General features: G+C 32.0%; 4 protein-coding genes across 5 annotated transcripts in view; 2 read left to right on the top strand and 2 right to left on the bottom strand.

Annotated features, from left to right (window-relative positions):
• Window positions 1-6,517: 6,517 nt before the first annotated feature.
• On the top strand, window positions 6,518-114,333 carry LOC134688505 (serine/threonine-protein kinase MARK2-like). The gene is made up of 8 exons (XM_063549277.1): window positions 6,518-8,286; window positions 14,009-14,211; window positions 16,463-16,552; window positions 17,232-17,287; window positions 100,747-100,873; window positions 109,004-109,128; window positions 110,079-111,278; window positions 112,082-114,333. The coding sequence occupies exons 1-8, from the start codon at window positions 8,140-8,142 to the stop codon at window positions 112,375-112,377; spliced, it is 2,244 nt and encodes a 747-aa protein (XP_063405347.1). The 5' UTR covers window positions 6,518-8,139; the 3' UTR covers window positions 112,378-114,333.
• On the bottom strand, window positions 38,594-43,758 carry LOC134688504 (uncharacterized). The gene is made up of 2 exons (XM_063549276.1): window positions 41,904-43,758; window positions 38,594-40,656 (listed from the first exon to the last, which is right to left on the bottom strand). The coding sequence occupies exons 1-2, from the start codon at window positions 42,052-42,054 to the stop codon at window positions 39,656-39,658; spliced, it is 1,152 nt and encodes a 383-aa protein (XP_063405346.1). The 5' UTR covers window positions 42,055-43,758; the 3' UTR covers window positions 38,594-39,655.
• Window positions 47,279-52,683, bottom strand: LOC134688503 (uncharacterized). 2 transcript variants are annotated; one of them, XR_010101821.1, is made up of 3 exons: window positions 52,337-52,683; window positions 49,640-51,344; window positions 47,279-47,888 (listed from the first exon to the last, which is right to left on the bottom strand). XR_010101821.1 is itself a non-coding variant. In XM_063549275.1 (2 exons), exons 1-2 carry the CDS (start codon window positions 52,485-52,487, stop codon window positions 50,347-50,349), a joined length of 1,149 nt encoding a protein of 382 aa, XP_063405345.1. In that variant the 5' UTR covers window positions 52,488-52,683; the 3' UTR covers window positions 48,859-50,346. The 2 variants fall into 2 exon arrangements, 1 of the variants encoding a protein (XP_063405345.1); XM_063549275.1 differs by lacking the exon at window positions 47,279-47,888 and having other exon boundaries at window positions 48,859-51,344.
• A 7,095-nt stretch (window positions 114,334-121,428) lies between the features above and the next one.
• The window catches only part of LOC134688502 (splicing factor YJU2-like), a 13,515-nt gene continuing 9,004 nt past the window's right edge, over window positions 121,429-125,939 (top strand). The window contains exon 1 of the mRNA XM_063549273.1: window positions 121,429-121,541. Coding sequence (XP_063405343.1) covers window positions 121,518-121,541 — 24 coding nt within the window. The 5' untranslated portion in view covers window positions 121,429-121,517. The remainder of the gene's footprint in view (window positions 121,542-125,939) is intronic.

Raw genomic sequence — 125,939 nt, 5'->3', positions numbered from 1 at the left:
CCCTCCAATTTAGAACGTATATAAAAGTAGCCCTACTCTGACACAAAATAGTGCTTTTGATGTCCTTGTTTACTTAAACTAACTAACAAATTTGCAGAAATGAAACTTTTGGTGAAAGAGAAATATATCTAGATCATTTTGAGCCAAAATTTACTTGTCTATGAGTTTGCATTAAACATTGAGAATTAATGCGCTCCATAGTATACTTATTTGAGATTTCCAGAAAACCAGGTTTTTTTTTTGGAGTACCTCTGTTTGAAGGTCAGTTATTTTGTTAGAAGGCTTTAAAGGTATGGTGAAAATTGGTATGTAGAAAGCTGATACATGTACAATTAAGGATATACCTGGTTTCTATGAAGTTAAACGTACGGTAAAATATTTAGAAAGCTGTGAAAATTGCAAAATTTGGTTGAACAGATGGGGATTTTTAATTGGTGGTCTGACACCTCAAGATGATTACTGATATTTAGAGTGATTAGTGAACATAATATGTAATTTCAGCCATCACGTTGTATCACCTTCATAGCCGATCCAATGGAAGGATCGATCTGTTGTTGGGCTGTCACTTGTACCAGAAATGAATGATGCAATTCAAAATAATAATTCGTTTTTAATCTATTCAGATTATTACCAAAAATCTTGCCATATTTGTAACCTGTTTACGTCTCTTTAATTGTCCTGTATACATATCACTTAAGCATTATGTTCTTTATGGTCAGATCACAATTATTTAAATTAAGTATTTGATTAAGATATTTGCAATGTTCCGATTTTTATTAAGGATTCATGGGCTGTTATATACTTGAAGACTAAGTTGATTCATTATACCATTTAAGTTTAATTTACTTTTAAGTATAGGGCCTAAATCCACCTTTGCCTTTAAACACATTTTACTTCGAATTTCCACTTTCTGAAGTAATAAAAAGACATAGATATTGGTTGATGGACTAAGACTAGTATAATTTACTAATAGTCTATTACTCTGAACTTGATAAGGAAAAGGTGATAAACAAAGAGGGAGAGTAGTGTCATTGACACGTCATTTCGGGACGGACAGTGGTGTTTAATTGTACATGTAAAATATGCATAAAACATTTGCAACAAAGTTGTGAAAAGTTCTTCATTTGCAAAATATATAATTATATTCTTTGATTAAACATGAATAAGAAAGAAAAAAAATGTTGGACAGTATAAAGGACCACCATATCAACTAACATTGGTAGAAGCTCACACAGTGGTAGAGTTTTATCAGTTTAACATGCGTCCTAAATGTATAGGACAGACTGATTTTCTTCTGTTTAAACAGATGACTGACGATGACGAATGAAGAGATCGGTTGATGGAAGTTGATCAACGAAAACAAGAACTAAAATGACACATTGTGTAAGACGAGACATATAAGTTCTGCCACATCATGTCTTTGATAAACGTTTTATACTTGTGTTATACCCTTACTATCATTGTCTTGCTGAGTTTGTCCCAGGTTAGGGTGAGGGTATGCGCGCTCGCTAACATGTCTTACCTGACTTCTATCGTCTATTGTCTTTCATCTAAATCAGATTGTTAGTTTTCCCGTTTACAATTGTCGTTCTTGGTCTTTTATTTCTTGCTTTGTGTTATGGATGTTGCTCATTGTTGTATGGTGATGTATAGTTGCTACCATTGACATGTTTATGGCCGCAACGTCAACAGCTATTCAAGTCTTCGAATGCAATGTCAGACGGCATAAATGTTTCCGATGTACTGAAATTTCAATGAATCGACGACAGTACAACATGTAAAGCTTTAAAGTTTGAACTTATAATTTCCAAAAACACATACTGTAATGGGTTGGAAAGATCCAAAACTGGACAGTGAAAAACTGAACTCAAAACATGCCCAACAAAATTGGTTGTGTTTTTTGTCAATCGTTTAGACGTTGTTACAGGCAGTCGATGCCTTGGCGATACATCCATTGATAAGAAGGAAACTACTTCAGTGCTTACCGCATGATTTGAGCATTTACCATAACGTAATAAATTCAATTTTCGAACTGCAAACTTTTTAAGATAATAAAGCAATGAATGAAAGTAATTTTTATATAGTATTTTAGAAAAATTGCATATCTGAAAATACGAATTAAAAAAGAATTCACTTGTGTTACGTTTTTAAAATCCGTCAGTATATTTTCAAACATCCATTCATCCATCTTCCCAAAAGTAATATACCCAGTTTCAAAAGTCTTGTTAAACATGACATATGTTTTGATCTGACCTGGGCAAGACACAGATAATATGGTATTGTCAAATATAAAACCTATATTAATATTAAGATCTTACTGTAAACATAAACCATATCAATTGGCCGCACAAGATGCAATTTAGACTATAAATATGTCTTAAAGTAATGCATAAAGCCAAAATATTAAAAAAATAAATAAAAAATGCTAAAGCAACTGTTGACCTAAAGCAAAGCCAAATCATCTTCAGTACATGAAGTCAGAAATACAGAAATTATAACAAAACTTAAAATTACTGCCCACAATATAGGATAGGAATGGAAACGGGGCAAGTGCGAAAAAGACAATAATAAAATTACTAACCCAAACCAAATGTCCAAAACACCCAAAGAACACCAATACCTTGATATCAATACATAATTACCTAGTTCTTTTGTTTTTCAGTTCATATTATTTCTAAATTATCATCACTGTAAACGAACATAGTGATCTATTAATTCATGCACTGAAAAGTTAGTATAATACTGAAAACAGTAATGAAGAATTCCGTACAGATACACTAATGCCTTAACCAGTATTATAATTAAATAGTACTGAAGAAATCAGTAATGAAACATTACTGACGAAATCAGTACTGAAAAATTACTGACGAAATCAGTACTAAAACAATACTAAGGAAATTAGTACTGAAACAGTACTGACAAAAACAGTACTGAATTTTTAGAATTAGTTATAGTACAGTTATTGTATAGTAATGGACAGTACACAAATAAAAGAAAGTATAACATTGCAAGTTTTTAGTCTTACCGAACAGTACTGGTAGGTTACAGGGAAGAAATCAATGAACCAAAAAAAAAAACGTGGAAATTCTTTGTTGTGTACACAAGTAAAAAAAATATGCTTTAACTAAACAAGTCAAATTAAAAGTGTACCTGAAATTAGCAATGGGTACAAAAATTTCAGCAAAAAATTAAACCTTTATTTTTTTCATTTCAAATTTTATTTATTACACTATTAGTTATTACTTAATGATATGGTACAAAAATCAACCCAAAAAATCGATTCGGTTTGGCCCCAGATGACTTTTAAAATGTTTATATCATTGAAAAAGCTCCAAATTATCTCCCTTTGGTGCAAAAATGCCATTTCTTGGCATTAAATTTGAAATATCTTTTTTACCTCATCGGTGACCTATATTTTTTATTATTGTTTTCAAATAAGCTACATACATAAACTAAATAATTGATAAATTTAAGCGATTTCTGTAATTCGGTTATTTTTTTTATTTCGATATTACCTCTATTTCTATTATTAGTTCAACAGAAAAAAAGGACATTAACAAAAACGTATGCTTCTTTCGGAGGCAGATTGTGAGCTTAAATGAACGGTTACCCCATTTTTTATTTCATTTTTCTTTTGAGTATATGATAAAGTTCATTTATAAGAAAATATAGCAAAATCCTATGTTAGAAAAAAAGAAGAAGATTTATACCCAGGAGCCCCCTTAATTTGATTCTTTGAGATCGTTCGGTTTATTTCATCGTTCCGGTTTTTGTGTAAGATGTTCGGACTCTTTGGGTTTTTACCAAACGATACAATGAAAAATGTTTTGCCCCATCACACCCATTTATCTTTTCACATAAGACTGAATACATCTGTAGTTCATACAACGTCATTATCTTGACTTGAGACCCCAATAAAACTAATGCAAATATAAGGAAAAAATCCGAGATGGCATTTTCATGCTTATTTAAAAAATCGATTATCTCGAAAAGGAGCTTCATGACCCATCAATATTTTTAGCTTATTTTGTTCCTCAACAAAGGATCTTCCGACTAAAATTATCAATTTTAAATTCTTGATTCTTTGAATTTCACATAAGTACATCCTTGAATGACAAAATATTTATAAATGGTAACCTAGGGTACTGTGACGTTATTCGCAAACAGGACAAGGAAAGCCAGTGTTTGATGTTGATTTCCTCATAAGCGGTCAGGGAGGCGGAGCAAAATATAAGATTTCGAAATAATGCAAAGTTCTGTGATGTTAAGTACGTAAACAATTACAAAAGATAGATGCGGGTTATACATTTTGCGCATACATGTATATTTTTTATTGCGAAGGAAAATCCCAAAGTTGGTTAATATTTGTATGGACTGGTAATAATATTTCGGGTTAACCATCCCGTATTCAGACCGGTTCAGATTTCATAATGTACGCAAGGTATCTACATTGGAAAAAAGCAGCAAAATGACTACATTGTAACCACACTGCAACATGGCTTTTTATACATCTCATCATGGAAGTATTGTATTGACTTCCATGATCTCATCATGAGAGCAAATAAAAGAAAATATCCCAATTATTGTCGTTTATCTTTAAAGTGACATTCACACCTGCATGTTTAAGTTGCATGCATGAATTTAAGATTTTGGATGACTGGTCGTTGTCAAAGACATTGTCAATTGTTTCTTAAACGGACTCAACAAAAAACAGAAAAAAAACAAAACAATACAGGCTACAAGACAAAAACAGTGGCACCAAATTTTGACTTGTAAGAGCCTTTGTCAGTGGTTGTTGAAAATATCACACAAAGTCTGATCAACGATTTTTACGGCTACTATAGTATCTGTACAAAGAAATGGGCTGTAATGGAAAAAGTGAAGCTAATCAAAATGTCACGTGGTCTACAGTTAGCAAAAATAGTTCTCAAGTACTAGACCTCATTTGTTCTTTAATATGATTCAGAATCTACGAAGTTTTCATGGATTTGTGATTCATCAAGCATGAAGCGTACATAAAAAAAGTTCCCTTCAAAAAGACCTCCAATTGTCTTAGTGGAGACACTAATTGTAACAAAAGAATATAGTTATAAGTTAAAGAGATCATTGTATTTTGTTTTATTTAAAATTTGTAATAAGTAATTGACAAACAAAGATGTTTGAATGATAGATGAACAACCAGTCACAAATCAATAGGAAAGTTATTAGATCTTCAAAATATGCAACCTCTGAAGACATTGTGTTCTTTTTTTCAGGCTGACATTCTTACATAACAGAATACACCTTATCGATATTTGCCCGCCATTACTGGACATCACAAAATTTTCCGTAAATTTTTTACGTCATTATATAAATAGAAAATATCCGAGGCCACAATGGAAGAGTGATTGCCGTAAGACGTCAAAAGTTCAAGTGGGACAGATTCTTTGGTCAAGCCGGGCAGATTTCGAAATAGCGATAAGGTGAAATGAAACCTAGTGTCCAGTTTATAAATTATAATTTTACTTAAAACTAAGTTGCAAATATTATAACATATAGTTGACTTTGTATTATTTAAACAACACCTTGTATTCGAAGCTTTTTTGTGATGATTGTGTATAATATAGATTTTGTTTTATTGCCAATGAGAACACTACCAGTCAGGGACAACAAGGCGAGGTTGCAAACAACTATTATAGGTCACTGTAAGAACTTCAATAATGAGAAAAGAACATATTGCAGTATAAGCTATGAAGACTACGGAATATCAAAATTGAAACCATTGACATAATTTATGACAGGAAAACACAAAGTGAGTTTTCGCCAACAACCATTACCCGGGACAGTGTTTTAATACCTCAAAATAAGAAAAAAATGGTAAAATCAATCAGAATGATCGTCAGATCGATGCGAAGCACAATACAACTGATTGATTAAAATCTATCTTATCTTGAGAAAAAATCAACGTCAATGTTTAATATATGATGGTTTTGAACAAATTTTTATATAAATATCAAAAAGGTTAATGTTCTAGTTATATAGTCGCTCATTCTATATTGTTATAAATTTTAACTGACCTATAGTTGAGCTATCAACGAAATCCAGCAATTCCTCATGACATGAGAAAATCGAAATTTAAGTTCCTCATCAATTACCATTACAAAAAGGGATTACAAATAATAATTAGACCAAAATTTAATGCGGACCAGAACGTTCAAACCTGACGTATAGCATCTTTAAGCAATTTGTGTCAAAAAGATAAACAGCATGATAATTAAAAAAATTAAAAGCGAAAACCTCGAGACGTTGCAATAATACTTCATTTCACAAAGAGTAAAACATGCAGTTTGCGATATTGAAGTGGCTTAATTATTACTTAAAATTAAATACCAAATATTATATTCTTCTCCTTAGCTGGCCGATTGTAAACTTTGTGTAGTATCAATGAAAGTAGCATAAAACTTTACAATCAAATTATGAATAATTATTTTTGTAAAAGATTGTTTCCTCTATTACTACTTTAACAAGATAAAGACGAGATTTAACGAGATTTAAAGTTTTATCAGATATGCAAATATTAATAGAAAAATGTTAAACAGTATCATTGAACCTTACAAAGAAGGTCTATGGCAGTATTACAAAAGTTAAGATGTAGTGGTTATAACGATATAATTCACACTATGGTATCAGCCATTCTGCATCACTGGTTCCCTAAAAAACTGTATCAACTCTTGTATTAAATGTTGTGTGGGTATAAAACAAGGGATCATTTAAACTGAGACAGGGGGTATTAATTATATCGCAGTTTTAATTCTGATTGATCAAACATGGATTATAACTGTCTATAATCGTTCTGACTATGATAAAGAATACACACTGAAGCCAATAGCTGATTTTTTACGCGACGGAATACATTCCTACGAACACCAAGAGAACAGGGATTTGAAGTACAATGTTATGATGTACAAGGGACTTATGTATTATACTAAGACTAGATAAGTCAGATACTTTTTATTGTGTGATATGTTTATGTCAATAATATGTTAAACGCAAAAGATAATAAAGACAAAAGGCATTTCATATGAAAATATATGGAATATTGCGTTCAAAAGGTCAAATATCAGCAAGTATTTGATTAGTGCATTTACATGTATGCGGCATTTCATCCACGTTGTATGATTGAGTTTTAGTTTAAGGAAAAATTGACCGAGTTTAAGTTCATAAGAAACAAGGAAACCAAGCTCCTCATTTAGTGATAGGATTACTGTTTTACGTCTTTACAGTTGAACCTCAAAAGTTATACTTCAGCTAGCCTTACATGAACTTTCTTACATGCTCGGAAAGAATTTTCAAGGCTTAATTCGGAGATGTTTTTTTAGGAATACTGTATTCTTTATGTTATGAAGATTGACCCAGTAATGTTTGCTAACAATTAGTAATACTAATCTATTGAAAGTGTACGAATAAAAACGTTTGAACTTCCGACAATTAGGAACAAAAGGGGACACAAATAGTAAATATCGTATATATTACATTATATTGATATTTTTATATGGTAAAAGCATCTAAACAATTTAATTTCCTTTCATAATAAGTTGCCATTGATCTGTGTGAACTAATAAAGACTGCTACTATCTTAATTACAAGTTGCTGTTTTGATTCGGACCATTAAAATGAGTAACCCGTCAAAGAATATTTAATCTTGCTTTCATTTTCAACAACATAGACAGGATCATCGTTAGAATCAATGATTTACCGTCGAATTATTTGATTTTATTTTGACACAAATGCTGAACTGTTAAATAAGACGTCTCAATAAATGTCGACGTTTGTATTCTTTAGATGTGTCTTACTGTGCATTTAATAATTCTACTACCGGTACTTTGGACTTCTACGGATATAAAACATCACATTATATTGTCAAGCATAAAGCACACACTTATTCTGAAATAAAAGAAATTGTAATTTCTAAAGTTCGAATCAAGGTCATGGAATTTCTTATTCTAAAGGATGAATATCGTGAGTTAAAAAAGTCTGAAAGATTATGGCATAATATTTAATTATATATCTATGTATGATTGCATGTGATTTATTGGAAATATGTCGCGAAGTGATAGAATTACATAATTTGCCGTTAAAAGCCTTTTGAATTGTTGTACAATGGAGAGTTTAGAAAAGGTTACAGATGAAAACTTTGTCCCTACCGATAAGAAGAAAAAAGTGGGCAGTTACATATTAGGTCGGACAATTGGAGAAGGATCATTTGCTAAAGTTCGTCAAGGATTTCATATAATAGCCAAAGAAAAGGTAGGTTAGAATGACTAAAGTCAAGTTGTGATGAATATGTTTACATGCATTTTATATCATATTTGCTAAGTCAATCACGATTTCAAAGTTAAGATGAAAAGAATTGAAATTTAAATGTTTTAAACCAATATGTCAAGTAAAAATTAAACAGTTTTATGCAAAGATCAAGGTATTAAAATCAAATTTCAATTCAAGAAGTTATACTGTTATAAATTTCACAAGTTAACTAGGGTCTCAATTAGAATAAAGTAAGGGACTCTTGCAGAACTGAAATACGATAAGAAAGTGCTCTTAATTGTAGGTATACAGAGGTGAAACTGTTTGTCCTAACCTTTCAGACCATCCAAGGCAATGCATTTTATTGAACTAATGTACTAAATATTTAGTTTTCAGTGTCTTACTATAATGATTACGGTTTCTTTTTTTGACTCTGTGTTTTTTTTCCGTCAACTACAGAATGGACAGAAAAAGAACTTTCTGTAGACCCGCTCTATATCTGTAGATATTTGTTGAAGACCCTCTTTATATCTGTAGATTTCTGTTGAAGACCCTCTTTATATCTGTAGATTTCTGTTGAAGACCCTCTTTATATCTGTAGATTTCTGTTGAAGACCCTCTTTATATCTTTAGATTTCTGTTGAAGACCCTCTTTATATTTGTAGGTGTTTTATGTGGACCCCTCTAGCTATATCTGTAGATTTCTGTTGAAGACCCTCTTTATATCTGTAGATTTCTGTTGAAGACCCTCTTTATATCTGTAGATTTCTGTTGAAGACCCTCTTTATATCTTTAGATTTCTGTTGAAGACCCGGTTCTTTATATCTGTAGGTGTTTTATGTGGACCCCTCTAGCTATATCTGTAGATATTTGTTGAAGACCCTCTTTATATTTGTAGGTGTTTTATGTGGACCCCTCTAGCTATATCTGTAGATTTCTGTTGAAGACCCTCTTTATATCTGTAGATTTCTGTTGAAGACCCTCTTTATATCTGTAGATTTCTGTTGAAGACCCTCTTTATATCTGTGGATTTCTGTTGAAGACCCTCTTTATATTTGTAGATTTCTGTTGAAGACCCTCTTTATATCTGTAGGTGTTTTATGTGGACCCCTCTAGCTATATCTGTAGATATTTGTTGAAGACCCTCTTTATATCTATAGATTTCTGTTGAAGACCCTCTTTATATCTGTAGGTGTTTTATGTGGACCCCTCTAGCTATATCCGTAGATGTTTGTTGAAGACCCCCTTTATATCTGTAGATGTCTGTTGAAGACCATCTTTATATCTGTTGATGTCGGTTAAAGATCATCTTTATATCTGTTGATGTCGGTTAAAGATCATCTTTATATCTGTTGATGTCTGTTGTGGACCCTCATTTTAGTTGTAGATGTCTGTTGAGGACCCTATTTGTATTTGTAAATGTCTGTTGAAGACCCTCATTATATCAATGTTTTGGGGATCCAGTTGCAACTTGGAGAAAAATAGTTAAATTTAGTCACTGGTAAAAAGTGCTAAGCTCTCTTCACGTTTAAGAACCCTTCCTTGCAGAAAATCTTCGAGGGATCCGCTGGTGCCCTGTCAATAATACCTTTGGTCTCATTTGAATGTTATGGTACATTTTTTGTCTTCTAAAAAATGCTTAAAATTTTCCCCACTAGACGATGAGCAGACTATTGAATATCAGTTATGTGAGGCAAAAATGAAAACGTGTGTTAGGGCTTAAAATTTGACAATTTACTAGAATAAAGAATGCAAAAATAAAGTGTTCGACTTTGAAGTATACATAAAAATTAAAAAACCCAACGACCATTGAAGTTTGAAGATCACTAAAACAATGAGAGAAAACGTGTCACAATTCAAACACAGAACAGCCATATTTAGTACATCTGTTACATGAATAGCGTTTTACTGTGGTTGAATGATGAAAGAGCTTCGATTACGACTTTTAAAGGAACATCGGAGGTATCTATACAAGGAAGTTACATCTTATGAAACAAGAAAAACAATCTTTTAACGATGCATATTTAGGAATCTGAAAAGGGGGAGGGGCAAACTAGGCAACTTTAAAAGAAGAAAATTTATAAAATCTATGCATTTACCACATACATGTATGTTGCTCCTTAAAGGAGAACAACCACCTGTTCCTTCCTTAAGGCTGAGTACTATAGAAAAAAAGTTATCAACAAAATTATACAACTGGGAAACACACATAAACAATATTAACTGTAAGTCAAATAAAACCTTAGGTTTTCTTCGTAGAAACATAAAACAACCTAAAGTACACACCACTTGTCCGTTCAGTCGTCAAATACTCTTCGCCTGTCTGGGATCAATACTGACAAAAAGCAACACACCATTCAGGTTGAGCAGGTACAGCGTAAGACAGCCAGATTTGTCTTTAACAATTATAAAGACAGAACACCCTGAGTAGTTTCCAACTTGATAAATTCTTTGGAATGGGAATGTTTACAAATTAGAAGAAAAATGACTAGATTAAATATGCTATATATAACTAATTGAGGTTAGTTGAAGTTCCCAATAACAATTTACCTAATTTTGATAGATGTACTAGGGGGGAACATAAATTTAGGTAAATAGCTACCAATGAAGATTTTTACTTTTGATTCTATCATAAGGCTTACACTATTTCTGATTGGAACTCATTACCTGAAGCAATAGGTATGTCTGACACCCTGGAATCCTTCGAAAGTGGCAGATCCACTCTAACATATGAAGGACCCACAACAACTTATTAAATTACAAAGCCACTGCACATAATGTACAACATATGTTATTGTTAACTTCTTTTCCTCATTACTAGTATATTAATTTTATCATCACTGTATTGAATACCTAAACTACATAAGTGTCCTTACAAACAACGGTATATTGCTGGGTCTTCCAAGTGCTCCACGAAACCTCTTTCTAAATTATTAACATCTCTTTTATCAGCAATCAAAGACGGGCTTCAAAGTTATTATGAAACTGCCTATTCTAGAGGAGGCGTGAATCAGATGTGGATACTTAAAAATCCCAAAGATCTTTTAGAGTACATACAATCTAACTCTCTTTCATCTTGTAACAGTATTAAATCATTTGACTTTTCTACTCTTTACACAAGTATTCCACATTCAAAACTAAAAGACAAATTGAAAGAGTTGGTATTACTTTGCTTCATAAAAAAGAATAGTCAACATAGAAACAAGTATCTTGTCTTAGGGAAGGATAAATTCTACTTTGTAAAACTCTGATTCAAATTTTTTTTTCTCTGAAACCGATATTATCACGATGCTTGATTTCTTGATTGACAACATATTTGTTACGTTCGGTTGACGTGTTTTTCAACAGACTGTCGTCATCCAAATGGGAACAAACTGTGCCTCTCTACTTGCCGACTTGTTTCTTTATTATAATGAGGCTGACTTCATGCAGGAACTTCTTAGGAAGAAAGATAAGAAGTTTGCAATATCCTTTAATTCTACTTTCCGCTATATAGATGACGTTCTTTCACTAAACAATTCAAAATTTGGTGACTATGTGGAACGCATCTATCCCATCGAATTGGAGATAAAGGATACTTCAGATACAGTTAAGTCGGCTTCATATCTTGACTTACATCTAGAAATTGACAATGAGGGTCGGTTGAAAACAAAATGATTTCAGCTTTCCAATTGTGAACTTTCCATTTCTAAGTAGCAACATTCCAGCAGCACCTGCATACGGGGTATATATCTTCCAATTGATACGATATTCCCGTGCTTGCATTTCCTATCATGATTTTCTTGATAGAGGGTTACTGTTCACAAGGAAGCCATTAGACCAAGAGTTCCAAATGGTGAAGTTGAAATCATCCATTCGTAAATTTTACGGACGCCGTCACGAGTTGGTTGACCGTTATGGAATAACCGTTTCACAAATGATATCGGATATGTTCCTTACGTCGAAACTACAATCCCCTTCGCTTTCACGAATGTGACCTACCGAATTAGACTATTTACCGGATTTGTAATCACATAAGCAACACGACGGGTGCCACATGTGGAGCAGGATCTGCTTACCCTTCCGGAGCACCTGAGATCACTCCTAGTTTTTGGTGGGGTTCGTGTTGTTTATTCTTAAATTTATGTTGTGTCATGTGTGCTATTGTTTTTCTGTTTGTCTTTTTCATTTTTAGCCATGGCATTGTCAGTTTGTTTTAGATTTATGAGTTTGACTGTCCCATTGGTATCTTTCGTCCCTCTTTTAATTAAAAGTCCATATGTACATATCACACAAGTTTTGGGAAGATTTACACTCTTACTACTCTCGTATTCGGACGAAGAAGAAAAACCTTTATTAAAAATTTTAGATCTTGTTCTGATTGTTACTACAGAAAACTATTTGAAAGGATGAAATTACTTACAATGTTGGACATTTACAATGAAGTTATATGCACATCATGTATTATTTTTTTCATAACGTTTTAAATAAGCAGTATATCAATTACATGTTCTATGCTTTAATCTTAATGCTTTAAGCACAAAGGTCTAACAACATATGTAATTCGAAACAAAACATTAAATACATGAAGGCCACAAAGTTTCACAGGATATTAATATATCGCAATTACCAATTATCAGTTGTTCAAATCTAACAACTCTATATTGAGACAACATACATAATAAGTTGACTTATACGATAGACGTTAGATTATAGACATTGTTAAATGATTTTTAATTAAAAGGTCGAGTAAATTCATTTGTAGTCATATTAATTAAATTCGTATTAAATGTGTATCAATGCATCGAGAAAAAATATCTTTCTGATCAGACTGCGATAAAATAAGATTAATTTATTATAACTGACAACATAAATATGTGATGTTCTGTGCAGATTGTGTCTTACAAGAAAGATAAATATGTGATGTTCTGTGCAGATTGTGTCTTACAAGAAAGTGGACCGAACACAACATACCAATAAGTATTTCATGAAAGGCTTTTAAGGATGATTTGAATGAAAGGATTTGGAAATGAAATTAAAGTAAAGATGCGTATATATTTTACCACCGTGTCTTTCAAACACATCTTATAAATTTCATCCGCCAAGAATTAAGTTCTTTGGTAGAGCAACACATTTTTTTCTTCTTATTTCGTGCTATCGATTGCATAAAGATGTATAATTGTGATAATGTAAGTTTACTTATCTTGCAGGCAATGCAAACGCCCCTAAAAAGGGCTATTCCGATTAATGTGTTGTGTTCTCACACGTTTTATATCATTGACTTTCCAAACTTCAGATTGCAAAATCATTTCCCCGTTAGGTATCTGCCCGGGATTCATAGCTTATTTTTTTTTATAAAGCATCACTAGTCGTCATGGCTGTGTATTCAGTCTGTACACAAAGCTTTGAATGTGCCACTATTTTTAAAAAAGTTCCTGTATGTAATCTATCTTAATTCAGCAGTCGATAGGACATTGAAGACATGTTCGTTTTCTATAAATGCAGAAGCAAAGTAAGTAAGTCCTTTAACTGGACACTCAGGCACCTTGATTTTCTTTGAAAGGATGTTTTTTTTTGTATTATCTATTGTATTGACAATTGACATGTACATGTACACTATGGTATTAAATTCTAAAGTCTTCTGCTTTTTTCAACTGACCGTCATGAAGACATTACATTGTGAAAGTGGCCATGATTGTGTATAAATTACTGAAAAGTGACTCTATATGTTGTTCGTCGTATACAGGTTGCAGTAAAAGTAGTTCCAAAGAAGGCATTACTGGCGAAAGAATCCGTTCGTAGAAATGTGCGTAGAGAAGCAATCGTTTTACAAAAGATACAACATCCCAATATAGTACGGATGTATGAAGTCATGGAAACAGAAAACGGATATTACTTAGTGCTGGAATCTGTAGAGGGTGGTGAATTCATCAAGTATTTATGTATGAAGTAAGCAAAAAGTAGAATTACAAAAATACCGAACTCCGAGAAAATTCAAAACGAATGGCAAAATCAAAAATCCAACCCATCAAACGACCGGAAAACTGTCTTATTCCTGGCTCACTTGTATGACAGTCGCATGAAATTATATTATATTGACAATAATGTGTGAACAAAACAAACAGAACAAAATAGGTAAAAATGTCAAATATAGGGGTACAGCAGTCAACATTGTGTTATAATCTTAATCAATATAAAAACAAACAAATATTATCACAAATAAAAGCAAAAAGACATATAGACAAAGCATAATGAAATACAAGAATAAAAAAAACAACAACAGCACAACAACACTGTGATGGGAGTACAGAGCCACGTCATACGTAACAAAGAAACACATACGGGCGTATAGACAAAGCACATTAACAAAAACGAATGACAAGAATACAAAAAAATAACACAGCACAACACAATGATGGGATGTACAAGTACAGAACCACTTCATATGTAACAAAGAACCACCAAAAAAATCATATAGACACATTCCATTAGCAAAAATGAATGACATGAATACAATTTGTTCACCATGATAGTACAATAATACAATAACAGGATATATCAATACAGAGCCTCATCAAATGGATATCACCAAGAACAGACCAAATAGTAAAGTTATATCCATAAAGACAAATAAAAGAATACTATTATAAGTTACTAGTATATGTTTCGCTTCTTACCCGATATGGATCCATAGAGGGTAAGTCAAATCCATAAGGGCTGATGCCAAAGGCCGAATCTCCTAAGGATTTCATTCCTCCTCTATGGTCAGTAGTGAACCGTATAACGAATTTATCGCATGCGGGACCTTTCTGTTGCGTTTTGTAGAAAAAGAAACAATGAAACACAACATCATTAGTAGATAACGTCTTCATTAACAGTAGACGGGGCGTCATGACCTTCCTTTGAAATTTACTAGCCCCCTACGGATCCATAGAGCGTCACAACGTGACAGCGTTAAACCAATCACAACGTAATCATATATCCGCGGTGAAATAAAACACGTGATTAAGATGACAAACAACGTCTGTAGCTAGTATTTGTAATTTAAGACCATCGAGTATGATTTATAAAATTGATACGAAATATTCACCAACAAGGTCTTGGTACATTTCGATAAACTTTTTTAGAAAAAGGACAAGACGTTCTTTGACATACACCTGGTTCCTCTACTTTCTACTCAGACATAATGTCTGTTGAATAATTTCCTCGTTAATATTTTGTTTAACACAAATGATGTAAACAAATAATTCCGGATAGTATGATAGGTATATATGATACAATAATCCAACCCACCCCTAAAAAAAAGAACCCCAACGTTATGATGTATGTACTAAAAAATAAGATAAACAGCGACCAACTTAATTTAGGCTCTTGGCTAGGGACATGCACATTCAGAATGAGGCGCTATATAAATAGGGAAATGTGGTATGAGTGCCAATGATACAACTCTCTATTTTCATTAAGTCACAAGGTATAAAAAGTTATCAATTATAGGTCAACACGGAGTCCTGACTCTCAACGAGCAGCGAGCTAAGATGACAAGTGTTATTTGTACATTGACAAATATAGCAGTGCAACAACTCGCCTTTAACAAGATTATCTTATTTATTGAATAGTATCATTTTTATTTTGTTCATAACGCTACATATGCAAGTAAAAACAGATGTGTTATGATTTAACTTGAATTTAGTTTGAAGGCGCAAACCATCCACTCATCTAGGACAATTGTAGAACAGTATAAAATAAGAAAACACTATAAAAATCAGTTAAAAAAGGCTTTACTCATTAGATTGATACAATGCAGAATTACATCTAACAAAAACGCAGAGTGGACGTGGATGGGAATTTATACATTACTACTTCATTGCCTTTATTATATATACACCGTAAAGTGTTCTTGGATGGTATGTATGCAGTTGCAACATCATTGGTATAATAGCTGAATGGCGATGTTGTGGGATTAGTCCTAATTGTCTCAGCATATCAAAAGAAAAGAAAAAAGTTCAATTAATCTTTAAACGGTTTTTAAACCGTTTGGTGTCAAAAGTCTGAGGAAGGGTCGAAAACATATATAAAAAAATTATATTGCTCTCCTCACCTTCAAAAATGAAGCGAATAGTTTTTTGTTGCACCTTGATTTTTCCTTCATAAAAACACACATAACTGATCAGTGCTGATAGTATTGTAATCTTTTTTTCAGAAAGTTTTTGCCCGAGTTTGAGTGTAGAAAATTTGCTCGACAACTGGTGTCTGCCGTGGATCACTTACATCGGTCCAATATTGTTCACAGGTTAGTAACATGCATGTGTGCTTAATATTTAATCAAATATTGTCCTCGGTTTAGAAACACATACATACTAGTATCATAATATTAAATTAAAAGTATTCACTTTAATAAAATCAGGATGAAATTATTCCATAAAAAAATAATCCTTGAATACATTATTCAGGTTCAAATCAGTAACTCTACTGAACTCTATATCGTTCTTTTATATAGGGTCATGTATAATTATTCTTTATTAATAATGTTCAATAACAGAGTGGATTTATTTCTATGTTTAATTATAAATCATATCTATATTGTTTTGACCTAATGAATAGCATAAAGTGGTTATGGAATTGATTCACCAATGTTATATTGCATTCGAGAATTCACAATGTTGTGCGATACAATACTTTCTATGTTCACGAGTTCATATAAAACATTTAGTTTCCTTTTGGTTTCTGTGTCTTTTGGTTGCTGCTCATATGAGAAATTAGTATATATATTTATCCTTTTGTAATTAAGTGCAGGAATAAAAACAAAATTGTGAAGGGATTCGTCAAATGATGAGTAGAAAGTTTATCGTTTTGGGGAAAACATGTCTCTGTTTTACGAATTATACTCATAGTAACTTCTTGACGTCAAAAGCGGAACTCTCATGTCATTACTAGTATAATATGGCGGTTTACACTATTTTCTATTTCAGAGACTTGAAATTAGAAAATTTTCTACTCGACAAAGATCTCAATCTGAAGATAATTGGTATGTCGAATGTTTTTTTTGTGTGAACTTCTATTGCTTCACTTTCTTTTTGTAGTCTTTTTTTTAAGTGCGCGCGTAGTATTATGTGTTTTACTATTTTACCGACCCAGTCAATAGTTTTTTTGATAAATTACCATCACTAGCAGACAGATACTGTCCGATCAAAAACGAAAATATGGATTGGCCATTCCTGTTTTGATAAATAATTGTCATATATATCATCTCTATTCATGTTTTCTGTATGGATTTAGTAACATAAGCTACCTTGCAATGTTCTAATAATCCACATAATTACTGCTCTAGAGGAACAAGCAATTTTGTCTTTGACGCATTAATTCGTTATGCTCCTTATATTAAAAAACAACATATAGCAATTTTCAATTCTCACTTGATTCAATCATAATGGTTGCACACGACCAGCAATATGATTGAGTATGTTACATATATTTCAGTACTATGTATACGAAAATGATTGTGTACTTAAATATATATGCTCAATTACAGGTTAGTTTTTGTGTCAAATCATAATTGTGTATCATAGAAAAGTTTTGAGATAGTTTTTTGTTTCGATTTGAGTTATCTCTCCTTAAACAGGCGTTTAATGCTAATGGACAGGTAGCACATACTGATAAACAAAATCGGAACATTGGTATATGAATATAAATGTAGCCAGAATCTTGACAAGTACCTATAGTCAGATGACTAAAATGCTAGATAGAAAATACTCGTTTCTGTAATGTACTTTTCATAAACACAAACAAGTCTAACGATTTGCGCAATTGTATATTTTGAGCATGTAAAATAAATAATTGCGCGCAATTACAAACAACCCTGGTATTAAATTAAAATTTATTGTATATTGGTTAATAAAAAGCAAACACATAATCATAAATGTGTACATTTGATTCTAAAACCAAAAGTAAAGGGATTGTAATTGTTGACCCAGAAGTCAACATATTATTGAAAAGTATGTTTTCCACAATTGGCACAATATATATAGAACTTAGAATTTTTGAACTTGTCGTTTAGTCGTTTTTTGCCACATGGTATGACAAATTATTTCTGACTAATGACATGAATGAGTTTGAGTGTCCCCATTGTTTAAATTGTTTCCCTGTTATAAGATTCCTTGGATTATTCACCTTAACAGGACTAATTATTCTGACACAATGTTTTGTTTTTGATCCTAGTGCTAAATCAACAAACAAAGGGTCAATTTCTTTTAAAAGACATTTTTCTGTAACTTGATATGAGCAAAATGATATCTGACTGACATCATTCCATTGTATTATAGTCTTGAACTACAATTTATTTATAAGATTTTTTAGTTTTATATGATTGAAATCAAAGTTGTGTATAATTGACGCTTCATTACTTGATTGAATTGAATTGAATTATTATAGATAAACATCATTTTGAATTTGAGTTATCTACCTTCTTACATTTTTTTCTAATTTAAAAATATTATATCCAATACAAAGTATGTCATGCAATACAATAGTGCCACATGATAAAAAAAACCAACAATGACTGTTTAAGCATTTTCGAATTCACTGAAGATGTAACGCACTGCTTGTGAAATTATAACTATGTTCGAATTTTCGACCCTCCATGCATCTTATATTTAGAAGAAACAATTCTAATCAATAGATTTTGATTATTGTAATTGAAATAAGCAACATTGTCGTGGAACAAATTCATACGAACTTGCCTATACTTCATTAGGAACAAAAATAAATGATCGACAATCATCCATGTTCTTTCTATTTGTACAGCTTCGTTCAAATTCTATATTGGGGGCAATTTTAAAGCATTAAAGCATTAAACAATCTTCTAGGAGTATATTTTGATTTTGTTTTATCTACAAAAAATGTTATCAAATAACCATTTCTACTTATAAGGAATAATTGGTAAATAATGCTCTTTAAATCGCCTAGGCATGTATTTAAGGAAGCATAAGAACACCGTCGATCGTAAGAAATAGATGTTGAGTTGTCCGTTGTGCCTACAATCTTACCAAACCTATTTTGTATTAGTATGTACATTTGAATTATCTGATCAAGTATCAATATTGAAACGATTCCTATGTCAAATGTTTGTACATAACGGCAACGGTAGTATACCGATGTTCAAAAATCATGCATCGATTGAGAAAAAACAAATCTGGTTTACAAACTAAAACCGAGGGAAACACATATGTCTGTCAAAATTCGTATCGGTCCTCATAAACGAATGGTACCATAAACAAATCCAACATATGATTAGCACATATAATCCTTGACTACAAGAATGCTAACTATGCAAACTTGAGCAGTTCATTATTTTGTATATGATAAAGACCGTAACAATATTCGTTTAAGTGGTTTTACATTTGTCAGTTCGGGGCATTTTATAGCTGACTATGTGGTATGGGTTATACACATTATTGAAAGCCATACGATGATCTATAGCTGTCATTTTTATGTTATTTGGTCTCCTGTGGAATGTTGTTTCATTGGCAATCAACTCCCATCTTTTTATCTTTATATAAAAGACTCTAGAGTCTGAATACAGATTTAAATACGTCGGATATCTTTTTTAAAGATAGTTGTTGTTTTAATCCAACATAAATTATAGAATTGTGGCATTCACTTTAGGTTTATTTGATAATGTAAAAAGTCAGAAGTTTGTACGGATGCCATTATTTTGAAGCGTTTATAGTGACACCATCAAAACATAAAAATGCCCTATTCTGTTTGCTTGTAATTGTGAGCATGCATATATTATATCTACGAGAACACACCCGTGATATCGCGGCTCCGTGACTGAATTACAGTATATAAATATACGTATTATCTGATAAAGACATGCCGAATATAAGATGCACAGTTTTCTCTGCTTTAAAAAGCTTTCTATTTGAACCCGTCGACCTGGAACGTTCAATTATTGGTAAAATTAACTATTTGGAAAACAAAAGTGCCTGGAATGGAGTATGTTTTAATCAACAGCATGGTCATATATTAGTTATAAATAAAGTTGAATTCTTTGATTCGCTGTTTTACGTCAAGCCGGCTAAGAAATTGAAAACTGTACCTGTACGCCTGAATTTAAGTCCAGATTTTTAGTATTCGTATTGTCATCTTAGAAAGTCATATTGATTAAAATACTACAACAGGGAACAATGTGGCAATGGCGAATTAAGTAGTGTCAATCCTGTGGCTATGACCAGTATATATAGCAAAATCCTAAACACACAGTATGGTGGTGCGCCTGTTAGATGCGGAACGTACAGATAAGGTAATAGATAAGAGGTGAATATACTATTGGTATCGGTATCGGATTCGACCTGGAACTTGTTAATTATTGGCAATATTATTTATGTGGACAACAAAAGGGGCTGGAGTGGTGTAATTTTTAATCAACACCAATGTCCTATATTAGCTATATTTAAAGTTGAATTCTTTGATGTTCCGTTTTTACCTGATGACAGCTGACAAATTGGACCTCGTTATTTTAATATTATAGATATAGAGATATACAAGCTATGTGCGGATGGTTTAAGTCTACGAGAAGGGTCACCGACTCAATTGTAGTAACACAACTTAATGCAATGACTGCATGGTCACACCAGAGGGTCAAAAGATACCAGAGGGACAGTCAATTTCATAGATTAAAAATAAACTGACAACGCAATGACAAAACAAGAAAAAAGACAAACAGACAAATAAACAGTTAAATAATACACAAGACACGACGATGAAAACTACAGACTAAGCAACACGAACCCGACCAAAAACTGGGGGTGATATCTGGTGGTCCGGAAAAGTAGGCAGATCCTGCGTCACATGTGGAACCCGGCAGGGTCACAAGAGGAATTGATTTTTTTTTCATGGATTTCACATTCAGTACAATTCATATGTATGATGACACAGGAATCCACAATACTTATTTTAATATATGCATGTTAACAATTACAAAATGGATTCATTCCTAATTCTTGGTAATTCATACTTGATAACCAAAACATATGTCTCTATAACGACTTAATTCGTAGCATTGCGACACAGTGGAATAATTATCAGACGGATACAACAGCGACATCGTTAATGGATGGAACTTTATATTATAATAAGGAAAACCCGTATGCTACATATGCTTGATTTCAAATATGGTGTATAACAATATTGTCTGTCAAAGTTACATTGTTCATGAACTAATTTTGATGATTCATCGACTACTTAATATCATCACGTACATTTCTCGCTTTTATAAGTAATATGATAACTATATTTCTTATGTAAGATTAATGCAAGATCTACATTCCTTCAGACAGTATATTCCGAACTCGACCTCCCTCATGAATCATTGATCAGGGTAAAGATTTGGTGGTTAAGTCTGTATTCTAAATACCATATGCATTAGGTTAACTATATTTGATGTATGGCATGGCTTTTTTGTACCTGTTCGTCGGTTTCATCTGCCTATGGTCTCGTTTTCATGGTTCTTTAGTAATTTTTCATTTGTTTTGATATTTAAGTCAGTTTTATTTAGAGGTGTTATTCTACTTTTTCATTTTGTAATGTGCAATCATATCATTTATTCATGTATCTCTCTGTACGAAGTGCTCTTGCATTTGTTTGTACTGTATTCCTGTCACATGGTGTTGTCAGTTTAGGAATTTTTAACATTGTTAAATAAGAGGGAGGTCTGGCTAGCCAAAAAACCTACCTCAATCCATCTTTTCGTCTTGAAATGCCCTATACTAATTTAGGAATATGGCAGTTGTTATCTATAGTCACTTTATATGTATATATGTAGATTTTGATGTACTTCAGTGTTTTGCTGTGACATTGTTTTCCTCGTATACTTAGCGTGTTTCCCCCGGTTTTAGTTTGTTACCCGGTTTTGTGTTCGCTTTATCGAATTATAACTATTGAGCAGCCGTAACTATTGCTGCCTTTATTGATGAATAAATGATATATTTATAAGTTTCATGTCCAATCACGTCGTATACTTACTGAAGCATGAACAAAGATCATGTGCTGCATATACACAAGTTCTTTATATATGGAACCAAGCCCAATCCTTGATGTAATACAATTGGTCTTGGCATTTCAAATCATGATATTTATGGTGCCACATGTTTTGATTGTAAATTACAAACATTGTAGTCTGCTGGTAATATAGAGCATGCAAAAGTGTTGTTTCTATTTATGTTGTCAAAATATGTCCGTATGTATGAATCTTTTCATGTTTTTTTCTGTTCTATTTAATTGTTGATTAATGTGTCGTACACCCAAGATCTTCGTTTACTTTTAAGTTTTCACATTTTTGCGCTTCGAAACTTCAGAACCGAAATTAAATGAAATGCAGAAAATGTGGCTATCACGCAACAAGCAATTACCTCAGATGTTAGAAGGATATCAATTTTATGGTTATTGTCTGATATTACATTTAAATATATTCAGTTGTTTAAACCATCGTAACATTCTTTTCCAATACGAATATAGCTGTATTTCGTAAAACCGAAATAAACATAACCATCTTTAATGAAGGTAAACACAGAAAAGAGTGTATGACACGCCAAATATACAAAGTGTTATTTTTCTTGTTAACGTAAGCATCTTGATTTTGGAAAAGTTGATTTTGATTGGGTTTATTTTATGTAATCACTCACATTACCCGGGCCTGATTTCTTTTTGACTAATGGTTACTATATATTCTAAAGGGTTTAACAATGACGTTCAACATGAACATGTATAGGACATATTTGAATTCTGATTTCAACTTAAGTTCAAATACTTTAAATGTCTGTTTGTGTTATAATCTGTTGCCAGTTGTTTAATAACGACATCGATATAAAAACTGTTTTGAACTATTTATTTGTTAGCACCCAGCTAATACACAGTCAATCTTGTATTTGCATTAGTTACAAACAAATCATATTGAAACATTACATTAAATAAATAATTATAAACCTTTAACAAAGGTTAAATTACATAAATAACTATAAACTTCTAACACATATCGACATAAACAGCAAAATAAAATTATATAAACACTACTTTTATTGCTGCATCGCTTCACTCCAGCTAAATGGGTAATTAGCTCGAGGTCATAAACAATTTAAACGTCTTAAAAACTCAAATACTATGATTAGGAGTGACTTATTATAAACCACCTTATAAATCATAAAAAAAATTACAATACTAGCTCTTTCGTTTATTTCATAATCTTTCAAAACTTTTAGGACAAGATTTCATTTAGAATTCGAAATAAGATTGCAAAAAAATAAATAACTAAATACCGTATTTGCCTTAAAATTCTACAATACATTTATAAGCATAAACTCAAATGTCCAAGAATGTTAGATAATGGTGGTCAATACTAAATTATGTTTAACATTTATAAAATATCAGTCCGCTTAGATTGAATTCATCATCGTTACAAATGTCAAATACTGCCACATAACATTTTGTATTTACTCATAACAAAAAACCCACATCGTTTTGTAATTTATTATTTATTAACTTTTAATGTAGTCTGTTATCATGGTTATCTATTAGTGATAACTGTCTAAAACCCAAATCATTGAAATTCAGCAGTGTTAATAGGTTTCAAATAAAAGAAACTAGGAATTTCGCAGTAATCATAAAAGAAAAATCTATTTTGAAAATAAATACTCGCCAGCATGTGAGATTTTATCCAATAGAAAAATTGTTCTATACTCAATTAAATGACATCTTCATTAGAATTTATGCATTTATTCAAATAAGCATTTTAAGATCTGGCATATTTATCTAATATATTTTAAAATTTCTTACAATTCTGCATAAATTGTTTCTTTTCATGCGCATAATAAATGTATTTTTGATGCAAGTTTTCATAAATAGATTGAGCATTTCTTTTCTATTTGATTGCCAACCATTTAATTCCTTATCACAATGGTGACATTTTTAGCAACAAATAGAGCATGGCCACGCCATTGAGACTTGTATTTAGATATTGTTATATGTCAAGTTGGTTAATTCATAGCGAACAGTTTTATAAATTACAAAATTATACTTCTTTATGAAGACATAGATTTAAAAAGATGACATGTACATACATACATACATTGTACATACATAAACAAAAGACACAACAAAACGACGCACCATTTTTAAAGCTGTATCTCTCATACTGTACAGTAAATGCATTCTTCTTAATCTAGTATCTTACAGTGCAGTATTCTTAACTGATAGCTGCAGACAGATTAGTTTAATGATTTTTAATCCTTGATTAGGGCACCTTTCAGAGCTTGGAGATAGAGAGCATATTCAATTCTTTGATACTGTATATCTTGTTCCAATTGTTAAATGTAATCCAAAGTGATTGTCCTTGTTTAATGATCTTCATAACAACAGATACATCAACCTGCCTTGCGCTGCGATCAAATCGTCCACATTTCTCCTCATCGTGAGTTTTTATACATGCAAAACGAACTTGGTTGTCATTGTTGTCAGAGAGCTCCAAATTTAAAGAAAGTTGAACAAAATATGAACCAGGTTGCAAAATCCGTAATTTTCTTGTTTTTGTATCGTAAGAAACTTGCGTTGAATCCTGGCTCCTTATAATCCACGGCATTCTTTCACAGGTAGCATTGTTCTTGGAACATTGAAGCTTATTTAAGTGGTATTTACCAACCAGACCAGTGCCATCGCCAATGCGATAGTAATATGTTAGAATGTAAACAACACATGTTAGACATCCAATAGTCAAACACAAATTGGTTATGTTTACCGCGTTGCAGGAATCCTGATATTGTTTTCTGGCAATTTTTATATCCTTCGACGACTGTCTATTATGCTTTTTAGAAAAATCGGCATTCGTAGTCAGTATATGTGGCATTAACAAGCTCATTTCGTCGCAAATAGGAACTACTATGTTCTTACTGCCGGCAATACATGGACCCTGTTCGGTTTGAACGCTCACTGAAATTGATGGTGTTATAATAGACTCCATCATCTCGTCGGTTGTGTTTGCCTTTATCTAACATTATGCAGACAAAAATAAAACGCCCACTCTTATAGTTGATATTTTGGAACTAAAAATAGATCCTGTCAGACGATTTTCTAAAAATAAAAAATAAGGACAAAGATTCAACTATCAAGTTATTATTATGTCCCTTGTAGTAGTTTACCTACCTTGATACTCTATAATTGATATCAAATCGGTGTTATAAGCAGGTGCGCTTGATCGGGCACGGATTTAAATTCCCCTATTCATAAATTTTGGCATAGAGTTTCAGTAGGCCATTGTAGAGCCTATGTGTTAGAAACATACAGTAAATATGCTATGTCGATTGTCAAGGATCTAACCTATATTCTGGTATACAAATTTATCATTGCTAATGTTTGTGCTGAGATATGCATAAATATTTACAGGAAATAACCAAGGCTTCAATGTTTAGGAAGTAAAAATAAAGCTTCCTAAACAACACAATGATTTGCAAAAGTACTTTGGTCCTGACATTATTATACTCTCCCTATATTCTCCATTTAAGAACCTAGAAATGGTAAAGAAATTAAAATTTCAACTCGCCTAGGCGAAACGATTTGCACGTTATTATTTGTTAATGATACTACCAAAGAGTGGCATTTAGTCAATGCAGCTTTTGTTCCTGAGGATATAGTCAGTGCTTCTGTATTGAAATAATTGGTAACAAACGTTTCTTAAATTCTCTTTTGCGCCGAGGATAAAATGTTTTGTGATATCTCTAATCTCCCCTGTACCTCTAGCCAAAACTCAGTGTAGAGGAGTCCGATGTTAGAATATGGTCACAAACCAAAACCGAGACAAACGAGTCAGTAATAAGAGATAACCAAAGGAACAACAGAAATACAAATAACTCATCCGTGCTGCAAACGAGCTATCCTGGTGTATGTGATATATGACATAGTTTAGATCGAAGAAGTCCATTCCATGTCTAAGGTGATATTTCTTCCTCGGTCCCAATGCACACATTTTTAAAGTTATAACATGCTTCTGGTCCATTTAAATATCAATGTTTAAAAAGGACATTGCAAATATTTGTCTTTGACAATATTTTGTTTGAAGAGTTAGTCAAATACATAAATACATGTACATGTAAATGTACAATAATTCAATTAATTAAAACAATCTTATTATTAACAATGAAATAAAATAAATTGAAAAATCAAAAATACTTAACACTCTTTGTTGTCATGGTTTTTATTGATTGTTATACAATTTCTCAGATTCATGGACTCATAGTAGCAAAGCAGTTTATTTGTCCTTTGACAATGAACAACAAATATAAAGGATAGACAACAAAGAAAAATAAATACTGAACTCAAAGGAAGTTTCAAAAGGAAAGCTCATTAGCAAGTGGCAAAATTAAAAACTAAAACACAATCAAACAAACGAGCATTTTCAAAATAAAAAAAGTTGTCAAATTCATTCATATTTTAAAATTTGTGTTATCAACTGACAAAATATTTCCATCATATAGACCATAACAAATTACAAAATAATGTCTTATTTATTTTTGGCATGTGAGATGCAGCTTCAACATAATTTCTATTTTGAATATTTGCTATTTAGTAAGGGAAGTTGACGAAAAATATATCCATCCATATTTATGTAAAATGACATGATACTAAACATTTGAAATATTGCTTTTGAGCCTGTATCTTGTGCTTGTTTATGATATTAAACATTTAAGACACCGCTTTTGAGCCTGTATCTTTTGCTTGTTTATGATATTAAACATTTAAGACACCGCTTTTGAGCCTGTATCTTGCGCTTGTTTATGATATTAAACATTTAAGACACCGCTTTTGAGCCTGTATCTTGTGCTTGTTTATGATATTAAACATTTAAGACACCGCTTTTGAGCCTGTATCTTGCGCTTGTTTATGATATTAAACATTTAAGACACCGCTTTTGAGCCTGTATCTTGCGCTTGTTGATGATATTAAACATTTAAGACACAGCTTTTGAGCCTGTATCTTGTGCTTGTTTATGATATTAAACATTTAAGACACCGCTTTTGAGCCTGTATCTTGTGCTTGTTTATGATATTAAACATTTAAGACACCGCTTTGAGCCTGTTTCCTGTGCTTGTTTATGATATTCATCATTTAAGACACCGCTTTTGAGCCTGTATCTTATGCTTGTTTATGATATTAAACATTTAAGACACCGCTTTTGAGCCTGTATCTTGTGCTTGTTTATGATATTAAACATTTAAGACACCGCTTTTGAGCCTGTATCTTGCGCTTGTTTATGATATTAAACACTTAAGACACCGCTTTTGAGCCTGTATCTTGTGCTTGTTCATGATATTAAACATTTAAGACACCGCTTTTGAGCCTGTATCTTGTGCTTGTTTATGATATTAAACATTTAAGACACCGCTTTTGAGCCTGTATCTTGTGCTTGTTTATGATATTAAACATTTGAGACACCGCTTTTGAGCCTGTATCTTGTGCTTGTTCATGATACTAAACATTTAAGACACCGCTTTTGAGCCTGTATCTTGTGCTTGTTTATGATATTAAACATTTAAGACACCGCTTTTGAGCCTGTATCTAGTGCTTGTTTATGATATTAAACATTTAAGACACCGCTTTTGAGCCTGTATCTTGCGCTTGTTTATGATATTAAACATTTAAGACACAGCTTTTGAGCCTGTATCTTGCGCTTGTTTATGATATTAAACATTTAAGACACCGCTTTTGAGCCTGTATCTTGTGCTTGTTTATGATATTAAACATTTAAGACACAGCTTTTGAGCCTGTATATTGTGCTTAATTATGCACAATGAAATATTTGGTTGCTGCAAACTGACAATAAGGAGTTTCTGAAAATTAATCAAAACGATTTTTAATTTCAAAAAAGCTAGTAGCTGATTGATTCCTCTATTTTTTAGTACATTCTCTGTCTTTTTATATCTAAATGACGAAACAGTTGCATAATCAAAAAGTATACTATTACCTGAAATAGGTTATTTGTGTTTGCGTCAACTTTTTTAATTCAAGTTTTGATATTCATTTAAAAAAGATTGAAAAAGCTACGTATTATGCTCCTTTTTTTTCTTTTCTTTTTTTTTTTAGATTCCCCTCATTGTTATCCATATGAAAACATGGTGCTTTTATCATTTCTTTATCATAATTGTAGTTATGTTATTGCAATAATATTTGAAAAATCAAAATAGTTTTTCAAGGGGAATTTAATGTTTAATATTTTATTGATTCTGAGAATTGAATCATTTTGTTGTTATTTGTTTCGTTAAGAGTTCAAACATGTTTTTGATGTATGTTGCATAGTAACATGCAATTGGTACTATCTTAACCCTTACTTCTATTTATAATTGAACTAAAATATCTGAATCATAGTTACAACTTTACTAACAGTATCGCTGTCCTTACATATCCTTATTTACTTCAATTTGTTTACTTTTTTTCGCTAACACCTATCATAACAACAGTAAACTGGCTGCACAATCCCTTGTCTTATTTATTTATGTTTATAAACAACGAAATTCCCCAAAGGCCAAAAATAGATTTTGACTGAAGTGTTAAAATATGGAAATTAGGATATCAAATTTCAGTTGAATATAATACCACTGTTAAATGGATACTTCCTGGTACGTTTTGCGAACTTACACCCTGGCTTTCAAATGTACAAGTTTGAGAGTTCTGGATAAATGTTGATTTAAAAGAATACCTCTAACTTACGAATACTATTTTATGAGATCCTTGGTGCATAATTAAATTAACCATGTTAACCATGGTTAACAAAGGTTAACATAGGTAAACAGAAATACATCCATTAAATGTATTATCTGGAATTATCTGGTAATTTGTTTTGATGCAAAGGCTTTTTCTATGTCTCATTTTAGATTCTTTAACATCATTTTCAAACCCTTGTTAGGGGACGACCATTTAATATTCGGGGGGAGGGGGCGGGGGAACTTATAAGTAACTCAGCCTTGATAATCACAAAAATATATGGTTTGTTCTGTGGTAGTTTGAAAATAAATTACTCGAATTGCAATGTATTGGAAATAAATAACTCAGCCGGTCTAATCGAAAGTATGAGATGGCACAAGATTCTTCATGAGTTCATCGTTGTTTTCCAACAAAAAATCGTGAAACACTTCCCAATTTTTTTAATAATAAAAGTATAAGTATTATTCAAATATACTTGAAATGTCTGAAAATTGGTTTCATTTAACTTCAGGTATGTTGCCTCAGGAAACCTTAACTCACTTTTATTTTAACAGGGCCGTAACTGCATTGAGGCAAATACCTCGTGTAGGAAAAACCAAACGCTTGTCTCCATATCAAATTGTGTTCAAGGCGAGTGCCTTGCAAAAAGCAAGTTCTGTGTTCCCATAGACGTAGCTGTGCTTTTCGGTCTAAATGTTTCTTATTTATTTGTCTTTTGTTCATTGAGTGCCCTTCTGTATTCTGTAAGTGTTGCATTCTTCTTGTAAACTAGTAATTTTGTTATGAACTTGATCATTTGTTTAAAAAAAAACACAGCAGCAACAGACATTCCATTTTTACTTTATCTGACATGCACATTGGTATTTTGATGTTGTCCCAGAAAACTTAAGTCTTATACATTTTATGAATTTATACATGTTGCATCAAATGAGACAAAGATATTGCCAAAAAATTATGAAAACAAAACTTGCATTTTCAGATTATGAAAGGGTCTCTTGAAAACTCAGAAAGCAGGATTTTGCATCATTTGTTCTATAGCTTCTTTGGCCCTTCAGTGGCTGCAAAACCCTTAAATAAAGATTTCATCGCTCCGATTGGCGAAATATGTTTGCCAATACATTTAGAAGAGGCTGGTTACAACCAAACTTTTATATCATGTATATATGCAATACATGTATGTGCAGTTGGGAATATAAAAGATTCATTTCTGCAGAGGATGATGATTAAATCTGATAAAATGATACACAATAACTTGACTATACATATAATATATACATTAAACAAATCATGTAAAAATTGTATGTTTTCGAATATAGTTGTGAAAATGAATAATCAGTCCTTTGCTTTAATTAAAATAAAATTTCTTGCTTCAATAGTGCAGAAAATTAACAATCTGTCCTCTTAGTTTACAAAAATAAAAAGCCGATCAAAAACAAATCATCCTAAACTCCCTCCCCCCAGAATATCGATTGGTCGTCCCCTAACAATTAAACCAAATAACATACTTGCTACTTTTGTGCTTAATTCTGAAGAATACCAGTTGGAACGGGTCGACTTCGTTCTAATCTTGAGATGAATAAAATTAAAGCACATTGGAATTTATAGATTTCAATCCATATACCTTACAATGAATAACAGATATTGAGTGTTATTTAACGAGACATTAACCGTCTGACTCTGGACGGACACATATGTCTTCACCTCGAACAAAATATGGTTTTCAATGTATGATAAATATTTGGGACTGAGAGGGTTAAACAGATAAATCAAAACTTTGAGACATCCTCATGGGAACATTACGATCTTAAAATAGAGATCAGACGAATGGAATTTAACATGCAACACAATATTTATTGAAGACCATATCGTAACAGTCTTTTAAGTAAAAGGGCGTAACATCGGGCATACAATGCCATAATAGATACAATAAAATTCACGCGTTGACAAAAAAAACCAATTGAACAATGGCTAAACAAAATACAAATCATAAAAAAACCAATAACGAATAGACACAAAAATCGTCTACAAACAACATATATATGTAAAAAATTAAGACGGAGCGATACGAACGCCATGCAAAACCAGGAGATATATCGAGTACTCTTAAATTGTGTAGAGGTTCAGCTTCGCATATGGGGTCCGTAGTGCTGTTGATGATAAGAAAATATTTAGTGATGTTACAATTGAAGAAATTGGAACTAAGCGTTACTACAACAATTGACCATAATATACGTTGATATTTGCGACACAGGTATTCCTTAACTGATAAAGTAACAGCAAAAGCTTTTGTATTAAAATTCATGGTCCGGATATTGTATTAATCGTTGAGAAAAGTGTGGGAATCCCCGAATTATGTTTTTCTTCAACTTATTAATAAAACCCTTGTATTATTGGCAATCTACATGAGGTATATATTCAAATTAACCTACATACCACTTTGTATGTATTATATATTATATTATTCCTGAATGGCATTTTTTGTGTACACAATGTTTGTTGTTTACCCCACTTAGGACGCTATCTATTAAAATCAGACAGAAAAATGTATTTATATTCTACTGTTGAACTGTGATAACCAATAAAGCTTTCAATGAAATTTAAAATACTACTTTATGAATTAAATAATTTATCGGTCGAGGTCATAATCCAGTACAATATTCTGCATTAACATTATTTTAATAATATCATACATACAACAGCTTTTTTATTATTTTAATGGCGCATATTGATAATACCAATACTTAGTTATTACTTTGAATGTCAAAACTGCGAAATTTCCTGCAATTAATAAGTTTCGTTAGGATTTTTATTCCTAATAAGAGATCCGTATGTATCGTTAGGATCTGTATTCCTTATTAAATGCTATATGTTTTGTTAGGACTTGCGTTCCTGATAAAAAAAAAGAGACCCGTATGTATTATAAGGACTTGTATTTTTTTCGCTTCACATTTCCAAGTACTTTTGGGTCAAGGTCTAATGTCTTAAACTAGTTTAGATCATTGTGACATGTTATTTTATGACTATGAAATTCTCTGTTTACTGCAAATTCCCTTGGAATTGGTGTTCAAATTATGTCTTGTAAGTTTTATGTCTTTCACACTTAATATTTTTGTCAAATCACTTTGGTCAGATGCATTGACCTAATATTATGGCACAAAAGAGCAACATAATATAGGCTATATTATAAACATTACCGTGCCAGCTACCTTATAAACATCGCAACCGTGAACTGTGCATTTAATAACAATAAACAAAGATATGTGTTAAAACTATCAAATACACGTCGTGACATCCGGATTGTTGTTTATAATATATTGTTTACATTCCATTCATTCTATTACAAAATAGATATATCTATTAGAAAGGGAAATCTTTAGGTTATTTTTTTCTGTATGGCACTTGAGGCTCTGATTTTCATAAACAAGTTTTGGACCTTGTTAAACTAAAAAAATAGAACCTTCTGCCTGAAAGTAACGTTACTCTTTTCAATGAAATCAAATATTGGTGTCAATTTTAAAGGAAAAGGTTTGACAACATTAAGAAATAATTGTTTCAAAATACTTAATTTTGTTTTAGGCTCAACAGATGTCGTTCACCTTCGTACTAGAAATATTCGATCCGCAACTATTTTTATTAAAATGAAACGTTATATTTTGCTTTCAATCTGAAACCACTTGATTTTTTATTTATTTGAACAGTCAAGTTGAAAATGTTCTGCATTTGTTTAAATACAATATAAACTACAATTTGAATACTTGAATATTTAAAAGCAGTCACATCAGAAATTTGTTTACACGCATACAAAAAAACAATAATGTCGTGCAGATGAATACATGTATAATTTCAAAAGCTACCAGTCTTAACGATCTTTTCCGAACCTTTCATGTAGGCAGATTAGTATGCCTGTATTCGAGTCATATTTTGTGTTATTCTATCGACATGAATGGAACATGCAATTAAGATGTATTATTACGAGACGATTGTTGCTTTACTTTAATAAATTAGATAACTTACTTACAAATGGATCAATATAAAAAAAACTGAAAGCAATGGAAAATTTAAAACAGAAATTCCCGTAGCAAATAGGGTGACACCACTACTGCTGGACCTTTTGTCCCCGAAGATATCACCTGCTCAGTAGTCAGCACTTCGGTGTTGACCTGAATATTAATTATATGGTCATTTGTATAAATGTTCTGTTTGCAAAAGTTTGAATTATTCGTATCCTAGGCATAGATAACCTTGACCATATTAGGTACAACGTTTTGGAATTTTAGGTCATCAATGCTCTTCAACCTTATACTTGTTTGATTTCCTAACTGTATTGTGCTGAGCGTCACTAATGAGTCTTATATAGACGAAACATGCGTCTGGCGTTTCAAGTTAAACGCTTGGTACCTTTGAAAACTCTTGGTACAGACATATCCTTCTGTTGGAAATGATATATTAAACCTAGTTTTATAGCTAGATTAACCTCTTACCTTTAAAAGACTAATCCATATCTTGTTTCCTTCCCATAAAACTACATGCAATTTATCGCTGTCCTTTTAGGTAACTATTTGCGCTGATACGTTGGCAAATTTTGCAAACGTAAAATTAACTTGAAACTCACATGAATTTCACCTGAACAATTTCACTTGAGATTCACATCAAACGAGCTTTCTATTTTGCTTTTATTTAACCTTGTAAGATTAACATTTTGATTTGGATTCATAGTGCTAATGTCATTCGAATTAACATATATAATAGAATTATAAAAACAAGAAAATTTGGTATAATTTCTTGTACCAAGTCAGGAAGATGGCCATTGTTATATTATTGTTCGTTTCTGTGTGTGTTGCATTTTAATGTTGTATCGTTTGTTTTCTCTTATTTTGGAGATATTAAGATAAGACGTGGCACGGTACTTGTTTATCCCAAGTTCATGTATTTGGTTTAGATCCGTTTTCCTCGGTTTTGGTTTGTTACCCCGATTTTTTTGTCCATGAATTTATGAGTTTTGAACAGCGGTATACTACTGTTGCCTTTATTCCGATGAGACACCTCTCCACAGGGGACCAAAGGACGCAGAAATATACCAATATAAATTATTGTACGACCATCAGCAATGAGCAAAACCCATACCATATAACCAGCCTTAACTTGCAAAACAATTCAAACAAGAAAACTTACTGCCTAACTTATTTAAAAAATAATAAATTAATATACAGCACCAACCGACGACCACTGAATTACAGGTTCATGATTTTAACTCTTGAAATCATTTTTCCTTTAAAATAACCTTATTCACGAATTGGTATTTAAAGAAAGATAACTGTTGAAACTTATACTACTACCACAACAACGACTACGACTACGAACAACAGTTAGTTCATATATATTATACAAGTAGGTCGACTAATATGTTGTTATTCATCATGTCCGTTTCTAAACAATTTTATTATTTTCATCGCTTTTTTCCCCAGTTTCAATTTCCTCTCGGTCTCACCGTTTGTTTTCAGAAGACGTGTTGATTTTTCTCTCGGACTTGTGAACACTAGCAATATGTATTAGACCATTGGTTTTCCCGTTTGAATTGTTCTACACTTGTAATTGTGGGGTCCTTTATAGCTTTTTGTTCGGAGTGAGCCAAGGCTCCGTGTTGAAGGCCGTACATTGACCTTTAATGGTTTACTTTTATAAATTGTTATTTGGATGGGGAGTTGTCTCACTGGCACTCACACCACATTTGGTATATTATTTTTATGGCTTGCAATTTCTGTCAAAAAAAATGCAGAGATTTCAATGTATAAAGTCGATGCTTCAATTGTATTTGTTAAACGTTGTTTTGCATCGAGGTGTGGTTTCTTGCTCAATACGTACTGCGAATGTAGAGCTTGCTTATATTCGAACTATTACGTTCCTTTGTTTAACTCTGTCATCTAAAACGCGAGAAGCATTAAAATCCATGTTTTTATGATTCTTCAAAACTAGTTTTAACATTTCATTTTGTGTTTCAAAATATATAAACAATATTGGATATTTCCGTAAACGAATGAAAGTTCTTAGTCGAATTTAAACTATTAAATTACATTAATTTTACTCCCGATGAAAGCAAGTTGAAGAACTTGTCTGTCGTGTTTTCTGAACACCAGTATAAAATTGAATAGCAACACAGTTACTATATACCGTATAGCAGGTTATTTTCGCGATTTTCATTGAATAAGGTATAAGAAATAATTTGGCTGTTGTTATTTTGGCGGATTCAAACTTTTATTAATAACTCTACATGTACATTTTTAATTTGGCGAAATATAATATGACGATTTTGGTCTTTCCGCGAAAATAAGCTACATTGAAGACCCATTGGTGGCCTTCTGCTGTTGTCTGCTCTATGGTCGGGTTGTTGTCGCTTTGGCACATTCCCCATTTCCTTTCTCAATTGTATTTACAATTTACACCTCGCGAAAAAAAAACCGCTGTATGGTAGTTCACCGGCCTTTTTTTCTCATTTCACAGAAATAGGATAAACGCAATTGAAAATTGGAATTTCGATAAGAAGACTTATAATACTATTCGGAAATATATTTTATCTCGGAACAGAAAGATACAAAAATATATCTGACAATTTCTTGGCATAAAGTACAATTTACAATAGATACATGATTTTTTATTGCATCCAAAACTAGATTTTAATTGTATAGTCTGAAGAAAAGAACCATAATGTTTAAATGCCTACCAAACGTTCGTTTTAAATGTTTTAACCTTGTTGCATGGATTTAAAGATGAATTTACTTTGTTTTACACTTTAATACAGTTTGATCTGGTAGTTTCACATTTGTATTTTTATGTCACCAAAGCAAGTTCTTGACTACGTATGTATAATTTGCCACTCCGGGGGTTTAACAGCACTCACAAACATTTAGGAAAAGTAATTAATAAATTCAGCACTCTGGTTTTGGGCCCAGTTTATTATATTTAAACACACAATTGTGCATTTACACCAGTAGGAATATTCAAATTCAAAGTTATGAGAGCAAAGATCAAGTATATTTATTATAATATACAAAGTGTTGAGTTTAGACCTTGCTAACAGTAATTCCAAACTGTAAAATAACAAAAATATTGAATTCCGAGGAAAATTCAAAACGGAAAGTCCCTGATCAAACGATAAAATAAACTGTCCTTCATATCAAACGAATGGAAAAACAACCGTTATATTCCCGACTTAGTACAGGCATTTTATTATGTATACAATGGTGGAAAAAACCTAGTATTAAAGCTAGCTAAACCTCTCAAATGTATGACAATCGTATAAAATTTCACTTTATTGACATCAATGTATAAGCAAAATAAACAGACATAATAGGTGAAAATGTCAAAAATAGGGTACAGTTAACGTAGACGACATTGTGTCATAATATAAATCACTTTTAAAACAAACAAATTTGTAACAAAGAAACACAAAAAGGCACATATATACAAAATACATAAGCATAGTAACAGAAATTAATTATAAAATTTACCATAGCACAATAAAACAATGACGTGATCTATAAAAGAAGGACGAAAGATACCATAGGGCCAGTCAAACTCATTAATCTAAAACAAACTGACAAAGCCATGGTTAAAAATGAAAAAGACAAAAAGACAATCAATAGTACACATGACACAACATAAAAAACTAAAGAATAAACAACACGAATCCCACCAAAAACTAGGGGTGATCTCAGGTGCTCCGAAAGGGTAAGCAGATCTATAAGTATAGAGCGACGTCAAATAGATATCATCAAAACTTGACAAAGCAGGATAATTAATATTCATTAAGACAAATAAAAGATTAAACTTTATTTAAAACAGACTATGTGGCAAACATACTATCAAACATAGTAAGTATCCCACAAGAAATTCAAAAGTTTACACAAATTATTTATATATTTAAATAATGGGATGAGTGTTTTAATCAATTTTATTATTCCTGTCACGACCTTGAAGAATCCAGTACACTTTCTCTAATGATTGCACTTAGTATCATTAATAAATCAGAAGCATCGAAAGTTCTGATTCGAAAAAGACTTGAGTGTATACGAATACAGGGATAAACAGTGAGACTATGTAGCCTTCTTGGTGACACATTCTTTATATGGGGTTAGCACACATATTACCCAGTATGGATATTTTCATTGTATAGAACACAATTTTTCAATAATTGGATTATTAAGTATTTCAAATATCCTTCGAGTATCTCAAAACTTCTGGCAGAACCAGAGGAATTTATATTAAAAGAAAAAACATCTTCCCGAACCTTTTTCACGCTCATATAAACATACTGGTTAACGACATCTTATCCTCCATTTATGTTTTGTTTCCGTTTTTCTTATACATGTAGGTTGATAAATAAAGGATACTCGAAGAGCTTGTAGGCGTTGACCAAATGTTTGTACAATAGCAAAAATCAATTTGTTTTTTTTTAATAATGATCATCGAAAATTTTCATTTGGATCTATATATACATTGCTATGTGCTTATTCATCAGTATTAGCTTAATGATAAAATTTAAAGATTAAAGGTTCCTTCCCATAAAATGAAGTTATCTTTTGATCTTAACTCGAGTCCTCATATTTCCGAATAGAAAACATGAATATATTTATCTTCTTTCAAAATTTGGTAAAAAGATCACAGAAAACGACATGCGTCAGACATCAGCATGAAGGCACGTTTGGTATAAGATGCTCACATTCTTACAAAATTGTCCTTTGTGGAAACAGCTTTATAGGTATTTTAACAGTACAAATAGTAGATATGCAATAATATTTGATCTTTCATTTGCATATAAAATAAGGATAACTACATCCAGTATCATTCTTATTAAGGACATTTCAAATATGTCGCTGACTGGTAAAATATATAACCAAGTTTTATAACTTCAATGTGATTTGTTAAAAGGAGTTGACCTTCCATTTTGGGGAAATATTCACATGAATAATTTGACTTTTGTTAAAGTTTTGTAAACCAAATGCACTGAAAAATTCGAATAAAACCCAATTGTATTAGGAATGTTATCTAATGTAAACATCAACAGTATGCGATATTTGATGGATTAGAGTGTAGTCGTCATGTTCTGTAAAAATTGGCGCACCCATTTTTCTTGATAAGACAATATTCATTTCGAGTCTCACCTCTTATAAAACATTTAATTAATATTACAATGTCAAATATAAAACAAGAGCCAGTGGAAAGAGATTTATGAGAGACTACAAAAATGGTATTTACATTTACATAAAATTGAAAACAACGTTCAAAACTATGATTGAACCGCAATTTTTATACGTGTGTTTGTAAAACAAATTTCGTTGTAGAAGGGTCTTAATACAGCACAAACAACATTGCTCGAAAGACCAAACAGTGAAAAAGTAAATTTTAACAAAACACATTTGACTAACATTAACACACATATATTTATACACATAAAATATAAAACATAAAATATATTAAAACTATACAAATTCAAAGAATATAACAAAATTTCCTTTTAAGTAAAATATCTTATCAGAAATTGGCAGGATAAAAGCAAACATTTTCAACTTCAAAAAATACAAAGTTTCTCATCTTCAATGGTATCATCATTACAATCAAAACATATTTTTTAATTAATAGGTTAGTTCTGATACCGGCCCGTTTCAATTTTTGGGGCGCAACACCACAGCGAATTTTTACAAAGGCACTTCTATATTTCCTTGCAATGGTTTTACAAATATAATTTTCTACCTTTAATTCTGTTTTTATAATAATGTATAAGTACGTTGTTTGGCATATTCATTTGAAACCAACTTAATATGCCAATCAGTTTTATATAAATCAATAGCTAAGTAATATATCACAATTACAATATGATCATGAAAAAAATATTGTGTAAACAACCAGATTTTTTTTTTTAAATTTCCGAAGAAAAGCTTTAATAAAACCCAACAAGCTAACATTTCGTATAAAGACGCTTCAATAAACATATATGTTGTTTTAGTGTCAAACAGCTTAATACATTTATGCTCTTCAAAAAGCTATCGACCTTTGTTTATTTACCAAACTACATTATGCATCTTTTCTGGACAAATTCTATGGGAAGATTGATTTGCCGGTAATTTCATTATTCGTCTTATATCTTGGTATAATGTGTTTTGCTCCTTTTTAGTTACACATAAAAAATATATACATATATTACAAAAAAATAAAAACATAAATAGATAGTAAAGCCATTCTTAAAAGAATTATGAAAGACACAAAGTAAAAAAATCATAAAAAAAAACCTATGTACTGTGTAAAAAAACTGAAAACTTTTAAAAAACGTCGTCTACTGTCTATAATATATTTTAAGGTTTTGGCACATTATTATATAATACCATTCACATTTGAGCACCCCAACACAATAGACAGTTTCTCAAGAGTCGTATACATGTAAAAATTCTTATCTTCACTGTTAATGTATTCAAAAAGTTAGTTCCTCAAATCTTCATTAAGCGGACATTCAAGTAGAACATGTTTCTCAGTATCCATCTTACTATCGGAAATATTGCAACGCTGTTCTTGCATTGATAAGTGTTCGTAGCTCCTGGTTTCTATTCGTATATGCGCAACCCACATCGGAATTCTACATACGCTCTACCTTGACTTTATATCAGAAAAGAGGATGTTTAATTATAACGAGACGATTGTTAGCTTTGCTTTTATAAATTTGATTGATTCCCATCACACTTACCCATATCTTGTCTCCTTCCCATAGCGGAAAAACACCTTTGATAGACACAGTACATGCTGTATTTGGAAGTGACCTTTGACGTTGACATAGGAAATCATATCGGTTGGTTTTAAGGCAAATGAGTGATGTGTTCCTTATTGATTCGTTAAATGCCATTCCCTGTATATTTGGTATGTCGATATTTAAAGACAAGTACAGTCCATATGTTCCATTAAGGTTAATATTAATGATGTCCCTTTCTACGCTAATGAACTTATTTCGATTTTCTGCTAACAATGTAATATTAACATATTGGTTGGAATCTACAGTGTTGGTGTCATCCCAGTTAACATATAAAGTAGAAGTCTTGATATTGCTTGTCTTTCCACTGGAGGTTATTTTAGTGAGATTTAATTCACGATCTCGTATACAAAGAAAGATAACTACTGAAACCAATGCTAGAATTACGACATCCATGACTACGGATATGACAATGAGTTGTTTACAGGTCATAGTAATCACACGAATAGGTCGACCGTTATGTTTTTCTTTACCTCTGTCGTCATCAAGAAGTAGTTCCTCAGTTCTATCGCCCTTTTTCGCAGTTGATATTTCCTCTCGTCGGCTATATTTGTTATCATCTTCGGCAGATGTATCAACTTTTTTCTCGTTCTTGTGAACACTTGCAATATGTACATAATTTGAATTACAGTTTTCTGATACAGTCTTGTTGCTCTTTGGTATATTACTTGTACTGTTAAAACTTGTACTTTCTGTCAAAACGTGTTCAGAAGGTTCAATATATGAATTTGAATCGTCATTTATAGATGATGGGCGTTGTTTTGGGTTGGTGTTAGGTTTCATGCACAATATTGACTGTCTACTTGAAAGAGTGTTTGCCTTTGCTAGTTTGTCCCTTTGCTCGGCATTGTCAACTGAAACTGGAAAAATCAAAAGATGTTCTGAGGAATTTATATGATATAAATATCAATAATGTGGTCATTTTTATAAATGTCCTGTTAACAAAACTTTGAGTTTTTCAAAAAACTAAGGATTTTCGTATCTCAGGCATAGATTACCTTAGTCGTGTTTTGCACACCTTTTGGGAATTATGTGTCCTCACTGCTCTCCAACTTAGTACTTGTTTAGGTTTATACATATTTTGATATGAGCGTCACTGATGAATCTTATGAAGACGAAATGCGCGTCTGCAGTACTAAATCATAATCCTGGTACTTTTGATAATACTTATTACTTAATGTAAGTCTAGTATTGTTTTTTTTTTGTTCAACTTGGTGCTACAAAAGTTATATAAAGACTAAACTGCAAAACAAAAGAGGTTTATTTCTGACAAAAACCCATAATATCGAACGAATCAAAGTTCTAAGTCAAAATAAGAATAAAACTTTGTAATTACACTTAATCTCGTAGAAGAGATTTGTTAGTGTGTTACGACGCTTTGGAATTGAATGAATGTTGTATTAAACAGTAGTACATAAATATCAGTACGAAGTCAGATCTTGAAGAAAAGATCACGAAATAATATCCAATCGATTGTGCTGATCTTAATTTACAAATTGAATCAGGACAATAACAATCAAAACCAAGGAGTAAACAAAGACTCACAAAACCAAAGGACATTTACATCATCAGTTATGAATAAGGATTCAGATATAACACGAACTCAACTAAAAACCGGGAGTGAAATCAAGTGCTCCGGATGGGTAGGCATTTTCTGCACCGTATACGGCACCCGTCGTGTTATTTCTTTGTTCGGTCCGGTAAGGTTATAAACTTGACCTTGCTGATAGACAAAATAATCTTTTTGTGTTCACTCTGAAGTGGTAAGCTGAGATGATATCAAGTATGATCAAAAACCCGTAAAATCGGACACATTTTCTATGTTTGCATATTGGCATTTCTTGAACTGTTTCAGAATTTGAAGTTGCGGACACTTTGATAATCATATTTGGAACATGTTTACTTGTGGTTAACACAATATTTCAAAGTTTAACAAATATCCGTCGAGGATTTCAAAATTTCTGAATCAAACACATACGTCAGATAGAGTTTCTTCTCAAGCCTTTTTCACGTGTTTATAATATGAAAATATTTGCATCGTCCTTCATATAAGTGTTGTGTATTGTTTTATTTAGATTTTTGTAATAACAATAGTGATAATTCTCACCTTGTAATAGGAAATCGTCTTGAAATGCACAGTTTTCCACATCATTTTCTAAATACTTTGGTCCAGCTGCGTGATCAATTTGCTGACCACGTAATGAAAGGTTTTGGTCAAAACATTTATTCTCTTCTTGACCTGTTGGTTTCGAAGGCATTTTTGTACTAAATCAATCAAGGTCGATACGCATCTATCAATGTGAACCGTTGAAAATTTCCTTCATCATATTCCTCTCTATTTATAGTTATACGTAAAATTTAAATTTAAATTTGTCATTTAACGGAAGTTTATTATGCAGCAGTATACTTATAACAACAACCCGTAAAATAACAATAATTAAACTAAGTTCAAGGAATGTGTACAATAATAACAAATGGTCCCCTAACCTCTGAAAAAGAGGAACGAAAGATACCAAAGGGACAGTCAAACTCATAAATCTAAAGTTAACTAACTTAAAATGTTATTTATACATTTTAACTTATCCCATTTCTATATTTATTTCGATAAAAACATCTATTCTATATTTAAAATAATCACACCATTTTATTATTATTCCTAATTTCTTTAATCTTGATGTTTAGTGAGTCATGCTAGTAGTTGTACTTTATTATCTCTTATCGTTTTAAATATGAATAACAGATATTCAGTGAGTCAAGGTATTTTTTCCCTCTTTATAACTAAATGATGTATTCTTTTGAAGTTTCAATCACGTTTCAATCTAGTTCTGAAATTATTCCAAAAACATGTGATACAAATGTAATATATCAATGAATTTAAAAAGAGTTACAATTAAACTTAATTTTGTGAAAAATTGTGTGTTTGCAATAAGTAGTTTTCAGTAATAAATCTTTCAAATTCAAGTCAGTCCTTATGCATTTTGTTCTTAAGGGTGCAGTTTTGATCCCGTATTTAAATTTTGATGAAAATTTGCATGTAAGCTATATTTTACTTGATTAAATCAAATATGTAATAAAAAGTATACCTCATTTGCTACCTTTTGAGTAAAAAGATGTTCAAACTTCAAATATTTCCCCAAAATACGGATTTGAGGACGTATGGTTCCTTTCGATAGAAATACATAACTTTTTGGTTTTAAAAAATATTCACGAGCTGATTTTTGTTAAATTATTTGTTATTTATGTGTTACATAAATATTGCATACATTTGTATATGTTTTTTTATTTATTTGTTGTTACTTTATCATATGGTACAAATATCAACCAATTAAAAAATCAATTTGGTTTTGCCCCAAATGCCTTTGAATGTACCATTGATAAAGCCCAAAATTGTCTCCCTTTCCCATTTTGGAAAACAATGAAATATTTTTTTTTTACCCCATCGTTGACATATGTTTATTATTATTATTTTTTTGATAAAGCTGTAGTTGACCTAACTATTACAAAATCTAAGCGATTTCTGTAATTGTTTTATTCCGATATTACCTCTATTTCTCCTATTAGTTCAACAGAAAAAAGTTCCTTTACAAATATGTATGCTTCTTTCGAAGGCAGATGGTGAGCTTAATTGAACGGTGACCCCATTTTATTTTATTTTTGGAATAATTATATGATAAAGTTAATTAATTGAAAAATATAGCGAAATCCTATATAAAAAAATTGATTTAGGCCCGCGAGCCCCCGTTAAACAGAGAAAATTACAAATTTACAAAATTTACATGGTAAATTTGACATGAAAAAGTATCAAATATGATTAAGCTTTCTTACATAAACATCTACCCGTATTTTTTCTGTTGAATTTATTCAGATTGGTCCACCTAGGATAAGAAAGAAAGTTTAATTCTAGATAAATAGGAGGATGTGATGTTCTGAAGGACTTGTGTCAATTATTATATTTGACGACAGATTAATTTATTTCACCAAAAATATCGATTAAAGAATACTGAATATTATTTCACGATAATTTTATAACAAAATGACAGAAGGTCACAGGGAGCATTTATAATGGCAACTGTTGATTGTCTTTTTACACGAAATATCATTTATATTATAAATTTCGGTCCATTTTCTGATTATAAATTGTTGAATTTTTGTAAACGATAAGGATTTTTACATATCATTTGCTGTTATATTTGTTAATTCCATCTCTCGCTTACGAATCAGATAATGTATTGATATAGCGGCCAATGCCTTGTAAAATTTTAACAAATCGATGGCGTACATGTATATTTCATATTGAGTATTAATACATATTATTAAAATGATATATGTATGGATTTTTATTTGCCAATAAGACTCTTCCGGAAATGTATTTCACACAATTCATTTTTAGAACAGCTTACTATTCATGTTAGTTGTGAAGTGTCAAGAAGCAGTAGATTCAAATAAAAAAAAAAGTGTTTTGATTTCATTTATAAGTTAGACAAACTATAGTAAATCAATTTTAAATATTGTTTTTTTTTTTATAAGATAGTATTTATATATAGGTTCTAAAAGGCGTTAAAATTACATTTACGGGCTATGTCAATCTTTGAATTAAATTTATCTACACAAATTACGATTACTGTATCACATTGTTACGTTCAATTCACTGTAAATTTGAAGCAGTTTGGTCTTTCAGATATAAAGTAAGTTCACGTTCTTCATAAGCCACAATGTTTGTGGCGTGGCAGTGACCCCAAACTTGAACACATAATTTACCGTAGCTAATCGTTGTCTCTCTTGTGAAGGCTGGTGCTTTGAAATATCGAACGCTTTGATTTAATTTATCATACCACTTTTAGTTGTATGTTGACTAGACGACAATGACGACGTTTAATTTTAACATTTAAAGTTGTCTTCTTTCACCCAATGCCATCTGAATAATGCGTGATAACTAGTTTAGTACCTATTCGTTGAACTTGTTTTATACCAAGAACGCTTATCCATATCCGGTCTCCCTTTATTAAAGGTACAATTACCGGTCCCAAAGTTACTGGAACTGATGTATAATGTAGTAGATTGGTTCTTTGACATGTATTCACTCCATCACAGTGTGCCGGCTCATATTGATGCATAAAAGGGAACGAAATATATCATGCTTTGACACTTTAAACGATATTTTATCACTGATGCTTGACGTATCTAAATTGATTGTCGCTACAATGTGGAAGGTTCCATTCTGTTTTACCACAACTGTGTCCCCATCAGCTCTGAAAAACGAAGTGTTTTGACTCTTCCAGGTTGTATTTACACTTTCTCTCAGACCGTTTAACTGAAGAATAGTTCGGTTAATATTAAAAATAGCTGAATGGATGACGTTTGTCAGCAGTTTTTTTTAGCAGCATGAGGTTTACCTGAAGAGGGTTGCATATAAACAAAGGCACTCCACACCGCCAATGGAGTTACTAAAAATATTATAACTAGTATCTCAATTGTTTGTAAAACAATTGAAAGGTCTTTCCTGTAAAAGTGATGTTTTCGTATTGTAATTTGTACGACCTTTCGTTTGATATAAGACAGCATACCTTCTGAAACTTTTCGCTTTTTACACTTAATGACCTCATCCGCCTACATTTTTGAGATCGGAATTATGATACATGGAACAGAGTAGATGAGCTTTCTTTTGATATGCGACAACACCATGTTCTAAAAAGTTTGATTTTTGCACTTAATAACCCTATCCAACTAATTTTTGGAGGTCGGGAATTTGATATATCAAATGTACACATCATGACCTTTCATTTGATATACAACAACCCTACCTTAAAAGAAAATTTATTTTTTGCACTCAATGACCCCATCCAACCAATTTTTTGGAGACGTCAATTTGAAATTTGAAATGTACGCTTTATGTTCTTTCATTTGATATGCAACAACCTTACCATCTGAGAAATTTGAATGTTTGCACTAAATGACCCCACCCGTCCCCCTGGGATGAAAAGGAGGTTTAAAATTTTCATTTTTAAGTAGAGTTTATTGAGACCTTCAATTTGATATATCAGATGACCCCATTTGACAAAGTGCAAATAATGATGCAATATCAACTATATAAATAGAAGTTATGAAACTTACAAAGTCAATGCAAAACTTGAAAATTTCAAATTGATTTTTTGGTGTTTTTTTCCATGGAATGTTTTTGGTATTTGGTCAAACATATAACTATGTCAACCTCTTCAATTTCTAAGACATTTTAAGTGGTAAACTCTTGATGATTCAGAAATACATGCCTCCGCTCGCAAAACTTCAAACTGCATTATCTCTAAAAGGACTATAGATATTTCAAATATGTTAAATGATAAACGATATACAGTTGAACAACAACATTATAGAAAAAGAATTGGGACAATTTCAAAGTTCATAAAGGTCACAATTTATCATCAAATATATGATGCAATACTAAACTTAAGAACCGGAAGTCGTAGAAACATGGGACTAGCACCATTCAACTCAGGACCACTTAACCTTTCAACTATCACAAGGTCAAGGTCATAGTATACTGTGAAGGTCAAGGTGAAATTTCATCATGACCTGACATTGACCTCAAATTGAAGGTCTCGAACTACTGATCATCTTTGCAGTTTATAGTAGGTTGATATCTGTTACCTTTAAAAAGATATTCACACAATACTATACTTTTAAGAATCATCCCGTTGTAACTTTTGAACAGACGGTCGGACATTTTTGGGCTTATTGTATAAAATGTAGAGCTTGTCGAGAAGAACATTTCATACGCTGTATGTATGCAGCAAAGTCTTATCGTTTTCCTAATATGTAAGCTTGAAATTGCAGCGTAATTTTTGTTTGCACTCGGTGACCTTTGACCTTGGGTGCATATTAAAGGTCATATGAATTTAAGATTATTGGTGAAGGTTACAAGTCTCTATGACTTCCGGTTCTCGAATATAAATTTTTGAAAATATATTTTTAATTTCTAAAGGGAAATAACTCCTTATAAGGGTTAATAACAAATAAATTGTTTATGTTTATAAACATTGCCATCTGTTCTAATACATGCTGTCATTTTCAATTAAATTCTATCTCTAATACTTTTTGAAAAAAATGCAAATAAAAGAAATTGATTCAAGGGGATATAACTCTCAAAGTAGATGATGAAATCCTATGCAGCCTCATATGGTAATACATTATGATGAGATCTACCTTTTGTCCAAATAAAGTCGTGATATCTTTTAACACATTTTGGGGGGACCATGTTGAAAAAAATCAACAAAAGGGAGATAACTTCTTAAGGGGAAGGTGAAATCCTACAAAAGTTCATCTGGTAAAAGTTCATGTTGAGGTCTATTGATGGTTTAATTTTGGTATTGATAACTCCAATAGAAGCGGTAGGAGGGCGAGCCAAACAAATGCTGGAAGAAAAAAAAGAAAAAAAAACATTAGAAAAACAATAAGGTCTTTCCTCACGGAGAGGAAAGACCTTAATTATCAATGTCGCAACGTAGAAATTTCTAGCGCTATGCTTTAAGTTTCTTTCTGAACAATTCGATTTATTATTAAAACTATGGTCGACTGATTCTTGAGTTCTCATAGAACATTGAGAGCTATTGTCAACAACAGTGCGTAGCGACTTGTTTTCAGTAAGTACCTTTGTGTCATTGAAATGTTGGTCGTTGGCGAAATTTTTCTATTTGTTTAAATTCAACCGAATTGATATTTTTTTTGTGGTTTATTTGTCACATAAGTGTCGACTTCCTTTGCGCCTCTTGCAATTGATTCACAAGAGGAGTCGGATTTCAGATTATTGTGAGGGTCCCTTATAGTTTGAATTCTGGAAATAGACTCTTCATTCATTAAAGGTAATTGTTCATCAGTGCTGGTACACTTTAATCTAACTATCGACTTCTGTTTATCTACCAAACATGTTTCTTGTCGGTCAATCCCGTTTGTATTTCTTCCATTGTCTTGTTTCTTGTATGTAAAGGCTCTGACGTTTCTTAGTCTTAGGTAATGACGACATGCTTCCTAAAGGCCATGTATTCCCAGTTCTTATTTTCTCAAGTCCACCTGCCCAATTTTTTTTTATCCTTGGTTATCTCTACAACAGAATGGAAGCGCACCTTTAAAATAGTTTAGTGCATGTATCGTCGTCAAGAAATCATTGTTGTCTTTAAATTATGTTCCCATTCGTCTGTACATGACCATTGCATATGATTTGATTTTTCATTTATTTGTTTATTTCTTCATATGAATAAACGATATTGTTGTTAACAATTTATTAAGAGGAACGTTGTTTGATACTAAATAATAAGGAATTACTATGTTTTATGAAAAACAAAAGTAAAAAGCGAAAGTTAGCTTGTCGGTCTAATAAATTAATAATAATGTAGATTTTAATTAAATAAAGAAAAAAAGAAAAGTTTTTAACACTGACTATTTTAAATCAAAACAATTTTACTGATTTTATTGCAAGAAAAATGAGACTTCAAACCTACCTTGTTGCCCGTTTAATGGGAAACTTGTATTTCAAATGCCAACAGTAAGTCAAACTGCCGAAATACTCAATATATGTTAATATATACATGTATATATATAGATTGGAAATCCTCCCATTTATTTTAAGTAAGCGGGTAAACTATGGTTATTTATAGCAGATCTAAGATATACAGGTACTATGTCGCATGAATAAGCACATTTAATAATTGTTTAAAAGATCATAGTCTTATCACTTTCGTTTTCTTATTTTTTTCGAAATAAAAAGTGCATTTATTCTGAACATGCTGAAGACATTTAACCGGTTTCAGAGTATGATTTCGGAGTTCTTTTTATATAAGTCCAATATGAGGTAGTAATTTTCATAATGACATTATGATTATGCCATGTGATAAATTGCAATTATTTCAGAGGAGATTTTTCAATTTTAACCAATTGTACTAAGGTTATCATATCATGTTCTGTATTTAGAAATAGTAAAATGGCGAGATCCTACAATTCTATCGTATGAATTGTTTGAAATTTGTGACTTTAATAGTTGATTACTTATTATTGGTTTTGCTCGTTGTTGATGATCTATTGTTGTTTTAAAACTTCTATGTCATTTATGGATAGTTTTTGTATTGGCAACTATCGCTTCCCTACATTGAACGTGCGTTTGTCCTGTCGTAGTCTTTTACTAAGCAGTATTGGTTTTGCTCATTCTTGAAGCCACGTTTTGATCTATGAATGCTAACGTTTACGTCATTTGGTGTAAAAGATTAACAAAAAGACAAATTGGGGTCACCGGGCAAAGTTCACAAGGCATTCAAATGGATAAAAACAGAGGAATCATAAAATATAACTAGAAATCCAAAAACATGACAAGCCAGGTTCCTTAACGCCCGTTTACTCTTTGCAAAATTAGAAGACGCGCCATTTTCGCGTTAACGCGGAGGTAAACAAGACAGTTTACATCCATTTACTTTTTATGTCTACTGCAATTTTGAAGTTAACGCGGCGTTATTATGAAAAGTACGCGAAAACGCTGCGTTAACTTTTTACGAACACTAATATTTTTTAGTGCAATGGTATAGAAATTTTAATTATTACTTTGGCAGAAATCATTTATATCAGTTATCAGACTTCCAAATGGCCAAATCTTCAGCTTTAAGTGTAGAATTTTCTTCTTCTTCCTAGCGAAGAACTTAGTCCACTAGACTACCTTTGACGTTTTTTGTATGGGTCTATTTTGTTGTTAATGACATTGGGCTAATGGTATTTTATGTCTTCCTTATACTATTCTTTCTGTTTTGTTTTGTTTTAACTTTAACACGACGTTAAAATGCACATTATTCATTTAAGTAAAACTAATACCTTCCAAATTGATATCCCGGCGCGTGTTTATCATGTTTATGTTAAAAAGCTTGTGAAGTATCTATTGCTTCATAATATTGAGATAGTGGCCGGCGTCATTTCTATAGAGATAATTTACTCTTCAAAGGCTATTCCAGTTAAAGTCACCCTGAGATAATTCATTTACATCAAGTATTGAGACGATCAAAGCTGTATTTTCTATCATGATTTGTTTCTTGTATATTTCTCTGTAGCGATTATATCTTACACATATCAATGAACTGAAAAAACGACGAACAATAGAGTCACGATTGGTACTTCTAGTTTGTAAGTTAAATGAAAGATGCACCGTTTTCGTCCAATGTAATGAATGTCTCGTTGTGTTAAATTCATGTTAAATTCAAAATCTGCAATGGATCAACACTTTAAATGTTTTCCATCTGATATGAAGAGATAGTGTATGTACTTTTTCCTGACAAATCCCACAGGTAGATGGGTTTGCCCGATTTGTCACTATTCGCATTATAATTCCTCGTGTTGTTCTACTGACGTTAACATGGATTGGAACTGCAAGATTATATGTCTAAATGCTGCTTTATGTTAGCTGCTGCAAAATATTTGTTTTCAATTTAGTAAATCTTTAAGCTGTACATGTACATGTATAACCAGGTTACTTGCTGTCTTAATGTACAACGTCGAAAACTCGGTGTAAAGATAATCAGTTATTGTTATGTATATTTGGTAATAACGAGACGATTGTTAGCTTTGCTTTTATAAATGTGATTTATTCCCATCACACTAACCCATATCTTGTCTCCTTCCAATAGAGGAAAAACAGTTTTGATAGAAACAGTACATGCTGTATTTGTTGGAGACCTTTGACGCTGACATTGGTTCTCATATCTATTAGTTTTAAGGCAAATAAGTGAAATGTATCTTAATGATTCGTTTGGTGCGTTTCCCCTCAACCTTGGTATGTCGATATTTAAAGACAAGTACAACTCGTATGTTCCATTATGAATGATATTAATGATATCCCTTTTTACATCTATGAATTTGTTTTGCTCTACTGGACACCATGTTAAATTAACATTTTGTTTTGTCACAGTTTTGATGTTACTCCAGTTAACATGCAATGTTAAACTTTTGAAGTCATTTGATCGTTCACCTAAAGTATTTTCTCCTAAAATATGTTCTTTTCTATGTCCTTCCAATGCTTTTATTCGTATAAAAAGTACGATAACTGCTATAACTAATCCTAGGCATATAATAGCAATGATTACAGCCATGACAACCAGTTTGGTACAGGTTGTTGAAGTCCTACGATAAGGTCGGTTGTTTTTATTTGTTCCTTTCTCAAGAAGTTCATTCGTTTCATCGCTCTTTACCTCATTTTGTTTTTCCTCTCGTTCAATGTGTTTATTGGTAACGACATTATCTACGTCTTCCTCTGATTTGTGAACACTGGCAATATGTATAGGATTTGAACCAGAGCAATTGGTTGATATAGCTTTATCGCTTCTGTATGTATGACATGCAGGACTTCCATTTTTAGCCAAAAAGTTTCCTATAGATTCACTTTTATGAATTGCTCCGACAATCTTGTCGAATGAGGGTTCAACTTGATTTATACTGCTGTTTGAGTTTGTGCTCAATCTCGACGGTTTATTTGGATGTGTTTCGTTTTGAAATGATTCATTCATTCGCTCGATTCTTTCATCTACAACTAGAGAACATTGCAAATCAAAAGTTGCTTTTGGGATTATTCATTACAAATTTTATAATACTGGATATGATAAAATTAATTCTTGGTTGGGGCAAGTATGAGAAGTTAAACAAAATATTTCCATATCACAAACAATTGATTTAAAAAAATCGAACAAATAAGTCATTGAACATTTGCGAGTACCAGGCAATATACATTTCATGTCCAACAAACCGCTTTATTTAATCGTCACACACTTTCCCTACTTTTCTTCCCGTTGGAATGCCTTTGTCTTGTACACAAATCCTATTCTTGAAATATTCATGAAATGTGCCAATGGGAGTCTAAAAACAAAAACAAGTGCCCGCTAAATCAAATCAATAGCTTTTCTCTTTATATTCTCACCGCATCAGCTTATGTTTAAGTTTGTTCTAAATATATTCACAAAATGTATATGTAGTATATACATACATTTGAACCTGAATATCAATATGAATTCAAGTTTTTATAAAAAAAAATGTCATAATACAATACCCCGTCAATTGTACTCGTCTTAAATTACAAGCTGAATAAATATTATAAACTTGACCTTGCTGAGAGATAGTGTAGCCCCATTCGCTACACATTCAGTGATAAACCAACATGATATAAAAAAAATCGGAAACATTTTTTATATAAATATGCCTATTAGAATTTATTAAACTGTTTCAGAAAGGGAATTTGCAGGCACACATATCAATCGAACTCGGTACACACCTCTCCTGGGGATGGAGAGTACAATATCCAAGTATAACAAATATTTTTCGAGATTTTCAACACTCCCTAGTATGACAAAATATGCTTCGAGGCTTTCGAAAATATATGACCGATAGAGAGAGTCTTGCCCGAACTCAGTTACGTATACATTTATATAGATAGATTTGAGAATAAAACACACGTTGATTTCCAACTTACTCTTTGACTATGTTTATTTTCAAATTTATTTAAGTTACAATAATAATAATAATTCTCACCTTGAAATTTGAAATCGTCGTAAATTGTACAGTTTTCCACATTCGTTTCAAAACCATTCGGTAATGTAGCTTGATCCGTATGTTTTTCGCGTAATGAAAGGTGTTTGTCAAAAGATGTATCTGCTCCTTGATCTGTTGGCGATGAAGGCATTTTTGTTGAAAAACATTTTGGAAAGGCATAAAATATGGACCACGGAAATTTCCTGTTAAAAGGACTCTTTAAATAGTAACATGTAATGTTTAAATTTAAATTTTGTCATGGGACGGAAGATTGTTATTCAGCAGAATACTACGACAACAACGAAAAATAACAATAATTAAAACTGTATACCAAAAATATGTAAACAGGTGCGGGAAAAAGGATTAATGTCACTTCTGTTAATGTTACTTAGATATATCAAAAGTGTTCTTCCTTTCAGTAATACACATATTCTATATTTAATGCGGTAATACACCTTTTCTAAATTTAATTAAAGCACACCCTTTAACCTAGATTTACTTTCAAATTAGTTAATTTTTAAATCTTATTGCCAAATCGTTAAAAATACATTAGATTTATTAAACGCTTCAATTGCAAAACAAAATTAATTTTAGTATGAAATAAGCATCTAATTTACTATTCTTTGTATCTGTTCTTTTTGTGTTTCAAAACTTTACAAAACTATTACAAAGATTTTACTATTATACCGCAGTCCCACTAGGCCCGGATCGCACTATGATCTGTTATAAAACTGCAAATTTTGACGATCGTAGTCGGGTCGTGCAATCGCAGTAAGGTCGTAGTACGGTCGTGGTGAGGTCTTCATGATCGTGATGAGCGTGGCCAACTTTGAAAATAGTCGTGGTGCGGTCGTGGCGAAATCAGGTCGAGGTGAAAGCGTAGTGATAGCGCACTAAGGACGTGGTAATATCGCAAAGGTAGCTGTACCATCGTTGCGACAGTGTAGGGAAAGCGCGATTCTAGTCTGCGAGACTTAGCCACGATCACACAGCAACATTACTACGACTTTACTACAACCATTACGTTCTTACCGCGACCCAACCACACTTCCACCACGACTATACCACGTTTACACCACGCTGTTTAAGACCATAGTACTATTCTATCATGTCCATGTTCAGAATAGACGTAATAAACATAAGCTTATACTATTCTATAAAATATTAAATGGGATGACACCTGCATACTTATATGAGTTAATCCAGCCATATCTTCCCAGTCAAACCCCTTATACTTTGAGGAATGAAAATAACACTTTTCACCCGCCTCTTGCTAGAACTAGCTCTTATTTTAATAGTTTCATTCCTTCCACTATAAGACTTTGGAATAGTCTTCCTTTGAGCTTACAAAAGTCACCAAGTTTGGGTATATTTAGAAGTGGACTGGATAAGTTTTATAGGACTGGTGATATATTTAAACCTTTAACTATGGGATAAGGAAACTTAATATAAGTCATTGTCAACTCAGAAATAATGCTAGCAACCTTAAATCTCATTTATTTAATCAGTTCTTATCTGAGAACACTTTTTGCACAAACTGTAACCATCCTGTTGAGGATAACAAACATTTCTTTTTTTATTTGCCCTAAGTATAATGATGTAAGACAGATCCTCCTTGATTCCATTTACTCCATTGTTGATAATGTTGACATAAATATTGAATTACTACTTTTTGGAAACAGATTATTATCATATGATATGAATATTGCTATTTTTAAATCTGTTCAGAAATATATCAGTGACACTCAACGTTTTGTTTGAAACTTACTTAATTTTTGTTTCATCTAGTTTTATTTTTTATTTTTTTATTTTTTTTCTACACTCCAACGTTAATTCATTTATTCCACTAAGCAAGCTTAGTGTCTCCTTCAAGCCATATATATATTTCTAATGCCTTATAAAGGATATTTGCATGTTTCAAGGTAATTTAAATAACTGATGATTAATTGCCTATATATTTATTTATACTTTGCATTTATTAAGTAACACTGTTAACATATTTTGCTCGTGCGTGCTCACAAGTAGCATGCATGTTCCACTAAATTGCATTATTTTAAATACAGTTGTTGTATAAATTGAATCATACCTTGTACATGTATTATGGAGAGAGCTTTTATAGGCTGTGCCTGTTGCTCAATCCTTTTCATATCTTAATGAATAAAATATGTTTAAAATCAAATATCATGTCCATGCCGTCTTTATCACGCTCTCTTGTCCTATTTTCCCAACGTCTCAACGATGCTTGACACATCATTCACTAAGCATCGTCATTTGATTTGATGGACCAGCAATAGGTTGTAATAAAGGTACGATTGTTCGAACATATCTCTAATGGGTCATGATTCGTTACTATTAGATCTCCCTCTATGTCTACATCCAGTAAGTCCCAGTCCCACTAGACCTCGATCGCACAACGCTCGTCGCGATCTAAAATTAATTCAGATCGTGGTGAGGTCGCGGTATGAGCGGCATGAAAAGGTAAATTTCCGTTGGTTTCACGATGCTACTACCTCCTTATTACGCTTCTACAACGATCCCGCTACGATTATACCACGTTATCTGCACGCCTTTTTACGATTATCACGATATTACTACGCTCATCGCGTTTTCAATACGACAATACCACGAGTCATCCGATTGCAACACGATCTTACCACGCTTTTTCTGCGATTATAGCACGCTCTAACCAAGATTATACTACAATGTACGTTCATACTTCGATCTTACAACGTTCTCAGCTATAACGTCAACATCGTGTTCCAAATAAATACTGTTTCATTCCTTATATTTCTAATTTGTACGTATATGTCTCGGAAACAGAACACGTGGGCGTGCTAGTAGGAGTAGATGTAGAGGCATAGGGAGTTCTGATAGTAACGAATCCTGATCAAGAAGAGAAGTCGGACCGACCAATATAAACTCAATCAAATTCATTGCTTTTCAATCAAGCTCTTTGACGATGATTTAGTGAACGATAGCAGGAATGACACAGGTGTGTCAAGCATGGTTAAGCCGTTGGAGAAAAAGGACATGAAGTCCAAATTGCATACAGACAAACAAAACATGGAGTGTTTTTATATATTTCATGCGAAATAAATAATAAGCAGAATGATGGTAGTATGAACGTAGTCAGGTCATGAGAAGAGGGTGATGTGGACGGCATGGGCGTGCAAGAATCGTACTATGGTCTTGAACAGCGTGGTGTAAACGTGGTATAGTCGTAGTGGAAGCGTAGTTGGGTTGTGGTGAGAACGTGATGGTCGTATTGAATTCGTAGTAAAGTCGCTGTGAGATCGTAGCGTAGACACCCCGAATAGAATCACGCTTTCGCTACGATCTCGCTACGATGGAACAGCGACCGTTGCGATCTTACCACGACTTTAGTGCGCTCTCATTGCGCTGCTACTACGACCAGCTTTCGCCACGACCGCGCCATGATTGTTTTGAACATGTTCAAAGTTGTCCACGTTCAACACGATCTAAAAGACCTCACCACGACTGTACTACGACCTTACTGCGATCTAAACGAACGTGCTAATATCGTCAAAATTTGCATTTTTTACAGATCGTAGTGCGATCGTGGCCTAGTGGGACTGCGGTATTACCTCAAAATTATGAGTACTAGTATTCAGCTGTTTAAAGATCACTTTATATAATATATGGATTAATACCATAATTCAATATTATTAGTTAACATGTTTTTGATACACATATAGGTATCACACAGTAAACCATCTTTCATATTGTTTATATATACAAAACCAATATTTCAGCATTGATAATACAATTGAAAAATATAAAGGAAAACTACTAAGCTCTTCTAGCACAGCTATAAAGTAAGAAGATGTTTTGTTTACTTCATATCTTAAATTGGATTTATGTAAATTTGCTGTAATCAATATTCTTTCTTTCTTGAATGCTGCATAGCTAGTTTTAAACGGTTCCGTTTTTAAACATACCTGCTATTTCACTGCCATATATTAAAATGGGTTTTATTTTATGGCCATATATATGTCTGTAATACGGTCATATGTATGTACTAGAGTAGAAATACTTGGGATGGAAGATGATTAAGATCTTTGCAATCCCGAATACAACTTTTAGTGTTGTTTTGTTTTGTATAATTCCTCCTTTCCTTGGTTAAAACAGGAAAACAAAATGTCTTCCAAATTCCTAATAAGCTGTAATTTTCTGTTTTTAATTTGTGACCACAACCCTGTCCATTTGAAGTGATCTCACCCTTTGGCACAGTTTCCACATGCTGATTTGTTATTGCAATACATGTATAAAGATACAGTTGCGTCCAGATAGTGCATATTAATAACATTGTAGCATTAATAAATTGGGATATTTCAAAGCCCTTAAGCATAAGCAAATAAAATGGCTCTGTAGAAAATCGTGCTGCGGGATACCTTTTTTTCTCTCAGTATTATAGTTCGTTATGTTCACCATTTCATCAGTTAATATGTAAAGTTTCCACTGTGCCAAAAAAAAAACCAAAACAAACCTCAAGTTAAGGTTATATATTATGTAATTAAGATAATACCCAAAAAACATGTGTACACCGTGTCAGATTTGCTGTAAATGCTTTAGTTTCAGGGATATAAGCCAAAAACTGCATGATATCCCTATCTTCTATTTTTAGTCATGTCAATTGAACATTTTGGTCATGTTGACTTATTTGTAGATCTTACTTTGCAGAACGTCATTGCTGTTTACAGTTTATTTCTACTTATGATAGTTTTCAAGATAATAACCAAAACCCGGTATTTTTTCTTAAAACTACCCATTTAGAGCAGCAACTCAACAACAGGTTGTCTTGAATCGTCTGTAAATTTCAGGGAAGATATATCTCAACCTGATAAACATTTTACCCTTATATTCTTTTTCTGTCATGTCGGCCATCGTGGTTGGCGGGCAAGATCATCGGAATTTATTTTTTAAACCAGATACTGTACCTTAACGATGATTGGGGCAAAGTTTGTGAATATTTGGCGCACAAGTTTCAGTGGAGAAGGTAACGACGTCGGACTACGCACCCGTTGAGAGATGAGAAAAGCTCACTTGGCCTTTTTGGCCAGGTATTAAGATAAAAATCTTTAATTCCAGTATTTTTTTGATTTTACAGTTGTTCGATAATTCGTCATGCGAGTTCCAGTTACAAATATTGTACATAGTGTTAACGTGCAAACGGATTGGCGGACGGACATTTTGCCTATAAGAATTATACAATATTGATTTGCTGATAATGTCGGTACCTTAGTTCTTGTTTGTAGCGTCTGCAGTAACTAGATATTGTCACAAATTTGGAGGTAAATTTCTGTTTATGATAATATGTTATAGGCTGAAGACTTTAATCACAACTCCCTCATGATCTAAGACTACCCATTCGGCTTAGGTTTTCTGTTTATTTAGCTTCTTAGCAAGCTGTTTGAACTAAAGATTGCAAACGAGACAACTCTCCGCCATAAACTAAGAGAGACCGTACGACCTTCAACAATTAAAAACACCCATTGAGCATCGGGGCTGGTTCTATTTTTAATGCTCAATCTCAGCACGGTTGAATACTGATTTTAGTATGGATAAGGATCCAAAGAAATTTTTCACGAACAAATTATCATATACAAAATTCCGGAAAGGTTACAAATCTTAGGGTAAAATAAATAGTGACGTCAATAATTCGTTTTTTAAATATAAAACATAGTGAAGCAGACAAAAAACTGCAAGTACAGACTGCAGGTCATGCAGGTGTCACTGCCGGCTTTGTTTGTATAGGCCGGATTCTGCAACATTATTCAACTGTATTTGTTATAACAGAAAAACAAATACATGGAGTATCCACCCATGATACCAAAATCAGTACATTCTCAACAAAGTACACATAAAAGCGAACTATGTACAGTGATAGGGGCTTTTATTGGTGCTCTTTGTCTCAGTCACAGTAAAACCTTCAACACGGAGCCAAAAATTCTCACCTCACTGCAAGTGCATTATGTTTATTGCTTTACAATAGTGAGGTAGTTTCCGGCGTCTGTCCTGTAGATATAATTTACTCCCAACATGCTAATCCAGATAAAGTCTCCCTGAGATAAATCCTTTACATCAAGTATTGAGATGGTCATGGCTGTATTCGGTACCATGATTTGTTTCTTGCATATTTCTCTGTAGCGATTATATCTTACACAAATTAATGACCTGAAACGCTGACGAACAATCGAGTCATGGCGGGTGCTTCTGGTTTGTAAGTTCAATGAAAGATGCACTGTATATATACCACTGGTTTGTATGGAAAATTTTGTACCATTCTCTTCCAATGCAATGAATGTCTCGCGGGGTTGATCCCATGTTAAATTAAAAATCTGTGATGGATCAACACTTTTAATGTGTTCCCATCTGATATAAAGAGATACTGTTTGAATTGTTGGTAATGGTAATACATGTGCACGTTGAGCCATAGGATTTATGTCATTCGAGCAGTTCAACTCATGATGATTGTCATGGTGATGATTGCGTTCTCTCGGCAAAAAGAAATACAGTATTATAACGGTGGCAACACATATTATGAACGTGATAACATACGGTGTATATTTCTTAACATTTTGAAAACATAAACATGTACAACACGATTTGTTTTTCTTATTTGAACATTCGTTAATAGCATTGTTAGTTTCATTGTCTGTACTTTCAACTCCAACATCCCCATGATTACTAACATGAATCAAACAATCACATTTGTGTTTCGTTTGAGTTTCAAGTTGATGATTAGTGTTTACCTCGTGTTGTCTCCCTTGATCCTGTCGTGGTGGCAATGCTGAAATGTTACTTTGCTTACCAGAAATATTAGGAAGGTCAACGATACTTGGTGGTTTTATATCACTTGTGTCTTGTTCAGATAAGAGATGAGTTTCCTCTTCATGTGATGATGTGCTTGTATCGACGTGAGGCAATGTACTTGAATCGATATGTGACGGCGCCCTTGTATCGATATGTGACAATGTACTTGAATCAATATTTGACGATGCACCTGTATCGATATGTGACGAGGTACTCGTATGCGAAATGTTATCAGCTGTTAAATTTGTAAAGCTATCGTCCAAAGGAAAGGTATTTCCATGTCTGCTCAGTTTAGACTGTCGAATGTCTATCATGTTTTCTTCTTCGCCATTTTTGATTTGTTTGCATGTCTGGTCAGTTACACATTGATGGCTAACAGATCCGTTCATTTCTATTTTACTAGTATCCATTATCAATTATAAATCCGAATTTATATTTATGTCAACATTTAGATGTGATTCTGATGCTTGTCTACATTTTACACATGTAGTGTTGAGTATATAAAGATTACAAATGGCGGTGTAAAGATTGCATATAGATATTTATATATCTTATATATTTTGGAGATTTCCAGATTAAAATAGTCTTTAAAAAATCTAGGTAATACCCACTATCTATATATAACCGTATAGATACTAGTATTTAAACTGTATTTTAAAGTTATTTGAACATTTTTATTTTTTTTTCGCCAAAAAATGTACTGCAATTTACTTGTTAACTTCTGTTCTTACCTGCATCGCAAACGCTAAAGCAGGTCTATTGACCTCTTTCATCAAACTTCTCTTGGCTTCTATGGAAGGGAATGATTATTTTTAGTCTGTAGCTTGACAATAATGAGTTGAGGCGTGTAATAAAGTTTTTGATCTGCCGTACAGCAACTTCATGTTAACTGATAGTTTGAACTTTTATTTTTAAAACAACTCTTTCTGTTCAATGATAATGCTTGTTAAATATTACTTGGATTGAAATAAAACTGAAACAATTGCATGCAGTGATACAGTTCAACACCCAGTAGTGTTGGTTTTTTCTCTCGCACGAATGCATTCACTTCACGGATTAATAGTTATTGTACTATCCGATTCAGTGGTTGGACGCTTGTAATAGGAAATGTAAATGGGAGGAGCTTAGAACAGTGATTAAAATTCATCTCGGAAGTTTTTCACTGACTATCTCCGTATCTTCGCACCAGTAAAGAATGAAAGAATCAAACAAAATAATGCAATAGCCACAAAAATTATTTTCTGTAAGTAGTATAGACCAATGCGTACACAACATATAAGGACAATAGAAATTCGAAGGGAGGAGGGGACTTTTAACTTACTTGATCCATACCTCCTTTTTCGTACACTTGTCAAACTTCCTAACTCAAACATGATGGTTCCCTTAACTTTTAAAGCAAACGAATGCCAGGTTGGAGAAGAACAATATGATATTCTTTTAATTAATTTCTGTATTAAATACTTCAAAATTTTTAGAAATACTTATAACAAAATACACATGTAGCTAATAAGGTCACAAAAACCTTAAAATATTGTTTGAAGGAGGCCATGTCCAACCCAGTGTATTTAATTAATACAATTGCTTACAAGCGGTCTTTTTGGTTTGGTACCTGGTTTTTTTTGTCAGAATAAATCTTCCCAAAATATGTCACTGGACTAATCATTTCCATCTGGTATGAAATGGTTTTCTTTGTGAATTAAGCATGTTTAACATATTCATCTTTTGACTGTCGCAATCAGCAACCATTCCATTTATCTATTGTTCGTTTCTCTGTTGTTAGGAAAGAAAGAATATCTTCCCAATTTCTCTGTTTATAACTACATGTTCTATTGGCTTAGCAACTGTTACAGGTGACCTGATATGTACTAAATTCTGCGTCCACACTTAGTCTTGTAGACATTTAAAAAATAAGAATTTTAAAGTCAAAATGCTTTGTTTGTTCTTTTTTATTAAACCTGTTTTCTTTATTTGTTCACATTTTTACAGTTAATTGGTCGTCACATTGGTAGAATGGATAAACGTAGTATTTCTGTTATTTATTGGTTGCGCATATATTTACTAACGTTTATCATCATAGTTTATATGGACACACACACATATGTCTAATTATAGATTTATTATTTTATTTTATAATAATAGTCATCACCAGTAAAATAGTATTTTATGTTTTTGAGTAAAATATATAGGAAGTGTACCCAATAAAGGTAAAACTTTACAAAGGACATAGATGGATATGTTATTTCAAAGAAAACAAACAGTCAAGAAGTGTGTAAACCAATTTAGTTGTATTCGTATATACTCATTCTGGAATAATAGTTTAATGATGTTTTTAAACGCGATATTCTATAATGTTTCGAAGATTGTTAAACCCCTGTACTATAGAATGATCTTTTATTCTCATAAACCAAATACATAGTTACAGAGAAGATATTACAATAATATATATAACATATGTAAGACATAGCATGTGTGAAATACAAAATTAATATGATAAATATTTACACAAACGATAAATAAACATATAGTTGTATTAACCAGGAGGATAGACTTTCACAGAATAGATTTAATAAATCTACAAAGTTTCTCAAGTTCAACAATATTTTGGGTTGAACATACTTGTTTGAATTTGATAACATTTATATTTTTAATACAATAATGAGGTAAGTATTGCATCTTTCATCTTTGAAATATTTACAAGACATGATATAATGGTATTCATCACCAATGTCAGCTGAGCCACAAAGGTGACACAATCTTTCAGATCTTGGTATGTTGCGCCACCTTCCCGTCTCAATGGGCAAACGGTTATTCCCACATGTAAATTTACATAAGGTTATTAATAAATTAAATTTAAGAACATACTCACCCCTTCTCGTCCAATGAAAAGTCAGTTTTCCCCCTCTAATTTTCATAGTACATGGTTTTCCATGCACTATGAAATGCTATACATGAATGACTTTTCATTGTCAGTTAACTATGAAAGTGAACTCTTAATAACTGCACTAACAAAGTATACAACTCCCTGAGGCATTTTCCTGGGAAAAAATGTCTACTGATTAAAGGTGATAGAGCAAAGATTAAAACAAAACATTTTTAATTTTGCAAATTTTCATACATTTTCTAATGTTACACATACATGTATATAGAATTATAAACAAAAATAATTGGGGTAACTTAGGGATATAGGTAAAATAGTATTTATTTACTTTATATACCTGACATTTGAGGGATTTTCTTTCTTTCAAGAAAACAATGTCAGACTGCTGATATATACAGCAAAGGATTTTTTTCAAAGAAACACATGTACAATACATGTAAATTTATCAATAAAAAGTAAGCATTTAATGTTGAATGGTCCGAAATCAAATATTTATATGGAGAGTTTTATATTTATAAAAAAAATCAAATTTCAAAAAGGGAATTTTTATAATATTATGTTGCTTTTTAAAAGAAAAAAATCTCAAGATAAATAAGTATTAAACTTTACCTTAAGCAGAGGAAAAACAATTTATCCATTTGGTCCTGACAAACTATGTCAGAGCTATTTCATTCCATCCATTGTAATGATGATTACCAATGTTTTACATTTAGTTCATTATAAAAAGTGAACTCTTATTCAGGTTTGACTATTACAATGGGAAAGGATCATTTTGTAAGGTCACTCGAAAGTATGAATATGTTCTAAATTGGTCAGACAATACTTGGTCATGTTTTATGAAGATTTAAGACCTCGGCTTCGCCTTGGGCTTAAATCTTCATAAAACATGACCAAGTATAGTCTAACCTATAATTAGTACTGATAAATAGTGTTCAAATTTAAAAACATTTTTGTACAATCTATAACACAGCCCCTTGGGCGAAGTGTTCATTTCTGTTGACCATTCTTGAATGAACTGATCTCTTAATCTTTGTTGAACACTCAATACAGCCCAACGTTTCTCAAATAAGTTGTGACTTTGCCATATATTTGACATTCCACAATCATCAAAAATTTTCTTTATATATAATATCCATTTACTATCATAACCATAGTTATTATAATTTACATATAACAGCTTATATAATAAACATGATATTTTGCTCTCTTTTCCTTCTTGTAAACGACACCAGAAATTTACTGATACTGATACTGATAATATCTAGAAATAATCCCGTTTCGTTTTAGAGTCCTGCTTATTAACGTCAAGAGTCATAACGGTATATTTATACAAGCTCCAATAACAAGTAAAGTCCCTAACTTGATACTGAATTTATCAGAGTATAATTAATTAATGGAAAATTTAATCAATTAATATTTGTAAAAAAAATATTTCAATGAAAGCACTTTCTTGGAGAAAAGAAGTCGTTTCGATATTTTATTTTCAAGTTTCTTTTCCGGAAAATGATACCTATTTCAAATTGCTCATAAGCTTACTCATGCTAGGTGTTTATTGGTTGAGTTGAAGTCATAAAAGGGTATGGTTATTATAAAGGCCCGACCCAACAACAACTTCACCTACTGATTACGTTGACAGACTGACTGACTTGTTGAAACATAATACTCATCGCATCTTTGTTTCATCGGGTATTTAGGTGTCAGACCACAAATTCACACCTTTTATAACTGTTTTTGAAAGAAGCCCAACTCTGATACAAAGTAGTGCTTTTGGTGTCATTGTTTTCTACAACTAACCAACAAATTTAATGAAATAAAACATTTGGTGAAAGAAAAATTATTTAGACCATTTTGAGAAAACATAACTACTCTTATCTATGCATTACAAATTGAGGATTCATGAACTTCAAAATGTACTTATTTAAAATTTCAAGAAAACCAGGCGTTATTTTCAGTAGTATTTGGCTCCTTAAAGACAGTTCTTTTATACAAGACTTTAAACATAGGTTAAACAATGGCATGCAGATACGGGGCGCCGAATGGGACTCTTGTGGTTTTGTACTCAAAATTCAATTTTGTACGGACAAAAGTGACTTTTGTTCAACAAAAATAAGTTCAGTTTAACAAAATTTGTATCATACTACAAATTTAAAATTTTGTCATACAAAATTATCTATCAGCGGACAAAAGTCACTTTTGTCATGACAAAATTCATTTTTGTTACACAGACTTGACTTTTGTTACCTAATTTGAAAATTGGGCGACAAAAGTCAATTTTGTATTCAAATTAGTTTAGTTTGGTTTCTGTGAACTAATTTGCATACAAAATCGACTTTTGTTACACAAAATTGACTTTTGTTACACAAAATTGACTTTTGTTACACAAAATTGACTTTTGTTACACAAAATTGACTTTTGTTACACAAAATTGTTACACAAAATTGACTTTTGTGAGACAAAATTGACAAAATTGACTTTTGTCTCAACAAAATTGACAAAATTGACTTTTGTCTCAACAAAATTGACAAAATTCACTTTTGTCTCAACAAAATTGACAAAATTCACTTTTGTCTCAACAAAATTGACAAAATTGAATTTTGTCTCAACAAAATTGACAAAATTGAATTTTGTAATTTTGTCTCAACAAAATTGATTTTTGTCTCACGAAAGTCAATTTTGTCTCATAAAAGTAAATTTTGTTGTTACAAAATTGAATTTTGTCGTCACAAAAATGAATTTTGTCGTCACAAAATTGACTTTTGTCTCAACAAAATTGACAAAATCGACTTTTGTCTCAACAAAATTAACGAAATTGACTTTTGTCTCAACAAAATTGACAAAATTGATTTTTGTCTCAACAAAATTGACAAAATTGACTTTTGTCTCAACAAAATTGACAAAATTGATTTTTGTCTCAACAAAATTGACAAAATTGACTTTTGTCTCAACAAAATTAACAAAATTGACTTTTGTCTCAACAAAATTGACAAACTTGAATTTTGTCTCACAAAAGTCAATTTTGTCTCACAAAAGTCAATTTTGTCTCACAAAAGTCAATTTTGTCTCACAAAAGTCAATTTTGTCTCACAAAAGTTAATTTTGTCTCACAAAAGTCAATTTTGTCTCACAAAATTGAATAGTACCTCACACAATTGACTTTTGTGATTTAATTTCCATATCAGGTAACAAAAGTCATTCTGTATGCAAATATGTTTAATATATTTGCATATAGACAAAATTGACTTTTGTCATGACAAATATTAATTTTGTCTACAAAAATGAATTTTGTCATGACAAAAATGAATTTTGTCTACATAAATGAATTTTGTCATCACAAAATTGAAGTTCTCACAAAACAAGTCTGTACCACATAGTTTTGTAAGACAAAAATGATTTTGTATTAACAGAATTGAATTTTGTACAAAACCACAAGAGTCCAATTCGGCGCCCCGTAGCAGAAAGGTGAAACATGTACAATTCATGATACACCTGGTTTTTATTGAGTTTAACTAAACGTATATATGTTATAGAAAGCTTTATATTGTTTTTATTTTTGTTGAATAGATAGGGATTTTGAATTGGTGTTCTTACACCTGAAAATTTATTACTGTCTGACTTCATGATCCGATGTGAAAAAGTATGTTAGAAAAACTAGAGCTATCTTTCTGTGTGTATTATAAAATAATGCGCTGTTCATGCTTGAAAAAAGGAGGTGTGTTACTTTGGTGGTAATTCGTTAATACGGCATATAAAAGAAATCCGCTCTAATACAGGCCATCTAGACGGCTACTGTAAAATGTAAAAATACTATCAATCCGAGCTAACTAGCTCGCATTTCTAGCATTGTAACATGCAATCATTAAAATAAAATCATGAGAAAGCTAGGTTAATGGTAGACTCCTTTAAAGCATATATATGTTGATACTCTGTATGCAAGACTAATTATGAAACTCGTACACACACAGTACACGTAGAAATAGTTAAAAGAATGTAGTGTTGATTATTTGGCGAATGCAGTGGTCAGAGTGGGCAAATTCATTTTTTTACATAATTAAAGGCCGTTAGTTTTCTCGTTTGAATTGTTTTACATTGTCTTATCGGGGCCTTTTATAACTGACTATGCGGTATGGGCTTTGCTCATTGTTAAAGGCCTTACGATGACCTAATGTTGTTAATGTTTGTGTCATTTTGGTCTTTTGTGGATAGTTTTCTCATTGGCAATCATACCACATCTTCTTTTTTAAATATAAAGCATGTTGACTTTAGTATAGATCTTTGACCTAAGATATTGATTAGTATTTCAACGTTAAATTTTTCTATACAGAAAAGAGACATACAACTATCTTTGATTGAAGTCCTCTTAACCTTCATTTGAATATATGATATAGTCTCTTAATCATTAGCTGCAGATTCGTTTTTTAACTATTGAAACTCTAACTTACGTCAAATAAATATCGCGTATTCCGATTAACACATTTAAAATTTGAGTTTTCCGTATTTCCTATTGAAAAAAATTCCATTTCACCCCAGGTTCGTATGATTTAAAAAAAAAATATGATATTATCGTATTTTGATAGTCCTTAATTTCAGTTAAAGTGTGGAGAATAGATGTTCAGACAATCAACAATGATGTCAATGACAAATTTCCCATTTTTGTCATTGTTTTTTTCTAAAGATTCCTCCCTAAAATCTCTCTCTTTGAAAAAATCTCTCAATATTGGTTCCATTAAGTTATGTTAAATAACTGTATTCAATTATTAGAAAAATCAATTATTATATATTGGGTAGATTTGTTACAAAGAATACAGTAGTTAAAAAATTTCGGTTTTACATTATTTACAAAATAACTGGTATATTAACCTTAAAGGAATATATCTCCCCCATGCAAATCTCTAATTCCTTGTCCGACTTTTGATATACTTTTTTGTCCTTTTTGATTTAAAGATTTTCATCCTTTTAATAAAATTTGATTTTCAAATATTGTGGGCTCGAGCATCACTGAAGAGACATTAATTGTCGAAAGGCGCATCTGGGGCAGACAAATTGGTACCGTTTATGTTACAACATGGAACCGTTACTCTTCTCAACTTAGTTTAGAAACATAAAAAATAACTCAAATTAATTCCAGAACCTTCACTTGAAGAAATAAAATGGTCAATTATTTGCGAGTTTCGATTAAACTTGTACCACAAAATTACTTTGGGTTCCCTTTTTTTTTTAAATGGTACCCAATTTTAGATTTGAGGTATTTGTGCATGGCGTTAAAATGAAAAGTGGGCGTAAATAAAATCCTATCACCACCCTGGCGACAAGTTATTCTTCTGATATAACGGAAGGACAGACGGACTTGTCATAACATTATTTCCATATTGCATCTGTGTTACATATGGTAAGGAAATAAATGAGTTTCTAACGAATGGTCTGATGTTAGAAAAAATAGAGTTATCCTTCTTTTTGTATAAAATATTTTCTTGTTTTTAAGAAAGAGTTTTATTTTTAAGTCGTTATACCGACTCAACTAACTCGTATAAAGATGGGGCTACTGTAAATTATCTCGAATTTTATCATTCCTAGAAAAATCCACTAGCTCGAAGATTTTGGTACATAATAACTTGCAATCATTTTTATGTTTTTTTTTAAATAATTGATTGATTATTACTTGATTAATTGAAGTTCACAATTACATCAGATTTTTAAAGTGAATAAACACCGAGAAGGTTAACATAAATGTTATTTATCAAAAAGAAGGATACCATGTTTGCCTACCCATGTAAATAAGGCGTATGTATTAGGATACATTGCTTGCCTAGCCGTGTAAACGAGGCGAATGTATAAGAGAAACATGTTTGGCTACCCGTGTAAATTAGGCGTATGAATTAAGATACCATGTTAGCCTAACTGTAGGTCTGTTACAGTCATCTCTGGCATCCTACAGCTACATGAACTTGTCTTGCATTCCATGTTTTATATCAAGCCAACACGTGATTAGAAATTGGTATATATACACTTTTAATAATAAAAAAAAACCCACCAAACTAAATGAAATAAATTTATGTTAGACAATTGTAATAAACTTGAAAGAAACATTTGCTGGGTACTGTTTTCGCAAAAATAAAATTGGATTTCTTTTTCCTCATAAAACGTTTCATTTACATAGAAATAATAAACTTATTTATGGTAAAAAGTTGCTACAAATAAAATCCTGTTTAACACTATAATTGTATAAAGTATAATTATATATAATATCAATATTATAACCACCTATCTCATTTAAAACTTATTTGCATGTCCGACTGTTCAGCTTTGTTTGGATTTTTCGTTTTTGCTTTTTCCTTATTTGCTTTCTTCTCTTCTCATTTTCAGCACTCGTTCTGATGTATTTTCTATAACGTCTCCAAGTTCCTTTATATTTTTTGTACATCTTTCTGTTATTCACACCGTTCTTCATGTCTTCTATTGCATTTATTAAATCATTTCTTTGACCACGATTGATTCTTCTGCTACATCCGAATTCTTCGTAAATGTCGCTCCCAACAACACAAAAATTAATTAAATCTGTAACATACTTCTTCGATACCTTATAGAATTTGCATCTCGTTCGGAAACAATTGATGAAGTACTTTTTCGATTCGTTTGCCTTGAAAACAAAAAATACTCTCAGTATCTTGCCTTTGTTGTGTTTACTAAGTATCATATATTCTCCTTTTCTATAAAACGCATTTCTTAGTTTCACGACATCTTTGAAAGTATAACCTGGTATATTAAATAAAACTTTTCTAGATCTTCCTTTCCGTACTTCGGCAGATGTATCCAGTTCAAAACTATCAATAAAGAAATCGGCCGGTCTTATTTTATAGCTTGATTTCATCGTTCTCTTGTAACTCGAATCTCTATAACGTCTACTTTTCATGAGTTATGCAAAGTCAAGCGCCTTTGTACCCTGACTACGGTTACCATCTTGAAATGAAACGTAATAAAGTAATTTCTGACGTCACAGTCGACTGTCGTATGCTTTAACGTCCAGGGTCAAATATTTCACGCATGTACATGTATTTATGACGGTTAATGTCTTTACAGTACAGTGCGGATTCAGATTAATAGCATAACTAATAAAATAAAGATAATTTTGATATCTTCATAGATTGTACTTAAATAATGTCACAGCAATCGATTTAATTAAGTGAAATATAAGTCATGTGTAAGCGTTAAGTCCAATGTGAAGGACTGGCATCCTATCAACATATTATATTTATTTTTACATTCATACCATCAAATTTAACAGGATAAACTGGTTACTTTCAAAAAGTCAACGTTTTACCCCAAAACTAAAGCTCCCTGTTCCTACATGCCGCCATCATATAATATAGACGACTGTATACAAATGGTCCTAAAACACCCCAAATCAAATCACAAATAGAATGGCAGTTATACATTGTGTTTTTAATATTTTGTATACTAATTTTGATAGAATTTTCTGTAATCTCGAGGGTGTGATATCTACTATCTACAATGTAAAATGAAATTATTTGTCTTGTAAAACAGATTGTTTGTTGATAACGGCCAGTGGCAGACATTACATGTATATTCTTGACGACAAGAAGTTAAAATGAATATAGTAGGTAGGTCTCGTAATTTAGACCGTCAGGGGTAAGGTTTGGTGTGTTCGACTGCACTGGAAAACGACGAAAGGGACAGAAAGTTGGCGGATCAACAGATCACCTACGGACATTGTAAAGGAATCAGACGTTTTACCACTCCCTGAATTCGGTAAATTGTGTCCTTGTTAATTATTTCAATAACTTCAAGATTTTTCATTTCTCTCTTTCTCCCTTTGAAAAAAAAAATGTGTGTGTCTGTATTCTCCAAAGGTCTGATCATTTAGACTGTGTTTGCAGTTAGTTACAAAAAAACGAAAAGAAGAATTATATGAATTGCGAAGAGGGGAGGGGTATAATAATTTCAAAGTTGTTTTAATAGAATCAATGTAGGGAACAATGTGGAATTTAACGACATTTAATCTAAACTATTACTAAAATTAGACAAGAGACTCCTTTCTTAATAAAAACAAAAAACGAGTTCGAATGTCCCCCGCGCTGTACATATTTTATCTGTCCAAGGTACTACAATGGCTATAATTTAAAAAAAAATCCTCTTTAAAAAATATCATTTAAATCATAAAGAAATAAAGTCTTCGGAGCAAATGCAATACGATTTCTGTAATAATAATTTTTTCCAAGGGGCATAACTCGTTCTAAATATATGATAAGCTATTATTTTCGAAAGTGTCAAAGACTTTGCTGATACATACCTTAAATTCATAAAATTCAGGAAAGTATTGTACACATTAGAGCGCTAACAATAAACTTTCAATAAAAATCCATTTTTCTAAGTGGCATGATAACTCTTTTTAATAAACAGGGGGTCCGTGTAACACTTATCAATTCAAAGTTTTAAAAAGTTTTGAAATTTTAGATTTTTGGAATTTTGATCAAAGTTTTAAAATATCAAAATTTCAAATTGTGTTAAAGTTTTGAAATTTTGAAATTTTAACCAAATTATTAAAATATCAAAATTCTAAATATCGTTTATAAATTTGATAGTTTAGAAATTTGATCAAACTTTCAAAATACTAAACCTAACGCGCAATTTTGATTATTTCACTTTTTGAAAGTTTTATTTTTTAAATGTTTGCTTAAAATATCAAAATAGAAAAGGGGCAATAAGAGGGATACCTGTAAAAAGCGAAACGAAATAAAAGCGGAACGAAACAAAACAATATGAATTACTTTGAAAGCATTCTGATACTTAAAAGTTTATGTATGAAATAAAACGGACAGTTGTAAGCAGTGAATAATTGGATGACAAAATCAATATTTCTTAAAAGAAGATAATTTATTTAAAAACCAGACGTACGGCTCTGATATTGACCATTTTACCTGCTGGTTTTTCTAGCACCCATATTTTAGGAGAAACAGGAGTAACAGTAAAAACTGAACAACTCATAGAAGTTCAAATAGTATGGTTATGTTGAGCATGTATATACATTTTCTACTAAACTCTAAGCAATAAAAAGGCCCAATAAAACGATGTATTATCTTTTTTTAATTCATTTTTTTCTGTTTTGCTTTACGACTTCTTACTTTCTGCAATCATTTTGGCTATCATTTCATGTACAGAATGAACGATCATCTTAAACGTTTTTATCTGTTCTTTTTAAGTTGTTTGTCCTAAATATTCAGCTTTAAGCGTTCCGTAAGAAGGTCGATCATGCAAGAAAAGCGCTTCATGATACTGAATGCATGGTGTCCTAATTAAGGTTGTGCTAGTCCACAATGTGGGAGGTTTTTAATATAATCTTATTTACGCTGAAATCAAGACGGTACAAAGATCCAATATCACCAAATTTGGGCCAAGATACTGTTACAACGTATCTACAACAAATCATCATAGATGGATACCAGAATATAAATTTTGCCGGTTTTTGCGCCAGACGCGCGTTTCGTCTAAATAGACTTATCATTTACACTCGAACCCGGCAAATTAAGTTAAAAAGGCAAATAAAGTCAAATCAAATTGAAAAGGCCAAACGAAGTAAACTTTTAAATCCAACGTATAGCTCTGGTTTTGAAAAAGTTGAAACCTTTCAAATCATATATAAACGTATACCATAAACATTATTTTCAAGAGCATTCATATTTATGTAATAGTTACCGCTGTACTACATTAAGCATCCAACTTGCATTCATGTTTATGTAATAGTTGCCGCTGTACTACATTAAGCACCCATCTATCCAGTTGTAGGTGTCGGCATTTTGAAAGTTGAAAATTGTTTTCAAAAGTTTATATCAGCGATAAATGCATGGTAATCTTCTTGGGAATCCAATATTTAGATAGTCACTGTTGTTTTACTTGATACTACCACCAGGGGCTTCGATAATGGTACATTAAAATATTCTGATCCCCAATTTGATGATATAATATTCTGTGCCAGCTGAGGACAAGAGACAAAATATCTATGCCTTTGAGTGTTAAATTTTGAACCAGACAAGTTGATTAATAGCGATGAAATACTTAGTAAAATAGTTAGCGCTTCGACAAAATAACCGCACCCCACTTTTAAAGTTAAATGGTTGCTCCCTTAAAGACAACGTTTGGACTGGTTATCACACACGTAGCTCCATTATAGGTTCTAAATTAACCACTGTTTTATAATAGTAAACAAAAGGAATAGATTTTTTTGTATTAAAGGATATTATTGTCCCGTATTTGCATTTTTTGTTATTTGGGTATTTTTAAGTTATCGTACGACAATCGACTTTGAGCAAACTAAAAGTGCACATGTACATCCAGTCAGAATGGGACGTGCAAAGAGAAGCCACACTGTCAGCTGCATGATGGATTTTTTTCCATTTTTGGCCGTACACTCATGTTGCTCTCGAAAAAACAGTGCAATGTAAAAAGCTGAATTTTAAGTAAAGAATTCACCTACGGAACGCTGAAACTGAAATTTGAAATTAAGAGGTGTTTTACGGAAGCCGATAAGGGCCATTAAAAAAAAAATTTTATGTCGTAATTACGACATAGCATGTCGTAATTTCGACATAACATGTCGTTATTACGACATCGTTATGTCGTAATTTCGACATAATATGTCGTTATAACGACATCGCTATGTCGTAATTTCGACATATCATGTCGTAATAACGACATAACTATGTCGTTTTAACGACATAGCTATGTCGTATTAACGACATCTCTATATATATAAGAATATGTATTATGATTTGCAAGAGACTAAATGACACAGAAATTAACAACTATAGATCATCATAATACCCCCAATAATTAGAAAAGCCCACAAATTGTCAGTTATAAAAGAGGGAGGAAAGATACCAGAGGGAGAGTCCCCGAAAGGCTGTATGGCACACAGTGTTATTATTTAATCATAAGCTCCCTTGGTAAAACTTCAAATTTCATATTTAATGTATTTTATTGTTAAATCATTTACATTAAGCTTATGAAGTATATATATGTTAATTGCATAACTTTTGCTATTTGAATTCATTATTTAAAGATTTCTATTTATATTGTAAAGTTTGATATTTGCATCGTCGCAAAATCCTAGGCTACCTTCTTTGAATACCTTAAGTAAGAAATTTATATATTTTATAGATCTCCTTACTGATTGACAGACTCAAAATGTCAAAAAGCTGCAAAAATAAACCACGTTTCATTGAAATTAATATAAAATGAATGAAATGTGAAACTGAATTTGTCCTACCAAGGCAAGCAATTCTTTCTATCTCCTGACATATAGCGCATACTATAAGGCTTTATGTAACAAGGGTAAATTGTATTATTGTTGGCTCTATTTCTACTTTCATACGTTGGGCACGATTGTCCTACAACCCCTAGGATTTAAAACAGAATCTTCGCAATTTCGTCCGCAAAACAAAAGACTTAATACCAGTTCACGGAATGTTTTACTTCACGATTTGTCCTGATATTCATGTTATAACTGTCGTGGAGAAATTAATTCCTGTACTAGCGAAGCCGGAACTTTTCGTCAATATAAACTTGTGCATGAAATGGAGGTAATTGAAAAACGAATCCCAAACAGCAACGAAAACCGTTTCATCGAATTGATAAAAACCCGGGATTATATTTGCCTTTTTCGCGGACGATCCAGGAGAAGATTACTATATTTTAAAATGTATATATTTGAAGATGACTTGGGAAATTATTCTCAAACTAAGGTTCAAGTAATTGAAGGGGTGTATTTCGAAAACATATGTGCCAGGGAAAATACAATTCTATTCAAATTTAACCAAGGGTAAACATGTTCGATTCCCTTGCAGAGTGTCAGATATATTTGTATTGGGGTTGAATTAAGATATAGAAAGTTTACAATGACACATGATATCACAGTGGATGATATGCACCTTGAGAGTTAAACATCCTATCATATGATAAAAAAAATATAGAAAATCGTATACATGTACTTTCGTCCTGTCTTTCCTTCCTACATTACTTGCGACAGTACTGCATTTTTAGTTGAAATAACTTAAAGGGTAAACATTATTAAATCGATTTCCACAACTCGAGGTAATTTTTGATAAAATGAGATCACAAAACGAACAGAACCAGAATCAACCAACAATATAAAAACCGAATAAACTTGAAAAAATTAATCGAAGTCTAAATCCCTCTTTGACACCGCATTTTAAGTGTAACGTGTTGTAGGAACATCGTGCCCAATGTTTGAAAGTAGAAATAGAGCAATCAATACTTCAATTCACCCTTAATACAAGATGCCATGTAGTTTCCGCTTATTTAAACGGAGATGGGATGCTTGGCTTGCAAAATTAGTCCCTATATCAACCAAAAAAATATTCTTCCAACTTATAAGAATGTGATACACCCTTGTCTGGCTGTACAGCCCTTTAATTAACGATATTTAAGTCCAGTTAATTAATTATTCTATTTCTTATTTATAATAATTGTAGATGGAATCTCAAAAATATATAAGTTTCTCACTGAAGGTATTCAAAGAAGGTAACCTAGGATTTTGCGACGATGCAAATATTAAACTTTACAATATAAATAGAAATCTTTAACCAATGAATTCAAATACAAAAGCTATGCAATTAACATATATATACTTCATAAGCTTCATGTAAATTATTTAACAATAAAATACATTAATTATGAAATTTGGAGTTTTACCAAGGGAGCTAATAATTAAATAATAACACTGTCTGCCACACAGCATTTCGGGGACTCTCCCTGTGGTATCTTTTCCCCCTCTTTTATAGCTGACTATGCGGGGCTTTTCTAATTATTGGGGGCATTATGATGACCTATAGTTGTTAATTTCTGTGTCATTTAGTCTCTTGTACGGAAGCCGATAAGGGCCATTCAAAAAAATTATTTTATGTCGTAATTACGACATAGCATGTCGTAATTTCGACATAACATGTCGTTATTACGACATCGCTATGTCGTAATTTCGACATAACATGTCGTTATAACGACATCGTTATGTCGTAATTTCGACATAACATGTCGTTATAACGACATCGCTTTGTCGTAATTTCGACATAAACATGTCGTTATAACGACATCACTATGTCGTAATAACGACATATCTATACTAAAAGAATATGTATTATGATAGACAAGAGACTAAATGACACAGAAATTAACAACTATAGGTCATCATAATGCCCCCAATAATTAGAAAAGCCCCGCATAGTCAGCTATAAAAGAGGGGGAAAAGATACCACAGGGAGAGTCCCCGAAATGCTGTGTGGCAGACAGTGTTATTATTTAATTATTAGCTCCCTTGGTAAAACTCCAAATTTCATAATTAATGTATTTTATTGTTAAATAATTTACATGAAGCTTATGAAGTATATATATGTTAATTGCATAGCTTTTGTATTTGAATTCATTGGTTAAAGATTTCTATTTATATTGTAAAGTTTAATATTTGCATCGTCGCAAAATCCTAGGTTACCTTCTTTGAATACCTTCAGTGAGAAACTTATATATTTTTGAGATTCCATCTACAATTATTATAAATAAGAAATAGAATAATTAATTAACTGGACTTAAATATCGTTAATTAAAGGGCTGTACAGCCAGACAAGGGTGTATCACATTCTTATAAGTTGGAAGAATATTTTTTTGGTTGATATAGGGACTAATTTTGCAAGCCAAGCATCCCATCTCCGTTTAAATAAGCGGAAACTACATGGCATCTTGTATTAAGGGTGAATTGAAGTATTGATTGCTCTATTTCTACTTTCAAACATTGGGCACGATGTTCCTACAACACGTTACACTTAAAATGCGGTGTCAAAGAGGGATTTAGACTTCGATTAATTTTTTCAAGTTTATTCGGTTTTTATATTGTTGGTTGATTCTGGTTCTGTTCGTTTTGTGATCTCATTTTATCAAAAATTACCTCGAGTTGTGGAAATCGATTTAATAATGTTTACCCTTTAAGTTATTTCAACTAAAAATGCAGTACTGTCGCAAGTAATGTAGGAAGGAAAGACAGGACGAAAGTACATGTATACGATTTTCTATATTTTTTTTATCATATGATAGGATGTTTAACTCTCAAGGTGCATATCATCCACTGTGATATCATGTGTCATTGTAAACTTTCTATATCTTAATTCAACCCCAATACAAATATATCTGACACTCTGCAAGGGAATCGAACATGTTTACCCTTGGTTAAATTTGAATAGAATTGTATTTTCCCTGGCACATATGTTTTCGAAATACACCCCTTCAATTACTTGAACCTTAGTTTGAGAATAATTTCCCAAGTCATCTTCAAATATATACATTTTAAAATATAGTAATCTTCTCCTGGATCGTCCGCGAAAAAGGCAAATATAATCCCGGGTTTTTATCAATTCGATGAAACGGTTTTCGTTGCTGTTTGGGATTCGTTTTTCAATTACCTCCATTTCATGCACAAGTTTATATTGACGAAAAGTTCCGGCTTCGCTAGTACAGGAATTAATTTCTCCACGACAGTTATAACATGAATATCAGGACAAATCGTGAAGTAAAACATTCCGTGAACTGGTATTAAGTCTTTTGTTTTGCGGACGAAATTGCGAAGATTCTGTTTTAAATCCTAGGGGTTGTAGGACAATCGTGCCCAACGTATGAAAGTAGAAATAGAGCCAACAATAATACAATTTACCCTTGTTACATAAAGCCTTATAGTATGCGCTATATGTCAGGAGATAGAAAGAATTGCTTGCCTTGGTAGGACAAATTCAGTTTCACATTTCATTCATTTTATATTAATTTCAATGAAACGTGGTTTATTTTTGCAGCTTTTTGACATTTTGAGTCTGTCAATCAGTAAGGAGATCTATAAAATATATAAATTTCTTACTTAAGGTATTCAAAGAAGGTAGCCTAGGATTTTGCGACGATGCAAATATCAAACTTTACAATATAAATAGAAATCTTTAAATAATGAATTCAAATAGCAAAAGTTATGCAATTAACATATATATACTTCATAAGCTTAATGTAAATGATTTAACAATAAAATACATTAAATATGAAATTTGAAGTTTTACCAAGGGAGCTTATGATTAAATAATAACACTGTGTGCCATACAGCCTTTCGGGGACTCTCCCTCTGGTATCTTTCCTCCCTCTTTTATAACTGACAATTTGTGGGCTTTTCTAATTATTGGGGGTATTATGATGATCTATAGTTGTTAATTTCTGTGTCATTTAGTCTCTTGCAAATCATAATACATATTCTTATATATATAGAGATGTCGTTAATACGACATAGCTATGTCGTTAAAACGACATAGTTATGTCGTTATTACGACATGATATGTCGAAATTACGACATAGCGATGTCGTTATAACGACATATTATGTCGAAATTACGACATAACGATGTCGTAATAACGACATGTTATGTCGAAATTACGACATGCTATGTCGTAATTACGACATAAAATTTTTTTTTTAATGGCCCTTATCGGCTTCCGTAGTGTTTGACCAAAGTGAAGTTAAAACATATCTTAATCCATCTATAAGGGCAACTTTGTCCTCGGAAGTTGAATCTTACGTTTCTTCGTAATTTGTATGTAAACAAGCTATTTTAAATTATCGAATTTTTGTTGTTGCCAGTTACATATATTTCATGAATGTTCAGGAACAAATTAGCAATAAATGCAACAGGGAGAGAGTGTGCATAATGAAGACATATAAAACCTTTCAAAAGTCTTGTATGATTTTGATTTTAGTTCATTGTTATATTTCGGAGTTTAGTAAATACGTCTATAATCACTGAACCAGTGCACTTTTTTGTCTAGGGGCCAGCTGAAACACGCCTAGCACAACTTTCATTGCGACGCTATATATTAAGTATTCCTTTTGTATCATTTCTTGGAACTAAAATAAATCATAAAAGTCAATATATTATCATCGTGCAATCGATAAACAAGAAAGGAAAACGTTTTAAGTTGTATGCGACCGAAGCGCTTTTTCTGTATCTACCTTCATCAGGAACGTCAAAAGGCGAATAATACTATATGGTTTACTGCGAGTTGGTCATTTTTCACTGATAATTCTAAATGTTGGGCACTGGGAACACACAATAGCTTTGAATTATTTATCTCAAACGCTAAACTTATATAAGAGATTTAAATCAACGAAGTTGATTCCGGTTAAAATAGGTTTAATTATAAATTTTTTTGATAAATGCACAATCTTAAAATTTTTTGATAGATGCACAACCTTAAAATTTCAGGATACTGTTATCCCATGTGATGTCTAATATGTTTCATAAAAAAAACCGACTTCTTCTTTTCATTATTTATTTTGTTACAAGTTTGATCGTTTATATCAATATACAATGTTATTTCCATTGTTTTATGCAATGAAGGTCTACATATAATAGTAATGCTGCAGCTGATTTAATAAGTTTATGTAAATAAATCGAAAAAAAAACTTCGGTTTCTTTATAGTACAATCTGAATAAAATTTGGATCTATTATAATTTTCATTCGTATAGTTCTGGACATAATGTTCAATTTCATGATGCTTGATGTATAGGGAAAACGGAAGTTTTACATTTTTCCCAGCATTTTGTGTACCCAAGACTTTTGTGTACCCAAGACAGGGCGAAGGAAGTCAACTTAAGAACGCTGTGATTGGATGTATTAAAGGGTACAAGTTATTTTTTTATTTATCTATTGATAACTGCAGTGTGTATATTTACAATATAAATTTTAGAATCTATTGAAATATTTTCTAGTGAATTATTCGAAAATGTTGCATAATTAGTAAAGGTTGAATCAAGTGCATTTGGTTACTATGCAATTATTCTAAAAATAGTAAAATCACGTGAAGGCCGCGTGGAGTCTGCATGCACAAAGCGTGATAGATATTGTTCGGAACCAAATTGCGTTCTGAAATTCTCTTGACTTTTTATTACTTTAACATATTCCCAATCATTTATTTATTTAGTATATTGATATATAATAAAGCCTGACGAAAGTTCATTCTGTTGTTTCGGGATTGTTCTTAAATACTCGGATACATCGGGATTTTTCAATCTCTAAATTCTGAAAATCAAGTGAAGGCTGCTTGGAGTTTGCATGCAGCAAAAAAAGTGAAACCTTTGGGGGAACAACGTAAAAGTAGCATGTTCTGACAGAATATTAGACTTAAGTGAAATGTTTTTGACATCTCTTTTGAAAAAGGTCAAAATGGCTGCCGTTGATATGGACACAGCAAAATTTGAAAAGTGAACCATTTACGGCCTTCAACAATGAGAAAATCAAATGCATTATATTTAGTTAGAATTTGTTGAAAAAATATGAAAAGTGAAGCATTTACGGGCTTCAACAATGAGCGAAACCAAATGCATTATATTTAGAAGTTGCTTTAAAAAATATGTAAAATGAAGCATTTTCGACCTTCACCAATGAGCTAATAGCAACTGTTGCCTAAAGAGTGTTTCAATGGAAGTTGCGAATTTCTGTATTCTTCCCATTATGATGTCATTGGTCTGTATTCTTTATTTTTGTTTAATTATTTTGTTAAAATTTCTTTATACTTTACCACCCTATTAGCCTTTATTTTTTATATTGGGGTATAAAAGCGTATAGTATGCATTTACAGTTTAAGATGCCATAAATAAATTAATATAATTTCTGACACTATAAATTCTGTTAATAAGATATTTATTTAGGCGCTCCATATAAATAACATGATAAGAAGCAATCAAGTTCATATGGACAGGTTACTCGGACATTTTTCTATAAATAGAGAATCAGGTGAAAGCTGCATGGGTTCTTATTATAGGACATTAATCACGACCAGGTCAAAAATGTTGCATAATTAGTAAAGGTTGAATCAAGTGCATTTGGTTACTATGCAATTATTCTAAAAATAGTAAAATCACGTGAAGGCCGCGTGGAGTCTGCATGCACAAAGCGTGATAGATATTGTTCGGAACCCGTATAGTATGCATTTACAGTTTAAGATGCCATAAATAAATTAATATAATTTCTGACACTATAAATTCTGTTAATAAGATATTTATTTAGGCGCTCCATATAAATAACATGATAAGAAGCAATCAAGTTCATATGGACAGGTTACTCGGACATTTTTCTATAAATAGAGAATCAGGTGAAAGCTGCATGGGTTCTTATTATAGGACATTAATCACGACCAGGTCAAAAATGTTGCATAATTAGTAAAGGTTGAATCAAGTGCATTTGGTTACTATGCAATTATTCTAAAAATAGTAAAATCACGTGAAGGCCGCGTGGAGTCTGCATGCACAAAGCGTGATAGATATTGTTCGGAACCAAATTGCGTTCTGAAATTCTCTTGACTTTTTATTACTTTAACATATTCCCAATCATTTATTTATTTAGTATACAAGATTGATCGTTTATATAAATATACAGCGTTAATTTCCATTGTTTAACGAGAGCGTACATTTTAAATGAATAAAATGAATGACAACTACGGTTCCTAGTTTGTGCATTGTGATAAAAAGTTTGTATGTATAATTACTTTCATTTGTTTCTTACTCTGTCTTGTATTGTTCTCGTCGTACCATTGCAAATATTCAATTTCATGACTGCATCAAGTGTTTCTATCAGTTTACCATAGTGATATCACATGGTAAGGTTAGAAATTAATGGTAAACCCTAGTTTTAAGATCCGATTTTCGATTAACAGTGGTAAGGTAATCGTTGCAAAAAATCCTGCTCAAATTTTGTGAAAGACGTTTTAACTTTGACTTTTTGCGAGAGTTTATGTTCTATGTTGAAGGCACTTGCATATAGTGACCTGACATACAAGTACTGTTCTATTGAGTTTAGATACATGTCTTCTGTTTCTGTCCCTGACCTATGTTTGCTGTATTCGGCATGTGTAGTGCATCATGCCATGAGACATTGATACGTTATGAAATTTCGTGCAGGACTGCTTTGTGGGTTTTTTTTTTGGCATGGAACTCCTGACCAGACTATGACTTTTTGACTCTTGACCTATGCAGTGTGTTCCTTCTAAATTGACCTTGCTTCTGAATATGTAGCATGAAGATGTATTGTCATAAGATGGTGAGTCTTGTGGCACAAGCAACTTTATATGATCTTGACCTTTGCCCTCATTGTATAACTCGTATATTCTGTTTGAAGTATATGGAGAATCGTCTGATTGCACTCATATCTAATATTTTTATATCTATATGAGATATATTTGTATATTTTTAATTGTAAGATCGGTTTTATGTATTGGAGTTTGAACTAGTACACATTTTGTTAAGGGGCCATCTGAAGTCCGCCGCCGGGCGAGGGATTTTCTCACTTTGTTAAAAACCCATTGGTGACCCTTGACTGCTTTTTGCTTTTTTGTTATGTTACTGTCTCTTAAACACATTTCACATTTCCATTCTCAATTTTTGATATGAAGAATGTTTTGATCAAATGAAAACTAAATCTTTTTATTGCTGTGAAAATTAGAAAGAATATTTACTGCTCTAGTGCTAATATTTACTGCTCTAGTAGCACCATGTACTGCAAGTTGTGATAGATTGATAATTCAAAATGGTTCAATCATTTTACCTTGGATTTCATTTGATGGACATGTTGATATGGATAGTCTGTTTAAGCATCTTAAAAATCACATGAAGGTATACGCATATCAATAAACTGAACTCAGTGCGAAGAACCTTTAAAGTACACTTAGACAAAGAGCTCAATCTAGTGAAACACTTTTTGATGCTGGTCACTCTGTTATCAAACTGCACCGCAATCCTAAAAAAAATATGCAAGTTAATTCTAATAGAAGTAGAAGCCAAAGGAAGTAAATAAACCGTTTACTGAAATAAATGTACAATATGTCTATGGGCCACAGATGCCCCTGCTTGTGAAAAGAAAACACAAGTAAACTCCACACATAGAAACAGGATTCACGTAATTTTGACTGTTAAGTGACCATAAGCATTGTGTATAAGTTTCAAAACATTTGGTTGAGGCAAACTAAAGTTAAAGAACAGAAACAACAGATTAAGCATGATCTTTCCTATCTTTAGTCTACGTACGCGTGTTGATATCTGTATCATTAGTACTAGTACCAACTTCTTATATCTAATAACTCTTGAACAGTAACACCACCCAATATCGGACTTGATAGAGCTGTGTTATGGGGTAATACGCATTACGTATAAGGTTTATAAAATTTGATTGAGTCAAACTTATTTAAAAGAACGAAAACGCAAATTCAGCATTTTCTATGTTTTTAAAGGAACATGATAACTCTTGAACGGTAAAAGTGACGCTACCAAATTTCAAATTCATTTTTTTGTATGTGGAAATAACCATTGTCCCAGGTTAGGGAGATGGTGAAGACCCCGCTAACATGTTCAACCCCGCCCTATCTAGTATGCATGTGCCAGTCGCAAGTCAGTGGCCTATACATTTGTCCATTGCTTTCCTCGTTTGAATTTCGTTTTATCGTGTTTTTTTTCTATGTTGTGATGTTATAATAATGTTTCATTCGGCTGCAAATGTTTGCACCTGTCCTAAGTCAGGAATCTGATGTACAGTAGTTATCGTTTGTTTGTGTAATTTATACGTTTTTCTCGTTTCTCGTTTTTTATTAAGATTAGACCGTTGTTTTTCTCCATTGAATTGTTTTACACTAGTAGTTTTTGGGCCCTTTATAGCTTGTGGTTCGGTGAGAGCCAAGGCTCTGTATGAAGGCCGTACATTGACCTATAATGGTTTACTTTTATAAATTGTTATTTGGATATAGAGATTTGTCTCATTGGCACTCATACAACATCTTCTATACCTTTTTACTCATTGTTGAAAGCCGTATGGTGACATCTAGTTGTTAATTTCTGTGTTACCTGGTCTCTTGTGGAGAGTTCTTCTTTGACGCTCATGCCACATGAGGTGAAGGGTGGGGATCCTGGTAGCATGTTTAATCCGCCGCATTCTGTTTGTATGTACCTGTCCCAAGTCAGGAGACTCTAATTCATGAATTGTCGTTTGTTTATGTGTTACATATTTGTTTTTGTTCATTTTTTGTACATAATTTGTCCGTTTCTTTTCTCGGTGCTTTTTATAACTGACTATGCGGTACGGACTTTGCTCATGGTCGAAGGCCGTAGGGTGACTTATAGCTGTTAATTTCTGTATCATTTAGTCTTTTGTGGAGTGTTCTTATTGGCACTCATGACACATCTTCTTTTTATTTTGTGTATAAGTTTTGTAGTATTTGGTTGAGGCCACTAAAGTTAAAACAACTGAACCCTTTGTTTTTGACGTTCGGGACGAACGGACTAGAGTAACTCCGCAGTTTATGTTCCTTTTCTATGGTACCAACACAGAAGTTCTGACTAGTGTGCTGGTGCTACGCATTCCACCAGCACTGTCATTAACACACACACACACACACACACAATTTTATTATAAAAATATTCAATCTTCATTTTGATTTGATTCTTTTTGGCCTATAATGATTATATGCATGCCTTAATTTCACAAGTAGTATCAAATTTGACAAATTTATTGTACATATACATTTTTGTTATATTTTATAACTTATTTTTCAATTAAACTTAAGTTGATCATCACTTTCTTTTTATATGTCTTTTAAGATTCCGTTTTGAACAAAACGATTTGTTACATATTATATACTTAACACGTATTTCTATCAAATCTGATATTATTACAAAGCAGCTATTAAATAAAATGCATTCGAACTTTAAATGTGCATTTAAATATATATGCAAGTCGTCAACTGGTCAAGTGGCTAGATGCATATATCGTTGGCCAATTGAACGACAGGTCTCCAAATTTTGTTGTTTTAAAACGTCTAGAAATATTAAAGGAAATAAATAAAAACAGAACGACTGAATTAAATAAAATAATGTTCGATATAATGAACCATTTCGATTTATTTTTAAAATCTAAACGATGCTTTATTGTTATCTAATTTCCTAATCAATAAATACCTTACAGCTTCTTTCACCGTCGATCCTGAAATGTTTAATGTTATAAAACAATTTTAGCGTCTTTGACCTACTTTACCTTTTTATTCGGATACTTGTGGTTATCTTCTTCAAGTTCAACGGGAACATTAGAATAATCTAGAAAAGAACCCAGATGGAACCAGGAATTCGGGTTGCTAGAACCAAACAACCCGGATGTTGAACCAGTTACCATGGTTTCGAACCAAAGAACCAAGGTTCAGAACCAAACAACCCAGATGGAACCAGGGTTTAGAACCAGAGTGCCCGGATAGAACCTTATTGCATTCGGAATTCTCATGACTTTTTATACCTTCAACGTATTTTCCAAATCATTTATTTATTTAGTATATTTATATATAATTAAGAATGATTTGATATATTTCATGCTATTTATTTATAACTAAGAATAGTTCTTATCAGAGCCTTGTTTACATCAGTGTTTACAGGTACCCCTCTTGTCGCCCCTTTACATTTTTGATATTTTAAGCAAACATTTAAAAAACTAAACTTTCAAAAAGTGAAATAATCAAAATTGCACGTTATGTTTAGTATTTTAAAAGTTTGATCAAGTTTCTAAACTATCAAATTTATAAACGATATTTAGAATTTTGATATTTAAATAATTTGGTTAAAATTTCAAAATTTCAAAACTTTAACACAATATGAAATTTTGATATTTTAAAACTTTGATCAAAATTCCAAAAATCTAAAATTTCAAAACTTTTTAAAACTTTGAATTGATAAGTGTTACACGGACCGACTTTGTCCATTTGTGTCTGGTGTAAAGTTTTTTCACTAGCAATCAAACCATAGTAGTCAAAGATTTTACCTCATCGCTAGTTTTTTTGTTTTTTCTCTCTTTGGGAAATGAAAACAAATATTTGAATTTCAAAATGGTTTAAACAATTTTCACTTGTGAATAATTTAAATGTTACAACTTAATACAAACATTGTAAAGATTTGAATACGGATATCCGGATTTACATGTCTGTGTAGTGTAATTTTTTAAAAAGCTATATATTTATAAAGAATAAAAGTGTTTACTTCCCAATTACATAAGAAAACAGACTTTCAGTACGTAGATAATCACAAGTTTTGTGTTTTCCTTTTATGTCGTTATATATATTTAAACCCTCTGGATTCCATACACATATACATGTTTGAAAACAGTAATGTTTCATTTGATGTTTGTCTACTAAGACGAAGGAAGTTAACTTTGGTGCGCTGTGATTGGATGAATGAGTGTAATACTTTTTTCCCAAACACACAGACATGTCTCTTTCGAAAATGTTTGAAAGGTTTTTGATTGTTTATTAAAACAATGTTAATAAAACTGAGTTGTTAAAGATAATCTAGGAAGATCTATATAGCTGCTACCTTCCTCGTCATTTGGTCTCTTGTCATCTGTGGATAGTTGTCTCATTTGCAATCATGCCACTTCTTCTTATTTATATATTGTCAGTTGGTTTATATTTCAAAAACTGAATATAAATCATAATTCTAATAGTTCACACAATTGTCTTGTCCTAAGCAGACTGATTATTGTCTCATAAATAATTATTTTCAAATATACTACATGTACCGCTTGTACCTAAGTGTGAAAGAATCATATAAAAAGACACAATTTTCAGTGTACTAAAGTAATGAACGGAATCAAGTTAATAATAGAATAAAATATTTTGAATTGTAAAATAGTCTGTTTAACTTTTTGCTAGACTAAGTTCCTGTAGACAAGGAAAATGTATAATTGTATATATAATGGAAAGAGACGTTGCATAAGCGAAAAGAGGAAACTAATTTAAAATTAAGTTGATCTAAGCAACATTAGGCCCTTCGACCATTTGCAAAACCCATACAATATTGTAAGCAATTAAATGGCCTCAGCAAGACAAAATGTGAAGCCATTCAAACAAAGAATAATGACACCAAAATATAGACGGATAACACAAATGACAAGTATGAACCAACGACATCCCATAATTAACAGGCTTACTTAGGACGGGCACATACAGAATATGGCAGTGTTAAACATGTGTCTGACGACTCACACTACCCTTAAGAAAGGACAGTTGTGTAACAGCACAAAGTAAAGTTAACAGTAAAAATCACATGGAAAGGGCCCGACTGATCATTCGGTACACACACTAAAACAACGGATATAACAAGATATAATAGTTCTTGCAGCTACTCTCGAGCAGCTACTGAGAAATATTTTTTTTTAAATGTTTGTATAAATGTATAATACATACCTTGCAAATTAGAAAAAAATAAAGAACACAAATGAACAGTAACATAATTTAATATTTTAACGAGTATTCAAAATAAATATTTAACTTAGATCCTGAGTTAGTGCAGACGAACAATTGTCAGAACGTTATGTAGAGCACTGGTATAGATACAATTTGTCTTTGATAAAACTGTCACTTTAATTGTATCATAGGATTCCAGATGGACAACTTCTTGTAGATGTATCGGTACCGCCATGCCTGCAGGAATCTTCATTCTTTGACAATTGTCATTCCGGTTATATCTAATGCAAGGTATTATTGTCACTAGATCGCCACTGGGAGACGAATGAGTGTCAGCACTCAAAGTCACTTGTACATAGTAATCACCACTCTCTAATACTGAAATGGAATTATTTGATTTATTATAACTATAAATTGTTTTCACAGGTCTACTACCTTTGTGCTGTTTCCATGGTAATACTTTATCAGTAGCGGGCTCAAATTCGTCCACATCAAGTTCATATTTGGCCACTGACGACCTAACTCTTTTCGGCTCATTTTGATGTTCATACACAAGTGGCGCCGCCGTAGCTCCAAAATTACTTAGATCTTGGTTCTGTATTTCATAGTTCGTATTACTTAGTATAGAAAAAGTCAAATAAGATAAGGACGCAATCACCGAAACACAGAATATCACAGCAAATGATAAAGTCAAACAAAAACAACGTTTTGATGTCTTCTTTCTCTTTCTTAGTTCTTTGTCTTCTGAATAGTCTCTGTAAGCAATGCATGCACATTGCGAGCACGAAAATGATACTATAAAGTCTTTGGTATCCCTATCGTCGTCCATTATGAATTTTTTTTTCTCACCGGGTTCACAAGAACTATCTTCTTTGAATTTCGATGATTTTTTGGTACTTTCACAATTCTCATTGTTATTTGTATCCTCTGTCGTGGGATCGTAATTATCACATTTGCATACTGTGTTATCCTGACCTTTTGTTTCCACGCCTTTTTCCATGGTCTTATTCAAAGTCGTTGATTCTTCCTCTACTGGACTTGGCATTTTGTTCATTAGGACTGACGAAATTCTGCCAACTAATCTCTTTAATATACCATAAGTGTGGGTTTTCATAAGTTTTATTTTTAGAACATTACGCCTTTGTGATTTCGGGTCGTAATTTCTCGGTAACAAGTGTGTACATATCATATCGGTAGTTATTCGCTACGCGTATTTTCCAATAGGTTTTACCTATATTGTATATTTTTTACAAATGGTATTTAAATCTTGTTAATTATATTTGAAACATTGTTGTTAGATATATATATATATACACACATGTAGCATTATTTATAAATTTGACAAAAAATAAACAAATATAGCCTATAGCGTTTAAAATTATCTATTGTATGATATTCTACAGTAACACTTGTTATCACATTTGACTGACAAATCAAGGTCAGGAAGTCGTCCGCTCCTTTATCTAAAATACATCTTACGAAATTTCATTCATGAATTTATATATATTCACAGGTATTAAATGGTATTTTATCAGCGTATACATGAGTACAAGTTTATTAATGAAAAATTTCGTTGTCTTATAGAACAAATAAATTAATTAAATTTTGCAATTTTAAAAAGATAAAAAAAAAAGTGTATGAATAAAATAAAAATGGGGATCAATACAAATAGTTTTGTCTACAGATAAACTAGCCCCTCAATATTCTACCCATGAAATTTACAAAATATTGTTTCCCTTCATATCTATGACTACCCTCCTCCCTTTCCCCGACCGGTTTAGGAATAAGGATAAATTATAATGCTTCAATGAAAAAGTTTTGCTATAGAGCAGACAGTGATTGTCTTTACCTCGGGCCGTTCACACCATAGTGGGTGGAACATTAATTTGACGTAAACGATGATATATCTTTGATAATTCGAGATAAGTAAATATAATAATTTACCACCATCCAACGTGAATAATCAGCTATTTTTAATTTCAGCTCCGTGACATTTCATAAAACAAATGTTACTTTTAATTCAAATTTCATGAGGATTTTTTTACTTGAGTTATTAATAGCATCGTCATTGATATAATTATTATAAAATTAAGGAATTACATGGATAGTTACCCCACGAAAGACGTGGTGTATGTGATTTATAATGTTTTAGATGGATAAACGGCAATGTCTAAAATTAAACCTTTATGAATTCTGTATTTAAACAATTACACGTGATATTTGAAGACGATTTGATATTTTATTTAACATTTGCATATTTAAGTTCTCTCTGAATTAGTTATTAACCTGGCCCACACCGGTATTTTATTTAACATTTGCATATTGTAGACTTCTGTGAATTAATTATTAAGCTGGCACACTAAGGTATTGGCATTGCTTCGTCCTTGGTTCAGTTAAGAACTTTTATGAATTTGATCGACTAACAAGGAAGACATCCATTTTCATAAATGCACATGATCAAACACCGACCGTTTCAGACCCTCATGGGCATAGTTAAGGCTTTAAAAAAAATCCTCATCAATCTTCCGATCTGCAGAAAAAAATCTAATTTATATTATCTGTTCTTTATTATTGTTTATGGTAATCTTATTAGAAAACATTCAAATACAACTTTGTGCTCTACTTTGTGACTTGTCTACAAGCATATTTGCAAAAAAATATTTATAACTGATATTGTGGTTTTTATTCTCATCAACTAAGTGTTTGGAATATACGTAAGTTAAAAGACAGCAGTATTCCAATGCTTCACCAATTTCAGCGATAGAGAGAACTTCTAATTATGTATGATTTAAATTAAAAATATTTAAGAAGTATTCAGTGTTCCAGTATGTTCACTTTAAACATTGCATTGTATTTATTATATCTATGAATAGGTGATGCGGCTGGTAAAAAAAAATCACTAATTAAAAGTCATTGACTAAAAAAAATATTCACAATTGAATTATTTCATTACGTTGAAGATTCCCTAAAAGGTGGGATTGGTAGAGATGAAAATAATAATTTCACTTTTCACCAGATTTCATAATATCTTGTTTAAGGGCATACGATACAGTTTTGATCCTGTATTTACAAGTTCATGAAAATTTGCATATAAGCTATTTTTTACCTGATTTAATCAAATATGTAATAAAAAATATACCTTCATGTGCTACTTTTTGAGTAAAATGAGGTAGAAATTTTGTATTTTTGCTCAAAATTCAGATTTGTGGCCGTAATTTCTGTCTCGACAGAAGGACATAACTTTTTTGTTATAAAAGATAAACACAAATTGTTTTTTGTTGAATACTCAGTGATTTCTGTATTTTATAAATATCCTAAAAAAATATGCAATTTTGTATTCAGAAATAACTCATATTTATCAAATGTTCATGAATTGAGGAAAAAACGTCATTTTTTATTGCATGTTAATCCAAATAAAAAAAAATCCTCTATTTACAGTTTTATAAAATTTATGTCACATAATCTCCCTGCAAAATGAAACAAAATGCCGTTTTAAAAAATAGGGGTCCATGAACTCGTTTTCAAATTAAATCAGTTTGAATGATAAAAATAAGTCGAAAAATGCATCTTTTCCCGATATGTCACAGTTTGACGTCGCGAAAATAACAAATTACGTTAGCAACGTCATCACCTTCCCTGTAACTGTATCGTATGCCCTTAAAATGTGTGACGATATTCAGTACCGACGTCAGTCTTTGAGTTTCGAAATAATTTTTAGGATTTGCAACTTTTTTGCCCTTTCCATCTGAATAGTAAAGGATCATTAAATACAATAATTGAGTAATTTATCGGGTGATGCCGTCAACATACTATGTAGCTTTCGTAGCAGCGTGGGCGGTATTTTGAAGAGCCATTTTTTGGTATAAGTCCGGAAAATATATTATCGAATTTATAACCGTTATCAGTGGCTATCTATTGTTTTCAATAGTACATCAGAAAATAATTACCCTTCCAGTGCATCTGTATTCCCATGATTTCTGTTATGTTGTGTGCATTTGTATAATTTTATGCATGTCAACACTTTATGTTTATATGGCCTCCTCCGACTGATAGGGTTTGATTTCCCCACCCCGTATGAGACATTGTTTTAGTTTAAATGAGAGAGACGAAGAAAAAAAAAATGGATATAATTATACAAGATTGCGTTTGATGATATTGAGCTACAGTATAACTAATTATGCCTTTCAAAATATGACTTTCCTTCTTGAATTTTCCTTGGTGTTCGTTATTTTTACTATTTTTTCATTCCATTGTATTGTTGCTTTATCATTTTCATGATAATTATACACAAAATATTGCTTACTTTTCAACCAAAGCAATTTTGGAATGCTTTTAAATGGTGATAGATAATCAAACTTGCCATTTGTATTTTCTATCAACTTTTCATCTGTGTTTCAAAGAAGACATGTTTTACTTCATAAAATACGCTATCTAAATATGGTAATTGTTATGTAACAATAGGGTGACTAACTGCATGCCTTTACTGTTATATCGGATATGACGAATATAAAAAGTCCATTCACACAATTCAAGTATGTGGGAGTAATAATTAGGTCCTGATTTTTCTGTACACCAGTCTTATTAAATTATTTACATTTTTTTTTAATTTAATTACATTAACATATGCTGCTTCAAACTCCAGTTCTGCTCATTCTTTTTCTTGATAGAAGTTTCTATATATTGATTTGTAGCTTTACATGAATGATATAAACAGACTTGATCAAAATCGGAAATCAAATTCGTTGGTTATTCACATGTTCTACTGTGTGATGGCAGCAAAATTAGCAACAACAACAAAAAATACAATATCAAATTGAAAAGCTTCGGCAAAACTAGGGAAAAAAATAAAGAAGAATAAAAGATATGTGCTTGGCCCAGGTCAGAATTATTTTCGATGTTTGCAGATTTCTCTCCATGATTTTATCTTTTAAAAATGTGTGTTCTATATCAGATGGACATGTGGTTATCTTGTTTAAATCTATCAATACCACTACCGAAATGTATAGCTTAAGGACTTGTTTTTTTTTAATTTTACTATCGTTATTTATTTTACCTCATTTGTGGTAGAGCTAGGGACACGAATATGATAACCTTAATATATATTTTTATGTACCTCGACACGGGAGCATTGGTTTAATTTTTTTATGTTGCTAGAGTCAGGAGTATGATAACATTTAGTATAATTTCTTAACTTGAAATATGCCTTCATATGGTTTTCTTTTGGTCCACATTTTGTGTTTCTAGAGACCTTACTCTGTTAACCTGTGGGTCTGATTTGTGTTATGGAGTAGAACTTTTTATAATTATTCAGTCTAATTTGTGAGATGGGAATATATTTTAATATAATCTTGGGTTTAATTTGTGGTATGGCTAGATGCCTTATTTTTGCATCTTATCTATATTCTGGTTAGAGACATTACTATGATATTTTGGTTTTGTTTGTAATGTTGCAATGTCTACATATGTCCTTATTTAAAGTTGATAGTAATAAACAACGATAAAGGGATATCAAGCCTAAGGCATAAACTCTTTGGCTAAAAACGTTTTTATTCCACCTAAGTAGCTATAAGTTTTGTCTATTATAAACTGCAAAACAGATGACTTTTCAATTATAACCATGTATCGGAACCATGTACCTAATTTTATACAAACTTCATCTTTTCAATTAATGATACTTCAAGTGTAACGTGAACCCATTATTCCGGCACATTAGCATGCATATATATATCATCATATATATCACTCGTCTAAACATCAACCCAACAATGTTAGATCTGTAAATTTGCTTTCGCAAACTTTTGGTTCTTCCCTCGCCGGGATTCGAACCCATGCTACTGTGATATCGTGACACCAAATCGCCTGCACTGCAGCCGTCCCGCTAGACCACACGACCACCTGGGCTCTCAAAAAAAGAGCTTTCGGTGGCCATATGTTACCTTTCCACGTCAGTTTTAATCTAGCGGCGTACTACAGTACATGATATATAAGGCATGAAGATGTTATTGTTACAGATCAGCTAAATTATCTATAGTAAAGGATCCTACAAATTAATGTAAGATACAGTCACAGAAAATAATTATATTCATAAGTACGTCTGAGTCATCATATATATCATATATACTTTGTACGCACTGTGTACTCTAATCAATAAGTGATCATGATATACATGTACTGTAAATAGGTCACAAAATATTTTGGTGTCCTCCGGGTTTTCCAAATTTTAACTGGTTTCTAGACTAATTAACATATAGGAAGTTATTTATAATTTAACAATTAGTCCCCTTTATTTAATTGCTTTGTTTAAATAACATGGTAAAATATACGGTTTGCTGTTTGAAAAATATGTAGAGTCAGCAATTTCATCGAACAGTCAGCTACAGCAATTGTTGCATGCTAAACAAATCGGATTGGCGTTGGAGTTTCTAGTCCTGTTAGTATTTTGTATAATTATAAGGATCAAGAGAGTTAAACTTAATAAGAGAGAGTTTAATAACCTTCCTATATCTTCAATTCATATTCATACAGCCGATAAATACTCTTAGTTCACTTTGCACTTGCCATATAAATGACATTACAACTTTATAAAATATATATATATTCTCATTTTCTCATTGTAAACACTGTTAAAATCGCATATCTGAAATAATTTTAAATGAACTTAAGGAACTTAAACCATATGTATATATTATATATATTGATCATTAACAGAATAATGTCATTTGATTGATTTGAATCTATCATTTTAATGTACATATCTTCACGTTGTGTGCATAGTAATGTTAAAAAGCAACATTAACCTTTCGATTATTTAAGTTTGCAATAAATAAGACAGACAAAAAATGATGTTTGTATCACCAGAACAACGCAGGCACATTGTTTACCGCCGTTTAAGTCAACAACCGTGTTTTTTTGTTCGAAAATTCAAATGTATTGAACCTCTTTAAGCCATTGTTATACCGAAGATAGTAGAATCATTAAAAGTAAAAGAAACCACCAAATTTGTTTTTAGATTTTTAACTTATAATCTTAGATTCAAAATTTAAAACAACATCCTATTACATGTACAAAGGTTTACAGTTGCAAATGTCATAATTGTCATGATAAACTGCAAAAGTTTTAAATGTATATAAAAGGTACTTTTTCTAAACTTAATAACCCTTTAAATTATATCTCCAAAATAAATCGCTTGGAATATCCCATTTTTCAAGGACGACGGATGATTGATGATGTTCAAAGCCGTAAAGTTTGAATTGATGGTTCAATGCCTTGGAGAAAATTGGTCATGTATAGTTGATAGTTCATCTGTAGACGTCTGATGCCTGGTGGATAGTCGAAACGTGGCAATCATACCACATCTTCTTATTTTCAACTGGAGAAAGTTTTAAAGAAATAGATGTACTTTCTTTAAAAAAATGTTTTCAGATAAAGCTATGTCCTATGTTTAATTTTTGGTTCATTCCATATCTTGAACTCTAAATCGAATCGTCTGTGTCATTTGGTCTCTTGTGGATAGTCTCATTGATAAACATACCACATCTACTTATTTTATTAGACTGAAGGTCGATGGCTTGTTGTTATATGTATAACGTTAAGGGGTGATATCAATTGCATTTCAGGTATTCTGATCCCTCTTTCAGATACTTTTTGATTCAATTAATGGCTTTCCGAATTGCTTATACCACACACATGGAAGACCCTGTTTTGGTTGAACGAACTCCAAGTATAAAAATAAACGTTACTTATAATATTTAAAATAAACCAAATTGACGATTTGCATTTAAAAAAAAACAGATTATCCCGCTCTCTTTGTGCTTGTATTTCTTTCCTCGAATGAAGCAGAAAAATTCTGCTTTGAAATTTAAAACCTATAAAAATGTAAACAATAACAGCAAGATAGATAAGTGATTCGCAAAGGAACTGCATATCACATATATAAGAGGATGTTGTTAAACGACTAACTGCATGACTTATAAAATATGTTGTTTCTTCTTCTGATTCGTCAAGTAGTGATTTCATTGCATTTACAAAACGTCTGTATGGTATCTACATATATGGTGAACTGAAACTGAGGGAAACGCATTAAATATAAGAGAACTACGATACAACAGAATCACAACATTAAAATGTAACACACACAGAAACGAATGGCAATTTTCCTGACTTGTTACAGGACATTTTAAGAAAAAATGGTGGGTTGAACCTGGTTTTATGACATGCTAAACCTCCCGCTTTAATGGTTATGTAAAATATAACATTAAACTGATACCAGATATGCAATAAATATCACAATTACATAGATATACAAGTCTGAATACTGGTTTAACTGCATGTAAATATACCTTTCGGAACGAATGATATTGTTTACATCTTGTATGGTATTTTTTATCCTTTCAGGTACTTCTTGTTGATAGCTATATATATTATTATGTAAGATTAATGTTTGCATGTTATGGTATTCCAGAATATCATTGATAGTCGCATAAATACATTTATGTAACATTATAAAATAGTTTAGTACAGTTATTAATACGACCAGAACTTGGATATTATAAAAAGATTATGGTTTTCCTATTAGCAGTCATCTTTATTTAAAAAGAAATAGTCATTACTTTAACGTTTTAAACCATTTAAAATAATTGCAAAGGAATTTTTAAACAAACAAAAAGAATGCTGATTTGGATCTTTTAAATGACCTTGACACAAATGTACTAATATTGGAATCGATTCAATAAGGCTAATATCTTTAAATGTAATGCTTATTTTTAGATATTTGAATTTGACCAAGTTAAATATCATTTAGAATTCCAAAATGATTTGTATACGTTTATTATTGCGATTTGTCATTTTGGACTAAAATGCGATTTTAAATTTTTCTCTTATTTTTGAGATATTGAGATAAGACGTGGCACGGTACTTGTCTATCCCAAATTCATGTGTTTGGTTTTCATGTTACATTTGTTGTTCTCGTGGTGTTTTGTCTGATGATTGGTCTGTTTCTGTGTGTGTTGCGTTTCGGTGTTGTGTCGTTGTTCTCCTCTTATATTTAATGCGTTTCGCTCGGTTTTGGTTTGTTACCCCGATTTTGTTTTTTGTCCATGGATTTATGAGTTTTGAACAGCGGTATACTACTGTTGCCTTTATTTAGCGATATTGAGAAAAATCAAATAAAATATTTCAAAATGCGATTTTAAATTATTGCGATTACAATCCTGTCGCATTTTTCGCAATAATAAAAACATCGCAATTGTCTGCATTGCAAAGATGATGATCAAAATGATTTTGTTTCTAAGTTATATGGTCACATTCAAGAATAAGAAAATTTGGTCTACAATAAAATGTGCACATGTTTGCATCAATTAAAACCACATTATTCAATCGACACTCTCATCAGCAAAGTTGATCTCAAGATATATTGTCAATTTATTTTTGTAGGTCCCTTATGATCCCAAAGCTAGCTCTTCGCATGTTTAACTCTTATGATTGATTGGCTTTCAAGTGTTTGGGTTAGGCGTTTCTAATGTACTATGTTGAAATAAGCTCATCAGACGCACGAATTTGTATAATAGTGTGATTTTCATTTCCATGTTTGAACCTAGAAATAAATTCAAACCAGTACAGACTCTTATCTTTATTTGAAAATGCATACGTACAACGTATACAAAACTACAAAAATAAATAATAGAAGTGCCTGAATGCGTGGATGTGTGCAATTTAGTAATTCAAAAGGAACAATATTGACGTATGCAATACCATTTATTTATGTGATATACTAATATTCATTAATTGGAAACATCCAATAATTACATAATTTGCATAATATAGGATGATAAGAAAATTTTACATTTTCCATACTGTTAATGTATTAACTGAAGACGACCGGTATAACATGTTCTTGTTCGTAAACGAAATCCAGAAAGTATCTCCAGTAGACAGATAGTGAATTTCCTGTATATATATCGGAATGTCTATATTTTCTGTCAACACGACTCGATTGCACCTCTCATGCTTCCCACTACCATAACGTATGCATACTAACGATTTTGTCAACTTTTGTGTTACATATGTTCCAACATTAAGCGACAAACTTATAGAAAACAGACCTGGTTTTCTGACAGAAAATGTATTATTCCGATTGTTAAAATCAACTAATATATTATCCTTAGTTATCCACTTTGCTCCATTTAAAGAGGCGCTTTTATCCTCAAAACGACTGTCATGAAAATCAAGTTCAAAGGTAACACTGCTAAAATGATCCTGAAAGTCAGTGCTCGACTGAATATTTTTATCATTTTCCAGTATATGTCTATACATAAAATAACATATAACTGTAGGTATTGTCAGTGCCGCTAAAATCACAACCAATATCGATAATTTATACAAATGTTTCCGTTTAAAACTACGTTTTTCTATCTTCTTTTGACTTTGACCCACTTCCCTTTGAAGTTGTTTACAATAAATATCTTCGCAATCTCCTGTTAAATCTATGCAGTTGCTTGGTTTAGAATTGCTGTAAAGTTTTTCACAATGAATGTTCTTGGCATTTTCATCTGTATCTATTGGAGTATCTATGTTACCTATCATGGTTCTGGTCGGTTTATGATCACCATAGTTTTCCACATGCTGACAATTGCATTTTTTACCATTGCCGAAAGAACTAAAGTTATCTTCAAAATCGATAGTGGATTTTGTACCATCTTGATTTAACGTTTCATTTTCAATGTAAAATTGCTGACAGTTTTTAGAAACTGTCATATCGACTTCTTGTTTGTGAACATGACTATCTAAGGTGCCAGCCATGTGTAGTTCCCTGGATTTTAGAATATATTGAAATTAAAGTTTACCTCTAAAATATTTATCTTATGATTCGGTATGATACTAATTGCGCACTGTTTGATATTGAATATGTTTAGATCTCCTGAGGTCAGGTTAATTTGTCATCTTTATCTTCAAGATCAAGCTAATAATGAAAAAAATAAGCAAGTTTTCTTTTAAATAGACAGTGTGGCTTTTCATTTTATCTTTAAATGGACAAATCCTTATACATAACGAAACCTATTGTTCTTCTTGCGTAAGTAGGCAAGTATTACGTCTTTATTTCTTAAAAGCTTGCATTGTAAAACCGACACTTAATAGATTTAGTAGGAAGAAAATACTTATAAAAAAAAATCCAATTATAATAATATACTATTGTTTGTTTTAAGTGAGAATAATCAAAGTTCATTAACGAATGACATGCAGTTTAATGATTCACTTCCTGCATTCCCTTGGGCTATTTATCTTGTAGAATACCCTTGTCGGACAGACGTGTCAGGAACTTCTAAAATTAGTTCTTGCAATTTGAACAACCTTCTATTTTAGATATATCGGGATGTTTATACAGTAAGCCTTGAATAAATATTTTCTCTACAAATGCAAATACATTTTGTAGAACTTCCTTGATTGCACATAAGCAAACAATTGCATATAACTGATTATGGTGAAAAGAAATATATTCGATTATTTGTGTTACTTGTAATAAAGTAGGGTAAAGAAAATATTCATGTCTATTTGATTTTTTTCTACGATCAACTGAAATAAGATAAACATGGAGGAAAATGATTGTCAAATACTCAAAATAATAATTGTCCGTGTATCTGGACATGGTGTAAAAATGATATATCGTATTCAAATGCATACCTTATTTGAAGACGGCTTCAATCTTTCATTTTAAACTCTTCAGTTTAATCAACAATTTTACAACAACACATACGTATGGAGTATATTCAAGTTTATACGATATTCAGACATATTATCTACAACTACAAAAGTTTATTCTACGTGCTTTAACTAACCATCACGGAAATCTCTGTCACGAATGACCGTTTCATGTTTTGCAGCAGTAACATCGTCGTTTTGGCCATTTACACTTTTTTTTATTCGAGCGTCATTGGTCAGTCTTTTGTATAAGAAAAGACGTCTGGCGTAAATACAAAATCTAATCCTGGTTTCTGTATAACTTTATGTATAACTTACTATCAAATACGGTTAATAACTATTTGATATCAGTAAGTTTCTCAGTCTATGTCACACGTCTATTTAATATCTGTAAGTTTCTCAGTCTATGTCACACGTCGAGTACGAACGTCTTAAATTTTGAGCAGCATAAATGTTATTGTACATTGTGCGTCACTGGCTTCTGAAAAAGTATAATCACAAAAAAAAACTGAACTCCAATGAAACTTCAAAAAGGAAAGTCCTTAATCAAATGTCAAAATCAAAAGCTCAAACTCATCAAACGAATAGATACCAACTGTCATATTCCTGACTAGATACATTCATTTTCTTATATGTGGATTAAACCTTTTTTTTACTAGCTAAACCTCTCACTTGTATGACCATCGCATAGTCATCAATCATTTAAAAACATTCATATTATCTTGCTTAACCTAATTTGGACAGTTACACATTCATGAACGAAATAATGCATCAATGCTGAGTATATGGGATAATGTCATAAATTAATTAAGTCAAGATTCACTTAAAAAGAACGGTCCATGATACTGTATAATCACTTCAATAGATATCCCTATTATGAGATTTTTACTGCGTTACAAAGCCCGTGCATTATTATACAGTTAACCCCAGTTCAAATTTACCCACCAATATACAACATGTAAAAAAACAAACACATAAATTAAGTCATATCTACGGAAGCGTATTAGCGCCACACATTTGTTTTAAATTTTTCTTCATATCTTTGCGTTATAATATTTGCGATATAATGCAAACTTTTGCGAAATAACGCAACGATAGTAAAAAAAATTATAAACAAAATGTCTGGCGCCAATAAGCTTCCGTACATATCACTTATTAATTGATTACTCTATGTAATGTAAACACCTGGAGGGTCATCAACAAAACTATTATCCTCAATACATTTTTGGAAACTAAGGGAACAGAATCATGATTCAGAACTGAAATAGCGAATTATGTTTGAAGGGTCAATTTTCCCTGAATTTACTTGAGGACATTTTACTAAAGCTTATTATCTAGCTAGACGGACATTCTGTTTTAGCTCAATCAAAAACTTAATAATAGGAAATAAAGATTTGTTTCGTCAACAATATATAACTACATCGGTTAAGTTCAGAGGCAAAATTAAAAACTAGAGATAATGCGAGCCATTCTTATAAAATGCTACCCCACATATTACAAAGTCTATGACCTTATAAGGGAAATCGTTAATGTATTTCGAATAAAAAAAGGATAATTCTACACTGTAAAGAGTCATTTTCTTATGATTAGGGGTTAAGATTAAAAGGAAAGCCATGTGTACTAAAGTGTGAAATTCAAAGTGAAAATCCAAGTAATCTCAAAGTTAACATCGAAATTCATTCAGATAAAGAATGAAATAAGAGGTGTAAAATCAAACAAAAAATAAAATACCACATTCCAAGAAATGCGGGGATATAAAAGAAGACTAAATCAGCGTAAGCTCACCAAAACTGAACAAAACAGCGAATTCATAAACTAAAAATAATTTTGACTAAATAGATTAATGGAAAATTGTAAATAAAACTAAATTATTTCCGTCGGATTTAGTTTTGTAATTCTGATTTGTTTTCTCTCAATCGATTTACGACTTTTAAACAGCGGTATACTACTGTTGCCTTTATTTATTGTTCAGACTATGAAATAGAGGAGAAAATGAAGTCCATCTTGTTTTTTTGAATCCATGGATGAAACAAATACAAGGAAACCTGACCGTACTCCTTGGTCACACATTGCGTTTTAATAAAAATACAATCATTTTTAGTTTTGCTTGTAATTTATGTTGATTGATGCATATACTGTACTGTTTTTCAGTATTTTGTATTTAATGACTGCATCCTGGTATCTATATATGATGAGTTCATTTGAATATAATATATTCTAAGATGTCAAAATGAAATGATTGAAATATTCCATTTTGATGTTGTATTGATTGTCTGATCCTACTTAGATTTTGCTGCATTGTTTCCTGACGATGCATAGCACAATTCCTTAATATATAATCTCTATAATGTATATTGATTTTCAAAGTAACTGTCTAATGAGTTCGCTTCTATCAATTTATATAAAAACATATCTGCATTAGCAATTCAATGCGACATTCTTCCTGTAGATGTAGACAATAATACAAGTTGAGAATAAATCAATCATCATAGCTTACGGCAGAATTTATGGTTGTGGAGTTACAATGTAAGATTGAAAAACACAATGTAAGATTGAACAACACAATGTAAGAGTACACAAAGGAACATCGGAAAGCAGTCTCCTTAGTACATATGTAGACACAATAACAATTACCTGGATGTGATATATTGTATCTACTAGGCGTACTTTCTATTACAATTTTATTATATTTCAGACTTTGGTCTAAGTAATGTTTTCTATGGTGACTCCTCTTTGGTAACACAGTGTGGTTCACCAGCATACGCAGCACCAGAGATCTTTAGTAATCAGAAGTATGGACCAGCAGTCGATATCTGGAGTGTGTATGTATCTTTGCTTTATTTTCTTTTTATTGTCTCAATTGTAAAAGAGAAAAGATGGGGGATACACCATATAACATGCTCCCAGAAAAAAAGATTTTTGGTCACTGTATTTATTTATTATCTTTAAATTTGCTTCTATAATTTGTCTATATGCCCTTCAGTGTTGCCCTGTTACATGTCTATACGCCTTTAAGTGTTTCTCTGTTATAATGACGTGGCTCTGAACTCATACATCCCGTCATTGCGTTATGGTACCATGGTAAATGATTGATTATAAATTTGTAACATTGTATTATATACCTATATATATATATATATACAACTCGTCTTAACATCAACCCAACAATGTTAGATCTGTAAATTTTTGGCTCTTCCCTCGCCGGGATTCGAACCCATGCTACTGTGATATCGTGACACCAAATCGCCTGCACTGCAGCCGTCCCGCTAGACCACACGACCACCTGGGCTCTCAAAAAAAGAGCTTTCGGTGGGCATATGTTACCTTTCCATGTCAGTTTTAATCTAGCGGCGTACTACAGTACATGATATATAAGGCATGAAGGCGTCTAGAGGGACGGCTGCAGTGCAGGCGATTTGGTGTCATGATATCACAGTAGCATGGGTTCGAATCCCGGCGAGGGAAGAACCAAAAATTTGCGAAAGCAAATTTACAGATCTAACATTGTTGGGTTGATGTTTAGACGAGTTGTATATACATTATGTACACAGCCATGTATCACCATCATTGATGGCGATCCGATGGATACATCTGTTGTAGGGTTGTCACTGACTCAGACGTACCTATATATATATATATATATATCATAAAAATACTTAACTCCGAGGATAAATCAAAATGGAAATTTTTGCTAATCATATAGCAAAACCAAAAAATAATACACATTAAACGAATGACAACAACTATCATATTCCTGACTTGGTACAGACTTTTTCCTATTCATACAGACAAATAAAAAATACTATAACTCGGTATTAGTACGATCAACAATGTCAGTACCAATAATATATACTTTAGACCATCGTGTATTATTTGTAAGTGTATACGGAATATTTATCACCAATATCTTGGTACCTCTTTAAGAAAAAGGACATGACGTTCTTTGCCATACCCCTGGTTCATCAACTTTCGGCTCAAACACTGGTGACGTTTTACACGGTCTGAGTATGAGCTGCAAGCTCTTGATAACGGAATATTAAGTGCGCCTTTAAAGTTAGACTTCGATGATAATTTGAATTTTGCCTTTGTAATGTCATACAGCCATAAAAAGAGGATGGGATTTTGGCTGGGTAAAATAAGGCATTATCGTGTTCAACTGTGCTGGTTCATTAATTCCATAACGGGTAAATAAAACCCAACTCCGGTACCTTGATCTTGATATAGTAAGCTGACACGTCCGAACTACAGTATTGCATCGTATATTCGTCATGAATGGATTTGTCCAAATACCCACTCTAAGGAATCGTAAGCATGTGCAATCAATAGCAAAATAGTTCAAAAATAATTTTGGAGCACCCCACCCTTTGATATGTCTTAGGGAACCAAAAGGTCGGAAGAGGTGCGAGCTGATGTGTCTAAACCTATTTCATATGCCACTGTGTGGTGACAAACGATCTATAAAACCACCTGTAAGAACTACAAAATAGTTTGCAATGTTTATATCAGCAAATTACGAATGTTGTTTTCATTTTGGTTTGTTGCCTCCAATATGTGGATGAGTCAATGTAGCCATTCACCAAATGCCTGATTGACCACCGGAGGTATATCACTAAGAATCCACTATCTCAGTTAGTTAAGCCACTTTCCCATTTAGCTTTGCAACTCCTCCCAGTTAGCTAACACTTAAGATATCTTATGAAAATTAACCACTGGAAGAATTTCTAGCGAGAAATTTGGAAAAGATTCTGGATAAAAAGAACTCTGTGTGCTTCATCTAAATGTCATCAACAGGACGAACAAGCAGTTTTCGAACAAGATGGTTTTCATAAATCAATATATATTTACACAATATTTTGGGATGTATAAGAGAACAGCCACGTCTTTTTGTTTAGTGTTTGATAAAAGAAATGTCATTAAAGTAGTCAATTTGTGTTGTCCGAAATATTTGTCAGTACGTAATTATCTTTTATTACGTGAACTGTTTTCAAATCATATATATACCAAAATAGACCAGTATCATATTCAAATATTAATACGAAGTCTTCCAATCTTTAACATACTTTTTAATAATAGACCAAAGTAATAAGAAAATTGTCCCAAAAATTCCCTTCACAATTTATATCAAATAAAAATAAATAAACGTGATGAATAACAAATGTCACAAATTTATACAAATCTAGGTCGGTGACATTTTTCTTTGAGAGGTATAACCTTGCAATTGAATACGAAAACTCACATATATCCTATCGTATTGAAGGAATACATTCTGGTGCATTGTGGTACATTTTGTACCAGGAAGTGCAGCATGTATATAAAGATCTGAACTAATGAGATCTTATCTTTATATACTGGTTTCTTTTGATTACGTAATCAAATAGTTTGTACATATATAAAAATAGAATTTTTCAGAATTGTACGCATGAGTGATATTTTATGAATGCAAAAGCATAGCCCTTTATTTGATACCTCGCTAGCCAATATATTTATTTGATTACGTACTTATTTGAGAAATTCTTGTTTATATTCTCAATGAATTTTATTGATGTTGTATCATCATACATGTTTGGATTACATAAAGTTAAAATTTGAGGTTAATAGAGATGTCAAAGGTACCAAAGTCTCTTTGGTAAACTTTTTTGTTGAAAATAAACTGAAAACGCCATGGCAAAAAAAAAGATCAAACAACAAACAACAGTTCGCAAATCACAATATAGAACATTGAAAACTAAGGAACACCAGCCCCAACAAAAACCAGGAGTGATCTCATGTACTCTGGAAGTGGAATACAAAAAAAATCGATATTTGAAGACCCTTTTTGACCTTTTTATTAGAACTCGACTAAACTGATTTACAATATATTTCCGTTTGTATAAAAATCTACATGCCAGTCTAATATGATAGCAATTAACAGGAAATATACTTTTATTGTGATAGTAAAATATGATAAATACAACGTGACTGTATCAAACCTTATATACCTCTTTAATTTGAAAAATCGATGAAAAGGTCATGAATGTGTTACTAGTATTTAGTTATCGGTATTGCACTATTATATCCATCTAACACCTTTTATTTGTACTGCTGATGCAAAAGTGAACACATCTTAAATTATGTTGTGCACGTTGGCTAAACCAACTGTAGAATGACCATCATAACTGCATTCAAAAAGCTGCTGTTCAAGATATATGAACACATTTTTTAATAACCATCTGTAAACAGATCTAATTGTAAATGCAGTAGTGATAGACGGTTACAGGATCTGTTTTAAATTATATAAAACATAAATTGGACCAGTACATATCTTCATATCCTGTTCGTTGATCTGAACTCAGATAGTAAAACACCAGCAGGAATAAGTTAACACGATTTTTCATTTGGATAATAATTAGATATAAGAAGATGTGGTGTGAGTGCCAATGAAACAACTCTTAATCCAAGTCAATATATGAAACAGTAAACCATTTTAGGCAAACGTGCGGTCTTCGACACGGAGATTTGGCTACTTTATCATTGAAGAAAATAGGGGTTCCCTGATAAATTTTAGAAACATGTCCTACAATTAAAAAGTATCGAGTACATATGAAGAGTAGTAAAAAGCTTAACCGTTCTAAATGTTCTGTTTTCGTTTTACGTGTACTAAGATTGATTTGAATAAAAAATAGAATGATGAAACTAATCGAATGAAATACCAAAAAAAAGTATATTTCATGTCAATGTTTTACGATGAACACAATTTAATAATAGACTGCTGGAAGATGTTGGTTGTTCTACTGTGGGTTGAATGTTGTGTCGACTATTATATTTGATGCGGTACCCTCAGTTTTACTTTGTAACCCGGATTTTTTTTCTCAATCGATTTATGAATTTCGAACAGCGGTATACCACTGTTGCCTTTCTATATTATTTGTTTGTGCGTCTCTCTGTTATGAGTGTTCTTGCGTGTGATCGTGCTGTTTTCATGTCACGTAGTGTTTTAATTTGAGCGATATGTTTTAACATTGTCATATATGCGGGAGGTTTGGCTAGAATTATATGAGGTTCAACCAGCCATTTTTCCTCAATGTACTCTATCAAGTCAAGAATATAGCAATTGTTATCAAATAGTTCGTGTCTATGTATGTTGGCATTTGTTTTGATACATTTCAGTGTTCCTGTTTTGCTTTGTTTTTCTCTTAAAGTTAATATGTTTCCCTCAGTTTAAGTTTGTAACCCGGATTTGTTTTCTCTCAATCGTTTTTTGACTTTCGAACAGCGGTATACTACTGTTGACTTTATTTATGTAAACCTTTTAAGTAACTCGACCAAAAATTAAAAAAAATCTTTTTTTTAACAAAACACAGCATAAAAATGAATCGTCAACACGTACCCCAAAATAAATCAGGGAGTATTTCAGATGGTCCAAACGCTTGATGTTTGCTTGTTAATAAATATTTTCTGATTACTTTGGAACTGAATATTAAAAGTCGCCTGAACTGATAAACCGTATACATATCCGTGTTTGTACCATTTTACGTGCCAATGGAATGGTAACCAATTCACAGCAATTTATACTAATATGGTCAGTGTAAAATATCGTCAACACACAGCTGATAATCTTCCTTATTCTTAGAAAAATCAACAAAAGGTCAACAAGAGCATACTGGTAGTACTTAATTATTGATATTGAATTATGTCCGTTTACACCTTCTACTACTGGCTATTGGTACTGTAGATGCAAAAGGAAAGATATAAAAAGTTCTGTGCACGTTGGCAAAAGTCACAGAATTGCCCTGAAATTCAGCATTGCGTATAAAAACCTGTCGTACAAGATAACTTAACAAATGTGTGTCATTACAATCTGGTTCTGATTGTACATGCAGTATTAATAGACGGCAAAATGATGTGTTTCAAATAATACGTAAATGAAAACAAAGTGAAAAAGAAAGTCTGACCTACAATCCTGAACCTTAACATCCTGTTCGTGCTTTTTTGTGATTTAATCCTGACTGCACTTAGTTAATATCACAACTGCAGGCTTAAAACAGAAAGCTTTTAAACATTCTATCATCTGGATAGTAATGCTTTACTCCTGATTGTTCATCGGCGAGGGACATCTTGAGATTCTGATAAATTCAATGAGAATATCATTCGACTCGGAGTATAACGTTTGGCAGTAACAAGTAGAATAACTTGTAGAATTTGAGATACGGTTAAAACCCTCAAAGACAGATTATATGTTGACCTGTTAGATTTGCTTGTTATATTGTGATGTGGAATTTCTATTTCATTGACGAAATAGGATTTTAATCAGAATAGTACATTATTTTAGTCATATATCAAAACAAATCTAAAAAATCAAACTTTATATTGAATGCCTTATTCAGAGAGTACTTTAAAATTGTTCAATTCTAATATTGTTTTTGGTCGTTTGAAGAAAACCTATACGTTGTTTGATTAAAATTTAAAGATAAAATGCAAAAACGATTTATATTAGATGCTGTGATAGAATTGTCGATTTTATTGCAATACCTTAAACTGTCTTTTATGATAATTACATATTCGAATGAGCTATTCTGAACATTTTGTGCAAGCAGACTGTGATAAAAGATTTTTTTCTTCATTTTTTTTAATTTTTAAACAATAATCTGATACTGATTCGATATTGTTTTGGGGTTCAAATTTGTTGACAGCTTTATACTTTACTAATTCACGGCCTTTATAAAATTTCATTTGCTTCAAAATAATGTATAAAATTATCAAAGCATGCATCTGCTGGGAATTGTCAGCTTTAATTTACGTTTAGCATTCGTTGCTTCCAGTGTACCTGTAAAGGGCTTGTACCTTGACCATAAATAACATGCTTAAATATCAAGTACCATTTTGTATGCTTTTAAAATTTACTCGACCAAAGTACAAGTACATTTTGGGAAATAGTTTACTAACATGTGTAATTTACACTGGTTGACACATCAACGGAAGTACAGCGGAAACAGATATAGATACGTTTATACTATAAAATGATATAGTCATGACATACTATCTCTACTATGTCCTTGTTAAATCATTCACCCACGCACTAAAATACAATTAAACGTTTGATTTTATTACACAGTTAGAATCCCGGGTACTTTTTCGTGAACTTGATCGCCAAACATAGGTAACAACTTGTTCAGTTTAATCTTTAAGTTTTCGACTTCATTTTTGAATAATATCAACTTCACTGTATCGGAGGAATAGCAGAATTAGTATGATCTATATAAAATACCCGGGAATAAAATGGACACTGTAGAACGGGTTAACCGAGGTGAAAGGCTGAACAATTCAACTATCACTAGAAGAAAAAATGTTTCTGAGGATAAAGACAGAAATTTTAACTTCCAATGGACCTTTCAGAGTGCTGCTACAAGAGTTATGTAACGCAAAGAGATCGTGACACTCTTCTTACATTAGCGTTCCGATTGTGATATTTTTGCATAGGTTGTGGTGTTGAAAGAACGATATAAATCAGCGATGAACAAAGTATATTTTTGTTTACAGCCTTTGAAACATCTTTGTCCTATTCAAATAGTCTACAGATTAACATTGTGTTGTATTTGTTAAAAACGCATTAGATATCTAAATAAAAACAAAAATGTCGACAAAAGTGCCATAATTCATTAATATAAAAAAAAACATACCAACAGAAATAACATAACAAAAAACATAAAAAACAAAAATAATACATTTCCGTCAATGAAGGTATGAGTGCAATACAAAATTGTGTAGAGACACTAATGTATAACATAGTAACATTAGATACAAACTATACAACATCAACATCAACATCAACAACCCGACTTGCAGGGCAACTGTTTGTGTTTTCTCTCGGTTTAAGAGGACTACAGTTGCATGTACATAAAATACACAATTGAGACAAAGTCTAGAACATTAGTAGAAAACTATTCGAAGATTATTTCACACCTTACAGCTATATATGTAAGTGTTAAAAAAAATGATTAATAAGTAGCTACTTAAAACTAAAGAAAAAAACAGATAATGCACATCAAAATGTATAGGGTTTATGCGGTATGATTTTCTTTTAAACGAATCATTAAGAAGTATACCTTGGGTCCTATGAAATTAAATCTTTTACAATTATGGTACGTATTAGAGTTTGTAAACATTGATTTAATTGGATTTAAGTGCTTTTAGATTATAGTCCACAGACCTGTGATCATTTCCGTAATTAAGCGTGTAATATGTATTGTAAAGTTATACTGTACATTATGTTAAGTTAGTAGAGGCGTCCGAATTAGCGATTTACGTGGCTGGCTAATCATAATAATACTTAAATCAAAATGTGGTTGGAAGCAATGCTAGTATTTTGGTTTCGGACATAACATATAATAAGAAGGATTTTAACAACTATTAGTGTAATTATTATTAAAGCAATCAAGTGTTATAAATCGTATACAACAAAAGTGAACACCGTCAAAACTAATCCTGACCTTCATTGTGATACATGATACTATTATATCAAAATTGGACGAGTATTTTATCAAGCTATATCAAGTTCGGTTCGCACGGACCGACATAAAATTGCATTAATCAACCACTGAGAGACTATAGCTCCTGACTCTTTATATGTACAAATCGTCAATATCGAGTTTGGGCTACATCTGATCATAAGTACCATCATATTAGAATTTTGATTCGGAAATTTTGGTATGAATGGTTCTTAAGTTAGTGAACTGAAACAAATAGACACCGCCCTCTTGTCATTGTACCCCAAAGTTATTTTTTGGTCTCAGAACCTAGTTAAAATCAAATAAACTCTGACGTTTTCAGAAGAAAACATTTCACTGAGTCTTCGCCTCCATATTTAGGTTTGAATATCATAATTCATAATAAAAAAAAAATGATATGCATCTATTCTTAACTTTTCCAGTACTGTAATTAAGTGTAAAATAATGTAATTTTGTTTATGTTTACAGTGGAGTTTGTCTATATGCTATGCTAGTAGGAGCCTTGCCATTTATTCCTGATTCACCGAACAATCTATCTCAGCTCCATAGCTTACTATTGAAAGGTTGTGAGATACCAGACGGGTTATCTCAAGGTATAATAATTATATATATATTTATTTAATTTAAAATAACGAGTTAATTCTTTTTCTACTCTTGGGTAGATTTTAATTAAAGTGAAACCTAATATTGTAAATGATATCTTAAGATTTGTAATGGCATACTGCTCAAATCAATGAAGTGGTCAAATTTGTTTAACAGACCATCATCAAAACATAGACACGAGACACAGGAAGGACAAAACGTGCATATGTACCTTATTTTTACTGGACTAGAAACATAACGAGATATTGTCCTGTCGACAACGAAAAGCTGTCTGAATATTAATTCTATTCTGAGTTTATGTTTTTCAAAAAGTGCTTCGTGCAATGTGAGTAAATTGTAATTGCTATAATTTGCATTGAATATATTATACAAATCATGAACTAACGTTAACCTTTGACTACCTCTGGACACGACTGATTTCTTTTATTGAGATTATATAGGATTTTAATGTTAATAAACTATACCAGTATGGGATAAAAGAACAATTGTGGTATTTAAATCAAACATATTTCAAACTTTAAATTATTAGCATGAAATGATAATGCATTATTCCTACATTAAGTCTATTATAATAGACCCGAGCTCCTGTCATCCATATAAATATTCATCTAGTATGTACAATATATCTGCAACGCGACTTTGACATTCGAGACCTGTTGAGTATGGAATCGTAGATAATATTGAATATTAATTGATCTTTATGGAAATTAAATCATTTCTGGACAAAAATGTTTTAATTGTTCTGATAACCCTTTGACAGGCTAAGTAGTAATGTTGAAGTTATTTATCATTGTGGACAGGTGAAACATTAGAAAATATTTAATAATATACTGGGAATTTCACTGGATTAATTTAAAACTTATAAAGTAACGTGGACTACTTTTGCAATTGTTTTGGTATGATTTTGTGATTGTTTTATGAATTGTGTTCTTTACTTCAGAATGTGCCGATATTCTAACGCGAATGCTCACAGCAGACGACCGGAAGCGGATAAAAATGGACGCACTCATGATACATCCTTGGTTATTGGACAGTCACGATCTTCCAGTGCAAAAATATCCAACTGTTTCACAACTAGGACCATTGGTACCTCAGAGTGCTGTCATGAATTACATGACAAAAATGTTCAATTTTCACGAAAGTGATATTATTTTTTCGCTTCATGAAAGGAAAGTGAATTCTGTTGCCGCAACCTATCATCTTATTCACAAACGCTTTGAGGCAGGACTCCATTTGATTGGACTAGGAATGGATCCTTCTTTTCCTCAAAGGAAAAGTCATACTTTTACGTCATTTCCGTTATCATTTCCAGGTCAGGAGACATCGATTCCTAGATCTAATGGATACGTTAAAGAAACTGTTGACAAAGGTTTGTCAAATCAGGGGTTTCAACCCTCATCGTATAAAAACTACCTGCAGTTTTTAAAAGATGCAAAAACTAAACCTTTGATACTTTCAAAACAAGGAGAAAATGTTATTTTAAGAAAGAAAGGACCAAGAATGGCTGTGTCACAACAATATAAAACAAATTCAAACAAAAGTTCGGATCAAAAACATCCAGCTAAGGATTTTATGTTATCTTGCCAACCTAAACAAGCTGTATATGAATGGTCAGCAGACGGCGTTGTCAGCTATGACACACCAGAAGTACCCAAAAATATTCCTATTATTAAGAAAAATATTTATGAACGATTTCAACATGTAAATGGACAATCGGCGAGTACATATATTGAAACACCTCCACCCCCTCCAAACACATCACTTGGCGGAAGAGCCAAAACTGAAATAGAAATAAACAATGTTTTGCAAGAAAGGGAAATGGCTGTCCCTAAAACCTCGCCTGCGGGTCCCCGTCCAGGATCTGTGAAAACACCATATAGATACTCATTACGTACACTAACAGAACCACAGTCACATGAGGAGTCAGAACAAGCATCAAGTTTCCTGAGTGATCCATACCCGGAGGAGTTGTGGGGTATGACAGGAAAAAGTCGGCAGAGATTAGTACGCGGTGCAGCACTGACATTATCTAGAACCAAAACAATCTACGCAAACTCAATTTCATCACAGAAAATGCTCACTCCTAGAGATGCAATGCCGACGTTAGATGACATTAAATATGCAAAAATTGTTGGCAGAGGTACACACCTTTATTTATACTTATATGCCAAATATAAAGTGCAATCTGATAACTGCGAATACTTCAAAGGGTTTTTTGCGACTTCAAAGATGCATGTCCGTGTTATCTAGAATAAACCAAATTTCCTAGGTACATGTAGTTTAGGGAGGATTTAGATCTATCACAAAACTAATCACTGTATAAACCCAATGAATGGTATGAAGGTCCAGTGGCAAAATTTAATGCAAAACATACATACTATGAACAATAATTTGTATCTGATTGACACGCTAGATTGTTTTTGTTGTTGGTGTGTTTTTCCCCCCACAAATACGTGTAAACACAAGGTAACAGTCCATGGGAGTAGTACAAGTGATTCAAAAAATATTATTAAAATGAGGATAAGGAGATATCACATTGATCATTTCGGAACAATTAGAATTTTATTTAACATACCTTTACATACCAAGTAAAAAAACTAATCTTAATCTTTTATAACAGAAGAAACGCAACTAATTTGAATATAAATAATATCCGACCAAATTATGCTACATGACTGTTTTATAATAAGTTAAATATTCGCAATTCAAATAAAATGTACCATAATAACTGTAAAGCGTCCTTCAAAATAAAGAAGAAGAAAATAACGCAGGAAATGACATCAAAACAACATGTGAAAGAATAAAGCTAAAACTGTAGTGCAAAAATATCTATAAAGCACGCAAGTTAATATTGTATATGAATTGCTAATACTCTAGTAGGAAAACAGAAAATATTTTGTCAAAGATTTACCATTTATTCATGTGTGTTTTATATTATTTCAGGGAGGGTTTTGCTTGACAAATCGACTACGAAAATGTTGAGTAGTGGTATATCAGATTACACGAAACCAAAAACAGCAGGTCTGGTTCGACAGAGACTTCCGGAAGTGCCATCGTCTGCGTTATCACGTGCTAAATCGGATCTGGGTATCTATGGACACAATAACAATTCTAAGGGATCACCAGAACCATCAGAATATGTTCATAATGAGAAATCTCCTTCACCAGTAGAATTTATTATTGCAGAGGATGAAGCACCCATGATGCGCATACGAATAACAACGTGTTCTAAGTCATAATTGCAAGCCCAGTTTTTCTTTTGTATGATATTCATGCAAAGTGTTTCTATGAACAATTTTACTGATCTATTGAAATGTTAAATTACCTGCGTCAACGAAAAGTGACTTATAAATGTTTTTGGTATATTGTTAACGCTGTTTGCCTGTCCCGCTGCATGTGGTTATTACACAATTTATAATTCAAAGAATCGTTACTAGATTTTTTAACCAATTGATTGTTCCATAAATAGTTCTGTGACTTGAATCGTTCCAAATTAAAAATAAATTGAAGCTTGTTTTATACATGTTAAAGCTCAAATGCATTTATTAACTCTTTTTTTTTTAAAATATTTATACACTGATCGGTTCTGAATTATAATTTTGATGACATGTGCTGTTTTCAATTTGACGAGTATTAAAATGTATGTTATTTTATTTATTTTAAAAGTGTTATGTGACTTGCGGGCGTGTCATGTGATCAGTAAGCAGCAGTTTATTTGTCTTTATCAGATTATGTAATATGTGATACTTCAATAATGAAGCATAATAAAAAAAAACTAGTCGTGCATTGTCATAATTTAAGGTTATAAGTAGAACATAATCATGCTGATTTTCTAGTTTAATGTAATTTATTTCAACACGTTCCTTTTGTTCTGTAGTGATGATCAAAGTGTTAATTATTTTAATGATGTTTCATTGTAATAACATGTTATTAATAGATTTCACAACAGTGGCTATCCTTGATGAAATTTACAGCTCGAAATTATAGAAATGTAATTGTTAAGTTGAATGGCCTCCCCTTTATGACATAGTGTCCCCTTAAAATAAAAAGCAACACAGTCCATAATAGTTACTATTAGATTAGGAATTGCTTTTTTGTATGCAATCATAGCAAAAAGGAAAATCACAAAAATACTAAACTTCCATGATATTCCAAAACGAAAAGTCCATAATTAATTTCATGGTTAATTAAATGGCTAGATCAAAATTAAGCTCAAAGGCATCAAACGAATGGATAACTAGTGTCATATTCCTGACTTGATAATAGCAAAGTACTGTCTCTGATATTATGTGAATATGCAAAATAGTTGTATTATGACCCTTCAATGTATATCATAAATTACCACATCTAGACATCTAGATATCAATATACATATTTCCACAATATATATTTGTCTGTGCAATATGTTCAGTTCTTATTCGACCAGATTATATAGAAAATTGGTGAATAAACGTGACAGCCAAAACTTTGAAATTCAACCAGAAACATCAAATTCCTAAATGAATGAAAGAAGGATTCTTTTAACAAAACAAATTAATATATGATTAAAGAAAACCGTTCACGAGGTTCTTGAAAATGGAGAAGACGATACTCTATGGCGGGGTAACCCTGTCAACTTTATACATCTCTGGCTTTCAATTAATTTGTATGTGCGTTTCTGATGTATAAGTAAATCAGAGAAATAGCTCCGAAAGCGCGAAGTTTAAAAGATTTATTTTTACGTAGAATTAATGTTTATTTGGCATGAGTGTCAGAAGAACTTGCAGCAGATTGTAAATATTTGCTTTCTTTTAAAGAAACGCACGTTTTGCGCAAATACAAAATTTCAATCCTGGTATCTTGAATGAGTTTATTTTAACCAAGCAAGACGAACATATTTGTGTTTACATTACAAAATAGACCACATTACACCTAATCATAATTGATTTATTGTTGTTATAATTTTACATAGGATAAAACAGATGCAAAAGGTTTATATAAGAAGTACATTATATAAAACAAGATAAAAAGAATTGTTGCCTTATAATATTGTTACGTCTTTTTTGTATTTTTTGTATTTGAATTATTTTTCTGATGATTGTTTACAGATCATATTTCTGTTTTTATAAAAATCATAGACCTTGACATAGAAAGTTGTTGATGTGCATGTATATAAATGAAATTGAATCATGTGTGACATATGAATATCGCATTGTCAATAAACATCATGTATTTTTTGTAAATTATCTTTTGAAATCAGTAAATATTTCAAATGCCGCTTGTGTATGTTCCGGGAATTTCCCAATGTTTTAACATAAACTGTTTATTAAGTATTAATCATGTGAACATTTCAGATATATAATGCAGATGTGAATACCATTAATACAAAAGCTGATAGGTATTCATCCCATTCGAACACAAATTTTATATGTCCCTTTGGTATCTTTCGTCCCTCTTTTATTCATTATCATTTCAAAACGTCATTCTCTTTACAACTTGTGTTTAGAAACCACTGTTTCAAACCCTCATTCAAATCAATACAAAAGAGGGACGAAAGATACCAAAGGGACAGTCAAACTCATAAATCTAAGAGAAACTGACAACGCCATGGCTAAAAATGACAAACAGACAAACAATAGTACACATGACACAACATAGAAAACTAAAGAATAAACAACACAAACCCCACAAAAAACTAGTGGTGATCTCAGGTGCTCCGGAAGGGTAAGCTTACATCTATCATTTGGATATTGCAAGGCACAGACTTTTCAAACCAGCACATTTAAAAAATTAAAAAGATGTCATTTACCAACAAAGGTCTCGATGACGTCAGCGTAGGCAATATTCTTTATTTTAAATCAGTTCATTCGAAAATTCCATTCTTTTTAAAAGATCAGTTTGTACCTATCATGTCTTAAACCTATACCAAACCATTTGCAGCTAGCATTTTCAATTACAAACACATGTTGCAGGATCTGATTATTGATCACTTAAAGTTTGAACCTTTTACTTGCATCTGTACTAGTTTCCCATTCATATATAATCAGGCTGTCCACGTTTTAATTGGTGACCTCAACATTGTCAACAACACTTCATGCGCAATGTGTTATCCAAAGGTCTGAAATATGAAAAGCCTTAATCGACCAATTGGAAAAATATCTTCAAAGTTCTGATGGCTTCAGTCACAGATAATGCTGGGCAATGGGTTAAAGGTGAAAAATGATACATAGATATTCTTTGAAATGAGTTAAGGCAGTGAGATCGTAAACACAAATCATAATTAAGAAACTGATTGGGTCTAGATCTATCAACACCCATGTTACATCAATCTTTAAAGACCCAAATGTTGACAAAGACTTGTTCTATCTCCTTGACAAATATTATGTTGTCCCCACAAATAAAGCCCCAAATAACATCATGTTTGTGTGTTAATCACATTTTATATACTGCTTGATATACAATAAACTCATCATAGATACCAGGACTAAATTTTGTATATACGCCAGACGCGCGTTTCGTCTACAAAAGACTCATCAGTGACGTCGACGGTCGAATCCAAAAAAGTTTAAAAGGCCAAAGAAAGTACGAAGTTGAAAAGCATTGAGAACCAAAATTCCTAAAAGAAATTGCCAAATACAGCTATGGTAATCTATGCCTGAGGTAGAATAGCCTTAGTATTTCAAAAATTCCAAATTTTGTAAACAGTTAATTTATAAATATAACAATATTAATGATAATTCGTGTCAGCAAATAAGGTATTGACAATTCACTTGGAAACTCAACATATACCCTTATGACACATAGTAAAGAAGACATTCAGGATAATCATAGGTATGTTCTATGTTCCTTTGAAATTTCAACCGAAGATGAAGAACTGTTTGATAGTTTACAGCGGAGATCCCAGTCAAGCATAATTATCCTAAATTTCCATTCGTCTCGGTTGACATTAGAACCTATCTGAAAGGCAAAAAATATTTGTTCATTGGCGTTCAGAAATACATCTATCAATCTGAAAAGGAATTCTTCCTGGTATATGTAGAGAAGTCTTAGAGGCAAGCATCCCAGAAATTTGATGAATATTTTAAATAGTCGTACATAGATTGTTTGCTTGCAATATAATTTGATTTCATTTATTGTTACCGCATACTATTCCTTAAGTGAATATAGCTTTAATATCTGTTACCGAAATACTTATTGGAACTGTTCGAATTGGTGATGTCGATTGAAAACCAGTAACGTAATTACCGGTAATATATGTGTGTTCAATATCACTCCCCAGTCATACAAAAATATAAATTTATGTACAGGTGATATCCATACCAATCATACCAAAGTATGGTTCCTGTAAATGTTTCAAAGCTCATAGGCCGACAACAATGACACCGCAAATACGTTCAATAGCAATTCCATCTATCAAGGAAATCAGGATAGGATGCGCTCTTGAATATATTATCAGCTGTGAGAGAGATACATACTACATATACAGGTGCTGCTGGACGCTTTCTATATATAAATAGAAGGACTGAAAAGCATCCAATTAGTTATCAAATTTTGTTCTCAACCAACCCTGATTGTCAATTTCTACATGTAAGTTTTTTGGCAATTGGGAGTAGATCTCGTCATAACTGCTTATGTGGTATCCTTTATCTAAAGTTCTTTCATGTGATACTAGAAGTCACCATTTAAATATTTATTTAGAAGACGTCATCAATTCAGCAAAATTGAAAGTGTAAAAATAGTGCTAGCTTATTTTTTTCCGTGAAAAGTTCCTCTTTTTCAAATGAATAGAGAAACAAGACGGCAAAAAATCTTAACACAGTAGGTTCTTATTGAAAAGCGTGTTTTTTTTTAAACCGTCTTTCAAACGTACCATGTATGTAGTGTATAGAAAAACTAACTACATTAGACATTTTATTTGTTTGAATCCGAGTGTTTTATTTTGTTTGCAAACTTTAATTTATATTCTGCTAACACAAGATATTTTCATCAACTTTGACCATTCTTTCTAAAGAAACTAACAAGTACTAATTGTTTCAATATTTCTTTTCGTTTCAAATGGTAAAAGCAGCGTAAAGAATAGAGAGGTCAAATGTGTGTACTACTACAAGTTTAAATATTTGGATTATATGAACTCTGACAATGCTTTGGACGTGTTCAGTATCACTATCTGATTTCCACCAGCTTTCGAGAACTTTATTTCGCACATAACACAGAGACCCTAGTATAATTGCAGATACAAATACTGTTAATCGTTTTGAAAATAAACTGAGCACATAGGTATCAACATTAAAGTTTTGAACACTAGACACGCGTAAGTATATCAAAGACAAAGAAACGGACGATGATGAAGAGCATGTATGATCTAAAATTCCTAAATGTTATGCCAAATATAGTAAAGGTAGGCTATTTCTGGGTAACAAATCTTAAGTACTTGGATATTTTTTTTGGAAAGAATCAGTTTATGATTATAACCATTTCAATGATAACTCATGTCAACACAGAAGTAGTGACTACGTATACTGGACCGGTGATAACCTTGATGCGGAAACATCCACCATAAGTGACATCAACCCATGGCCAGTGGTTGTGAATAAACTTATCAAAGGTCCATGGAAAGATGTTTCTTGGAGTACTTGGCAGACCCAGTAAAACAAAGTTGGTTATAAGGACACTTATGTTATGTTCATGGGTAGCCACTTCTTTATCTTTGATTGAATATCAAACAGAAATAAGAATGTAAACATACCATTAAATCGTGAGTAAAAATAAACTCGTCATAGATACCACGATTAAAATTTTGTATTTGCGTCAGACTCGCGTTTCATCTTCAAAAGACTCATCAGTGACACACGAATAAACAAAAAGTTAAAAAGGTAAAATAAAGTACGAAATTGAGCATTTAGGACTTCCTGAAAGTTTTGTCAAATACAGCTTAGGTAATATATTCCTGAGGAAGTTAAGCCTTAGTATTTCAAGGAATAAAAGTGTTGTAAGCAGTTAATTTATCATTATGACCATATCAATGATGATTCATATCAACACAGAGGTGCTGACTACTAGCTTATAGGCTGGTGATAATCTCGGAGAATAAAAGCTCCAACAAAAGAAGCATCGACTCAGTGGTTGTAAATAAACTCATCATATATTCCAGAACTTAAATGTTATAGTTCCGCCATACGCGCGTTTCGTCTACAAAAGATTCATCAGCGATGTTCAAATGCATAACAGTTAAAAAGGAATAAGTTGAAGAGCATAGAGGACCAAAAATTCCTTAAAGTTTTGCCAAATAAACATTATAAAACCTTTGTTTGAACTGTTCTACCTTTTCTAAAAAAATAAATCTACAGGAATACTGTTCCATAGAACTGTATCGGAATATTGAAATGTCCTTTTCATAAAAGTTCTTGGACGTGGTATGAAAGACAATTATTCGGTTCGATGAACGCAAAGAATCTATATGCAACTGATTGAAGCTGATATATACTCATTCGAATGAGTTATGGTTGCAAGATATTTGATACATTAACTTATAAAATGTTATGTAGCCTCCGGGTGCGGGAATTTCTCGCTACATTGAAGACCTGTTGGTGTTCTTCTGCTGTTGTTTTTTTTTTCTTTGGTCGGGTTGTTGTCTCTTTGATACATTCTCCATTTCCATTCTCAATTTTATCATGTATATATTATATATTATTGCTATATTTTGATTTATTCAGAGGCACCGTACGGTGACCTATAGTTGTTATTGATTGTGTCATTTTGGTCTTTTGTGGATAGTTGTCTCATTGGCAATCATACCACATCTTCTTTTTTTTTTTATATCAGAGGATTAGTATTGAACCAAGTGATTTTACTTGATTAATGTATGTAATGTTCACATTCAGAAATAATGAAAATGTATACATCCACATCCAAACTGATGCAAATATATAAGTATCTTAATCTTCGCTGACCTTATATTTTCACTCTGATGAATGAATGAAACACTAGTTGATTATGGTTAGGATCGTAAACTAGAGGCTCTGAAGAGCCTGTGTCGCTCATCTGTGTCTACTATGGTTTTGGAATTTATGTCGAATAAGGTTAAAATCATAACAAACGATAATTACCGCAAAATAATGAAAACATCTCACTTGGCCCATTTGGCCAGGTGAGCTTAAAATCGACAACGAAAAAATAAATACAGTGCTTTGACAGGATATATAAGCGTCTCCTTTTAAAGATGCATCGTCTGTCATTGGCAGATCTGCTTCAGTCTGTCAAAAGCTGTGACCCAAGAGATGCTAGTCAAGCTTATGATGATAATAATTTATACTCTGATTTGTTTGGAAACATATGAACAAGAAGATAGGCATGCATGTATGACGTGTGTGCTTATTGCTAAACCCAATGTTGTCAAATGTTAAGTGTTTTATTAGTTAATGTAATAACAGTTAAATGTGTGATGGTCCATGTTCCTCCTTAAGTGTTTGAAATGCTAAAAAAAACTTATTTGCCAAAAAAAAAATTAGGACAAATATTTTGAAACAGTTATCATTTAAACATTTTGAAATATAATCAATAATTGCCAAGTTCTGTGCTTGTTTGAATTTGGAAAAATTCAATAAAATTTATTCTTGATTATTTTCATTTTTTTTTTCATCTAAGTTGCTACCATAGATTAAACTGCTCCGGTGTTGAAAGCTTTCAGTTTTTTTATTTTTTTATTTTCATTCTATAGAATAATTTCAGGCATTTTATTGAAAATGTCTCTCAATTTTTCCAAGCATTTTGTAAAAATCAGTCATCATGTATAAATTTGAAATTTTACTGAATCTTGCAGTCATTTTGGAAAATGCCGAACGTTTTTCAGTTAGTTTACAAAATGCCTAAATTTAGTAGTGCCTGTAACATATACAATGAATATTTTGTGTGTTTTTGTTATCAATTATAAGTGACTTATTTAACAGACAGAGAAAATATTGAAAAAAAATCCAGCTTCAACTTCTACTACTTCATCATGTTGACTATTCTGTCACTTTAGGGTGTGCGCAATAATAATTTTGATTAAAATATCAAACAAAATCAAAAAGGTGCAAAACAAATATTTAACAGTGGGGATGTAAAACAAGGGCTTTTGATTTATTTGTTTGTCAGGAGCCTGTTCAGCGATTCAATGCTGCTGACATATGTAACTGAGGAGGGTAAGGCATTCCAATCCCTGTTGGTCCTCTGGTAGAAAGACTCTTTCCTTGTTGTCATAAAAAATTGTGGGATCTTTTGTGGGAGTTTGTGCCCATATTTCTTGAGATCCTTTCCGGTGGGATGAGTTTGTGGCTTGCTGAAACGTTGACCTCTTGATTGTTGATCTTTTACAGCATTGATGGACGGTGCGCTTCTTCTTCTATCTTCGATTGGTGTCCACTTTAGTTGTTCCAACATATCTGTAACGGATAGTATGTTACTGTAACGGTTTGTTACATATCTTGCTGATCTCCTTTGTACCATTTCTAACTTGTGTTTATCTTTTTGTAGGTATGGATCCCATAGAATACTGGCGTACTCGACTGTTGGTCTAACGAGGGAGATGTAGGCCTTTTCTTTAATATCCCTGTAAGATATATTGAGGTTTCTTTCTATTGAGAAATCCGATGGTTTTATTTGCCTTTGCACAGTTTATCCCATTTGAGGTCTGATGTTATATATATAGACCTATATATATAGTTACTCCTAAGTATTTTGCAGATGTTACTAGCTCCAAAGTGTTGTTTTGTAAACAGTAATCCTTTATTATGCGTTCTGTTCTTTGTTACTGATAGTACCTGATATTTATCTGGATTGAATTTCATCATTCATTTTTCTTCTCAGACAGCCAACTTGTCTAAATCTTCTTGGAGGGTATTATTACCATCTGATGTTACTGTGATGTACAATGATGTAGGCAATGGTGTCATATGCAAATAGCCTGCTATACGAATCTTATAATTACTTAATTTTATTAAATCAATATGTAAACTTTATTAAGAGACTTTTAAATAACTTTGGATAATGTAAAGCAAGTATTTCATCATGGCAGCATGGGCATTTTGTTCAGTTATAAAATACGCTGAATACCACAATGCAAATTCATATCTTTTTATCCTTCCACTAAAATGATACTGCCAACATTAACAATATGAATATTCTGCTAAACTGCACATAATTAAAATGACAAAAAAACACATCTAATTACTTTGTGTTTTGTGTTTTGTGTTTTATCTTTAAATTTAAAAATATGTGCCCAAGTTAGTATCCGGATATTGGCACATATCTGGTCCGTAACTACTTTGATATTAACTACCCTTTGTTATTTCCGGATACAAACTACGTTTGATATTTGTAATTTTACAGATTTTATCACCGTTTTTTTAAAGAAAGCCTAAAGATGTCGGAGAGAAAAGTTTTAAACGTATGTATAATTTATCATGTAGAATAATAGAAAATGCTGAGAATATAGAGTTCACAGCCGTTTTCGTCATGTATCTGTATCCTATGAATTTCTGCCAATATAGGCACACCTCCGTTATATGGAGTAAAACAATAAAAATAGCTCCACCACCGCAACAGTATAGAATATCAATCCATCAATATATATACACTATGAGGATTATGTACACAGTTCACAGTTTTTGATATTTATTTATCCTTTTATATGTAAAAGATAAAAATTGTCTTTATACTATTAAAATTCTATTTATAAAACTTAATATTAAGCCTAGGCGATCTGCAAAAACCCTATTTGACCTATCTAACTGACTTTAAAGTTCATCTTTCTCCTGCTACTTATCAAGTCCATTTTTGAGAGTATTTCGTACCTCTTATTATGTAATTTATAAATTAATTGTCTACACAGAGGTTCAATTCTATAGCTTATATCATTTTCTGACTCAGCACTGCAAGCATAGTGAAATGGATTAATAATTAGTTGCAAAATGTCTAGCTGACTATTAGAATGTTGCAAAGCAGGAAGCTCACTACATTTATATATAATGTTTTTCAATATTGGTGTACGAAATTGGTCAAGTGCTCTACAACACAGCAAGAAATGTGAAAGTGATTCTTCTGCTTGGTCACATAATTTACAAGTTGGATCAACGTTGTTTTGATTGTAAGCTGCTCTATTCGTTTGTAGAATGTAGGTTCCAGTTGCAATTTTTATTCTTATTGGAATTCTATTGATGTCTCTTTGATTAGCACTGTTCGCTAAGGCCAAAGGATGAATTTTCCCAACTTTAAATAAAGATGTTGGAATGTATTTCAAGCTTGAGTAATACATTATTTCTTCATTAATTCTTGTTGTCCAATATTTATGTACTGCTGTGGTAGTCAATTTCTTCCATTTTCCTTTTGACATATCAATATAAAGTAGTGATAATGGGTTTTCTAGACTATATTTGATACATATCTTTTTCATGTCTATAAACCAGCTGTTACTATCAAAGCTCTTAATCTGTAGTTGTCTTTCTGCTAGCTTCCACTCAGATGAATTTTTATTTGATCTTGCAATATTTCCAAACAATGAGAGGATTTTTAAGTGTATTTCTGCTTCTATAGGTAGTAAACCAGATATTAAGTATACAGCAGGGTCAGCCACATTAATATTTAGTGAAAGAATTTGCTTAAGTAACTTTTTGTATTGGATCTGTAAATTGTCAAGAATTTTGCCTTTTGGTATCACAATTTCAAGCCCATAGGTTAGTATTGGAAGAATATATGTTCTCAACATTGCAATTGATGTTTCAGGATCAAGACCATTCTCCCCATGTAGACCAGTTCCCATTAGACTGTAGATAGCCCTTCTGTTTTTTTTTAAATTTTCGTCAACAGTTGTTTGTGCAGAATTGTTTTGAGATCTCGTTATTCCAATATGTGAAGCTTTGTCTACCACTGGCATTACAGTATCGTTCAATTTCCAAAATCCTAAATTAGTTTCTATAGTTTTAGCTTTGCTTTTTACAGGTAAAATTACGCTTTTTGAAGGTTGTAGATGGTATCCTTCGCGCTTACTGAAATCCACGGCTATATCTACCATGAAAAATTGAATCCCTCGCCATTTGTCATTGGTTTAATTTGTTGATAAAAAATAAAGCTAAGGCGAAGCTATTTTGATAGCTTAAACTGTTGACCAGATGTTTATTTCTTTTTTTATTAATAAGTAAATAAATAAATAGATTGAGCTTAATGTCTAAAAACATTAAACAAGGAGATAACATAAGCTCTAACTGAGCTTTTAACTGACAGACTAGTCCAAATAATTATGACATCTTGAAAGGCTATTATTAAAAAAAATTTCTTTGATGCTTTATTTAATTTTGTCTCACAAGTCTATTTTGTGATGACAAAATTCAATTTTGTGACAACAAAATCTGATATGTAGTAATCTGACTGCATGAAAAATACATTTTTTTTGCATCATTGTCCAGAAAAAAACCCAGACATAATTTGTGAATAAATTGGAAGTCATTGAAATCAAACAAGAAAGAAACTTAACTTAAAAGCAAATTTTTACATCATTTTATTTAGTGTATGGCCTCATTTGACAATATTTAATTATCATGTTAAAGAAAATACTGACAGTCTTATCTATATAAAAACTAGAGGCTCTAAAGAGCCTGTGTCGCTCACCTTGGTCTATGTGAATATTAAACAAAGGAAGCAGATTGAAAATTGACTACAAAGGTCAATAACTCCTAACAGGGGTCAATTGACCATTTCGTTCATGTTGAATTATTTGTAGATCTTACTTTGCTGAACATTATTGCTGTTTACAGTTTACCTATATCTATAATAATATTCAATATAATAACCAAAAACAGCAAAATTTCCTTAAAATTACCAATTCAGGGGCCGCAACCCAAAAACAGGTTGTCCAATTCATCTGAAAATTTCAGAGCAGATAGATCTTGACCTGATTAACAATTTTACTTCATGTCAGATTTTCTCTAAATTATTTGGTTTTTGAGTTATAAGCCAAAAACTGCATTTTACCCCTATGTTCTATTTTTAGACGTGGCGACCATCTTGGTTTGATGGCCAGGTCACCGGACACCTTTTTTAAACAAGAAACCCCAAAGATGATTGTGGCCATTTTTGGATCAATTTGGCACAGCAGTTTCAGAGAAGAAGATTTTAGTAAAAGATAAATAAAATTTACGAAAAATGGTTAAAAATTGACTTTAAAGGGCAATAACTCCTAAAGAGGTCAACTGACCATTTTGGTCATGTTGAATTATTTGTAAATCTGACCTTGCTGAACATTATTTCTGTTTACAGTTTACCTATATCTATAATAATATTCAATATAATAACCAAAAACAGCAAAATTTCCTTAAAATTACCAATTCAGGGGCCACAACCCCAAAACAGGTTGTCCAATTCATCTGAAAATTTCAGGGCAGATAGATCTTCACCTGATTAACAATTTTACCCATGTCAGATTTGCTCTAAATGCTTTGGTTTTTGAGTTATAAGCCAAAAACTGCATTTTACTCTTATGTTCTATTTATAGCCATGGCGGTCATTTTGGTTAGTTGGCAGGGTCACCGGACACAATTTTTAAACTAGATACCCCAATGATGATTGTGGCCAAGTTTCAAATAATTTGGCCCAGCAGTTTCAGAGGAGAAGATTTTTCTAAAAGATTACTAAGATTTACGAAAAATGGTTAAAAATTGACTATAAAGGGCAATAACTCCTAAAGTGGTCAACTGATCATTTTGGTCATGTTGACTTATTTGTAGATCTTACTTTGCTGAACATTATTGCTTTTTAGCTCACCTGGCCCGAAGGGCCAAGTGAGCTTTTCCCATCACTTTGCCTCCGTCGTCTGTCGTTGTCCGTCGTCGTTAACTTTTACAAAAATCTTCTCCTCTGAAACTACTGGGCCAAATCAAACCAAACTTGGCCACAATCATCATTGGGGTATCTAGTTTAAAAAATGTGTGGCGTGACCCGGTCAACCAACCAAGATGGCCGCCACGGCTAAAAATAGAACATAGGGGTAAAATGCAGTTTTTGGCTTATAACTCCAAAACCAAAGCATTTAGAGCAAATCTGACATGGGGTAAAAATGTTTATCAGGTCAAGATCTATCTGCCCTGAAATTTTCAGATGAATCAATCAATCGGTTGTTGGGTTGCTGCCCCTGAATTGGTAATTTTGAAGAAATTTTGCTGTTTTTGGTTATTATCTTGAATATTATTATAGTTAGAGATAAACTGTAAACAGCAATAATGTTCAGCAAAGTAAGATCTACAAATAAGTCAACATGACCAAAATGGTCAGTTGACCCGTTTAGGAGTTATTGCCCTTTATAGTCAATTTTTAACCATTTTTCTTAATTAAAGTAATCTTTTACAAAAATCTTCTCCTCTGAAACTACTTGGCCACAATCATCTTTGGGGTATCTAGTTTAAAAAATGTGGCGTGACCTGGTCAACCAACCAAGATGGCCGCCACGGCTAAAAATAGAACAAAGGGGTAAAATGCAGTTTTTGGCTTATAACTCAAAAACCAAAGCATTTTGAGGAAATCTGACATGGATAAAAATGTTTATCAGGTCAAGATCTATCTGCCCTGAAATTTTCAGATGAATCGGTCAATCGGTTGTTGGGTTGCTGCCCCTGAATTGGTAATTTTGAGGAAATTTTGCTGTTTTTGGTTATTATCTTGAATATTATTATAGATAGAGATAAATTGTAAACAGCAATAATGTTCAGCAAAGTAAGATCTACAAATTTAAATAAGTCAACATGACCAAAATGGTCAGTTGACCCCTTTAGGAGTTATTGCCCTTTATAGTCAATCT

Source organism: Mytilus trossulus, chromosome 10 (genome assembly GCF_036588685.1).
Source record: "Mytilus trossulus isolate FHL-02 chromosome 10, PNRI_Mtr1.1.1.hap1, whole genome shotgun sequence".
NCBI lineage: Eukaryota > Metazoa > Mollusca > Bivalvia > Mytilida > Mytilidae > Mytilus > Mytilus trossulus.
The sequence above is the reverse complement of the archived record's forward strand: the minus strand, read 5'-3'. Positions and strand labels throughout refer to the sequence as shown.

Bases quoted from the DNA above. Each gene is read 5' to 3' on its own strand.
- LOC134688505 (XM_063549277.1), top strand. From the start codon at position 8,140: ATGGAGAGTTTAGAAAAGGTTACAGATGAAAACTTTGTCCCTACCGAT. The intron at 8,287-14,008 runs GTAGGTTAGAAT...CGTCGTATACAG, and splicing joins ATATAATAGCCAAAGAAAAG to GTTGCAGTAAAAGTAGTTCC. The intron at 14,212-16,462 runs GTAAGCAAAAAG...TCTTTTTTTCAG, and splicing joins ATCAAGTATTTATGTATGAA to AAAGTTTTTGCCCGAGTTTG.
- LOC134688503 (XM_063549275.1), bottom strand. From the start codon at position 52,487: ATGCCTTCATCGCCAACAGATCAAGGAGCAGATACATCTTTTGACAAA. The intron at 51,345-52,336 runs GTGAGAATTATT...AATGTTCTCTAG, and splicing joins CGACGATTTCAAATTTCAAG to TTGTAGATGAAAGAATCGAG.
- LOC134688504 (XM_063549276.1), bottom strand. From the start codon at position 42,054: ATGCCTTCGAAACCAACAGGTCAAGAAGAGAATAAATGTTTTGACCAA. The intron at 40,657-41,903 runs GTGAGAATTATC...TGATTTTTCCAG, and splicing joins AGACGATTTCCTATTACAAG to TTTCAGTTGACAATGCCGAG.